Here is a 144,179-nt window from a genome sequence, read left to right as displayed (position 1 = left end):
GCTTCCCAATGGGAAGGCACTCCCTTGTCTGGTCAGTAACTCAAATCCCTTTATAGAGCCAAGGGGGAGAAAGACATTCTTGTCCTGTCTGCCCTGCCTCCAGGATATTGAGAGTCATTATGAGAGAGTGATGGGTTTGAAGTAGCTCCACCCCTCCACAGCTCCCGAGACCCCCTTGAAGGACTTGTTATGGAGAAAGAAAGGAATATCTATAAAGCTCTTACAATGTGCCAGATACTCTGCCTTTTAATATTCTTTGAAGGATAATGGCATAAATATATATTTAATTAGATACAAATTCTTTGCATGGCCAAGTTCAGAAAGAGCCAGGTACAGTGCAGAGATTTCATTACGCTCATTACTCGACCTTATTCTTTCCCTGGCTGCATAACGTGGGTTCACCCAGTGGTGCTGTACCTTGGATCATGCCTCACTCCCTGTTGTCCTTCGCATTTAGACAGAAATAAACACAGGGATGAGCTGCCCACATAACATGACTTCATCATGCCTAATTGTTGGAATGAAAACCTCCTAGCTGCATATCTGCACAATGCCAATGATTACAGTGATTAAATCAATCAAGCCCAATTTCATAATCGTCAAATGTATAATTTCCCGACTCAGCAGGGCCCCAACATGTGGCATCACAGCTGTCTGATACAGAAATTAAAAACACAGCATTAAACAAAACATTTGGGGAAGGGGGTAGGTAATTTTGTAAATGTAATACCATATTAATAAAGATGAAATGCAGTAATATTCCATGAAAATTTTATATTACGATAGTGAAATATCTAGTTATAGTTATATAAGGAGCTTTGGAAGATGCATTCTTCAGTCCTGCAGAGAGCTTGATAGGAATCTGTCTGTCTGATATATGTGGTGGTTGACACTTGTGGGGTCATAAATTGAGATCTTTGATCATCACATTTAAAGTGAGGAGAGGCTCAGATGGGAAGTGTGGTCAGATAGCCTCTGTTCCTTCTCTATAGCTAAAGTGAAGAAATTGTACCAAAGCCAAAAGAGAGAAAAAGAGAGATTATATGCTCTCTTTCATGCTTTTCATCCAATCCCATTCTGTTTTTCTAATGAGGCAATCATTTAATTTCCTGCTGCAGTTGATTTTGTATGTGTTTGAGAAGACTCAGTTCATTCAGTTGTGATCATCTGACATCCTACAGATTTCTAGAGTTTGAAACACTTGTGAGAGAGAGGAAATGAATTTGTCTACAGTTGTGTGTACCATGCGATGAGTAATTTTGAAAGTTACTGATTGGGATTGAGATGGGGCACATGGAAACTGACTGTCGAAGTTCAATTTCTAGACCTAGGTGTAAATAACAATAGAGTTTGCTTTATAAGAATTCATTAGCCATACATTTGTTTTGTGTGTTTTCCTTTATGTAGGTTTTGTTTTTATAATTTTTTTAAGTCATTGATCTGCAAACAATTGTAAAAGAAACTACAGATAGTAGAGAAAGACCCACAAAGACTTCGTATAATAAAATTATCAGACACAGACTATAAAGTGGTCATGTTCAATATGTTTAAAGAAATACACAAGTTTGAAAGTATGTAAAGGAAACCAGGAACCATATAGAACAACAAGAAAATATCAAACAGAATGAAGTACTTCTGGAAATGAAAAACATAATAATAGAATTAAAAACTCACTGAATGTGTTTATCAGTAGCTTAGGTACTGCTGAAAACAAAATCAGTGAAATAGAAAGTAGATCTGAAGACAACATTAACAATGCAGCTCAGGGAGACAAAGAAATGGAAAAATAGGAAAGAAAAGTAAACGATGTGGAGGATAGATAAGAAAGAAAAGATAATAGGGCAAAGACAATCCAAAACATACAAAGAACTCTAAATCCCAGAAATAAAATAAAAACTCAGTTCCAAAATGAGCAAAAATTTGAACAGATACCTTACAAAAAAGAAATGCAGATGGCAAATAAACACATGAAGATGTTCAACATCACTAGTTATTAGGAAAATGCAAATTAAGACCAAGATGAAATGTCAACATACATCTATTAGAACAGGTAAAATAAAAAATACTGACAATAACAAAGGCTGGTGAAAATGTAAAGAGACTGGGTATTTCATACATTGCTGATGTGGATGTAAAATGGTACAGTCAGTCTGAAAATTAGTTTGGCATTTCCTCAAAAAACTAAGTATTCACTTACCATACAGTCCACCAATCAGGCTCTACAGCATTAATGTTACAGAAATTAAAATTTACATTTACACAAAAACCTGTACACAACTGTCCATGTAGTTTTATTTGTAATAGTTAAGAAATGGCAGCAACCAAAACGTCCCACAGTAGTAGGTGAACTGCTAAACAAACTATGCTATATCCAACCATACACTACTACTCAGGAATGAAAAGGAAGTATTGATATACACAACAACTTGAATGGACCTCAAGGTCAATTTGCTGAGTGAGAAAAGCCAATCTCAAAAGGATACATACTGTATCCTATCATGTAACATTCACAAATGTTGTAAAACATTTTTTAGCACATTAGTAGTTGCCAGAGATTAATGATAGTGATGGGGGGAGTGGCTATAAAGGGGTAACACAAGGGAGATCTTTATGTTGATGGAACAATTCTGCATTTGATTGTGATGGTTTACAGGAAATCTACACATCTGGTAAAATGGCCTAGAACTACACACACCCGCTGTACCAATGTCAATTTCCTGGTTTTGCTACTAAGCTAAAGTTATATAAAATGTAACCATTGGGAGAAATGGGGTTAAGGTAGCAATCTCTTTGTACTATCCTTGCAACTTCCTGTGAATCTATAATCATTTCAATAGAAAAGATAGAAAAAGAAAACATATGAGAATTTTCCACAACAGATAAAAGACAGATATTTTACCCAAGCAGCTAAACGAATCCCAAGGAAGATAGATTCACATGCATGCACAAACACACATATGTACACCTTTTTTTAAAACTGAAATAGGATGGTGCTATACATAACGTTCCTGCAGCTTGCTTTTTCTAATAATGCAAATTCCATGAGAGATAATTTTTATCTTTGTTTTACCAGAAAAATGCTTTACATGTTAGTCTGTACATATTAGTGTATGCATATACACATGTACATATATGTGTCTATTTCGTAAATGCATATATTCTATTTTACATTGTTCTTAGGTATCATCTGAAGATTTAAGGTTACACCAAAGTTTTTTTAAAAAAGAGTGAGCATTAGCTTTTTTTCTGGTTGCTATGTGTGGAGTATTTGCTAAGTATGGACGTCTGTGGTAGGGGGTTTGAAAAGTTGGGTGAAGAACACACACATCCTCTGCTCTGTTCTCCATAGACAATCAAAGAAAGGGTTAAATGCAGGAGAACTAGATACACTTGCCTTAGTGGGATTTGGCGTTCCAATTCTTCCCAACCTGACCTCCATTAACAAAGTTACTTTGCGTCATTCTCCCATTTCCAGACCACTGAGTCCCAAGTAGAGATGTCAAACAAATCAGCTATAGACACTCCAATCCAATACCTCTCGTGAAGATTAACAGATGAACACTATTCTCCAAATTATGAGATTTTCACAGGACTGAGGTGGCCAGGAAGATTTATATCATCTTTTTACATATACCAATCTGCAATCTCCTGTTTTAGCTATAAGATACCCCCTTTTCAAATGCTATTCTTTAAGTGGCTAAAAGCTCAAAACCTACTATAGTAAAAAAACAAAAAACAAAAACAACATAAAACAAAACAAAACAAAAAACACACTCCAGTGTAAAAAGCGAAGGTGCAAAGGTACATTCGGCGAACAAAGAGAGGCCTCAGGTATTATAGTAAAATTTCCAGCCCAGGGTCCCAATCAGGTCCGTTTCTGCAAATGAATAATTGAAACTTACTGAGTTCAGATTGGTTATTGCAGCTGATCGGGGAGCTCTGGTTGATTGGTTCAGGTGAGCTCTGAAAGTCCCAAAGATAAAGATGAGGGTTTTCAGAGAACTCAGAGGATGTGTGACCGCTAGTCACTAAATGACCACTTGGCTCTGTTTTAAATTTAGGCCCAGTTCACCACTGGGATCCATTTTAAAGGACTGGCTCTTTCAGGTTCACATTTATTCACATATATTACTATGAAAACCAAATAAAAAGGTGATATATCCATGACATTAAATACCAGACTAGAATATAAAACATTTTTAAATGGAGCTAATATACTCCCACTGCCCCTGCCCTAGATGCAGACTTTATCATCTCCTTCTAATTAGTCTCCCCTACCTCCAAACTTTCTCTTCCTCAAACCATAACTTACGTTACAGGAAGAATAATCTTCTTAAAATAGCTTTTTACTTATCTTTACTGCAAGACTTCCACGGCCACTTGAAACCTGTAATTTTAAGTCCAGACAACTTGTTCAAGCGGCAAAGCAGTAAACCGAAAAGAATTCCAGTTGCAAGATATTCTTATTTTCTTTACTCTGGTGTTCAGGGTCGTCTCCACACATCGCCACTGCCACATACCTGCGTGAACCCTCTAGCTCAGGGCCAACCAGCATAATGTTTAAAAGCACAGGTTCTGGTGTCAGACTGCCCGAGTGTGCATCCTGCCTCTGCTACGTGCCAGCTGGGAGACCTAGGGCCAGGTGCTTAGCCTCTCTGGACCACACTTTCTTCATTTGTATAATGAGGACGATGAAAGTACCTACCTCACTGGATTACCCTGTGAATTAAATAAGTTAACATTTATAAAGTGCTCAGAACACTACCTGTGCCCTATTGTAAACACAAAATAAATAGCGACTTTTCTTACTCACTGCTCTATCCTCACTGCCCACGACAGCACCTACCTCATAGGTAAGGAAACCAAAGCTTGGAGATGTTAGTGACTTGCCCCAGAGCACACCAATGGCAAGAACCTGAGCTGGAATTCCAGTCTACACGTTTGACTTCACAGCTGCCCTATTGCTCACCACATTACACTGTGTGCATCAGTCCCCTGGCTTTTCACACAGTAGGGACTCTAAACGTTGCCCAAATTGTGTACTAAAATATCTTGAACACTCTAGCTCCAAGTCTTTTCCACGCACTGTTCCCCTACCCTGGAATACTCCCTTCTCCAACAAGCATGCCCCCAATTTCTTATCTGTTCAAACTGTCCCAAAGTATTCTCTTCCTCCTCTGAATTTTTATGGCACTTTAATTGCCTATAAAACTCATTGGCACTGGTCATATCCTGTCTTGTATTGTAACTTGTCTTTTTTATGTGGCTTGTTTTGCCAGCAAGACTGTAAATCCACTAAGGGTGGGCTGTGTTTGCCTTACGGGTCTTTGTGTTCTCGGCGGGGAGCAGCATGGCGCCTTGCCCAGAGTGGACTCTCCTCAAACGTTTGCTGATTAATAAATAGGAACAAAAGCAGCTAGAAATGGGCAAAGCATGCCCTGATTCCCACCACCACCTCTTTTCCTGCTGCAGCATGTTCCACTCCTCATTCTTACGACTCTGGGAAGTCTTGGGAGCTGGAGCTTACTAACATGTGCCATGTTTGTGTCCCCTCCAAAATTTGTGTTGAAACTTAATCCCCAGTGGAACAGTATTAGGAGGTGGAGCCTTTAGAAGGTGATCAGGCCATGAGGGCTGGGCTGTCATGGATGGGATTAGTGCCTTATAAAAGGGCTGGGACTAGCTAGGCCCTTCCATCCCTTCTCCATGTGAGGACACAGCATTGATGGTACCATCTTGGAAGCAGAGACCAGGCTCTAACCAGACACCTAATATGCTGGTGCCTGGGTCTTGGACTTCCCAGACTTCAGAACTGTGAGAAACGCATTTTTATTATTTCTAAATTACCCAGTCTCGGGTATTTTATTGTAGCAGCATAAACAAGCTACAAGAACATGTGTTCCCCTATACGTTTTTTGGTATCTGTTCCATACCTAGTTTTTACAATATAAAGCATCAAAAAAATGAACTCTTGTATCCCTTTCTGGAGTTTCAAGGAAGCCTAGAGAGACATTCCTTTTTTCTCCCTGAATTTGGAACCAATTGAGACTTAGACAAGATAGGGAGAAGAAAATAAAAATGTCACCTGTATTATAGGAAATGCAGACATATTTCCAATGCAAATTAAGGCCAGGTTGGAGAGTGTGGCTTAGGTCTGTTGGCCAAAGAATAGGCTAATATTGACCCCAGAATTAGGCAGCCTTTCTCAGCAAGTCATTAGCAGCATTGGATAGCCACAGGCCCTCCCCATGGTGTTGCCCCAGCACAATTTAGTGTGTAGAGGAAACAGAGGACATGCAGGCAGGTGGCTCCAAAGAGGAAAGAAAAGGGCTGATTGGGGCACACTCACAGCCTTCTTCCAAATTTACAAATCAGCAAAGTCACCCTTAGCCGAGGAGGACGAATAAGGGAATGATGAGGATAGGAGCACTTCTCTAATGTGTGTTCTTCCACATGAAAACATAAAACCAAGGAAACAGCCTCCAGCTGTCTTCATCCATCGGGCTTCACCATTACATCCATAGTCAACCAGAAGTGAGGCCACTCTCCCAGGCAGAAAGGTCAGCAGTCTATCAGAGCGATCCTGTCCTACTTTCACGAGACCCGTTTCCCCATCACCTGCCCCATTTCCTGCAGGGATCCCCCTAGGACCTGTCATGTGTGTCATAGGTCTTGCTCTGAGAAATTCAGAAATGAATCAGAACAGTATATTAATTAAATTCACTCCAAGGCCAGCAGTTATGAGTTGCATTTTGTCCCCCTAAAAAAATATGTTGAAGTCTTAACCTCCAGTACCTCCGAATGTGACCTTGTTTGAAAATAGGATCATTGCGGATATAATTAGTTAAGTTAAAATGAAGTTATACCGGAATAGGGTGGGCCCCTAATCCAATCTGACTGGTGTCCTTATAAGAAGACATAGAGACATGGGGAGATGCCATGCGCAAGTGGAGACAGAGGCTGGAGTGATGCCTCTGCCAGCCAAAGAACACCAAGGATTGACAGCCATTCCCAGAACTAAGACACAGGCACGGAGCAGATTTTCCCTCAAAGTCCTCAGAAGAAACCAGCCCTGCTGACACCTTGATTCCAGACTTCTAGCCTCCAGTGAGAGAATAAATTTCTGTTGTTTTAAGCCACTCAGTTTGTGGTACTTTGTTACAGTAAACCTAGGAAACGAATATACCACCCTATACCCAAGACTGAAAGTTCACTCTATTTCTCACCCTAAATTGTGTGCAGACACATTTCCAATGTAGCTCATCCTGCATCGAAGAAATAACACCTCATCAGATGTTGATTAACTTCTCAGGAATAATAATTTTAATAGCAAATTTCTAGGAAATATTTAATTTCTGCTCAGTGTTTATTTCCTTTCCCCCCAGATACTGAAATAAGGAGTCAATGCATTGGAAAATAACTAAGAAAAAATGTGTTGAAAAAATATAAAGATGTTTATTTTTGGCTTTCAGAAAGGGTTTATTTTAACTTCCATCCCAAGGTTACATGTGAGCAGCCTTTTGGGGGGGAGTGTGAAAATGGATCTAATGGATATTCATATTGTGCTAAATTAATTTTGAGCCTTGTCAGTGTACTTCCATCCTAGAGCATTTTCAATTAAGGTGTATATGTTAACCCTGCTTTGCTCATGTCAACATTATTTAGTACATGCATTTGTACATATTATTATACCTTCTGTACTAAAATAACCATAGTTATTATTTAGGGTTCTATAACATTCCATTGTAAAACAGTTTGTTTATTCATTCCCTGATTATTAGGCACTGGAATATTTTTCTGTTTTTGCCTATTACAGATAACACACATCTTTGTATGCGTTTTTTCTTCTGTTAGGTTATATCCTTAGGTTATTTTCCAAAAGACATTACCAAATCAAACTATTAACAGTATATTAACATGTCACCATAATACTCTCAAAAAAAACTGATCCAGTATGCAATACCATTACCAACATTATCAGAAGGATTTAAGTTAATTTTAAAGTTTCATTTGCCAAATTTATACTACTAAACATTATGTGAACCTTGAAAACATTTTTACAACTGGCATTGTAATCAAATAACCTATGCCATTAAACTATATTTTTCTCCTGCTTCAGCACACAGGTAACATCTCAAGCATACCTGACACATACAGTCCTTGGAAAAGTTGTTTACTATTTTTGGGGGATTTCACTTCGCTTGTGCAGCAAAATTTACCAAATAGTTCTGCTGTCACAAACTTTAAAATAGTGGGGCTTGAGAAGAAACCGGTTATTTTGACAGAGCTGAAGAAAAAGGAATGGTTTGAGTTGGTGTCAGAATAGAAACCCAGCTAAATCCAACTCAACAGAAATTTTTGGTACATACACTATTTCTGATGATCTACTGTTTCTTCCATTAAAAAAAGAAAAGAATGTGCATTTGGTTTTCTTTTGTTTTTCTTTCTTCTTTATCTTTCTTTTTTGATGAAGGGTGGTAATTTTGGAAGAAAAAGTATAAAAAATAAAACAACTTTTGTATGCCAACACAATTCAATGGGATAAAGAATAGTATTTTCAGCAAGTGGCACTGGGAAAACTGGATATCCACATGCAAAAAAAATGAATTTGGACCTCTACCTTCCATCATATACAAAAATTAACTCAAAATGGATCATAGTCTAAATGTAAGAACTGAAACTATAAAATTCCTAGACGAAAATATAAAAGTAAGTCTTCATGACCTTGGGTTAGGTAATGGTTTCTTCTATGTGACATCAAAAGCACAAGTAACTGGCCGGGCACGGTGGCTCACACCTGTAATCCTAGCACTCTGGGAGGCCGAGGCGGAAGGATCACTCAAGGTCAGGAGTTCGAGACCAGCCTGAGCAAGAGCGAGACCCCATCTCTACTAAAAATAAAGTAGGAAATTAACTAGACAACTAAAAATATATAGAAAAAATTAGCCGGGCATGGTGGTGCATGCCTGTAGTCCCAGCTACTTGGGAGGCTGAGGCAGGAGGATCACTTGAGCCCAAGAGTTTGAGGTTGCTGTGAGCTAGGCTGACGCCACGGCACTCTAGCCCTGGGCAACAGAGTGAGACTCTGTCTAAAAAAAAAAAAAAAAAAAAGGACAAGTAACAAAAACAAATACTTAAATTGGATTTCATAAAAAGTTAAGATTTTTGTGTATTAAGGACATAATCAAGAAAATACAACCTACAGAATGGGAGAAAATATTTGCAAATCATGTATATGACAAGGGGCTTGTATCCATAATACATAAAGAACTCTTACAAATACAACCCAATTTAAAAATGGGCAAAGAACTTGTGTAGACATTTACCCAAAGAAGATGTACAATGTCCAGTAAGCACATGAAAAATTGCTCGTCATTAGTCACTAGAGAAATGTAAACCAAAACCCACTAGAGTGGCTAAAATAAAAAGGACAAATAATAACAAGTGTTAAGGAGGATACAGGGACATTGGAACCCTTACACATTATTGATGGAAATGTAAAATGGTACAGTCGCTTTGGAAAACATATGTTGATATCAAAACTTGTACATGGATGTTCATAGCAACTTTTTTCATAATGGCCAATAGGTGGAAACAACCCAAATATCCATTAACTGATGACTACATAAACAAAATGTGCTATATCCATGCAATGAAATATTACTCAGCCATTAAAAGGCACAAAGTACTATTACATGTTATAATGAGAATGGACCTGAAAACATTATGCTAAGTGAAGGAAGCAGTTACAAAACACTATATATTATATGATGTTATTTATGTGAAATGTCCAAAATAGACAAATCCAGAGACAGAAAGTAGATTAATAGTTGCCTGGAACTGGGGTTAGGCAAGAAAACTGGAAGGAGGAGTGACAGCTAATGGGAACAGTGTTTCTTTTGGGGTGTTGAAAATGTTCTAAAATTAGAATGTGGTAATGATTGTACAACTCCATGAACATACTAAAAACCACTGAACTATGTCCTTTAAATGGGTGAATTTTATGGTATATGAAATATATCTCAGTAAAGTTATAAATAAAATAACTATTATAATTATACCTAATTGCACACCCAGAAATACTACTCTTAACATTTGCCATATTTATAAACTTTGTAGACCTTCCTTAATGAGGGCTTAGTGAGTGGTGAAGGAGGAAGTCATAGGAATGTTATGATCAGACTGTAGGCAAAGCTTTCTCTCTCCTTTGTGTATTATGTGGATATTAAGTCTATTTACTATCCACATTGTTATCAAAGCCTTATGCTATGGTTTGAATATTTGTCCCCTCCAAAACTTGTGTTGAAATTTAATCCCCAGTGTGCAGAATTGAGAAGTGGGGCCTTTAAGAGGTGACTGAGTCATGAGGGCTCTGCCCTTGTGAATGAATTTCATCCATTCATAAATTACTAGGTTAATGGATTAATGGGTTATGTGGGAGCAGGCCGGTGGCTTTATAAGAAGATGAAGAGACCTGAGCTAATGTGTTAGCACACTCAGCACCCCCACCCTGTGATACGCTGTGCCGCCTCAGGACTCTGCAAAGTCCCCACCAGCAAGAAGGCTCTCACTAGATACAACTGCTCAACCTTGGACTTCTCAGCCTCCATAACTGTAGGAAATAAATTCCTTTTCTTTATAAATTACCCAGTTTCATGGATTCTGTTATAAGCAGCAGAAAACGGACTAAGACACCTTAAATGTTAATAAGGGAAAATTATCAGTCAAGCCAAGAGCCAGGTCTTAATCACTGACTCCTCCCTTTTTACCTGCTGTCCAATCAAGTTCCTCTGAAGCACCTGAAGCCACTTGTCTCTCTCCATCCCATTTCCACCACTCTTGTTGATGTTAGAAATATCATTTCTCACCTAGATCATTGCAAGAGCCCCCAACAGTGTTGATATCCATCCTCAGCCAGCACCTGGAGTAATCTCTGTCCTGCTTAAAACCCTTCAGTATCTCCTCATGTGTGGAGACTATGGTTAAAACTCCTAAAAGTGCCTCCCAGGGCCCAGGATGATGGGCTTCTGTTGACCCGTCCAACTCTGGGACTTTCTGCCTCCCACCCGCCGTCCCCACCCCCCACTCTATTCCAGCCACATTCCATTTCTTTCAGTTTGTAGTATGCAACATTCTCTCTTTCTCTCTTCTCTAGGCCTTTCTCTAGGTGAAATATTTCTACCCCTAACCCCCACTTCCCACTACAGTTCTCACCAGCCTGTGTCCAGCCTCATCCTCATTCTTTAGGAATCATTTGAATGCCACTCCCTGCAAAAATCTTTCCCAACTCCCATAGCTCCATCAAATGCCCTTGCCAAGAGCTCCCACAGAACCCTGTGCTCCCCTTACGATAAATGACACTTATTGCATAAAATTGGAATTGCCCATTAACTTTCCCCAACCCTCCACTTACCAGCTAAGTAACTTGACCTCTCTGTGCTTCATTGCCTCATATGAAAAATGGGACTAAAAATAGAACTTATATCATAGTCTCACTATGAGGATTATATGAGATAATATTTGTAAATCACGAAGAACAGTGCCTGGCACATTATAAATGCAACATGAGTGTTTTTAAAAAGTGTTTTATACATCTCTAGACTGTATGTCCCAAGAGAGATTTTTTTTAATTTATTCATTATTATATCCCCTATAAATGCTATTGAATGAATAAGTCATCAGTCAATTAATCAAGCAAATGCACAGATAACTCAAAGCTACTTCATATTTTCCAGATCCAGGAAAGATAGTGGATAATAAATGAAACAAGTTTCCAAAAAAGGCAAGAGAAGATAAAAGCAAAAACAAAGGCAGCAGTCTAAATTAGTGGAGAAATGAAAGGTTATTCAATAAATAAAACTTGGATCATTTGTTTAACCATTTGGAAAACACTGAAATGAGAATCCACTCACAGCATAAACCAAAGTAATTTCACATGCAACTAGCCATTCAAAAAGAAAATTTGGGGAGTTGAGGGTGAGGGATAAGAATTTACCTATCGGGTACAATGAACTATTCTGGTGATGTGCATACTTAAAGCCCTGACTTCAGCATTATACAATTCACCCATGTAACAAAAACACTTGTACCACCCCCTTAATATTTTGAAATTTATAAAAAGAACCACAAGAAAACAAAACAATATTTATTTGATCCTGGGGTAGGGTAGTTCTCTGCAAGCATGGCACAGAGAGTAATATTTATTGATGCAGGAAGATGTTCTCTGTAAATTGAAAGCTGTATGGATGACTTGTCAAGAATCTAGCCTCTTGAGGCAGACTGACCTCTACCACTTACAAAACCTTGAACATATTACTTAGCATTTTTGGGCCTCAGTTTCCTCATCTAGAAGATGGATATTATCATCATAATTGCAACTACACAGTGTATTATGAGAATTAAATGAGATAATGTTTGTATATCACAAATGATATAGAATGGTAGATGACTGGCTAAACATATTTTTATGAAATAGATTTATGTAAAAATTGTCAGCTGGTTATATCTCAGACATAAGATTGTAAGTATTCCTCTTCCTTTTAAGTAAAGTTTCTAATGTACTACAATAAGAATATACCACTTTAAAATGTTTTTAAAGTTATTTGTAACTTAAAGTTATTTTAAAATCTCATTGAGGAATATTTGCAGTCATGCAAAAATATTCATGATTCATTGTAAGTGGAAAAAGATTTACGAAATAGCATAGGCAGAATAATTTCAATTGTGTAAAAAATACTTAATGTACAAATATATACAATCATATATGGAAAAAACAAAGAATTTATAATTGTCTCAGTGTTTGAGTTACATGTATTTTTTTCTTGTTTATTTTATATTTCCTAAATTTTTCACTATAGGTATGATTACTATATCACATGAAGCCAGAAAAAAAAAAATTTGTAATTTTTATTTTAAAGAAGGAGCATGGACCTTGGAGTAAAAGATAGGTTTTCACCTGAAATAGAGGGGGAAGAGAAGAAAGTATAGATTTAAAGGAAGAAGAGAAGGAAGTAAGAGAGTCACACCTGATGGTCTGTATTTTCCCTGAAGTTGGAGATGAGATACAGAGGATGATTTAAGCTTTGAAATAGTTGTGAGAAATGGAAAAGAGCTACTTAGAGATAACCTATTTAACCAGAAATATGTGAGCAGGAATGAAGGGCCTACTAAAAACTTAATCGTGTGAGCTGTGAGCCTTTTGTCCCCCAGGGCTCAGACGCCCAGGTCTAGGAAATGGAGGCAGATGAAGGCTGATGAGAGGTTAGAAAAGAAATACGCCATGCAGAGCAGAGGATCTGGAAGGTATACACCAAAATATTAACAGTGGTTATTTTTGCCTCTTGGGACCATGGTTGGCTTTCTTTTTTTTTTATTTTAAAGAGACCGGGTCTTGCTATGTTCCCCAGGCTGGAGTGTGGTGGCTATTCACAGGCGTGCTCCCACTGCTGATCAGCATGGGAATTTTTACTTGCTCCATTTCTGACCTGGCTGTTTCACCCCTCCTTAGACAACCTGCTGGCCCCCCACTGCTGGGAGGTCACCATATTGATGCCAAACTTAGTGCAGACACCTGATCGGCGTAGCTCACTGCGTCCTAGAACTCCTGGGCTCAACGATCCCCCTGCCTCAGCCTCCCGAGTAGCTGGGACTACAGGTGTGTGCCAGCCACCACGCCTGACAGATTTTTAATTTCCTTCTTTAAATATACTAGCCTTTTGTACAACTGACAGCTATTATTTATTAATTTTTGGCAAAAAGATGAAATTATTAAAAATGCAAACAATACAAATATATAGAAGTAAACTCTCCCCCCAAACTTATCATCTGGAGATAAACACTTCTAACATTTTGGTCAACATCCTTTTCTCTAAGCATATATATGTGTACTTGGTAGATATCATTACCTGTGTAACAGATCAGAATACAAATGGTCACAACTGTTAATACTTTTTTACTATTTGCTCTTGTCCATATATACTGCATTAGGAAGAACTCCCTTAGGCTCTCCACAGCCACCAAATTAAGAATCTCAAAGACTTTCTTATTCTAAAGGGCATACCTTTTATTATCAATGCTAGGGCTTCTGGGAATGAGAAAATGTTGTTAACCCCGTGTGCTATTTATTTCTGTGCCACAAGAAGTCACTGTTAAAGATTGAGTTTGCAAAGTTCAACAGGTGTAATGAGTCTTCTGTTGCAGTCAGCAGTCCCAGTTCACCCAATTCTTGCCCAAACTGCCGTGTTTCTTAGCTTGGGCTCTAACGCTAGAGTTCTCCCTTGCCCAGCCAACACTCTGCCAAGGATGACTGTTGTTCCAGGGTGTTTGCATCTGCAGACACTGACTAGTGATAAGGGAAAATATTCCTGAATAGGGAGGGCCACTTGCTGAGTTCAAACCAGCTCACCTCTCTCTATGTATTCCCAGGTGCTTCTGTTGAGTCCAATTTACCAGCGTCTTCACAAGGTAATTTTAGTTTAGGGCTCCATATTTGCGTGGTTGGGCTGCCATAACAAATTACCATAGCTTGGGGGGTGTAAACAACAGAAATTTATTTCCTCATGGTTCTTGAGGCTAGAAGTCCAAGATTAAGGTTCTGGCTGTGGGGGGAAAATTCTTTCCCAAGTTAGATTCAAGACTGAGGGCCCACTAACAAAAAACAGATTAACATGAGAAAAGCATACAAATTTATTGAATATAAGTTTTATGTGACATGGGAGCCTTCAGAAGTGAAGACCTAAAGACACAGAGAAGCCTGTGCGTTTTTATGCTTAGGACTGATGAAGAGCAGACAGTCACGGGGATGTAGGATTGAACGAAGGGAAGATCTGATGGTAATAAACGTAGCAAGGACTGTTTGCTCAGATTCTTGTCTGTGTCCTTGTGTCTTAAGAAAAAAAGGATGTTCCTTTCCTCCAGGTATAGGGAGGGTATGTCTCAAATAAGGGTCTTACGACTTGCTTCAGGAGAGAAGGATGAGGGACATGTGAAAACAACCTTCCTGCTTCTGCTGTTTTCTCAAATGCCAAGGTGCCGTATTGTGACGTAGCAGAGCCTAAACCCCATCACAGCTGACTCAGTTTCTGGTGAGAGCTCTTTTCCTGGCTTGCAGGCAGCTGCCTTCTCACTATGTCGTCACATGGTCTTGCCTTGGTGCATACACCTGGGGAGACAGAGGGCTTTCTGGTGGCTCTTGTTTTAAGGACATTAATCCTATCGGATCAGTGTCCCACCCTTATGACCTCATTTAACCTTAGTTATTTCCTTACTCCAAATACAGCCACGATGGGGGTTAGGGCTTCCACATATGAATCTGGGGGGACACCTACCCTCGGTCCATAACAGGGTCTCCTGTGCCTCCCCGCTAGTTAGTTCCACACCCAGCACTTCCCTGCTGCATTATCACATCAACTCTTCGGCTTCCACATACCTGCTTATGAGGGCCGATTGTTAAAGTTTCAGAAATATTGTGAGCTGTTGGTTAAAACAGCCATGATTCAAAATTAAATTATATAAATGTGCAATTAAATTATATTTAAACAATGTTAATAAATACTCAAAACCTCTCTTTTCCTAATTACTACATTTTATTATTCTCTGTGCACTGGAGGCTATTTACGTCTATGATATCCATTCGGTGGAAACGCTACAGAATGGTGAGCTACTGTGCTTCTCTTCCCAGCTCTGTGTTCAATGATGTCATGCTGGTAGCTTGAAATTAACCATGGTGGGAGCATGTGCACTATGAAAATCAAGACATTGTGTCTTAGTCTGTTTGTGTTGCTGTAAAGGAATTCCTGAGGCTGGGTAATTTATAAAGAAAAGAGGTTTATTTGAATCACAATTCTACAGGCTGTGTGAGAACCATGGAGCTGGGCATGGTGGCTCATGCCTGTAATCCCAGTGACTCAGGAGGCTGAGGCAGGGGGATCACTTGAGGCCAGGAATTCGAGACCAGCCTAGGCAACATAGCAAGACACCATGTCTAAAAAAAGAAAAGAAAGAAGCAGCAGGGTGCCCGCATCTTCTTCTGGTGAGGCTTTTGGGCTCATGGCAAAGGTGAAGGAGAGCCTCGTGTGCGGAAATCACATGGCAAGAGGAGGGAAGGGGGGGGTGGGGGGGGATGATGAAGAGGTGCTAGGCTCTTTTTCAACAACCAGTTCTTTTGGGAACTAAGAGTGAGAACTCACGCCCTGAGAATGGCCCAAAGCCATTCATGAGGAACCCGCCCAAACACCTCCCCATCAGATGCCACCTCCAACACTGGGGATCAAATTTCACCATGAGGCCAGGAGATGGGGGTAAACAAACCATATCCAAATCATCACACATAACAAATCACCTCCCCTACCCAAGAGCTAGTTATTTATTCTTCACCAGCATACCACCCACAGGCAGTATCCCCGGCAGCCGGCATGGCAGGGTGCCCAGGAACTGCTGGCTGGCCGGCTGGCTAGCTGACGGGAGAGGAGAATGGAAGAGGAGAGAGCAGTGGAGACTGGGAGACAGGAATAACAGCTGCTGGAGGATGTTAACTAGGTGGGGCGTTTCCTATTCTGCACTTGACCTTGCAGCCTGCCCAACCCACGACCTCAATTGTTCTCTTTCCTTCTTGTGCGGGTTTCTCTTGTTGTGTTCTTACACGTTGTGCAAAAGAGTGCAATATAGTACAGAAAAATGTGGTCATCCTATTTCTGAATTCTGCATTGCTTCATCACATTTCAAAAGAGGTGTAAATTTTACATTCTGGTTCATTCCACTGGAGACAGTGGTGTGGCAATGTCCACTGCAAAATACAGGAAGCCCCACATTTACCATTCACTACATATTTACGATCCAGCGGAAGGTAAGCAGGGGTGGGGTCCTCTTGTGGCAAGGTAGACTTTACCACAAGTTCCGTTCCCATATGCCCTCATCCCAGTGAGTTTAAAGAAAAGGGAACTAAATATCACTAACAAAGCTGATTATTCTGTGTTAGGGACCAGTAAAAAATCCTACCCAGAAGATGCCAGAGGCAAGCTCTGGACTTCTTTTTCTCACCAAACATTTATAAAGTTCCATACCCTGATATTTCCCTTCTATCCATTTTGAATATTTCTATTAAGTGTCTTACACAGTTTCCTTGTAGTGCATAAAAACAGGAGAGGAGGTAGGAAAAAGAACTGTAGTGGCAGAAGCCTGAGGCAAAGGAATTGTAAACAAAGTGGTGGAGAAACATCTATTATTGTTATAAACGTGTTGCTTTGGAATTCTTTATTAAGCTGCTTTCAAGGGGATCCTTTTTTGGAAGCCTTATCTTTGTCAATAAAATTTAAAGTCCCCCCTATTCTGCTAGCTGGCAGACGCTACCATGTACAGGCAGCTATTCAAGGGCAAAACTCATGGGTTAGCTGATTCATTCACATGAGAAAATGTCTACTTGCCCCCCTCTTACTCAGATCTGGGGGCTGCAGCAATCAAGACAACACAAGTCCTGCCAAACATAAACACCATAATCAGGCCCTGTGTGGTGATGGTTTTTCCACCTCATTTTGGGAGGTGGTACAAAGGTTACTGTAGGACAAAGGAGTGTTCCCACCCTTCCTAGCACCTGTGACCTGGTGACCACCCACTACTTTCTGAGGGGCCACTCCACCACTCCCATGTTGGTAGGAGCCTCCCAAAGTCTCTGATAGCTGTTGCCCAGAGAACTGCTGGGAATTAGTCAGTCATTCATTTAAAAAATGTCTGTGGAACATTAATTCCCATCAAGCCTCCTGCAAAGGTCTTGCTTGACCTTTGTTTTTTAGGATCTCACGGTCTAGCAGGGCAGATTGGTTTAAAAACTGATGAACAAGACCTAAATCCTGCAGCTGCAAGTCTAACGCCTGCACTGTGTTCTACGAGACTGAACAGTCTCCTAGCACAGAAGTCAGCACAGAAAAGAAAGGATTTGAGAAATTAGCGCCAACATAGCAACCCCTACATATGCAACCCCACCCACGTTGCTGGTTAGATACCTGTATTTGGGGGCTTTTTTTTTTTTTACACGAATATATTTTCTTTTCCTTTAGATGGAACAGTTCTGTCATCCCCATCAGAACTCCTTGGCATGAGTTTTCGCAGTTTTGACTCACTGGCTCTTTGAAACTGTTTGCTTGCTCCAGAGACCCTGTCATGTCACATGTGCTCTACAGCCTGTTCACCTCCTTTCTCTGTCCTTAATCTCCCTGCTGGTAAAGTGAGGACAGACACACTGTACTCTCTTTCTTTCCTCATAAGAAACACAAGAGAACAAGCAACACATACTCCTAAGTTTCTTAAGAAAAATGTGTCGTTATTGGTATAAATGTTATCATCACAAAGTAAACCATGAGATCCCAGGAGTGTGCAAGAGCAAATGCAGAACCCCAGTTTTCCTGAGGGTGAGGAAAGAATTTTTGGAGAGGAGGGAGGGAGAAAGAAAAGAGAAAGAATTTTGCTCTTAAGACAGGCGTGCCAACTCTCTTGCCTCACAGAGTGATCTGGTCCAAACAAGAACTTGACAGGATTATTATCAGATAATATCTATAACCAATAACAGCACGTTACTTCTGCATAAAGTTTTTATTACATACCGTCCAGTGAAAGATACACTCCTAGGTGCTCTTTCAGGGACATTTGGTACTCGGCACCCCGGTTCATACTAGCACTGGGACATTTATACTACTCCAGAAATAGCAACAACCCAACCACATGGGTGCCACAGGCAGCTGGTTGCATTTGCAAAATTCTTGACATTAGGTCATGTGTAGGATGAGCAGTGAATAGAGAAACGGAGTAGAACTGCCCCCTCCCCTACTGCTTTCTGCACCCCGCCCACTCACCGCACTTGGCACCTCTCCTTTTTGGTACTTTGTTGAAACAGTGGATGAAATTGTCTAAGAAAATAATTCGCCCAGCATTCTAATGTTTCTCCTGTGGCTGCCCCTTCCGGGGCCTGGGCTGCTGCGCCCGGGTGCTTGCCCCACCTGACCTCTGCTAACCAGCTTTTCATCTCTGGGGGACCCCTTCTTCACCTCAGCGTGGTTAGTGAGCCCCCTGCCCCATCATCACCATGGGTTTCCATGATACTACTAGAAGGTGGGGAGTTGATATTCACACTGCTTGGAAAAACACACCAACCAACTGGCCTTCATTCGCTTGTGCCCCATTTTCTCCAAGTTTGCGCGCAGAGCCCCCAGAAAGCACTGAGACCCTTCCCCGCTGCAGAGACTGAGAGAACGAGTGAATGCCTCTCCTAGACTCTACTGCTGAACTTGCGAGGATCTGGGTTTATAACCTTTGGGTCCCTCGGGGTTAGGGGAGAAGTCTCTAAAATCTGTACTAAAAGCACCTTTCAAGTCTTCAACCTCATGATAGTTTCATGACGTCTGAGTTCTGGTTTTTGAGTCTTGTACTTGGCTGCTCTCTGCTCCCCTCCCACTATGAGCTGCGGTGCTTTCTTCTTGCTGCCTCCTCCCTGGGCCCCAGCGTGTTCTAGGTCTACACCCTTGTTTGTAAGTCTTGGTTCGCTGCCTTCAGCTCTGTGGTCACAGAGAGGATGGGTGGCGCTTTTCAAACTGTTATCACACCAGATATTGTTCTAAGAAAAGCAAAAAAAAAAAAACAAAGGTCTTGTTTTGAAGCGGTAAGTAGGAGAGACTGACATGGATGTGCAGAGATGAAACCAACCCCAGCTTGTTTTTCACACCTCTCAGCTGAAGAGAAATCAGAGGGACAAGCGGAGCAGGGTGGAGAGGAGGAAAGGGGGCCAGTGCTGGTCCCCCAAAAGAAAGACCCGTTGGCCATAACAATGTCTCTCTGTCAGCAACCTGAGCTCACATTTAAAAGGGGGAAAAAAAGTTTAAAAAAAAATATACAGAGTGATTAATAGCTATGAATACAAACTGCCATGTACAGTCATCTGACAGGAACAAAGAGAGTGGTGAACAAAAGGAATCTGAGCTCATCACCTTAATGCTTGGAGGTTTTCTCCACAATTATCACATTTAGAATCAAGGCACCATCTTATTTTTTTTTTCTTTTTCCTTTCTTCCCTCCCTTCCCTTCCCTTTCCTTCCCTTCCCTTCCCTTCCCTTCCCGTCCAGTCCCTTCCCTCCCCCTCTTCCCCTTCTCCTTCTCCTTCTTCCTTCTTTTTGGGGTAGCCTTTTCTTTTAGTTGGAAGAGAAGAAAAAGAAGCTTCCTTTTCTGCTGAAATTCAAGGGTGCCGACTGAACTGTAAGGAATCAGAGGAGAGCTGAATCATCCTCTTTCTCCACCAGAGTGGTGGTGTGTTTTGGCTGCGTTATTTTCAGGGAGGGAAGCAGCTTTTGTTGCTCCTGTTTTTTAGTAGTAGAAGCTGAGAAAGTAACTGTCAAGCTAATCATAGGTTGGGGATATTGGGAAGCCGGAATCAGGGAAACACGGGACCTTATTCCCTTCTGGGCAGGATTGTTCCATAATTCTGTACATAGGACACATTTGCCTTTTCTTTTACTCCTGAGTTTTGTTTTCACTGTTCCATTCTTTACTGTGATTTACATTTCAAAACAAAACATTAAAGGAGGAAGGAGTCTTTACGGTCAAGCCAGCGTGTACACAAAGAAGGAATAGTGATTTCTTAGCCTATAATTCCCCATTTCCTCCATCCAAATTGACCCAGATGCATGAAGGTCTTTCTGCAGGCCTGACAAAGCAGGTTTGGAGCTCATCCAAGGGGATCCAAAAACCTGGAAATGAGAGTTTAAGTGTGGTTAAGCCTTATCTAGGCCCCACCTCTGCCCTGCAGAGTTGATAGGCACCCAGAGCAAAATTTCCCAGGAGGGCTGAAATTTTAAATCAAGGAGTATCTCTGTATATCCTCCCCTGGAACCTTGAAAAAAAACAGATACAATCTGGAAGTATTCTCCTTCCAACAGAAATGTATTCTGTCCTTCCGTCATGCTTTCTCTTTCTCTCTTTCGTATGGTCTTTAAAAGATCTCTTTCTCCAAATTATTTTTCTGTCCTCTGTCTAGTCAAAGGTCACTGAGACACATATATTGAAGAGAAACCACACTGGGAAGAGTTTTCAAAAACATTTGTCCAAGATTGGAACATAACAAGTCCCAAATTCCAAATCCTTGTTTCATTGCTTCCCGAAGGAGAAACATGTCATATTGTCCTTTGTTTTGGCATCCAGTGGTTTATAAACCACAGAGCAATCTCCCATCATAAGATTTAGGATGGGTGAGGTGTATGCCTTTCTATCAAAGTTGAAAAAGTCATCCCTTCTCATCTGGTCTTCTTTCTGTGGACAGAGGTGTTCTTTTGGGTCTGGGGTCACACACTGGGAAGAAGAATTATAATTCTCCCTAAACTCTCCCCAGATCTCTCACAGACATGGAATGCTGTTTCTTTCTACCTGCCCAAAGTTTATTTCCCTGTGTGTCTTCTCTCCACCCCTTCTATCACTTTCTGTGGCTCCCATACCAAGCAAGTAGTCCTGAGGTTAAAAAGGGGGATGAGGGGAAGACTACAGAGTATTCCCTGGGAACTATTCTAAAGCTGATGGTAGCGCCTCAGGGAACGATTCCCATCTCAGTTAATGTCACCAAACCCTGCGATGTAAATTTAATTATCAGTGACAGTCACAGGATTTCTTTATTGGATAGGCTTTGGGATTACATTCTGGTTGGGATACAGGATACAGGACAGGGACTGGGTAGAAGTTGTGTTTATATAGCTAGCACAATGTGTTGATATAGATTATATTTTAATTTGGGGCAATTTAGTGAGAAAGGGCTGAGCCATCCCTTAATGCAGCCACTGATTATTATTCCATTTTATAGATTTGAAACTCAGTCCTGTGAAATCTCAGAACCAGTGCCTTTTTATGCCATTAAAAAGTTCATAGTTGCAAACTAACCACTCCAAACAATCATACCCTTAGCCCATGGTTATGATCTTGCCAACCATACCCAAGCTGAGTCTTGCCACAGGGACTGTTTTCTTGCTGGGCTCTCCTCCGTCTTTCCTAAGTGGAAGGAATGGATGCATTCAAGTGCATTCACCCTCATTGTCTTTAGTCCCATTGAAGAAAACCATCTAGGGCTTTGGTCAGCTTGTCCTGCGGGGTTCCCCAGCACCTGAGCGTGGCTCCTGCAGCCTAAAGATGTCCCTGAAGCTGGGAGAGGTGAGCAGGAAGACTTCCAAATGCTCTGGGAGGGTTGTCATCCCATGGGATTGGTACCTTCTCTTTGCAACATGAAAACAGGAACACTTTAAAATCATGTCTCTTTAATCCCAGCTCTTTGGACATGGCATTTTGCTGTTAGACACATTTTGTGTGCATCTTCACTGGTAAAGTTACCCAAAGATAAGATTATTTCTGGCTCTGTGGTTCTTTTACCTTCTTTTTCTTTCTTGATTCCAACCACTTCTCACAGTTTCAATTCCTCTCTCCTACTTTGTTCTCCTTTCTGTTTCTGGACATTTTACCCCTAAGTATTTCAAATTCTTTCTCCTGTTCTGAAGTTTGTGCATCTTGAAATTAAGTATTTAAAAACACTTTCTGAAGGGAGTGGGAAGTTCTCTAGAAGTACAGAGAGAAGACTGTGAAGCTCTTCTGCTGGAATGAAAGCCCACCACATTGGATGATGATGTTTTCCCACCAGCATGGTTTCTTCCTTTTAGCACTTCACAGATGGGTTTAAAAAAAAAAAAAAAAAAAAACAAAAGAAAAGAAAAAGTGCAACATGCAGAAATGTTTAAAATTAATATTAAATAAATCAATGGTCATTATCATCTCAATTCTCATACCACAATATAATATTACTATGTTGACTTTCATATGTTGAACACAACACATGAACAATCACTTAAACATTTACTTGAATGTTTTCCAGTGCATCTAAAATATAATAGGTACTCATTATTATTTTTCAAATGAATGGGCATGGGAATGGGTGAGTAAATTGCCTCAAAGCAAGGCCAAGGCCTTACATATCTTTGTTATTCACAGACATAGTGTGGCACAAAGTGAGCACCAACTGTTTAGAATATAAAAGCTTTGCCATGTTCCTGTGCATATGTCCTTCATGAAATTCTATTGTTAAACTTAGCCCAGGTTGTCACAACTCACACCTCACTTCTTAGTCAAAACTATTTTCTCATCCCCCTTAACTAAGCACTGAGTTTCCCTAGTTTTAGTCTTTCCTTTCTAGTATAAGTTTGAAGAGGGATCAGATTATGGCCCCCAAAATATGCTATGTTAGCATAAGTACTATTTTGAGCTATTTTTGAGGAAGAACTCTCTGCCCCTCCCCCTTCTGCTTAAAAGCAAGGTATAAATTTCCCTTTGTAAAGATGACATTAATTTCCATTTGTAAATGTGTTCCATTCTCCCATCTTTGGTGGTTAAGAGTCATTCTCCTCTTCCTGGTATGGGAAACTAATCTGCATAACAATCCTTATCTACCATGTATTTCTAGTCACTTTTCCACAATTTACCACCCCTAGGAGCCCACTCCTCCACCCCTTTTCCTTTGTCTAGTCACTTCTGCAGAATTCATCACCTTTTGTTACAATGGTATATAAGCCCCCAAGTCTAACCACTTCTTTGGGGCTTTCACTTTTTTTCTGTGAAGCTCCTATGAATGTAAAAATATTAATAAAATTTGTATGACTTTTTTCCTGTTAAGCTGTCTTTTGTCAGTTTAATTTGCAGGTGCCCATTACAGAACTTAAGAGGAGAGAAGGGGGAATTTTTTTCCTCCCCTACAGATTCTAGTAGTAATTCCTAAGTAAGAATTTTTGCTTTCTCATAGTCAATTCACACTAAAGCTTTATGCCATTCATTTAGTCATTATTTACTCATTAAAAAATGCACATTGATCAATGACTTTCTGCCTGGCACTATGCCGAGGGACTAGAGATACAAAATTTAAGAAGAAATGGCCTTTGCCCTTGAGAAGTGAAGGGCAGGAGTGAAAGAGATATATAAATAAATAAGTGGCCCAAGGGAGGGGGAAGTATTTCTACTTGGGGGTAAAAGAAAGCCTTCATGAAGGAGAAAGCCCTTACTTAGATCAAGCTCAAAGATGACTGGATATTTCCCAAGTTGGTAGGACCAGATGGGAGAAGGGGTGCCTTCTAGGCATAGGGAGCCATGCTTGGAGTGGTTGCAGCTGAGGAGCTACAAATAGCTTAGCATTCCTTTATCCTTTACATAAGTAAGAAATCGTGTAGCCTGGTGTTTAAGAGTGTGGAGCCTGAGGCCTGGATCAAATCTCATCTCCTCCACTGCTTACCCCTTGGTGGGGTCATTTCACCTGTTGGGAGTTAAGTAAAATGGAGATAATTAATAAATATCCCTATATCATAAGATTGGTGTAAGAATTAGGTGAATCAAGGCATTTAGAACTATTGCTGGTACTATAAAATATTAGCTATTATTTATATATTTATTTTCATTTTATCTATTTTGGACATTTATACAAATATAATCATACTATTTATAATTTTCTGAGACCTTTCTAAATCAATATTTTGTTTCTGAAACTCATCCATATTGAGGCACATATCTATAGTTTATTAATTTCCTTTCCTAGTTAACACATCATGCATGCATGCCTTATCTCTCTAAGGTGATTACGAACTTTGGAGAGCAAGCACCATGTTTTCTACATTGCCTACTCTAAAGGAGTTCATGGTGGCATTTGTGATTTGTTCTGTGAGATTCTTAGCTGTGGTTTGAAGGTATCTAAATTGGAGAAGAGGAGACTGAGAGGAACTTCCTATTTGAAGGTTTCTAAATTGGAGGAGAGGAGACTGAGAGGAACTTCCTAAGGGTGATTGAGATTCTGTAGAGAGCATGATTATTGCTCATTCTCTATCCCCACCAAGGCTTCGAGCAGAGAAATGCCCTATGCTGCCCTGCGAGGGATTTAGTTGGATCATTATACCTGGGTATTTACTGTGCCCTACACACTGTGTCAGTTCCTTCATATGAATTATCCTATTTAATCCTCAAAACAAGCCAGATGAAGAAGTGTATTAGTTTACTAAGCCTGCCATAACAACATACCACAAACTGGGTGGCCAACAACAGAGATTTATTGCATCACAGTTCTGGAGGCTGGAAGTCCAAGATCAAGGTGTTGGCAGGACTGGTTCCTTCTGAGGGATGTGAGCGAGAAACCATTCCAGGCCTCTCCCCTAGCTTCTGGTGGTTTAGTGGCAATCTTTGATGTCCTTTGGCTTGTAGATCTCTGCCTTCATCTTAATATGGTGTACTCCATGTGTATGTCTTTGTCCAAGTCTCCCCTTTTTATGAGGAAACCAGTCATATTAGATTAAGGACCCACCCTACTCCACTATGGTATAAGCTCATCTTAACTAATTTTATCTTCAATGATCCTACTTCCAAATAAGGTCACATTCTGAGGTGCTAGGGGTTAGGATTTCAACATATGAATTTTGATGGGGGACACAATTTCACCCATTTAAAGATTAGAAAATAAGCCTAGAATGGTTATGTTGACTTACTGAAGTGGAATGGCTGGGTCCCAGGTTTCATGGTAACCTGGTGCTTCCAAGGTGGGGAGGAGGGATGTGGTACAGATCCCCAGGAGTCACTGGGCTGCCACAGTGGCCCAGATTGTCCACGGCCTCTCCCAAAAGCTGTCTAGACAAGAGGTAAGAAGTGAGCTCCCAGGTGGTCAGATCTACCACTCATTAGCTATGTGGTCTTAGGAAAGTTATTCAAGCTCTCAGAGCCCCCATTGCTTCGTCTGTAAAATGGGATGATAGGACAAAGTTGTGAAGATTAAAGGACACAGGACAATGGCTGATAAATGTAGTTGTGATCAAAATTGACACCCATCCTCTCATCCCAACCACACAAAATGGAGCTCTAGTCCACATACAGGTTCCCTACATTTGGGCCCATTTTAAATAATTTGATTTATCTAATTCAGTGCAACCCTTGACCAGAAAAACATCATTCGAGTGGAGATCAGGGTAAGGGGTGATAGAAGGGTCAGAAAGGAGGGATGCAAAGGAGAGCGAGAGACATGGACAGCTCCAGCTCAACACTTCTTGGGGTGGGGGGGGTGCTATTGGCATTTGGGGCTGGACAGTTCTTCCTTTGAGCCACTGTCACATGCATTGCAGGAAGTTTGCCATCCCTGGCCCCTGGGCACCAAGACAATAACCTCCAGTCATTGTGCAACCCAAAACACCCCACACATTTCCAGGGTCTCCCCCTAAAGATGGTTCCAGCCCTGGTTGAGAGCGATTAGAGATCCCAGCAGGACTCAGGCTTTACACCGTCTATGGGAACCCCAATAACTACCAGTGCAGAGATGAACCTACTATTGGTGCTCAATTGGCCCTTAGTGACTGATTCTTGAATTCCTCTAGGGTGATCCTTTCTCACTGCTGGACTTCTCCAGCTCCATTATCCATACTCTCCTCTGGGAGAAACTGGTACAATTTCAGGGGTTCAGCTACAGAAGAAGGGGACAGTTTCTCAGCTTACAGGGTAGCACTGGGAGTCTCTTCAAAAACCTCTGCAGTAAATAAAGTGGCAAAAATAAATGCCTTAAGTCAACAGCTTCTCCCTGTCATGTCCATTTGAATTTTTTAACCTTCTGACTGCCTGAGAGATCAGCACAAAGGAAAGATCTGGGAAACCCCCAAATGAAGTGTCAGTCCCACTGAGAGAGATTCGTGTTTGCACAGCCATCCAGAATTTAGCACACTTTGCATATCTCAATACGGTGATGCCAGCCACTGGTACTCACGTGGGAGCCCGATGGTTACTCCTGTTGGGAGGAGCCGCTTTTTGAATTTCATTTTCTTCTTTCTCCTTTAATGATAAAGTCTGAAGTATCGGGCTGAGTAAATATTGTAAAATGGAAGTTGTCTGACCCAAACCAGTTATCTATTCATTGACTATAGATTTGATTGAGCCACTGAAAGCCTGGATCTATGTTACATTTGGTTTAAATGTTGTAAAGTTTCCAATCCTCCAATGCAAGAGGTTTGCAAAAAAGCAAAATGCAACTATTACTGAGTGAAATGAAAACTCTGTCCTCCAAATGCCTGCTTTGGTGTAACAGAGTGGCTTGCTTTACTTTCAGATAAATTGTCATTGAAGCAAAACCAAGATATGAGAAATGTGAACTCCCTCTCTTTCAACACTACCCATTGTGTTCAAATTCATAAGCAAGAAAGTTAAGAGCCCACCTTCCTCCCTGAGAAAATATGAAAGTTGTCGCTTTGAAATACAATTCATTGCACTTCGACTTTTGAGTGATATCTGTATTCAGAGCCAACCGGATCCACAGCCCCCTTCCAAAGAGTATTTTTTCTTCTCAGGGGTGAGAATAACTCCACCTGGGATTCACTATTTAAAAGGCTCAAGAAGCCTATTCATATGAATGAAACTGCTCTCTTCGGGCAGATGCGGAAGCTGCCCTCCCCGGGGCTTGGGCAACCCGAGGAGGGGAAATCACCTCGGTCGGTGGTAGTGTGGCTGCTGGCACTGCTGGGGCTGCACCTGCTGTGTGCGCCTCTCTCCTCAAAATGCAGTTTCTGGATGCTGAGGAGCTCCAGGTCGATGAAGAGGATGATGTTTTTGGTGAAGGTAAACTCATGTTTCTGGCAGGAGCCATTCCGATCTGCTTTGCTTTGTTTTGACATTACTAGAAATTTATGCCTGGCCTGGGCAAAACTTGAGTGTTTTGAAATGAGGAAAGTGAAACATCCTGAATGAGATAGTGGCTGCCGGTATCAATTTAGGCACTGAAGGAATGCGAGGCAAGGGGTGGGAAAGGGAGTTGCGTGGTTCCTCCAAATAGTTTTTTTTTAAGTCGTGACTAGATGAAGGCTTAGTTTAGGTAGGAAAATGATAGGATGATAGGAGCTCTTTCTCCTTGTCCCTCTTCTGTGCTATCTCCTGTCTTAAGGGAAGCCTATCTTAGTGCTTTGCACACAGCAGGGCTGCTAGGGTGGGCGTGGGACCAGGAAGGGTTCTCTATGGGACCATATTGCTGTAATCTGCACTTCGCGTCTCTCCTTCTTCTCCCTCTCTCTCTCTCTCTCTCTCTCTCTGGGTTCTCTCTCTCTTACTCTTCATCACACTTATCTGACACCCTAAATCTCCATTCCCCTTTCCCTTTCCTTTTCTCCCAGGTGGGGATGCTGCAGCCCTGGCACCCCTTAGTTTTCCACACTCACTTCACTGCTCTTCCCTGAGTTGACCTGTGCGGTGGGATTTGACTGTCCAGGTTGCAATTTGAAATGACTCATCTAGTAATTGACAGATGTCTTGTTCATAAGCTGCCTATGAGGCTGGGCCATAGGCAAGAGCTTTTATAGCATGTGGAACTGCCCAAATAAATGGGAATCTGGACTCAAGGACCTCGGTAATTGGGTTATCTTCCATAGGAAACTATGTCTAGTAATTTAAAAAAAACTCTATCAAGTAATTTTTTAAAGGAGCAGTAATAAGGAGTGTGTGTGTGTGTGTATGTGTGTGTGTGTGTTTACTCAGGTAATTTAATTTGTTGAAAAAAAATGAAGGAGAATCACATAAGAATCCCTCGTAATTGAGTCATCTAGTATGTAACCACTGTTAATGCTTTGATGTCTGTTTTTCCATTATTTTGTGCTACCCACAGAAATATTTAAAATCGTAGTTTGGGTTTTTATCACAACTTTAATCAGTTTGAAGAATATCTCCTTGAGCTCCACTGCTGTTTACCAAATTATCAAGCTGCTGTTTAGTTTGATGATGACAGGCATTTAGAGCCACCATTACTTTGAAGTTTGATCTTGGGCCTCATCAATTTTCATTTCTACTTGAAGATGTTTTCTCTGGTTATACCTCCTTAGATACTAACTCCCTTTAGGATTTGAAAAATGTTCACAACTATGAAGATAAGACTAGACAATTTGGTAATTATTCACCCACACCTCTCTCCAGGAATGACATTCCAACATGCCCAGCCCACATTTCTTTGCCCAAAGGCATTTTTCCTCTTTGACATCCAGCTATGGTGCCAAGAGCGCCATCTACAGACTGACACACTGCATTCTGGAAAGTGTGTGGCCCCACCCTGAAGAGAAAAATTAAGACAAAGCAGGGCTGGATGAACCTGTAGGGTCTCTCTCCTGAGTTTTCATGATAATCCACGTGATTATTTTAACCTCAGTAACCATGGTGTAGAGTCAAGCTGGGAATCAGACAAGATTCAGATTCAAATTTTGCTTCTGCTTCGTACTACCTGTGCAACATAACTTTGGTCTCACCTCAGTGGTGAAATGGGACGGTGACACCTATTGAGTTGTACAGCTTATCTTCATAGTGGATTCATCATATTTATGTCTCCCTTCAATGTGATATGCCTTATCCTTTCCAAACTGATCGTCTCACTTAATTTAATGCCCAAAGATTAAAGAGAAAACTCTTGCAAGGCCAGCATCCAGTGTGTTTTTGTCCAGTTTTCAGAGTCATGGCTTATGTTTGACCATTTGTGTGAAAGCTTGTCCAGGTGATGCCTCATTTTAAGCAAGCTCTGCGTAGGGTAAAAGTCAAGAAGAGCTTCAGCTCTGGAGTTGCACTGTCTGGGGTCTGCCAATTAATTCACTTTGTGACCTTAAGCAGGTTACTTAATCTCTCTAAGCCTCGGTTTACTCACCTATAAAATGGAGTATAAACCTCACAGGACTGGGTGCGGATTAAATGTTGTCACAGGGAAATGGTTTAGAATAGTGCCTAAAACATGGTCAGTGCTCAATAAATACTAATTCCTACTGTGTTTTTACAAAAATGGGTTTATGAGATAGTGACCTTTTTCCTACATCTGTTTAACCTAGTGGATTCAAAATAGGACTTATTTATAGAACTTCAGTTTATGAATAACTTTTCAGAGGTTTTATATGGTGGAAACAGCACCAGACAAGTTGTTAGGAGCCTGCCTGGTAGCCTGGCCTCTGCTGTTATATAGCTGGAGGATCCTGGCTGGGCAAGTCATTTAACCTCTTTGAGCCTCATTCTTCATCTGAAACAAGATAGCTGATTACACATTCTCTGAAGTCTTATTCTTAAAAACCCCAGCATTCTACTACTTAGTCTTTTCTGCATAGTGACATATATCTACCTAGAAAAATCCATGCTTGTTCTAGGTTTCATCTGTGCTTTCAGCCCATTAACATGCCTAAGAAACAAAAAGCTTTCGGTACAATGAGTTTCCTCTATCATAAAAAAAGAGGAAAATGTCCAAAAGCTTATTATTAAGGCAACTATATTTCCTTGCAATGGACACAGTTTTAAAGGTCTCCTTTCTCCTAGAAGAATGCATATTTAGAATGCAGTTTCATTTGGTTAAAAGTATATATAAATCCATTTAGATATATGGGCCACATAAAGATCTGGGGAGAAAACAAAATGAGTCATACTCTCAATGTATTTTTTTAACTGTCTTTCTGAGATCCTGTTTGCTTCAGATACTGTTTTCTGTGGTTAAGGAAAATGTTAAGGTTCATAGAACTAAGAAGCATTGTGCGTAACTTTGCTCTTGTTCTAGAGTAGGGTTGCACTTGGTTAGGGAGAGAGAGAGAGAAAGAGGGGGAGAGAGAGAGAGAAACAGTCATCCACCCACATACCACAAACCCCAATATTTATTCTCTCTCTCTCTCACACACATGCACAGCCAAAGTTTGCTTTGCAAACAACATCAACAACATCGTCATGTTATTTAGAAAATGATTACTATCAAGTAGGCATCTATCCTAATTACATTTTTTTAAATAAGTGTATTGCAATCGTTTTGCTCTCTCTGAGCTAAAGTTCCCTTTGAAAGGGAAAAAGTGCTAACTTACTTGGCCTGGGGAAAGGAGAGAGGTTGGGTTCAAAAGTGAGTGGCATATTTTCCAACCAGTTGTTGGTCTCTTGAAGAGACCTGGGAAATCATTTTCCTGGGAAAATGATTGATTTGATTATCAAAGTATTGAAAAATCGGTAGTTAGAATTAGAAGCTCTTTTCCCAGTGTTGTTTCAAACTTATCAAATTTAAGAGCTTTCAACTATTTTGTCACTGTGCAATCTTGACAGCTAGTCTGGTGAATGTCAGTGGAAATAACTGGATGGGTAATAATGGTAATGATAACCATAACAATTATGATGATGATGGTGATGATAATTGAGAAAAGAAAAAAGAAGGGCCACCCACAGTATAGGTCCTTAACCTGCTGTCAAGAATAGAACAGAATTCATGTGCAGGAAGAAACAATTCACCAGGTGGTGGTCAGTCAGTATTTTAACAGCCAAAATTATTCCTTGGCACATGTTAAAACTGCGATCGCTTCTTTCCTTAGAAACACGTGCCCTCACTGCCTCCATTTTCAGCACTGCTCGGTAACCTGTTTTCAAGTGCAATGATTAGAATAATAAAACACCATGAGTTCACGGTGTGTGTGCAAAGTATTTCTCAGGCTTTTATATTCCCTGGACACTTACATGCCTTTTAAGATCTCACTTAAAGACCACAAGAAACTGCAAAGCTTTTGCCAGATCTTTGCATAACCCCCAGAGCTGGCACAGTGCGGCTCAGCATGAGAATGCTTCTATCCTAGATGACTATATCTAGGAAAGTTGTTTCCACCTTCCCAAAGGAGAGGAATTCTCCCAGATGGAGATGAACTGGCAAAGGAAGTCCACTCAAGCATTAGCTACCTGTTGCTCTTCAAGAGACCAACTGGTTGGAAAATATGCCACTCACTTTTGAACCCAACCTCTCTCCTTTCCCCAGGCCAAGTAAGTTAGCACTTTTTCCCTTTCAAAGGGAATTTCAGCTCAGAGTGAGCAAAAAGATTGCAATACACTTATTTAAAAAAATGTAATTAGGATAGATGCCTACTTTTTGTCTTTTAATATAGATTGTTCACAAAACCAAGGTAGCATTTTATTTAAAAAATAAGTAAATAATTATGCAATCTATTGTAAGCTGGTATATTTTGATACTGTTTCCTGAATTATATTTGCCCCTTCCAAAATTAAAAGAAAAAAGAAGAGAGAAAGGAACGAAAAGAGATGAAATTAAGATTATGTACAAAACAAATAAATACTGGAAGTTCAGACTGGTTAAGTCAGACCCTCCATGGAAAAAGTAAGAGAAATAGAACATAAAAATTTATGAGCCTTGGCTAGAAAGAGTTGGAGCTTTTGTTTGATTGGGTATGCCACATTTTAGATCACATAAATAAATGCAAGCATTATTATTTAATTATGTTGAATCTTTCTCCAAAAATTATCTGGGGTTCTCAAGTAAACCCAAGTAATGGGATTGCAAAAGGGGCAGGAAGAAGCTGGCCTGGTTTCCCAGGTTGAAAAGAATTGCTCACTCTTTGCTTTCACGATTTGCCAAGATTGTTTGGATCAATTTCCACCCCTGGATTCCTGGATAAATGCTCTGGTTGGAAGTCATTTTCCCTCCTTTATTTGTCACAGGGTCTGGAGCAGACACAGACCTCCCCACAGTAATTCATGCCTGTGTGACCTCTGCCTTGGATTACTGTGAAACATTCTCTTCCCATAGATGTCTAGGAAGCTTTCTTTGGCTGGTGCCAAAGAGATGGTGTCATTTCAGGGGCACAAACTAAAATAGCACATTGCACTAAAGCTATGCAGGCTGTCTCACCAACCCACCCCTCTGATTTATGGCCTCTAGTGACCTCAGAGTAACCTACTTAGATCAAGCCAGTGCCAAAAGGGGCCCAATATCACAAGTAAAACATTTTAAATGTTTATTTTAATATCGCTATGAGCAGGCAGTAAAGTCTTAACTTTTTAGGAATAGTGTAAGACACACTAGAGTGTTTCTTCCCTAGGACTTAAGCTGAAAACTAAAAGTATATGCATACCCATCGTATGTGTAGCATTTTTTTTTAAAAAAGAAATACATAGTTGTTATGACCAAAACACTGAAATATATTGGGAATATTGCCCTCCCACCCCCATTTGATAGAAGTCACTTCACTTACTCAAGCCAATGTATGTATTAAAGAGATGTGATTTATCCAGTTAACTAAGCCTCATGTATTTTACTGTGCTAAGCAAATGTCAGCTTCTTCAACTTATCATTTATTTTTGGATAGCTAAATTTTGTTTATCGATTGTTTGCCAAAAGCTGTGATGTTTAACTAAGATGTTTAAAATTAAGTTGATTGCAGAAGAGATTTTTAAAACGGAAAAGGTATTAGTTGAGCCAAATTCAAGTGACCGTTTCAAGTCTTAGAAGGACAGAGAAAAGTTGGAGAGAAAGATGAAGAAGTATGAATGGTCCTAGCATTCACTAGGAGAGAAGAAAATGAAACCAGAAATGCAGGTGCTGGTGGGGTATTAAACAGTCTCATACTTCCTTGACTTTCAGTATGTTCCAGGCTGTATCAGGTGCTGGTTTCTGGGGAGCCTGGAATATGGATGTGCTTGGCTGACTACAATGGTGTCTTAGTCCATTTTGCATTTCTGTAAAGGAATACTTGAAGCTGAGTAATTTATAAAGAAAAGAGATTTATTTGGCTCACAGTTCTGCAGACTGTACAAGAAGCATGGTGCTGGCATCTGCTTCTGGTGAAGGCTTCAGGGAGCTTCCCATTGTGCCGGAGGGCAAAGGAAAAGCAGGCGTGTCACATGGCAAGAAAGGGAGCAAGAGAGAGCCCATGTTCTTTTAAACAAGCAGCTCTCGCGTGAACCAGTAAAGCGAGAACTCACTCCTTACCTCAGGAAGGGCACCAAGCCCTTCATGAGAGATCCACCCCCATGATCCAAACACCTCCCACTAGACCCTAGCTCCACCATTGGGCATAAGACTTTAACATGAGATTTGGAGGGGACAAATACCTAAACTATATCAGAGGGTGATGATTCCATAGCATCTGCACAACTCAGAATGAAGGAGGGATGCATCAACAACTAGAACTGTTCGATCCTTGTTGCTAGACAAATCAGGTCATGCAAACTAAAAAACCACTTCACTTTGTGCCTGTCAAGAAAAAAAGAACAAACTATTTGATCCTTTTCAGATCTTTCTTTCTTTCTTTCTTTCTTTCTTTCTTTCTTTCTTTCTTTCTTTCTTTCTTTTCTTTTTTGAGACAGAGTCTCGCTCTGTCACCTGGGCTAGAGTGCCATGGCATCAGCCTAGCTCACAGCAACCTCAAACTCCTGGGCTCAAGCAATCCTCCTGCCTCAGCCTCTGGAGAAACTAGGACTACAGGTGTGTGCCGCCATGCTCGGCTAATTTTTTCTATGTTTTATAGAGATGGGGTCTCGCTCTTGCTCAGGCTCAGGTCAGGTCTCGAACTCCTGACCTCAAACAATCCTCCTACCTCGGCCTCCCAGAGTGCTAGGATTACAGGTGTGAGCCACTGCGCCTGGCCCCCTTTGAGATATTTTTGAAAGGAAGATTTTGACCTATGCTGGGATAGCAATCAAAAGGAAGGTGTAAAGTCCAGTTTTACTACAGAAGGCAAATTAATAATAATTTACATCTTCATCATCATTGCTCTTTCACTTGTGGACTTTCTATATCTTAAACTTTTTAATGCCTCAACCTGTTTAACAAACAAACGCTTCAGGCAGAAGATACTTAAGGAGACAATGATGGGTACAAGGTAAAAATCTTTGACCTTAAAATGTAAATGTGAGGAAAATATGAACTTTTCAGAGAGGGCAAGGTGTCTCCTTTCCCAATTGAAAAAGAGAGAAAACACTTGTTTCAAGCTTTGTAAAGATTTTCATTAATACAGAACCCACTAAACAGAGAAAAGATCCTAAAGGTATTTTATCTTCTGCTGTATTATAGGTTTAGCCCTAAAAAACAATCATTTCTAAGAAAAATAAAGAGAAGAAATATGTTACTGCCTTTTGGAAAGTGATGGAGTTATAGTGCCACCTTCTCACTGCAAATTTTTTCTTCTTGTCTTTGGCTTATTGGGAGTTAAAAGTTTAAGTATTTATGCTACACAACTCAAACAGCAACAGGGGAAGACCAGCTGGTCCCTTCTCATTCTTATCTTCACTCTAAACTGTTCATTCAGTGTAAGTGGTAATGAGCTAATAAACAAGAAGAAAATAACTTGCCTTTCGGATCAGGAGTCGAGTCAGCTGGCTGAGCTGTTGAATATCATTTTTTTTATTTTCTAGAAATTAGCCTTCGGAAATCTCTGAGAAGGAATAAATATGAAAACATTTTCTATGATTGGATTTTTCTTTCTATTTATAACAGCACAATACACTGACAGAATGATATTTTTAAAATATGCCAAAGATTCAAATAAGCAGATATGATTTGTGGAAGATACTCTCAACGGCCTTCAGATAAACCACATGACTGAAATATTAGTAAAAGCAAACTCTTCTCCTTCAACTTCGGGTTTACATGCTGAAGGGTACCAAGGATGTCATTGGGGTAGTGAGTGCCTCAGGCCCCTATTAATCTCCATTAGCATCTCTAAAAATTGAAAAATACATTAAAATATTAAATCTTAATATAAAGCATAGTAAACATCTTTTTTTTAAATAGAAAACATTACTATTTTGAGTGATCTGCACTCTACAATCTGAATAAAAAATCACATGCTTGCTCTGCAAACAGCTTCCAGAAGAGGACTAGACCCCTTTTCCAACCATATTGCTATACTAAGTACTTTGCATACGGAAATTCCGAAGCCACTGTTGTTTTCGTTGATTTATTATTCAGATTTTATTATTCAGATTTCCAAACTGAGGGAAAGTAGCATATTTGCCATAGAATGAGCAAAATATCTGAACTCAAAAGACCTAGTTCAACTTACTAGTTGTTTGGGCAAATTGTCTAAGCCCTCAGAAGATTCAATTTCCTTTTTTCACATGGGGTTGATGATAGTGATGGTGGTGATGATCATGGTGGTGGTAATATTGGTGATAATAATGATGGTCGTGGTGGCAGTGGCACGTAATAGTGATGATGGTGATGATGATGATGGTGATGGTGGTGGTGGTAATGGTGGTGATAATGGTAGTGGTAGTGATGGTGATGATGATAATAATGACAATGATAATGGTGGTGATGATGGTGGCGGTAGTGGTGATGGTGATGATGACAATGATAATAATGATGATGGTGGTGGTGGTGGTGGTGTGAGTGATGATAGTGGTGATAGTAGTGGTGGAGGTGATGGTGATGATGATGATGATGATGATGACTGTCCACTCAAAAAATTGCTGAGGTTAAAGGAGATAATGTATGAGATAACTGAAAATCATACGGGCTTACTACATAAATGTCAGTTATTATTTAACTGTGATCTTCTCAGCTGTCCCAGCCTCCCAAATCTATACATTTCCCCCCTTCTACTCCTGGCATTAATCACAAACCAAGCAGGGTTGACTTAATTAAAGACACAAGCTGATTAGAGCAGAGCTATTGAGACTGCTCAATTGAAATGCTTTCCTGGGAATATAGGGGTACCGCTGGCTCATGAGTTAGCAAGGCTTGTAGCTATCTGATCTCCACCATGTGACCAAGGCAGGGCTCAGAATCACCCCACTGCTTGACCCAGAATAAGTACATGATTTCTTACCTGTGTTCTGTTGCTTTAATCAATCTGGCCAGTCTCCACCTGATTCTTTGGGTATCAAAGAGCAACACATGCCATGGCAGGTTTCTTGGGGAGAGGGGCCCCTTGCCTTGTCAAGAAATGCTAAAGGTGAAGAATCATATCTCTAATAGTTTCTTTACACAGGACCTATTTCCTGGGTAAATATTTACTGGTGGTAAACACATCACATCCCCCATCACCACTTTACAGAGTTCTTTAGAAAAGGTAATCTGATAAAGACTGAACTTTCTGTATTTGTTAAAACATTTCTAATTTAAAGACAGCACCCACGGAAAACTTTAATTGTATATATAGTTACAGTATTTTAGGACAGTAATTAAGATTTTAAATGAAGCCTCTACAATGTCCCCTTAGTGGTGTTTTGTTTTTGTTTCGACTTCCATTGCTTTTTAAATATTTTCAGTGGTAAAAGCCTCTTGAAGGGAAGCATAATTTATGTGTATTTGTGTGTAAATATATCAATTTCATTAAAAATGTACAGGAGGACAAACATTAGCTCAGTTGCTTAATAATACTACTAAATGGGGCAGAGAAAAAGTGAATAGAATCAAACCTCTGTGAACTAATCAACACATATTTATTGAGCACCACTCGGAAGAATTACAACCAGGGCACATCACCTGTCAGTTAGGCTGGAATTGGTACCAGCTGTAGCAAGGTAGACCAGGAATGGATCCACCCAAATCCTCCCCACTCCTGGAAAGACAACTGATAACGAGTCAGAAACATGGTCTTCTGTATGTGAAAAGACAGCACATCTTGTCATTTACAACATGGATTACAATACAGAAGACAGAGAAAAGCCCCAGTGAGTCTTTTGAATATTGATTATATATGCCTAGAAAGACAGGTGTTTATGCTCTTACGACCCACCAGGTACTGCTGAGAACTGCACACAGTGAGTCGTTGGCTCTCACACCATTCTTGGTCTAGGCAGAGGTTGGCAAGCCATGGTCTGCAGGCCAGATCCAGCCCAGTGCCTGTGTTTATACAGCCTGCAAGATAAGAATGGTATTTACAGAGGACGATTTGCAATAGATTTGGTGATGGGGATCACCAACCTTGAACCCCAACTAAGCAAAATGTTATTCCAAAGAAAAAGAACTACATTCTTTTCCTTACTAGGCCGTTTTTTAAAAAGTACTCAATTATTATATTTTGAATTCTGTCAATTAAAAAAAGATGTGAAATTTTGTTTTCTCTCTTGTTATATGTATTAACATAATTTCCTCATTTTGCCCTCTTGGTCCACAAAGCCTAAAATATTTACTATCTGTCTCTTTACAGAAAAAGCCTGTCAGCCCCTGGTCTAGATCATCAACTTGCAAATCTTAGGGTCATTGAGAGTTTTGTTACCATCTCTTCTTCTGGCCCTTCCCCTTTTTGTGTCTGCTGGAAGGGTCTTACAATTATTAAATCTCCATGTAGGGGGGACTTATCCCCTGTTATGGTTATTTTAATACTTTTTTAAGGGGACTGTATGTCATCACATTACATTGCTCTGTAATACCAGTTGGAAGGATGATGAAAAATCAGTGGTCTAAGATGGAATGAAGGCAACATCCTGCAAAAAGAGAAACAAAGTAGGACTATGGATCTATACTCCCAGCCCAACAACAAATCCAGTGAAAAAACATAGCACGCAGGAAGTGGCCAGGGTCCTGCTCGTTTATACCTCTGCATCATTTCAAGGGATTCCTTTCCCCACTTGACTCTTTGGGTTTACACATCTCCAAGATCTGAAGCACTTAGACCTACTCCTAATGAATGACTGATAGTTAAGCATGACTCAAAGCTATCTTCTGGACTTTTCCACACACACAAGTCCCCCAGTTCACCAAGAAGTGATGGTGCCAGGCCTCGGGAAGCATCTCCCAAAGAAACCACAAATTGGAACTACATTACGTTTATGGTAGGAGATTACATGGGATTAGCAGAGCTTTGATCATCCCAAAAACTGCTGGCTCTTGCCCACTGCCCTGCATCTATAAGGCAGATCAGCATGTGTCTGCTCAGCCTGCATGTTAATTTGAGAACAAGGAAGGCTTTTCAAAACAGACACAACAGGAGAGATCTAAAAGCACTGCCACACATACCCACACACATTTGGAGGGGCCACTTGGCTCCTGGTTGCTAACCATTAGAAGCAGCAGGAATCTTTAGTCCTATGAGGCATCTCTGAGCAGTTCTAACTTGCTGTGGGGGGAAAATGTTGCTATTAAAAGAGTTAAGAAACTCTTGTGCACTGTTGGTAGGAATGTAAAATGGTACAGCCACTATAGAAAACAGTATGGTGGCTCCTCAAAAAATTAAAAATAGAATTACCATATGATCCAGCAATTCCACTTCTGGATATATACCAAAAGAATTAAAAGCAGAGTCTTCGCTAGGCACAGTGGCTCACACCTGTAATCCTAGCACTCTGGGAGGCCAAGGTGGGAGGATCATTTGAGGCCAGGAGTTCTGAGACCAGCCTGAGCAAGAGCAAGATCCTGTCTCTACAAACAATAGAAAAACTGGCTGGGGTGGTGGTGCATGCCTGCAGTCCCAGCTACTCGAGAGGCTGAGGCAGGAGGATTGTTTGAGCCCAGGAGTTTGAGGTTTCAGTGAGCTATGCTGACACCACTGCACACTAGCCCAGGCAACAGAATGAGACCATGTCTCAAAAAAAAATCAGAGTCTCGAAAAGATACTTGCACACCACATTCATAGCAGCGTTATTCACGATTGCCAAAAGGTAGAATATCCATACAGAGAGGAATGGATATGCCGAGTATGGTACAGCATATACCTACAATAGGGTATTATTATTCAGCCTTAAAAAGGAAGGAAATTTTGACACAGGCTACAGCATAGATGAACCTTGAGGACATCATGCTAAGTGAAATAAGTCACAAAAGATGAATACTGTATGAATACACTTGTATGAGGTACCTAGAGTAGTCAAAGTCACAGAAACAATAAGTAGATGGTTGTTGTGGAGGGAGGGAGGGAATGAGGAGTTGTTTAATGGGCATAGAGTTTCAGTTTTGCAAAATGAAAGAGTTCTAGAGATTGGTTGCTGCACAATGTGAATGTACTTTACACCGCTGAACTGTACACTTAAAAATGTTTAAGATGGTAAATTTTATGTTATTCATATCTCATCATAATTATTATCTATGTCTCTACATTGGGGAAGAAAAAAGCTCAGAATGGATACACCAGAGTACAAGAAAATACCAGGCAATTCCTGAAAGTCTGCTGAGCAGTTGCTTTTTTTGAGCCATGTAAATTTAACAGTAGGGAACTGAATTTCCACAAAAGATAGAAGTGATTCAGGGAAACTGTCTCTGACCAAGACTGGGCATATCTGACACTGTCTTAGAAAGACTGTTTTCTTCCTAACAGCAGGTGTGAGAGATAAGTATGGAATTCTTGCTACTAATTTCTGTCTAGTTGGGAATCAGTTTTAGGATCTCTGCATAAATGCCTTGAGATTAGCACTTACTGAAGCTTCTCTAGAAAGAAGTAGCATAATTAGAAGATGTGGTCCCCTTGGGAGCTTATGAAACATTTAGGGATATAAGATTTATTTTTCATTCATATCAAGAGTATCTATTGGAAGTCTACCATGTGCTAAATTCAGTTCTATTCTGGCTCTTGGGATACAGCAATGAATATAACAAAGTCCCAGCCCTTGTGAAGTTATATTGTAGTGGAGGGAGACAGAAAATAGATAAACATGTGAAAATACCATGTGCCAGGTGGAGATAAGTGTTATGGAAAAAACTTAAGTGCAGGGTGAGAAGGATAGGGCACGGTGGTCAGGGAAGGCTTTACTGGCAAATGCCCAGAGGCTTGAAGGAAGTCAAGGTCTGACCGTATGGATGTCTGGGGAGAATGTTCCAGGAATAGTGAGGAGGCCTGTGTGTCCACAGCACAGTGTTTGCAGGGCAGAGCTGTAGAAGATGAGATCCAAGAGGCTTTGAGGAAGTCAGTTCTTGTAAAGCCATATAGGCCACCATAAGGATTTGAGTTTTTACTCTATATTAGATGGGGAGCCATTGGCCACAGTTGAACAAAGTGATGGAATCTGATTTGCCTTATAAAAGGGTCATTCTGACTATTGTCTGGAAAGGAAAGACGGAGTCTAGAGTAAAAGGCCAGGTAGGAGACAATTGCCATAATCCAGGGAGAGCTAATGGGACATTTACCTGGCCTGATACTGACTGAATACGGGGGGTACAGGGAAACATAGGCAAGGATGATTCTAAGGCTTTGACCTAAGCATCTGGAAGGATGACATTGTTCTTCACCGAGATGGGGAAGGCTCCCAGAGGAGCAGGCTGGGGTGCGGAGGGGGTTGCCGTGTTGGGGAATCAGGAGTCCAGTTCTGGACAGCAAAGTTTATTGCATACACATCAATAGTGCATGACTTAACAAAGTCCCACTCTAAATACCCAGGAACTCAGGAAATAACTGTTGAAATGTTGACTATAAAGCAGCATATACATAAGTGAAAATTATTCAAACATTTATCTCTAGCTTATGGGGATTGGGCTATGTAACCTATATGGACTGTTTCATAAGACCAGGAGTTCAGTAACGCAATACAAACTGTTTGGAACACTCTGGGGAAATTAAAGGAAAGATCAGAGGGGAAGGGCTGGAATAATCTGGGCAAGCCTCTCCAAGGTGAGTATTTTTCAGTGAAAGCTTGACATCTTTGGAGCAGTGTTAATATGATAAACATGATAATCGTGGAAACACATCTATGAATGCTCCATCTTCACATGCTTTTCTGCATTTTGTGCTACACGCACAAATTCCAATGCTTGCATTTCTTGGCCTTTTGCTCCAAGGCTGTACATTTATAGAATCTCAGCAGGAAGAGACCTTTTTGTCAATGACAAAAGAGACTTTTTGTCTATGCTCCCCACAGAAGGCAGGCAAGGAGTCAACCCCATTGCTTAGCTCCCTCCCTTTCTCCCTTCCTGGAGGAGAATTGTCAGTATTCATCAGTCACACACATATTTAACACTCAGTAGCTAGCAGGCAGCACATTCGCTTTTATTTTAACTCAAATCCCACAATCACCTCTCTTTATTCTAATTCCAAGGAAAACTTGTTCTTCCTCCTGTAAGATAGTCCTTTGTATCCTCAAAAACCATGAAAAGAACATACTAACACAGTAACTCTCCAAACACTGACATACCCAGCCTAATATTTGTATTCCACCAGGCACTCGAGTTGAATAACGTATCCACTGCCAACAAAAGGGCGAGTGAAGAGGCCGAAACGTCTGTGAATTAGAATATGAGATGCAGGGGCGTGCGGCTTACAGCTGTTGAACTTGAATTCCACTGTGAATGTGGCACCCAGGGCTGAGAGGCGCATCTCAGAGAGGCCTGTGTACATTTGCTCTTCTAGAACCTGCCAATGTCCGGTGCTTATCCGCACTCTGACTTAGCCATCGTCTTGTGTGCGGAGAACAGACGAGAGCAGGTGTTCACATTTATCTTCCTCAAGTGGCCCCTTGAGGCTCTTGGGGGGAGGGTCAGTGAAGGAAGAAGCTGAAATGGAGCCTTCCACCCCCCAACTCTCACTCCTGCCAGCAGACAGCTGTTTCAGCCTCTTTCTGCTGCTGCTAATGAAAACATCGCTGGCATTCAATAAAAGATATTTAATATGGAATTGCTTGGAGAAGCCACTTTCTTTGGAGATTTGCTTAAACCAAAGCACTTGGATTTATTATCATTGCTGTGAAATTTTCACCTCCAGCAGCCTTAGCATGAATGACCTATTTTGAACGTGACAGCCGATTACACTTCAGTGGTGTGAATAATTTATTAGGTGCGAGAGCACTGTCAACGTAGTGATATTACAGCAGTCCTGCTCGCCTGGCTAATTATGGAGGATGACAGTGCTCTGTCTTGTTGTCACAGCTCCCATCCAAAGCTCCCAGCGATGAGGATTGTGTGTGAGCAGAGAAGGAAAGAGGGGAAATGGGGCCGGGGCCTGGTTCCCGCTACCAAAGAAGGCTTTGTGGGCTGAGCGAGCTGTGCTGCAGGAATTAGATTTCCACTTTTACCTCTGCGAGGTGAAACTGTGCAAGGCCCATGGGGATGGGTCCCGTATCCAGTATCCTGATTTTGCATAAAATATATGTTAGTTGGGAGAGGTGCAGGCTGTGAAAGAGTGACTTAGGGAGGAAAGAGGCATTGGACCCTGAAGCTGCTAGGATATCTAATGGTTTCCAAGCTAGCAGAGGACGCACAAGCCGTTTTAACATGCAGCTGGACTCAGAGCCCAGGAGCAGGAATGTGAGACCTGAGAGAAAGGAGTGGAGCACACAGCCACGAGGAACCTCAGTCAGGGCTTCAGAGTGTGTTCCCTGTGTCTTAAGCTGTCTTGACACTCTCTAGAGCTCTCTCCAGCTTTGCCTGAGTAGTAGTAACAGCTCATTTAACCTCACTGAGACCTCAGTTCCAGATGTAAATTAAGCTCCAAAATAGTGTCCATGAAGATTGTGAAGATTAACAGCCAGGTGACAAAGTTGTAAGTAATAAGGCTTCTGGGTCTGTAATTCCTCCTAAAATTGCCTCCTGAAGTTAAGGGTCTCAACCTTATGAATTAGGAAGGAACTGACCTTTATAAAGATCTTTGCATAGTTGGGGTCAGGGAGAGGGAAAGGAATTAAACAGGATTATGTGCAACAATATCCCTGGCCTAAAATGGAAAGAGAAGTGAAAATTAAATTAAAGGAGCTACCTGAAGAAGAAATATTTTTAAAAAATGAATGACTGGATAAAAGCAAATTGTTAAAAATTTTTTCAATAATCAATAGGTAATTATTAATGAGTATCCATCAGGGCAACTTCAGGAAACTGATGGCTCCCTCAAAGTACAATAAGTCAAAGAAGGTTTATTTACAGAGAGATGAATTACAAAGGTGGGCGGGTGCTGGGATGGTGGGGTCAGCTGCTGCAGAGGTACAACCACCACTGGGCCAAAGGATGGGAGAGGAAGAAGTTGCCAGAACCTGCGAGCAGAGAGAGAGCTGTGTTGCCTGGAGGGAAGCGGTCATGTTTCACGAAAGGACACAGCCAGCCCAAGGTGATGTCACAGGGAGGAGCCAGGGAACTCACACCCTGACCTCACTCCCATCTCCTGTTGGAGCTCCCCACTGGCCAGACCCAACTGGACATCACTGGGCAGGGTGGCCACTGATGTGGTCCCTACAGGTGAGCCCCCAGGGCAGGGAGCAGGAGAGAGAAAGATGGAGAGTGGACAGGAAGGTGCAGCATGGGACAGCCTGCAGCAAGCCAGGGACTTCATTAGGCCCAGGGACACAAAATAAATAAATCATCTTGGAGAACCTTACAGAAGAATTTCTTCTTTTAACATTTCCCCTGGTAATGACAGAAAAAGGAAGGGATTTATTATGAAGTACAAGTCAAATTAGAACTTTTAAAAAAGCCTACATATCAAGTATTTAGCATTGTGCTTATATATAGATAGTTTCCAATTGCTTCTGTGTGCACTTTGAAGTCTTTTAAACTCATTTTAATATCTATGCAATAACACAAATTGATTAAATATATGCCATTTACTTTCAGCCTATGGGACTTAGAACTATAAGAATTTATAAAGTGAATATTTTGCCAAAATTTTTGTCAGTCTAGATCATTGGTTCTCAAAACGTGATCTAAGGACTCCTGGGGTTTCCCAAGACCCTTCAGGAGGTCCCCAAGGTCCTCAATATATATATATATTTTTGAGACAGAGTCTCACTCTGTTGCGTGGGCTAGAGTGCCGTGGTGTCAGTCTAGCTCACAGCAACCTCAAACTCCTGGGCTCAAGCAATCCTCCTGCCTCAGCCTCCTGAGTAGCTGGGACTACAGGCATGCGCCACCATGCCCAGCTAATTTTTCTATATAGATTTTTAGCTGTCCATATAATTTCTTTCTATTTTTAGTAGAGACAAGGTCTCGCTCCTGCTCAGGCTGGTCTTGAACTCTTGAGCTCAAATAATCCGCCCACCTCAGCCTCCTAGAGTGCTAGGATTACAGGCATGAGCCACCATGCCTGGCCCTCAATATTTTTTAAAAGTATAAAATGGTCTTGAGACCAAAAAGTTCACAAACAGTTGGTCTAGATTATGGTATTATGTAAATGGGTCTTGAGTCCAAAAAATATTGGGTACTGCTGGTCTGGATTATGTTATCACAGAGAGTGACCTCTGTATGTAATATAATAATAATGTATGAGAAACCTAATCTCAAATTTCTTGAGAGACAGCAATTGTTTTCTACATTTAGAGCTCATTTTATTTCCCATCAATTCTGAACGTTTCAATGATTATCTTCTGTCCATGCAGCCTTCCAGGTCACTTGGTGCAGAAGCTGGAAGTCGGGGTGGAGATAGGGTTTAGGATTGGGTTAATTTGACCAAGTGCAGAGACCTGATTTCAGCACCCCTGGGACATTCATTCTTGGGACATACTAAAACACTAAGAGTGTTGACCAAACACGTTTCCCACTGTGCAAGCAGATATGTGTGACAATGGCAAGGAAACAGCCTGAGATGTCTACTCCCCTGAGGACCTTATCATTGGTACCAGACACGGACAAAATATAACGGGGTCCTGCTCTCTGCAGTTCAGCAAGCGGTGAGCAAGACCCAGCTGTCATTTGTCAGGTTGAAACATGCTTCTCTGGCTGCAGCTAGGATGCCAATAAATGCAGGCATGTTATGCTCTTTCTCCAGGGGAAAAGGTGGCAGAAGCCAGCAGGGGCAGTGTGTGCTCTCATTTCTCATTCAGTCAATATTTATTGACGATCCTCTATCTACAGTCATTAATATAGAGGTTACTATAAAATACATAGCTCAAAGCATAGTCCCTGACTTCAGGGAGCTTATAAACTAGTGGGGAGAAGTATATTAAATATCTACCACAGAAGGAAGGTGTCTGATTGGGTCTGTATTTGGGGAACAGATGATGTACAGGAGGATTCAGGTAGCACGTGGATAGCCAATGAAGGTGTCATGAAGGAAGTAGTGTTTGAACAAGGCTTGATAGGCCGGGCAGGAATTTTAGAGACAAACTCACCGAGGTAGAAGAAAAAGTGGCGGGCAAGGGCTCAGCAGAGAATTTCCAGGCAGTAGAAACAGCCTGAGCAAAAATATTGGAGCAGAAATTGTCAAGTGTTAGAGCCAAAAGGCAGCTTGGCAGTCAGGTTATCCAGACTCTTCATTTGACAGATGAGGATACAGAAATCCACAAAGGTTGAGACTTGCACCAAGTTCTTTATTGGCAACACAAAAATAAAACCCATGTGTCTCGACTTTGAGTCCAGGGCTCTTTCCAGGGCTGTTACCTGGATACACAGTGGGAAGAGCCAAGGCTCAGAGCCCACATGGCAGAGCCAGAGCAGTGGTGATGCAGAGAGAGTGCCGAGGGGGGCTGGACGCCTCTTTGCACTTTACTCGGACCAGTGTTTCCCAAAGTGTGTTCTGAGATGACTGTGCCAGAACCATCAGTGTGGTTGTTAAAATGACACAGGGGAGGAAGTGACCTGAAAATCTGCATGTTAAACTCCTTTCCAGAGTGAGTCTTATGAACTTCATAAACTAGAAAATCAAAAATAAAGAGAGAGGGAGAAAGATTGGTCAGAGCAGCAAATGGAGGGCAAGAAGTCAATAGACGTGAGCAAGGTGGAGGGCAAAAAGTGATAGCATGAGAAAGGGGTCCAAGAATCCTACAACTGGCAGTTTTCCAAGCCAGGATCTGGCCATGCATTTGGGTGGCCAAGTACCTATAGGGAAAGGTCTTTAGAGTAGAGAAGGTACTTCAAAATCAAGGTGTTAGATCTGCTATCCATATGGATATGAAGAGAGATTCGATCTCAGTTGTGTCTAGTTACCTCTCTCCAGGACTAGTCAACTAGGCCAAGAGTAGAAGCCAGACTTCGCCAGCATCATAGGCACAAGGTAGATATAGAAATATAAATACAAAGAAGTCAGTAGATACAACCAAATCTCTAAGAGACCATCTGATTAGAGCATCAATTTCGCTTCTTCATGGCAGTGATCCTTCAGGCATGTTCTCAGTTCTATATGACATGTGTGAAGCTCTAAGTCAGGAAACTAAACTGGTTGCATTTTGGATGTTCCTCTGCTTTCTTCTGAATTGTGTATCTACTAGGATTGATTGATGGAGGCAAGAACAGTCAGGTTGGCCTGGCCAACTCTGTTCCTCACTGGCTTAAACCAAAGACTTGTTTAAAAAATGCCCATGACAGAACAGAATATAGTTCACTGATTGAAAGAGATCATTTTCAGTGCTGCTGAAGTTCAAAATAACACAAAATAACCACAGTTCCCATAGCACCCATAATACTTCCTCTTTTATAACATACACCTCACTTAGTTACAATTGTCCTCAACGCCAGACTACACAAGGCAGGTTTCATGACTACTGAGCTCCCCTCTGTCTCCTGCCTTTAGCAGAGAGCCTAGCACCTGAGTTGCACTCAATTATGTGTTGAAATAGCTACCATTTGTACTTAGGCGTGTTTTTAATTAAGATTGATGTATGAGGAGGGGAAAAAAAACTCTACTATGTTAAATTGTTTCTTCTTGGGAAGGAACCATTCCTTTTCATTGGCATGAAGAGCAGGGCAAGAATCTCATAGCAGGGGGTTTTCTATAGTATCCCCACCCCAGTGCCGACAAGCTCCAGGCTTCACGGTTTCCCCGGATGAGGTTACAAGGACTCAGCCAAGGTAACTGAATGCTCTGCTCAGTGAAGTTTTAGGGATAGAAGAATCCTGCTTAGAGAGTAGTAGGAACCTAGAAGGAAATAAACAGTGTCATAAAAGACAGAATGGAGACAAGGAGAGATTAGCCACTCAAGAATGAAGACTTCAGTGACTACCCCAGGGACAGTGATTTGAGAGGCTGTGTGAAGACCTTTGAACTAAGCACCAGGAGAACGGGTGTGGGCTCTTTATTTGGTTATATGACCTTGGGCAAATCACTTACTCCTCTGAGATTTGGACCAGACAATCCCATAAGATTTAGACCTGTGCTGCCTGGTCCCTCACTTGCATATGTGCTTGCTCTCTAGAGATGCTCGTGCAAGACACTGTGGGGGCTACTAAGTCACCCAAGACAGATTCCGTCTCCAGGAGCTCCCAGTCCAACAAGGGAAATTGGGCCTGTGTTGACCCTTCACCTTCCATACTCCACACGCTGTGCTCCCTTCCTGAGGGGGCTAGCACCAGTGGGGTTGCTGAAGATGTATGTGGATGCACCTTATTATACCCCCTTCATTCCTGTTCAGAGCTACAGGCCAGGATGCCGAGTGAGGCAAACTCAATGAAAATCCAAAGGCAGCAGTCTGAGGAGCCACTCCATGCTTCTCTCTGGTCTCTGCTCTCTATGTACACACACACACACACACACACACACACACACACCTCTCCCCGCAAGTCATGCCCAAGCCTCAGCAAGATACCCCTCAGCCAAAAGGGGAAGTTGGGGTGGGGAATGGATTGTACTACCTTAAAAAGAGCATTAGATTTGGAATCCTACCTGACTGAATACTAGCTCCACTTCTGTGATCATAAGCAAGCAATTTGCTCAGTTTATCAGAGCATCATATTCTTATCTTTTAAATGGGGACATTAATGGGAATAGAGATTACAAGTTTAGGTGAGATAATGCCTATAAAATACCTAACATCATCCACCTATTCTCTCTTTTCATCCTCTTCCCCCTCCCTCCCATAAAATTTATACATCACTTACAACAGCCCCTTTCCTGAGTCAGGAAGGCAGGAAAGGTGGGAAAGTGGGGAAGTGCAAAGCCTGCTTCTGTCCAGGGGGGGTATTAGGCCCTGTCCCTCCCTCCACACCTGTCCCGTGCAGCCTGTCAGCACTGGTGCTGATCTGCAGTTGCCCTCTACCCATTTCCCCCCAAACCTCGGCTGCATAAATCTGTGCTTCTTTCCAGGTCTCTTTCTCCAACAGGTAGTAAGTGGAGAAATGTTTGGCACTATCAGCTTCTGCACAAATAGCCATGATACCTGGTGGAAGGTGCCAGGCATCTTGGGAACAAGCTAAGATATTATAAAAGTTCTGAAGTGAGAGGACAAGAAAAGGGGCAAGGGGACGGGGAAAAATAGATTCAGACTGGGGTATTGAGACTGGATTTTGTTGAATAGATGTGGTTATTTAGAGCTGGGCAAAGGCTATGTAGTTGGAGGTAGGCTGGGAGGGGGTTGACCAGGGAAATAAAAGGATCAATGGGATGCTGTAAAACGGCAGGGTGATCCTTCTTTCGTTCAATGCGTAGCTGCGGTGTTCCTGCTCTGTGCTGGGCGTGCAGCGTATCAGGCAGAAACGGTCCCTGCCCTGTGAGCTCACAGTCCAGTCAAAGAGAGACAAGAAGCAAGCCAAAAGGCAGACAACATCTTTATAGTTTACGATTGATGCTATAAAAACACAGAGTATTGAAAAAGAAAATAACTGGGGGAAAGGATGAACCTAAAGATGTGGTCAGGGAAGGCCCCTTGGTGAGTTTAAGGAACTAAAAAATGAGAGAAGAGAGAGGGAGGAGTGAGGCTGGAGGGCCTGGTGGGGACCAGCTCCCCAGGATCATGTAAGCATTGGTGTAGAGTTGGGCTTTTATTTTATACTCCAGGTGGGAACCAACACAGGGTTTTAAGCAGGAGAGTGACAATACAGTGTATATTTTTCTTTTTTCCTTTTCCTTTTTTTTTTTTTTGAGACAGAATCTTGCTTTGTTGCCCAGGCAAGAATGCCACGGCTTCAGCCTAGCTCACAACAACCTCAAACTCCTGGGCTCAAGCAATCCTCCTGCTTCAGCCTCCCAAGTAGCTGGACTACAGGTGCGCACCACCATGCCTGGCTAATTTCTTTCTATTTTTGGTAGAGATAGGGTCTCGCTGTTGCTGAGGCTGGTCTCAAACTTCTGACCTCAAAGCAATCCTCTCTCCTCAGACTCCCAGAATGCTAGCATTACAGGCATGAGCCACCGAGCCAGGCTCAGTTTATATTTTTAAAGATTACTCTTTCTGCAGTGTAGATGTGTTACTTATCTCTTGCTGCCTAACCAATTGTCACAAACAGCCATTTTAAACAGCACACGTGTATAACCTCACAGTTCTGCAGGCACAGTTTGGCCATGTCATCTGAAGAGTGAGGATCTGTGATAGGAGAGTAGGGTCACCCCAGCCCATGTTTTGCAGGTGCCCAACCCATTTTTTCTTATATATCCAAAGCTGATTAAACTGTGTCATCTTGAACAAGTCATGTTAAGTCTCTTAAACCTTGGTTTCCCATCTATAAAATGGGAACGATAATATCTACTGCAGGATTATAGTCAGGAAAAACTGATACAATGCCTGTATCTGCTCTGGGTCTAGTATATAAGAAGAGGGTCAATAAACCGTAATGTTCAGCATTGTAGGACCGACTCACATCAGTCAAACTCACTAGAGACTTACGTATTGACCAGAACCCCAATATTGAAAGCATATGAAGAATAACTTGCCAGGCAGACTGGAATGTTCACATCATGTGTTCAACACATTTTCTCCTCTGAAGGAATGTCTACATGAAATGACCGAGGGCTGTCAGAAATCATTTTGTAAGACGGAAGAAGGGCAGGGGAGGTGTCTGGAAAAGTCCTGCTGTGATGAAGGGCTCAGACTGTCAAGGCACTGCTCAGGCCACCCTCCATGGTCTAAGACGGTGACGCGGTGACTGGTGTTTGCTCTGGGGTGTTCTCTCTAGGCATCAAGTGGGCTTTGCTCTTTTCGTTGTGTCCTTGGGTGGCTATGCCGCAGCTGACTGGGTGATGGTTCTCACTGCTTATATTCCAGGCCTGATGACGCAGTCCCCTCACCACCACTGGATGCGGGTGTTTCCAGTGTTCACATCATCTCCTAGGATGTTCCCTTTCCATCACCGTCTAGCCTCACTGATTCTTACTAATTCCTTCCCAGAGCGACTGAATCCCAAGTTGGGGGGTGAGGGAAGGCATGGAAGCACCTTGCCATACTGTTCTATTTAACTTATTCTAAATACACAATTTATTCTGTATGGCGACTTTATAGATGAGGAAACTGAGGCGTAACAGGGATTCCCTATTTAAGGATGAAGGTAGAGTCAGGACCTAGTCCCTGGGTCCTTGCAGACTCCCAGTTCCACCAAATTTCCACTTTAAAAGGCCCTTTTTGTGGAATGTTTTTGTCTGCCAGGCAAACCCATGCTTTCCCGAAGGAAACCTTTAGGTATAATTCAAAGCCACCAATATAAAATAAAAAACGACTCTTTCTTCCCATCATGAAGCATCGGGAGGCGGGGGGACAGGGAGAGAGGGGTCCAGCACAAGTCTTGCCAGGGGCAGCCAACCTCACCCCCATATCGCCGCTTCCCCACCCCCATACACCACCACCGTGTTGTTCCCAGTGCACAGCCCGGGCTCTATATTAGAGATCCCAAAATGTTCGCTGACAGGGCCGTTCCTTGCCCCGGCTCTTCCCCCCGCCCTCTCCCTCCCGCGCGCTCGGTCCGCCGCTCGCTCCCCAGCGCGGTCCCACGGATCGCTCCACGGCTGCGCCGCCGACCCGCGCAAAGGAGCCTGGCGCGCGGGCGGTCAGCGGGAGGCAAGCACCAAGGCGCAGCCTCGGGGAGTGGGGCTGAAGTAGCTGTCAAGCAGCTGTCTCCCCCCGTCCTCCCCTCCCCGCACAAGTGACGCCGCCGGCCCCCGCGCCCGCACCTCCCCCTGCCCGCTCCCCGCCCCTCCGCCCGCGCGGCCCTGCCCCCTCCGCGCTCCGCCCCGCCGCTCTCGCGCCCGCCGGCCCCGCAACTTCGCCCCGCGCGCCGCCGCCGCCGCTGCCAGCCGCCGCGGGAGGGCAGCCGGCACTGGGGGACAGCGCGCGGGGACCCGACGGCCTCCTGCAGCCCTTGCTCCCTTCACCGGAGTGAGCGAGCTCAGGCGGTCCGCAGAGCCAGACGTGCGGGCGGCCCGGGGCGTTGCGCTGGTACGGAGGCTTTTCCACGCCAGAGAGCCCCGAGTGTCCCCTGACATGACAAGGAGCCGTCGTCTTTAGGTAGGTGCACCTTTTTATTTCTCCTTTTTTGCTTCCGATTTTGCGTACAACCCGGCGAGGTCTGTGTGGGGAGGGGTGTCCTCGACTTGAAGGAGCGTTGCATATTAAGCAGCCGCTGAGACCAGAGCGTCCTCGGTTTCCTCCACGCTGGGGGCTTCGCGCGTCTGATGCCCGCAGGGTGGCGAAGGGAAGTTGCCGAGCGGCAGGGGCACGCGCGCTTCTCGCAGAGCTCAAGGATGCCCCGGAGAGCGGAGGAACCGGGCCAAGGTTAGAGGAGCCGCGGCAGTGCTGGGGCTGGGGGCATTTCTGGGGAACGGAAGGGTTGGGCCAGAGGATCGGTGCCCTGGGAGACCGGGAGGGGTGTGTGTGCGAGCGCGCCCAGCCGGGGCCCCCGGGTCGCCCCCGTTACAGAACGACCCTGTGGAGCATCCAGCTCAGGGCTGGGATTTAGGTCTGTAAAGTCTTAACTTGCCCCCGGCTGCCCGATGGAGCTTGGCTGTGAACCAGCGTCTTCCTCAGCGTGTCTGAATTTCAAATTGGCCGAGTGGGGTGGGCAGATGAGAATTGGGAGAAGGGACAAAAAATGGGAAATATTGTTGCCTTGATGTCCGAACTGTGTCTGGAAAGATAGGGGACGGGATGCACCTGAGGGCAGGAGCACCCTGGCAGGTGTCTGTGGCAGGAGGGGCTCAGAAGTGAAGCGTCTGCGGCTCGTTGCCTGGGACGATGACCTCTTAGCCCCCCTCACAGGGTGTGGGCAGAGGGTAGAGACACCTCACTTCGGTAGGAAGTAGGTGCTGTGTGCAATTAAGTAATTTCAAACAGAAATTATCCAGGAAGCCATCCAAGTGTTAAGGTGGCAGAAGCACTGTGCCAAGTGACAGCTCCCTTGGGAGCAAGAGAGCAGGTGGAAAACCAAGAGAACCAGACTGATTCTGCCGGGGTGGGGGTGGTGCAGAGTGAGACTGGCAGCCTCATGGGTCCTAGTCTTGGAGGTACCTGCATGTTGCTTGAGTGACTGAGGAAAAATGTTCAAGCTTTTCATCCAGCAAAATAGTTGTGATTGTCTCAGAAAACACATTGTTTTATTCTCCCTGCTCTGCACTTCTACCTTCTCATGTCCGTGCACATAGTAGGAGGCCTAGGATTGTAACTAATCATTGCTACCATTCCCAGAGAAATTGTATGTTGCCCTGTCTACGGGACTGGGTATCTTGTGTGAGTGTTTGCCCCATTGTATCCTGACACACAATCCTTTCTCCCTTTTCATTTTCTGTCAGGGTTGTCTGGTTCTGAGAATGTCCCCTCTTCCTTCCCACCCTCACTCCAGTATTCCTTCTCTGAACTTCCCCGCTGCCCCTTGCTCCCTCCAGCCTTTTTGGACCAGCCTCTGAGCTTACCCACTCACACCATCTACCTCCATCAAACTGTATTTTAGCAGCTGTCACAAGCAGGGGATATCAGCCATGAACTCTCCAAGAACCAGCATCATCACAGCTATTCTCCAGGGGTTAATTAGGAGGCAGCAGGAGCTACCCTCCTTTTGTAGGAACAAATTGCAGCAGGGGTGTGTCAACTTAGGGTAACAGTGGCTTAAGAAACCCCCGCCCCTGCCCCCAGCCCTCAGGATCAGCCTCCTGTGCTCAGCTGCCCCTTCAGTTCAGATACTGCTAAATCATGGCTTTTCCCCAGGAAGGTAATGCATTTGCCTGTCCAAAAATGTACTGGATCCCAACATCTGAAAACTTGAACACTGGAGAATCTGTTTAGTAAAAACATTTTGCATATGTTGCTTTTCCAAAAGACCCCCCAAGTGGTGTTGCTTCCCTCTTCCTCTGACACTCTAATGTGAGATTTTTGCTTTGAATATTTTATCCTCAGTATAAATATAAAGAAATACCAAGCTAGAGAGGGGGAAAACTGAAAAGCATGCACTAGGGACTTGCATAGAATTCTGATTACCCGAACACAATTCCAGAAAACGCTCTCCCTCTCTCTCTCTCTCTTCTTTTTTTTTTTTTTTTTGGTAACTGCAAAGTAATTTCCAGCAGAGAGGGGACCTGTCCCGTTTCAAGGGTTACCTGGAGAAGTCAAGGGGGCTGGGGAAGGGATATTTATATCTGTGGATCTTGATAGTAAAACTCACATAAAAATTCTATTCTTTAGTATTGAAGCCCATTGATTTGGGGCCCTGCTGATAACTGCCAGGTGTCCCACTCTAAATCTGAGGTCACTAAAGTCAAAATAGCCCTACTATGATAAAACCCCACAGCCCAGATGCGATACAAACCACATACCTACTTTTAGATGTAACCAAGCCACTTCTGTTGCATTTTGGGTTAATTCACAGATTATTGGTTCAGCCCTCTGTCAAGAGACTAAAACACAGACAAAGGAAGCTGTGGAGAGTAAACAGCACAGCATTCAGATTTCCTATTAAATGGTCAGATCCTGCAAACAACAGTCCCTTGTGTTGAAGGGTTGCAAATCAGTGTTTTATTTAATCATTTATCACATTCAATAGGTTGGAAAAAAAATAAAAAGTTGTCTGTTTTTATTCTGAAAAGAAATAAGAAGTCTAAATACAGTTTCTTAGGAGGAAGTGGTGATAGAAGTGAAAGTCCATTTTATTTGGTCCATTTTATTGGAGTCCATATGTGTGCTCCTTGGGGCAATAGCAGATTTGACTTTCCACTTGGGCTTCTTTTGCACTGGTGGCCCGTGAGCAGAGCCTAGTGCTTGTGAACAGCTCCTTTACCAGGGTTATTTTCATCCGCCAAGCTGAGCTCCATAAGCTGGAGGAGATAGATAGACAGCTTGTGTTTGTGGCCATTCAACCAGAAAAGAATACCAGCCGAAAACAGACAATGGAGCAGGAGAATCGCATGGGGGTGGGGAGAGGAGATATGGATAGCCCAGCAGCGCATAATTGGTTCCCCAAAGGCGAACCTAGGTGTAGAATGGTGTCATAAAGCAGGCATCATGGAAACACCCCACAACGTGATTGTTAGGAAGATCTGTTCAGAAAGAACAATTATGAGTATGTGCCTTTTCATCTGAAAGGAGCCTTCTTTTGGCTTTGTTTCTACATTTCATATTCTTATAGGCAATTTCTCAAAACAACATTTTCCCCCTAAAAATGAAAACCTCACCATTTTGTACATGGAAGCCTTCCAGTCAATTTGACTTAACAAAATCATTCAATACATCAAGTATCTCGAATGCATTAATCTCAAAACACCCACATGTCCTCTTCCCTCTTCTATACTCCTTCTCTGCAGCCACCAACTTCCTCTCTGGGTTAATGGTCCAGGTTTTTGTCTTGTTTCATTTTGTTTTTTGGTCTCAGTAAGCTTATCTCACTGAGGTTGGAAATGTTCCCCAGAAATAATAGGTATTTTCCTGAGTGTGGCAGACTATCTAGGAAAGATCATTTACACATGGCCCCATGCTGGATTCACTTTTCCCAAAGGAAACCCAGGCACCATCAAGAAAAGAAGCTGCTCCCGTTTATTTTATTGTGCATTGTTCACATGACACTGATGGGTGCTGTGTAGAGGAGATGAATGTTTTCACACGTTCATTACATTAATTAAAAAGGAAATTATAATAGCTTTTTTTCTACAGTGAAAGCAAATGAGGTGTAATATTTATACGATGTGTTTCATAAAATCAAAATGAGCTCTCTGCCAGACCAAGGAGGGAGGAGTCTTAAGGGAAATATTTTTGACACTGTTCAGCATTCTAAAATACAATAAACTGATTAACAATCGTTTTTGATTCTGAAGTGGATTTTAAGCCGAAGTCTGCAGTGTTATATAATTTAGGAGAATATCATTTTTTTTTTCAACTCAAGCATGTGTTCATGGAGCAACTATTCCAGGATCTGGCCAAAGTTAGATTTCTCATTCAACATAAAAGTGTAAGATATTGATTATACCTTCTAGGAAGCACAGTCTGCTAGAGATGCAGGAGGAACCCAACTGTGTTAGACAATGTGCTGTGGATGACCACATGTCCTGGTTTGTCCCGTATACATCTATTGTTGCAGCATCCGTATTAATGGCACCCCCTTTAACTCAGAAATGTTCTGATTTGGACTATAAGTCACATGGTCACCCTAGAAAAAAGAGCTATGGCAGGTCATAGGACAAAGGCTGTGATTGGGGTAGTCAATGAAGATTTCTTCATGTGCCTATTCTAAGGTTACTGATGAATGGAAAGGAAAAGGAAAGACTTACCAGACAAGAAGACTAGGAAGACTGTGAGCTCCTTGAGTGCACCAAGGGTCTGTTTTGTCTGTTCCTATATCCCCAGAGCTTGCATGCTGCCTACCCACTAGTAGGCATCCGATGTTAACTATCTGCCTGTGAACCTAGATTCAAACTCAAGACTGAAGGTAGGAAAGTTCAGGACAGTGAGGAGGCATGCCTTGCAAGAAAGATCAAATGGGAACAATTGTAAAATAAGGCTACTGTTAATAATGAGGATGACACTAGAACAAGGTTGGCCAATAACCATACCAAAAAACAAATTTATATGCAGAAAAAGAATGTCTCTAACTCTCTTGTATTTGCCTCCTATCTTTTGAGTTTAATGCTATTGACCTTCACCTTTAGCCCTGGAAGTGATCTTGTCCTTCTCAAGCACATTGTTTAGAAAGGAACTAAGGAAACAATGACTCCATTTTCTTCAAGTGTGTCTCTTGCTTCAAGGTGTCCCTCTTGGAGAGCTTTTGGAAGGGAGGCAAGGGAAGGAATGGGGGGAAAGTACCTTAGAAATACAAAGCAATGCAGGTAACCACAAAGAGCACATGCTTTTTTCCTCCTTCTATTAGGAGGAATAAATTCAAAGTGACAGTTTCCTGGAGCTAGTTCAATCCTCAAGAGATTAATCCCAGTATGACATTTGATTTCTCCACTTTTTGCTACATATGAAATCCTAAAGTGACTTGGCTTTGGCCTTTACTGTGTCAATCTACCTTCCAATTAATATATACCCACACTAGGTGCCCTGCTGACATGCAGAGGTTCAAGGTTAACCTACTCTACATGAAGATTCCAGGATAACTACCAGCTGGCAACCCTTGAATAGCAATGCCATACTTTTAATTTGCAAGGTTATTGGTAGTATTTTAGCCACTTTGATATGCTTTGCATCGTCCCAAGTTCTAATCTAATTTAGTGTTGTCTTGGTGATGCTTCCTTCTCAGAAATAAGTGGAGCTTAGAAAAGAGAGAGATGAAGCTGAGGTGATGGACACACACAGGAAACCCAACATTCATCAGGGCTCAGTGGCAAAGAATAGAATCCACTCAGAGAAAGCATATAAAATAAAATGGCTTGCAGAATTGTTGTGTCAGGAAGGCCAAGGAAACATACCCTAGGTTGAGGGCTAAGGAAACACACTCTAGGTTGAGCTTTCTAGAACAACTTTGAAAGATACATTGTAAAACAGGGCTACTAGAGCCACTGACCAATCTATAGTCAAGAAGCTTCCTGCTGATTTGAGAAGCCACTGGCTTCAGAATGAGGCTACCACTGCCATGGTCAGGAAACAGCCAGCCAAGAAGCCACCGCCTCCCTGAAAAAAAAAACAACCAGATACTCCATAAGAGTAGCTGCTGGCAGTGACAAGAAAAGAAGCAGAAGCCCAGTGTGTCAAGCAAAATAGTGTCTACTCCCACTCACCCCCCACCAAAGATGTCCATGTCCTAATCCCCAGAACCTATGAATATATTATCTTCCATGGCAAAAGGGACTTTGCAGATATGATTAAGTCAAGGACTTCACAGTATCCTGGATTACTCAGTTGGGCCCAGTCTAATTATATCTGTCCTTAAAAGCAGAGAACATTCCCCAGCTGTGGTCAGAAGGACATGTGACCGTGGAAGAAGGGTCAGTGAGATGTAACACTGCTGGCTTTCAAGATGGAGGAAGGGACACAAGGGAAGGAATGTGGGTGTCCTCTTGAAGCTAGAAAAGACAAGGAAACAGTTTTTCTCCCGGAGCCTCTAGAAGGGAACACAGCCCTGCCAACACCTCAATTTTAGTCTAGTGAGACCCATTTCAGACTTCTGTCCCCCAGAATTGTAAGGTAATAAAATGTGTGTGTTGTTTTAAGCTTTAAGCCACTAACATTGTGGTGATTTGTTACAGCAGCCATAGGAGACTAATACGCACAGCTTCCCTAGCACTTCTACCTTCAGATCTTGTGGGAGAGCACCTGACGGAGACCCCACCTCACGTGTGGAATCCTAGCAGCAAGGGGTTCTGGGGTTTGTGGTGTTCAGCTTCCCAACGTCAGTACAGAAAGACAACAAAGGGGGCTGGTAATGGCATCGAGTGCCAGTCAGGTGTACCCAGAGCAGCTGCCATGGAAGTCACGAGGCACTTGGGGAGCCACAGGTACATACATATGCATTGAACTCAGCTATCCTTCTCTGAGGGATGGGGGCATGTGACAGAACACAAGTGGATGTCTGAGATTTTTAGGAAATTTAACAAGTGTTTTTCAGTCATTAGGGCACAGGGGGAAGTAGGGAGGAAGAGGCATCAAGATAGTTGCCTGTTTCACCACATTAGAAGTTACTATCTGGAGATTAAGGAGAGATTATACATTAAGTGTCAGTATCAGGGATAAATATTAACTTTCTACAGCTTAACTCCTTTTTTTTTTTTTTTTTTTTTGAGACAGCATCTCACTCTTTTGCCCTGGCTAGAGTGCTGTGGCATCAGCCTAGCTCACAGCAAACTCAAACTCCTGGGCTCAAGCAATCCTCCTGCCTCAGCCTCCAAGTCGCTGGGACTACAGGCATGTGCCACCATGCCCAGCTAATTTTTTCTGTATATTTTTAGTTGTCCAGATAATTTCTTTCTATTTTTAGTAGAGATGGGGTCTCGCTCTTGCTCAGGCTGGTCTCGAACTCCTGAGCTCAAACAATCCGCCCACCTCAGCCTCCCAGAGTGCTAGGGTTACAGGCACGAGCCACCGCGCCCGGCCTACAGCTTAACTCTTAACTATGTATAGTCCATCCATATGGCAGATTATATTTCCCAAAGATGCCCTCAACAGTATCTCCCACCCCAAATGATCTTCCTACAAAGTAACTCTGATATTCCTCCCATCGAGAGATGGGGGGTCTCTGTTCCCTCCCCTCAAAATTGTGGCTTTCTTGATCAACAGAGAATATGACTTCTCAGGCTAGATCTTAAAAGATAATTCAACTCTACCTTGTTGGCTGGAATACTAGCTCTTGAAGCAATCAGCCACCATGTAAAATGTCTGACTGCCCTGAGACTGCCATGCTGTGAGGAAGCCCAAGTTACCTGACCTCCTGGAGAGAACTGAGGCTATAAGAGAGAAAGGTGTCTAGCCAGCCACCCACTGTCTGTCTAATGAGACCCTGAGCCAGAACTGTCCCACTAGAGCCCTTCTCAATTCCTGACTCACTGTTGTTGTTTCAGGCCACTACATTTTGGAATGATTTGTCACAAAGCAATAAACAACTAGATTGGACACAGCAAAAGGTCAATTAAGACCACAGTCTTGTGTTATTCCTGTCAAATTTCTTCACTGTGAGGTAAACAACATGACAATAGTCGGGAGTAGAATGACCTAGTCTAAAGCCCACCTCATCCTCCTGTAGAGGCCGAAAATGTGCACCCTTAAATTTTACATCAGAAGCAAACTGTCACACGTTTTGGTTTGTTTGTTGGTGGAGGATTTAGGAATGTGGAATTGGGAGCATTGAGAAGGAGTTTCACACTGGCTAATCTAGAATGTGAGTAAGCAGGAATCCAAATAACTTCTTTTTAAAGCAGAGCTGTCTCATTGTAGCGAATATAGGTACTGCAAACCTTTAGTGTCCTCAAATCGGAGGCCCACTCAGGAGATGGAGAAAAAGAGAAGAAAGTAGCTGGACTAACAACCATGATCTGGCACCTGAAGCACAGCTGGCCATGGCTGGAGGTCCCTTACTTCCCCAGCTGACTGCCTGCTGGTGTTGCTTTTTCTACCACTGCTCTTCTGCACACACCTCCTTCCTTGATACCTGGAGTCTGCTGTTCCTCCCTCGAATATAAGGTCTATGTCCCATTGAGAATACTATATAAAAATACTTTAGTCCACGTGATAGTACCTCCTATTTCTGTGGATTTTTGCAGTTTTCAACAACTTTCACAACCATGGTCTCATTTGAACCACAGAACAACCCTGTGATATAACATCCATGTCCCTGATTTCACAAATTAGGGAGGTTAACTGGTTTGTCCAAGATTGCCACACTAGTATGTATGAGATTAGGTTAGCATTGTCAGGGGCTCTACACCCCAGGAGGTGCACTCCACTAGCCTTTGCAGCAAAAGCAATGTTTAGCTAGAGACGAAGGATGATTTGTCCTGCCTGCCCTTCCCCTTCAATCACCAAAGTATGGCCTATTGGGAGGCAAAATTGACTGGGGGGCCTGAAGTATGACTATTTTCTCTTATTACCTGACTAATGCCCTCTGTTGAGTAATTTATTTATGATGACATAAGAAAGGTCAGGAATTGTTCCTTTTTCTGGCTCCCGTGACATTCCAAGAAAAGTTTGCCCTTTGAATTTTGTCATAATGGTCTTTGGCCTAAAATAGGATAGAAATGACATGTGGTGTTTCTTTTTCATGGGTTATTTATTTATTTATTTTAGATCCTCAATGCATGTTTCTTCACATTAAGATGTTTTCCAGATGTAATTTTTTTTTTTTTTTTTTTGTGGCTTTCTGGTTGTCACAAAATGCTTCTTTCCCCACTGATGGAAGAAAATAGCCAAAGCAAGGAGAGGCTGGGGTTGCATTAGCTGAAGATGTTTCATGAATGTGAATATACAGTTATCCAGCTAGAGGTACTAAAAAAATGCGTATTGAGGGGATGCATAGTTTTCCGTGTAGGAGACTAGCCTCAAACTCTTTTATAATCCAATTGGGGGAAAATAGACCTGGCTAAGCCCTAAACATACGATTCCACACATGGCAAAAATGACCTTCTCTCTATCATCTCCCATTAGAGAAATCATGGCCTCCTGAATGCAGGTACAGAGGTAAGGCCTTCCTGGGCACAAGGGGAGTCTGAAGCCATTGCAGTTTTTAAAAAATTTTTACCTTTTAAATGCAAATTCTGAATTACAGATATGTACACATATATCTCTCATTGCATATTGACATAAAGCCTCTCATACAGTAAAACACCCTATCTAAATAAAGACTTTTTATATTATTATTATAATAATGGCTATCACTCAATGGCATTTTTAATGTGCCAGGCACATGTATTAATTCATTGAGTCCTCACAACAACCTGAGGTAATTAGTTTTATCATCTCCATTTTATAGATGAGAGAATCAAGCCCCGTGCCAAATTAGTAAGAGGCAGAACTTGGTTTTAAACCGAAGCCGTCTGGCATTGGAGTCTTGGCTGTGGCTGTGGATGTAAACACACAAAGACTCCAAATTCAGAGCCGCAGTTCCCACAGCAACTGCCAGTGAGTAGCATGTTCAATAAGCCTGCGTTCTCCCACGTAACTTAGCTGGGTTGTGGCTGCCAGATCTTTTGGCTTAGTGACTCAGAGACTGTCCATGGAGGCTGAGGTTTTCAGTTGATATTGAGGCATTAATAAGACTCTTCAGGACTATTATAATCAAGAAGAAGCTTTTTCACATTATCTGTCCAAAAGGTTCATTATTCCAGCAGAGTGAACAGTATATCTGCAAAGGTACTCTATCATCAGGAAATGAAATGGCCACTTTTCTTCTAAGTAAGCAATGCATCCTGATAAATAACCATGTAAAACCTTCTCTTCCCCCTTCCTCTTGCAAACGACTGGACTGTCTCTTACAATGCCTCAGAGATCTGAGCAACCACACAGACGGGGAGGGAGGTGGAGGGAGATGGAGGGAGATGGAGAAAAAACAAACTTGAGAGATAAAAGGAATCATTCCTTTTCTTTTGTGAGGACTATTGTCTGATCCATGCCCATATGTAAAGTATCCCTTGATCAATTTTGTCTTAATTGCTGAATATAGGAAAACAAGATCATTGTCAATTCATACAGTTTTAATTTATTCATAGGAGAATTATATAGGATAATTACCTGCAGTGAAAGAAAAATGAACAGTGTCAGATTTGGTTAATCCACGCATGGTTTACCCTTCTATCTCGTTATCAGAAAAGATTTAAAGTGGTAACCAATTTGAATGATAAGCAAAATTGCATTGGTTTGTCAAGCCAAGGTATTTTTTCCCTTTGATTTGCATGACAAAGAGTTCTCAGATTTGGACTGACTAGATTTGAATATCATTTCCAGAACAATAGCTGTGATTCACTGACTTAACTCCTATTTGATCTCTTCTGTAAGTGCCCATTTTCAAATCAGTGCAAGAGAAGTTATCTTCATGGGCTCTATGTTAGCCTGAGTATAATTTCTTTTAGGGGGATAATTCAGTGGGAATTATGATTATTTCCTTTGTCACGATTTACAGGCGATCTATAAAATGATCACATTACTAGTTCCCTCATTGTCCCTGAACTTCCATGATTCAGTCTTTCAAAAATTATAACTAAAACAAGCAGCTGGAACAAATTACGGGGAAATGAATGGACATAGATGAAAATTTCCTTGTGACTTTTGTGAAGCAATAGATAGCTGCTAAGGCCTCTTTGAACTCACACATGGTAGTTGAGAAAAGACTAAGATGTGGTTAAAGTTTACTGAAAGCATTGTACTCCATGATGATTTGAGACAGGTTTCAATGATGCAGAATTTTAAAAAAGAGAAAATCAGTATCAAAAGGAGAGCCACAGAAACTAAATATGCTTACTTTGAAGAATCAGTGTTCTTGCTATGACTGAGCACTGTTTTACTCTGAGCTTCCTTGTAGCCAGGCAAAAAGGGGAACATAATAAGTTATCACCTAAGTTATCGCTATCATAGAGATGGACATACAAAATACAGTAGTTCCTCAGAGAGAAAATTTCCTTAGCAATAAATTATTTAAAAAAAATATATCTTATATAGGAATGTATACACAGGAGGTTAAATTGAGCTAGTTAACCCAAAACATTGCAGTGATGTTCAAACGGCAATACTGTGCAAGTTGATCTTCACTCTTATTTTCTTATCCCTCCATCAAGTTCTCTTAAAGATCCAAAAAGGACAACCAAAGGCAATTTCATGAAGAGAAAAAGAAACATCTGTATTTGGCCCTCAATTGCTCTTTTTTGGGAAAAAGTGATACAACTTATCTAATCTAAGGCAAAGTTCCATGCCATGATCAGATTTTGTCTTTAGAAAACACTAGGGGGGCAAGTTGAGAACGACTTACCCCATGCCCCACACCCGCTCTCAGGGGAGTCCAGCTTAGACAATTGAGCCATAACTTTATGATAATCTTATTATTGTGTAAGAATTTATCACTTCAGATTTTACATTGATTACGAAAATATAGTAAAGCATAAGAACACAGAACATTCATTGTTTAGGTAAGGCCATTTGTCTTTTTACCCTTGACCTTGATAATGAGGAGGACAGTATAATATAACATAATACAAGTTGTCAGTTTAACTGAGTGCATACTTTGTGTCTAGCATTATACCTTATAGGCTTGATATCATTTAATCCTCACAATATTAGGATGCAAATGTTATGATCCTCTTCTTACAGAAGAGGAAACCAAGCAGAGATCATTGTTCCAAAGAGGAGATTCACACCCATTATGTGACTGTAAACTAGTTATCTGACTGCATTCCACACAATTTGATATGTCTACATGTTTGAGTGTGTGTGTATGTGTGTGTGTGTGTGTGTGTGTGTGTGTGTGTGTGTGTGTGTGTTTAAGCTTCTGGATCCTTCTGCTTCCTTGACCTTACTTGCTACTTCTCTCCACCCCTTATTAAAAACACTGGCTGTGACAATATCTAAGATTCTATGTAAATTAAGGCCCTCTATTAATTAGAGCTGTGATGGCATGAAATTGTCTCTGAGTCACCTCCCAGGAAACATATAATACATACATACACGTGTAAAGTTTAGATGGACTTTCTTTTACTTAAACCATTTTCCTTGACTCTGGAAATGCTAACAGAAACATAACTGGTAAATTTGATTCTTGCTGTTTCCTGCTGCGAATATTAATTGTGGCACACCGTGTAATCCGGAATCCAACTCCATACGGTAGCAGGAGGGGAGGGGTGCGGTGACTGGCTGTGTCCAGCCACCTGTCCATGCTGTGGCCCCCTTCTCTCTTCGCCCTGAATACCCAGTCTGAACAGTTGGAGGGCATCTGCTCCTGGGGCTAGAACACCCGCACTGCTGACTCAGAAACAATAGACCCATCCTGCCAAATGATATATTTTTGGTGCAGAGAAAAATCCTAGCCCTCCTAGGGATCAAAATACATTCTTATGTGAATGCATGTCATTTTTGAAAGACATTGCCTGGTTCACATTTTGAATTCTGCTCATCCCACTTGATTACACTCAACACCCACATTCAACATTCTCTGTACTTTCAATTCCCCAGTCTTGCGATGAGGTTTTAGAAACATCCAGTGTGAACGCATCCTTCACAAAAAAAAATGTTCAGAGCAGCTGACTGTCTGGAGGGTGTTCGCTGAAAAGCTCACAAATCATACCATATAAAATCAACTCTTAAAAATGCCTGCCTGGTGGTAGAATACCCTGGGATCCTGCACCACATTTAATATCAACTGTGTTTCTTAAATAGGAAGAACCAACTATTTCAACCTTCTCTATAGATATTATATGGTCTTGAAACCTAGCTTAGGGTACTAATTCAACTTTCAAGAGAGTTGAGAATACACAGTACTTAAAAATGAGAGCCCAGGTACATTATAAAACTCATGAAATCACCTTTCTTTCAAACTTTTTTCATCTGGGAGATGCACAGGAAGTCTCAATCCAGACCTTATTAAACTGGGACTGACTTGATAATACATCTTCTTCACCGTGTGATAAAGAGCAATGAACCTTTTCATTATTCTCAACACTTTACATTCATTAACCTATTTAATTTTCACAGCAATCTATGAGTTCAGTCCTTTTATCATCCCCATTTTACAGGTGAAACAATTGAGGTCTGGAGAGGTTAAGCAACCTGTGAGGGCCACACAAGATAAAGTAGTGCTGCCAGGCCACAGCCCCAGACAGGCCGGATTCTTTGGTTTCAATACCCCTGAAGGGGAAGGCATACATATGTTAGTGCAGCATTGGAAAACAGAGGAACAGATGACCACAAATTCCAATCCTGATGTGTGGCTACTTCTACGTCTTCACAATCAATAATACAATGGAAAAATTCTTTTAAATCCTAAGGTTCTCATTCCTTGTATGCCACTAAACCAGAGATACAGTTTTATCCTGTTTTTCTGGTAAAGGCTTACAATACCATTTTTAGATATTTTTTTTGTAGCAAAATTGGAGTCAAGCAACAAAAGAACATGAATGACTCTGTTTTTTATATATATCAGAAGAATGGGGAGCAAATGTGACAAATGAATACTGCATACTGTGTGCATGCAGGAAAATTAAACCCTAGGAAGATTTTTGTTAAAAGTACCTACTGCCAGGCCCCACCAGATCAACTAAGTCAGAATCTCTGGGCATGAGTCTCAGACAATGACGTTTTTAAAAAACTTCCCAGGTAATTCTAATATGCAGCTGGGTTTGAGAACCCCCAAATTAGATAGTGCATTATGTTAGGCTCTTTCTAAAGGTTATTTATAGTTCTGTCAACAGGAAGATGCAGAGGCTGGGAGGAGGATAAATATTTATCTTAGGCCGGGCGCGGTGGCTCACGCCTGTAATCCTAGCTCTGGGAGGCCGAGGCGGGTGGATCGCTCAAGGTCAGGAGTTCGAGACCAGCCTGAGCAAGAGCGAGACCCCGTCTCTACTAAAAATAGAAAGAAATTATCTGGCCAACTAAAAATATATATACAAAAAAAAAAAAAAATTAGCCGGGCATGGTGGCTCATGCCTGTAGTCCCAGCTACTCGGGAGGCTGAGGCAGTAGGATCGCTTAAGCCCAGGAGTCTGAGGTTGCTGTGAGCTAGGCTGATGCCACGGCACTCACTCTAGCCCGGGCAACAAAGTGAGACTCTGTCTCAAAAAAAAAAAAAAAAAAAATATTTATCTTAGTGTAGCAGACGTCTTCAGATCAATCCAATCAATCAGTTTCTAACAGTGGACATGACTTTGTGGATTTAACCACAAGAGTATAGGTACAGGGTTACTCCCTGAATAACAATGATTGCCCATTTATTTTTGTTGAATCTAAAATGTTGGCCGGGTGCGGTGGCTCACACCTGTAATCCTAGCACTCTGGGAGGCCGAGGTGGGAGGATTGCTCGAGGTCAGGAGTTCGAGACCAGCCTAAGCAAGAGGGAGACCCCGTCTCTAGTGAAAAATAGAAAGAAATGATTTGGACAGCTAAAAATATATATAGAAAAACTTATCTGGGCATGGTGGTGCATGCTGGTAGTCCCAGCTACTCGGGAGGCTAAAGCAGTAGGATTGCTTGAGCCCAGGAGTTTGAGGTTGCTGTGAGCTGGGCTGATGCCACGGCACTCTAGCCTGGGCAGCAGAGTGAGACTCTGCCTCAAAAAAATACATAAATAAAAAAATAAAATAAAATGTTGTTATTATGATTATGCTGTGTTGTTGACCCTTAATGAGCACCTCAGGGTGAGGAACGATTATGGGATAAGGAAGTAAAAGGCAACGGGAGTGATGATAAAACACCAGTTAATCTTCTTAACCCATATGAGCACCAGATTAGTACTGATTGATGATGTTTATGTGGCCACGGGGCATTCTGAGTACTGATGACCCTCCACTCCAAGCTGATGGAATGGCATGTGAAGAAATGGGAAAAGGAAACTAGTAGGGGAATTCTGCTCTCTCAGCTAAAGGAGAATGGAGACGTGTAGTAACACGACCCCATCTGGGAGGTAGAAACCTTGATTCTGGCTCCAGCTCTGCCAACAATCTTGTTGGAACAGTTGCTTACAGGTCAGTTTCAGAAGAGAGATGAAGTTCCCTTCTCTATGACCTCATCTTATTTCTAAAAACAGGAATGATGACCACTGTCCTACCTAATTCATGAGGCTGCTATCAGGATATAGAGTAGATGTCAAAGCATTTGGAAAAGTGCAATCTGCAAACATGAAATATTTTTATAAATCCCCCTTATCAATAAAGGTGTTTCTCTGAGGTGCCTAAGTGATACTTGACATACAAACAATTATGTATCCACCAAAATATGAAGCATTTTTTCTGTAGATATTGGTCTCTAAAGAGTCACCTGCTCCTAGTAGCACCTGCTACTACTAAGTTCTTTGGATGCTCCATGTGATGGAGAACGCCTCTGTCCGACTGGCTCGAACACCTGACTTCCCTACGTGGAGATTATTTCATCTTTTCATTTTGGCAGGACTAACATGACCTAGCGTAATGTTTCCAGTTTGCTCAGAGTATTTGTTTGTTTCTTCAGATCCTGACAGCCTGAGACCTCTCAGTCCCCCCTCTATGGTGAAATTCCCAGAATACTCCCACAAGCTTCTCCCTATAAACCAGAGGACAGAGGCAATCTGAGCGTCCCTGACAAGACAGTTCCCTCTCCCTGTTGGTCTGTTCCGTGTCCAAGAGAGAGAGTCCCCAGTTTGGGGTTTCTGTGTTTACACAGATGTTGGCCTGAGTGGAGTGGAAAATTAGGTAGATCTGGAACTTATTACAGCCAGTTAATTTGAGCACTAGTGTGGTCAAATTATAAGCTTCTTGGTTGCTTTGAAGTGGGATAGGGTAGACCCAGCAAGCTAAAAGCCAAACCAAATCTCCTTCTCCTTCTAGAGAAAATAGATGAATTTCTCTTCTCTATGACCTCATCTTTATCTGCACCAAGATCTGAGGAGGACAAGGATTTTCACATACTGCCTTCGCTCTACAGCCGCCATTCTTACATTCACTGCATCCTAAAGTGCTCCATAAAGGGGGTAAAGGTTAAGAATTACTGTCTCTGAGACAGTATTTGCCTGCTTTGTGCTAGATGAGTGCCCTGGTACTCATAAGCCTTTTGCGTTGCCTTATTCTATCAGCACTGGCCTGGTAGACACCCAGTAAATAAAATGTTCAAACACACACATAACTGGAGTGAATGAGATAACAAATCCCTGAATATCCATCACCAAGTTGCAAAAATTAGCAAGATTTTTCCATATTTTCATCATCTATCTTTTTGGTTATTGTTGCTGTTGAAGCATCTTAAGCCAAATCCAGACCTCATATCGTTTCACTCCTACATATCTCCGTGTGCATCTCAAAAGTATGGACATTTTCTTGCATAACCCTAGTGCCATTTCATGCCTAACAAAATTAGTAACTGATTCCTTAGTATCATCTATCTAATGCATATTAAAACATCCCAAGTATCTCAAAAATGATTTTTCAGTTGGTTTGTAATCATGATCAAAACAGGGTGCACACATTGCATCTGGTTGGTGTATCTCTTGAGTCTCCTTGTCCTTCCTCTACCCTTTTTTCCCGTGAATAAATTGTTTGCTCAATAAGGAGTTAAGGCCCTGTAAATATCTGTTCAGAGAAGGTCTCTTCCTTGCCTTATTTCTCAGAGGCTGTCCAAAGAATCAACACCTCTCACTCTACTGTTTATGAGTTCACCCAGGCTGATGGGATGAGGATGCAAGAAAATGAATGAAAACCACTTTCTCCCCAGTGAAGTAGAAAAAAATATTGAAAAGACAGGTGCTAAAACAAGGCCAAACATTGTGGGATGTTGAGTTCCAGAAAATAATAACTGGCCCTCAAGCAATTCTGGTGGACCCAGAGGCTAGCGTACACTCCGTGCATGATCTTAGAGAATGCTGCAGGAGAGATGAGGGTTTACCACTGGTGAAAGCAAGGTGGTGGCGTGGTGCCTTAGGGGAAACAAGAGTCTTGGGAATTCTTCCAACCCTCATTTTCCAGCTCTATAAAAATGGACGTGACTCCACTCTAGGTAAATTAGCCAAGAACAGTAACCAGGCAAAAGGGCCATAGACAGCTAAGCGTGGAAGCTAACTTACTGGGAGAGAGCTTGCTGTGATCAGAGGAGTTATGTGGGCAGCTGAAAGGAGAAACAATGTGACAGTGCCTTTTGGGCTCAGGATACAAGTAATATGGCATTTCACATGTATACAAATCAGCCTCTGATATATTCTTTTCTCTTTGGTGTTGAGAACTTGCCGTATGTTGATGGATCAAGTGCTGGATAATTAAACATTTGTTCTTTTTTTACACTGAATTGTACTTAAAGCTAAGAATTAGATGGACTTTTTGCATCATTACTGCCTTTACAGCTTCACATCTTTTGATTGAAGCAAAGGATGGTAAGAAATTATTAAAAAACTCTTGATGTATAATAAAAAGGAATATAATTCTGCTTTGTTGATAATCTAGCTATAGCTATATCTAACTGCTTTGCATTCTGATTATAAATTATTTGGTTTTGGCAACCAAAAATAATTCAGCAGATGTTATGCATGTGGCCACCTCTTGGTATGCAGCAGCTAGGACCAGTAATGAAACCACTACCCCCACTATGGCAGGTTAATTTGCTAATATGACCATACAGAGAACATGTGTACAGGCCTCTGGGAAGCCACTCAACTTTGAAACTGCTGGCTATGATGCCACATGCATACATAGCACCACTTTACTTGGTTAGAATTCAGAATAACTCTTTGACACTGGGCTATTCTGCAACAAATCCATTTGTTATAGTTTCCTTCCTCAATTTTTTTTTTTTTTGGTCAGTTATACTTCGTTCAGTAATAATTCACAGGACATCATACAAAATGCCACAGATTTAGGAAGACCAAGGTAAAATTATCAGAGAAATTTACTTCAAGGCAGACAGAATTAAACACAACAGATAAATTTCAACCTATTAATACATAATGACTGAAAAGTGCCAACATTCAACTAGTTCATTTCGTTAGTAAAAATATCTTCTTGTGTGTATGTTGCTTTAAAAAATTAAAATATTAAATTTGACAAACATTTCTATGCTTTTATCAGACTGTAGTACAAACACAGCTGGTCACTGATTCATGTAATAGGTTCATTCCAACACCATTATCCCTTTATCAGTGATTAATTTTCATAATAATTCTGTTATGAGAAATCTTTCTATAAAGTTATATTTACGTAAATGAATCCTTCCAATAGCCAACAATAAACAACTAAAATCAATCAGAACACGTCAGCATTCACAGACTTCTAAAAACTGCGTGACACAAGCTATAATCAAGACCATAAAATACATAAGGTCCTGAAGGAACTTCTTGTGTCCACATGCAGCCACAGAATAGAGTGTGAATAATAATACGTGTCTTCCCACATAAATCCTTTCAGCTTCCCTTTCATGGATAAGCCCTCACTCCCTTAAGGCTAGAAAACAGCAAAGTTAGGGAACTGTGGGGCCAAAGCTCAGAAAGGAGTCCAGGTGTTCTAACTCTGCGTCTCTTGAAGATCGCCAGGCCCATTTTTAAGCCCCTAGGAACAACATTTCATACCCTCATGTATTTTTTTCAAGTCTATAATAAGATGCCTGAATGCTAAGCATTTGAAGTGTTGCTTTTAAAAGTGTTGTCATAACAACAGGAATAAAATGACGAATGTAACTTGAGTTTGAAAGGACTCACTGACTTAGTTTTAAGTCCATAGCTTTACCTTTGTGTTGCAAGGGTTTAACTGTGACCTCCTAGCTCAAAGGCCACGATCATAGAACATTACCATGATTGAGTCAGTGTTTTTAGCTATATTTGCCATCACATAATTGCCAGTCAATTCTCTATGAATTCAGTTTACTTGGTAGGGTGGACAGAAAGTAATTAATTGGCCATATGAAAAATCTGTTAGTTTAATTACATAGGCCAAATCTGAAAAGCTTTCATTTAAGATAATTTCTTATCCTTTCTCTAAGATGAAATACAGCATGTAGCTTTATTTATAAGGCTCAATTCCATTTGCTACCTGGCTCTGATGCCCACTAATAAATACCAGCATTAGTCACACATGATGGGCAAGAGAACAGGCACATGGTGTGTAATTATACTTCCCAGCACACTGTTGGGTACATGTTCCTAGAACCTAATGGCTTTTTCTGTTCAAGTTTTCCAAGGATGTAGCTTGGTTCTAGTGAGAACAATAAAAAATATAGGCTTATAAAAATGGTAATTTCAGTAAAGTCAAATAGTAATAGAAGAGAGGATGTCAGTATCATTTTGATGCTGTTTTGAAATAAAGACGCAACAATCGCTACTAGCTAGAAATGATTTGCCAAGCTCTAGGGATAAACAGCCTGCATGCAAATATGCCTGAAGGAGTTGATAATGCCAGGCATGGGGCCATTTTCTTCTATATAGGAGTGTTCTTTTCAAATCTGGTGATCAGAAAATGAAGGCTCCTGGTGGGTGTATATTTCTCTCAGCAGGATTAGCCAAGCTGTCTCCGAAGATCATGTTCCCAAGAAATGTTCCCCTTTTGATATACATGGATTTTGCTGGCTTTTTTTAAAAAAAAATAGGTAAATTTACTTATTATTGCAAACATCCTCAGCCTTCATTTAAGTTCAAAATGTTTTTTCCTTATAACCAGGAAACAGTTGGTCCTGGTTTGATGTGTAATGTGCACCAAATGAAGGCCTACAAGTGTTCTGGACTGCATTTTAAAGTGAGTTATGACAACATTAGTCAAAAATCAACCCAACCCCTCGTGAGATTTCAGCGAGTTTTATGCCCTGAATCATTTCTCTTCTAATTATCATGAGGCCAGCTGCTACTCCCTGCATTTATTTAATCCACCAGAATGGAACAAGAAACAGTTTTCATTTTCCCCAGGGCTGAAACGGTGTCAATTATCTAGAAGTTTCTACAATTGACTGTCCCAGTGAATAGACATGCTATTAACATTTCTTCTTTACTCTTCAAATGACTCAGCCAGATCCTTAAAATAGCTTCAACATACTCTGCTGTCATTGCTTTGAGGGAGAATAAAAGACAGAGAAGGGGAAAGCAGTAATGTCAAATTACTTCATCTCTACGCATTTCCTCACCTGTAAGATGTGTATGGGTTTATAATTAGCACATTCCATTTGATTAATAAAAGTCAGATACCTCTTCAAATTGCAAGTCCTAATTAGTAGGAAATACCATTACTCCACACTAAGCCCTTACATGTTCTCTTATTTTCTCTTTGAAACCACCTTGGTGATTTAGGTATTATTATCATGTTATTGACAAGAAAAATTGGGGCTTAGAGAGAACAGGTGACTTGGGTGAAGCCTAGGCCAACCTGGCTTCAGAGCCAGTGCTTTTGCTATCTTACCCTATACTGAGCATCAAAGAAGTTTCAAAAGACAGCTGGTACTCACCCTCAAGAAGGGTATAGCTTGGTTAAAGGGATGAGACATTTAGTAAAATAACTATAATACAAGTGAGTCCCTGAATATGTTGATTCCCAACAGTAATTCAAAATTTTGTAGTTCACAAGGTGAGATCCCTCTAGCTGTGCTGCTCAGAAAATGCTTCAAGAAACAGCTTTTGCATCAAATAATAATAATGGATTATAATCCTCTGAAAAAAATAAGAATCTATGAATCCATAGTGATAATAAAGAAATAAACAGTTCGAGACCAGCCTGAGCAAGAGCGAGATCCCATCTCTACTAAAATAGAAATAAATTATATGAACAACTAAAAATATATGTAGAAAAAATTAGCCGGGCATGGTGGTGCATGCCTGTAGTCCCAGCTACTCGGGAGGCTGAGGCAGGAGGATTGCTTGAGCCCAGGAGTTTGAGGTTGCTGTGAGCTAGGCTGACGCCACAGCACTCTAGCCCAGGCAACAGAGTGAGACTCTGTCTCAAAAAAAAAAAAAAAAAAAAAAAAAAAGAAAAGAAAGAAAGAAACAATTGAATGAATAAAAGGATTAGGAAAAACTCTTTTTTTTTTAAAATTTCAGCTTATTATGGGGGTACAAAAGTTTAGGTTATGTATATTGCCCATGCCCCCCCCAGTCAGAGCTTCAAGCATGTCCATTCCCCAGACAGTGAGCATCACACTCATTACGTAGGTATATGAAAAACTCTTTCTTACAGTAAAAGAAATGATGGGAGTTCAGAGTACCATTTTGCCACTGTTATAGTAATAATTGATTCAAGCAAGAATCATCAATGGCTGCTAAAACTCCTAGATCAAAGAAATGGGGTATTTGCACGGCCTCAGAGTACTCTCCTTACCAACTACTTATCAAGTACAAAGGCAAAAATACTTAATAGTCACTTTCCAAAGGGAAAACTGGCCAACAACACTTTAACCAACTGATCAAAGTTAACATCACCAGTAATGGGACCAGCCGACTGCTGGTACTTCTCACGCAATGGCTAGAGAAGGACAAGACCACTTATGTGGTGTCACTGCTAAACATGCATAGCCTGAATTTTTTTTCATAAGAAAACAGCAGACAAATCCAAATTAAGGGACATTCTACAATACACCTGTCCTGAACTTTATTAAAATGTCAACGTCAAAGACAAAGAATGGCCAAGGAACTGTTCCAGATTAAAGGAAACTAAAGACATGGTGCAGTGGTCTCAGTTGAACCTTACAGTGCTTGCCTGTTAAAATGGGGAGGAATTACCACCTTTATTCTGCAGATACAGAATCTGGGGTTCATTGAGTTTAGAAGTTGCCCAGGAGGCCAGTTACAGCACCTTACCTTGGTTCTCCATCTCCTTGCTGAGGAGTGAGGCTGTGTTGATTTGTTCTATAATTTTTTTCATCCATTCACATCACTTGTCCTAGTCAAATAGCATAATGTATCATGCATGTATTTATCATGCATGACAACTTAGAAGCAAATATTAGCATTGCCTTGATTTATTTTAAAGCAACCATACATTTAAAAAAGATAGCCAATGACTTAAATATATCTACTTTTTAAAAAAGATTAGCCAACTGCTCTGTAATGAGTACCTTATAACTGTACAATAAGCAGACACCTATTTTTAGGATTTGTCTTAAATAATCCTAGTGGGCTATTTACATCTGGCCCACATGCCTATTCCAGACAACTGAATTATACTTCTGCTCTTGACCAAGATGTGGGGGAGCACAAATAGGATGGCATGGTTAAGAAAGGAGAAAGGAGGAACCCAAATTGGGCTTGAAGAAATGACTCAGAAAGTGCAGCGGGGCCAGGTGCTGCATCTTATGCGGCCTGCCTGGGAGAAGGGATCAAATCACAAAAGCAACTCTGAGCTTCTTGCTTGTTGATTCAGCTTTTCCTTTCCAAGTTCTGATTTCTTGGCTCTTTTTCTTGCAGGAGAAATGATGGCTTTTTCTAAAAATTGATAATGATTTTTTTTAACAGCTTTACTGATGTAAAATTCACATGCCATAAAATTACTTGAGGGTATAGTTTTGAGGGTTTTTTTATACAGTTGTGCAACCATCACCACGATTCAGTTTGGGAACACTTCCACCACTCCCCAAAAGGTCTCCTGGTTCCTTTCCCTGCTCCCATCCCTGGCCTCAGGCAAACACTTGAATTGATCGTAGAATTTTTTACATTTGGCAGCACTATTACCCCAGCAACCTGCCAACTGATCTGTCGGTCAGTTGTCTTGTCTCAGAGGGTTCCTCTCAGTCTGTCTTATGGATGGCATACCTTTGTAACTGTGACAGCTATTGGTTTCTAAGTTGACATTTCACCCCCATAAGAAAGTCCTTGGCAAGAACTGAGATATCCTTACTCATTTCATTTAGAAATCACAGAAGTCTCTCATATTTTCTATCATCAATAAGGATCTTTCAGAATTACCTATTCGTGTTTTTATTTAGAGGATTTGCTTAAATAAAAAAAAGGAAAATGCCGTAAAGGTTAAGGCCATACCATCCAGCTATTGTGTTCTTGTTTTTTGAAATTCATGATGTTTGAGGTCCTGCAACACAAGCATGTACAAATGCTCACGTGCTCTCTTGTTTCCCATAGAAAAGCCCTAGTCTCATCCTTGCAGGAGTTTCCTTCTTTGCCTTTGGCCAAACCTGCCATATCTGAAAATCAGAAATGAAAAGCATATATTTATAATGTAGAGTGGTTAGTTTCCCTTTTATTATCCAAAGGAGCACATGGAATATGGGGTAGACCTGCATATCCTTTTAAAGATCAGTTAAGAGAAAAGCTAATTTATAAACCCCCTGGCATAGCTCTAAAAAAAGAATCTGATAGAAAAAGCAGGATACAAAATGTAGCATGCAGTATGAGCAAATTATTATGCTTTATATGGAAAGAGAAGAGTTGAATAAAATTAAATACATCAAAATTCTACTGGTGGTTGTCTTTGGGTGGTATAAACAGTATGGTCCTTGTCTCCCCTCCCCTGCCTTCTATCTACTTTTCTGTATTTTCCTAATGAAGGAGAGTACTTTTGTGCTTGCAAAACTAAAAATAATCTAATGAATCATGTTTCCTTTAATAAGTCTCAGTATACTTAACTCTGACAATCAATATTAACATTCCTTCTAGCTGACTTGTAGGTTTGCCCAGTTTTCTATGGGTTAATCAATTCCTCTAGCACTTTTACTCTGGACTAGTCAGTTTGGAGAGTCACACCCGGCAGGTATTGACAGGAGGTTGGCAGGTTGCTGGGCTGCCCAGCTCCTTACCTTAGCCTTGCCTAGCCTTACAGGTCACGTAGTGGAATTGTTAAAATTTGAGAGAGGCTTGTTAACTCTAGCTAATCGAATTCACAAGAAAGCATAAGCCAGAATGCCCGTTTATAAAAATATAATGAGAAGTGGAACTGTCACCTAGACTAGACTTGCCAAACCTTTTCCCATCATTTCTACTACTCCCACTGGTGGCGCCACCATGAGCTTCATTTTAGGGCCTGCTGCGTGGGCTGCTATGTGGCAGGTGTCCTTCACTGCCCGTCCTCCAAGCAGCCCTCCAAGGTTGATTCATATCATTTATTCTTAAGACTCAAGTTATCTCCAAGTTCTCTAGGGAGCTGCCAGTTTCCGCCTCTGAATTGCAATCATATGCCACTTTTTATTTCTGGTCCAGTCACAGCCTGAGACCAGGAGGGGTCGGGGGTGGAGGATCTATTGATTCCTTGATTTCTTTTTATCTGCCTCAGCCGGCTCCCCTCCTATCTCCAGGCTCAGATCTCCTGTCTGAAAACTGCCTGCTGATTTGATGAGCTACCTTCTAATTTAAACAGACACAAGGCGTTCAGGTCAGGAGGTGGCTCATAGCACCCACCAAGGCCCAGCGTACCTGTATCACAGTGTGCATAACAGAACATGTAAAATCTTATTGTAATTTCAAAAGACCCTGGCATGTGTCTAATTGGAACTCAGCACTGCATAGCTGAGAAGGGGAGAAGGCAGTGGTTTTCATTGTATGAAGAATCAGGAAGAGAAACAGCTGAGGCTCCTGGGGTTCTTTGCCAAGAGGCTCAGAACAACAGGGTTTGTTCAACACTTAGTCAAGGTGCCTGGGATTCTTTCCAGAAAGATCCTGTTGTTCCCATTGGTTATAGAAATGGCAGGGCAGGGGTGGCCGCCCAGTATAACAGCCAGTGTCTCCCGCAACAATGCAAAGTGAGGAGCAAACCATAGCATCTTCACTGGCTTCCTAAGATTTGAAACCTTTCTGGGATTTAACACACATAATGAATGTTAATTCTGCTGGAATTTTTGGAAAGACCAGGTGAGGAGTCAGTAACTTAGACACTGGAAACATTTCTCAAAGCTCCAGCAGTTCTAAGTAGCAGCATCCAAAGACAAGTTTCTTTTATGGGGAATTTCATGCTTATTAGATATGGCATGTGGTGAACCTTAGAGATACGTATTGGGTATAGTGCACACTACCAGGAGTACAGGCCCAGCTCTAACAGTTTTGCAGATGAAAACAATTAAATTGTTACATAGGTCAGAACTCATAATAAGGACTTCATCAGGGAATCTGAATTGTTCTGATGTAATCAGAATTTATGAAACTTAACACATTATTTCTTGGAAGTCATATTTATCTTCCTGAAGACTTATAAACAACTATATAGAGTTATATGATAGGCCATCCATCTATGTATACTTTCAGAACTTTTCTATTCATGTACATAGTGTTATATAGTTTTCAACGTTCCTGGTATCCTGCTCTGTTTCGTTCTGCAGCTTGTCCTGGAGAATCTATGTGGGCATACTGTTTTTAGCTGCTACATAGTATTCCATAACCGTAGTTATGCCGCAAGGTATTAGACAGTTCCTGTGATGACCAGCAGTTATATCATTTCCCGTCTTCTCACTATTACTAACATTGCCTGTAATGAACATCCTCGCATATGCCTCTTTGTGCATTTGGGTATTTCTCTAGAGAAGATATCAAAGAATAGAAGTGCCCTGTTAAAGAAGTATGTTTTGTATTTTAAATAGATACTGCCAAATTGTCCTACAAAATTTTAATACCACTTTACACCCCCCATCAACAGCACTACTGCAATTTTACTGTAGTCCTTTCTTTAGGTCCTTTGCAATGCAAATTACTCCAACAGGAGCAATTAAACCCTTAAAACCTGAAAACGTTAGGGGCAGTTTTGCTAGAAGCTGGGAAGAAAGCAGGTCCCTGGAACTTCCTAGGGAGCCAGGGAGCAACCTGAAGATTTAAGACACTAAGAGGTAGGAGAGGGGTAGGGCGGTCGTAAGGAGGACTGAAGATGGTAACAGAGAGGTACAAAATAACTTGCAACTGGGGAAGGGCTAGGGAAGCTGGAAGAATATATGTCAGATTTGTGGGGTCTGGGATTGGGATTGGAGTGTGGTGTTTTGTATAATCTCATCCCTAATATCTCCTACTCCCCTGCCCCAACCCATTCATTGTATTTCTCCAAGAGCCTGGCGCTGTGTGTGTGTGCACGTTTTTATGACTCTCCTTTGGTGGTATGTCAGCCTTTAGGGGGATTGATGGCAGGCTAGAAATCTCAGCCTAAACCAGCTCTAGGCCGAATTCTTTCCTGGTAGATAACGATCATTTCTAAGACCTCAAAGGCAAAACAGAATGCTCACCTCTGTCACATTCCTAGTGGCCATATATTCCACATCAAAATTTAATGAAAAGTTTCTGAAGATTTTTCCCCCTCCAAAGCATTTTACAATCTTAGAACATCAAACAAACATTGGTTTTGTTCTGGAGAATCTTGCTTACCTGTTACAGAAAAAGAGGAAGAAGGAAAATTATTCACAATTAGGTACATATGTTTTACTCTCTAACGTTTAATTCATTTAATGAGAAAGTTGGATTTGATGAATCGTAGCAGATTATTTTAACAGAAGTTTTAAATTTTCAACCAGCTTGGCACCTGGCATCTTTTTCCTTTTTCTTTTCTCTCTCTCTCTCTTTTTTTTTTTTTTTTTTTTTTGCCTATCACTAGTGCAACTGATTGTTCAGTCAAAACTTCTCGTAGGCAGTGGCTCTCAAACTTTGCTGAACATCAGAATCATCTGGTGACCATTTAAAAAAAAAAAAAATCCCCATACCCAGGTGATACCCCACATCAATTAAACAGAATACCTGGAATGGGAGCCAGGCATCAGTTTAAACTACTGATTCAATGGGTAAGAGAAAAAAAAATTTTGGTTTAAGAAATGTAATTTCTAGGAGGTACAAGACAATGATACAGTTAAATATTTTAAATACTCAAAGTCTTTTTCTGGGTTCAAAGAATGTCCATGATATAATAGACCTATTGAACAATAATTTACAAAATGAGATATAATACTAATAAGATTTGCCCAGCTGAGACTTCAGTTAAGGTGTTTGGTTATCGTATTATTGGGTACAGAAAGAGCATAAATTACAGTGCTTCCTTGATGTTTATTAGAAGTTTGTATGTTATACAATGATAGCACAGACAAGCTTTATGAACCTAAGGAAGGTGTCCCTAATGAAATGTAGACAGACCCCTCAGTGCTTAGAGAACACACAGAAGAGCCTCATTAAGGATTTAAAGGAATTAGGGTTATTTTTGAGCCTTGGGGGTGGGGAGAAGTAACCAGAGAGAGCCGAATCTGCACCTGCATTTTGTCTAGACTTTTGTGAGATCCATATTACTTTTACTGCTCATGCATAATTCTTCATTACTTTAAAAATACTAGAGGATGCTCTAAAACTTAAGCTTACCCTCCCCAGCTGGTATGGGATTTGCATCCCACCCAGATAAAAGAGTAAGCCTATGGCCAGACCTATGGCCTTGTGATTCAGCACCTGTACCGTGCAAGAATGCATACAAACCCCTGGGCTGCTCTCTCCTGGAGAGGGAGGGAGGGGACTTAAAAACCTGGGGCGGTGTGGGGGAGGGGCTGTTTGCCCTTCTTTCTCTGGGGAAGTAACTCACTCAAATCTCCTGCCTTGCTGAACTGCTTCGTGCAGCTTTGAGTGGGGCCTAGTGAAGATGGTCTTTCTTATATCTGGATGCACTCTGCTGCTGCTGTTCTTTAGCTTTCTTTCTTGCTAAGTCTTTAAAGGACAGTTTGATGTCTGCCCACTTTGGAAGTCTTCAATCTGGGCAGGAGCTGTCATATTTTTCCTGCTAGCACATCCTGCTCTCTGGACTGAAATCACCCGCTGGGACGATGGTATGTACTCTGGCTTTTGCTGATCTAAAGGGAATAGAATTACCTAATAGTTCTAGGGTAATCCTTTGGGGGAACTAGTGTTGGGCTTCTGTCCAGCTTAGGTTGTGCCTTGACAATGCATCTTGGTCCATCGGGGTGAGTCTTCACAAAAGCCAAGCAAGCAGCTGAGATAGGGGTTGTGTACTTTCTGCTGTGTTTTCCTCTTACCTTTTCTTCCCTCTCTTGCATTCTTATCTCACCTAGATTATCACTTCTTTTGTGAGCATTCCCTTTATGCTTCTCATTTTGCACTGTCACAGTAGTGACACAATCACAGCTTTCAAAATATACTTAAGGATACAAAGGGAGAACAAGTTTAAGTAAGTTCATCTCTAAAGAAACCTAGTGTTTTAACCTTATGACTTCTAAGTGTAGAATTCCACCTTAAGACCTGTGTTTTGAATTTGATGCAGGACTTATCTGAAGCTTTGATTTGACCTAGTTGTGTGTTTTTATTGTTGTTGTTGGATGGAAGTAAACACTGCAAAAGTGTGCATGTTTTTGAAGGTATGGTTGAACTTTGTTTAAAAAATGTTCCTGAAGGAAACCTACAATGATTGATAATTTTGTGTAACTTATATTTGTTGTTGTCTAGGAAAGTGAGTATATTTTTTTATTCACCTGAGAGGTGAACCCTTTGGCTTTGAAAGACCATTCCATAGTAAAGAATCTCACAGGCATCTGACAGCCCATGACTCACTTCACCTTACTCACAGCGATTATCATTGCTAACAAGCTTAGCGTATCTTCTGTCTGAATCTGCCTGCAAGTAAGTTGTCATAATCTTTCTACTTTCTCATAGGACTGCCCACCAGACTCCCAGAAATCATGTTGGTAGGATCCCAGTCCTTTTCGCCTGGAGGGCCCAATGGGATTATTAGAAGCCAGTCCTTTGCAGGTTTCAGCGGCCTTCAGGAAAGGCGATCCAGGCAAGTAGTGTGTGGTTCTCTCCTGGGATGCAGCTTGAAAAGGAAGTGACCTTTGATGTTCTGAAGAGGGTCTCTGTGCATGCAGCCTTGCCACAACACACACACAGTATTTTAACCTCTTTTTCATGGAAGGGATGTACCAAAAATTAAGTGCTGTAATTTCTTTTCTATCATTTAGAATTCCTCCTGCAAAAAAGATGGCTGAGGATTTAGGATAAGCTAGTGATGTATGTATAGACCTCTCCACACCTCCACCCCTTTTTGAAACACACTTTCCATTGCATTCGGATTTGGGAGGCTGTGTGTGCTACAAAGTCATTCAGTGGATAAAGACTGTGCCTCTGCAGATCGGCTCCAGGAAGCGATGCCATTCGGACAGGGGTTGTCAAAGTTAGTCTTCTAGTTTCCTTGGAATCTCCTCTCATCTAAAACAGGACTTGGGGCAACTCAAGAAAGAAAGAACAGATAGTGGATAGGTAACATGGAATAGAGTTTGTTTTCTGATTTCATAAAAGTATTACCCTCCAAGGGGCCCTGTGTGCTTCGACCTGTGTTGTCCGTTTGGTGCACACAGGGATGGCAGAGGAGCGTAGCAAATACCCAACCTGGGAGGGGTGCAGCAGGCTCCTGCCAGATGCGGCGGTCTCAGCTTTCCTGCCGATAGCCGGGTCAGCGAGTGGCCTGGCCTCTGGATCGCCTAATCAGATCAGCACTTTGGGTTTAAGGTATCAGGCATCCATCTTACCACTGCAAGCTGCATCCCTGACACTACTAGAGATATTGAATTTTTATAAGTTATACCTAATCATAATTTATTCCATAAAAATAAAGCTTTTTAAAAAGATACATGTGCTTTTCTTTAATGTCATATAGAATGAGCCATTTGGCCTGCTCACGGCCCCTTATCAAAAAGGCTTCCTTGCCATCCTAGTTGAATTTAATAGATGCTTGCACCTAATCTTGCATAGGGCACTTATTTTTTTAGTTGGATTATATCCTTCTTTCTATGCATTATGTCCACCTAGAACTGTTTGTCTTTTGGCTTCCTATTAGGTTTTAGAGAAGCAATACATTTTCACTCAGAGTACACATTACCTGAAGCCAGATTTTGACTCTGGGTAGCCTCTGCCCAATAAAGCTTTCTGATTTCAGCAGTTAACAAATCTAATACTGAGAAACTAAGGATGGCTCAGATCTGTTAATGTATGAGGGAACATTACCTTCCACAAAAGACATTAATAGGAACACAAGATGATTAAAAAGATATTTCTTTAGTCAAATCGTTTCGGATGCCCGAGGCTCACAATTTCTTCTGTTCTTGTTTTCCTTTTCATAGGTGTAACTCCTTCATTGAAAATTCCTCTGCTCTCAAGAAGCCCCAGGCCAAACTGAAGAAAATGCACAATTTAGGTCACAAAAGCAACAACCTTCCCAAAGAGCCTCAGCCTAAAAGGGTGGAAGAAGTCTACAGGGCATTGAAAAATGGACTTGAGTAAGAACCTTGACCCTGATAATGCACTTTATGGAATGACATGGTGGGGTGCGGTTTCAGAGAAAACCTAGCGTTCTGAGATCATTTTTTAAATGTACCTTCTATAGGAGGTATTTTATTCTTGTACCACAACCAGGGAAACCTTAAATGAGTCCCAAAGATATGAAATATGTTGGGATTCCACATCCTATCCATAACTTTGAAGGAAACTTAAAACCTTGTATTGTGTTGAATTTCACTTAAACAATGGATGGGCATATCCATTCTAGAGATTGCTAAAGGAGAGTTCTGAAACCTTTCTGAATATACTATGGGGATTGTGTGCCCAGAATAAGGCTTTCCTAGTGTGCAGTGAGACATTCACAGTCAGTGTTACATGTAACTAGATAGAATTCTGTGAGCTCAGACCCAGGGCTGACTACAGGCACTGCTTTCCTCCCCGTTGGTTTTTCCTTTCTGGACTTTCAGTCACACAAGGGTTCTCCTTTTTGACTAGCTAAATAGTATCTGATACAACTGCTAGAACTTTCAAAATGTTCAAAGACTGGGAAAATGCAAAGCCTCTTCCTCCCTTTCCCAACTACAGAGAAAGGCTCAATTCTTAATGCCCTTTGAGAAGGAAAAGGCCAGCAAGAGATTCCACTTAATAGGCACAGAATTCACTGTTATATCTTGTCTTATCTTTACAGTGAGTATCTGGAGGTTCACCAGACAGAGCTGGACAAGTTGACAGCTCAGTTAAAAGATATGAAAAGAAACTCTCGCCTGGTAGGTACTGTGCAGTCATTAGGATGCTAACTTGGTATTCTTTTTTTTTTTTTTGCTGAGTATAACCTTTTTCTGCATGGGGCTGGGGAGGAATGTTTAAGAAAAGTAGATCCAAAAGGCAAAGTACAATCTGCATCCTGATGTGTATGTTAGGAAGAAGAAGGTTAAGTTTTTTTCTTAATGCTCTATTCTTAATACTTTTCAGTATTTTCTAAACATGTGTATGCAGATAAACTTTATAATCAGGAAAATATTTTTTTTTAATTTTCTGTACCCCCCTCCCAAATAATATAAGGAAGTGAAAAGTTGACGTTTTCCTAGCATATTGTTAGTACATACAGATTTGGGGACCCAGAACTTTATCTCCAATTTTTAAAAATTAGGTCATAAACCAATCTGGGAGGGAAAGGAGGCTTAAAGAGGTAACAGACACGAGAAGTTAAAGGAGTTCTTAGGCCAGTTTGAGTACACATCATATTGCAAATTTCCTTTATTCTAATGAATTTGTGAGGACTTGTGGTTAAAGAGTGGTTCCAGTGTCTATACCATTTTAAATGGTTTTATTCAGTTCTAAATGATATTATACCTTAATGTTTCCAGGCATCAGAAAGCCCAAGAGAAGTCTACGTATACCTAGGAGGTACAGCTAGACATTCATAGCTGTAATCTTTTTCTTTTTTAGGAGATGTGTTAAAATATATCTTGTTGTCTTTTTCAAAGGCTTAGAGATTAAAGGCTTTATCAAGGTTAAGAGGTTTTATATTCTACTGAGGTTAGAATATAAATTGCCCCGTCTATATGGACCTACTTGTGGAATGGCCTTCAGAGCTTTTAAATGGCCTGGACTTTTTGATGGCTACAAATGTTCCTCCTTGGAGAATGGCTGATGGAGGGACATCCACCAGGACCTCGTGTTCCCTAAAAATCCTTCAAGTGGGGGATCTGGGGTTAGTGCCCCAATTGTGCTGTGAGCACACAGGAAATGAGCTTGCTTTAAAAATAATTTGTGAAAAGCATCCTCAAGAACTCTTCTTAAATCCCAATTCTATTTGTTTAAACAGCAAGGCAAGTATTTTTTAACATATCTACCACTGCTACATTGTATGTTAACACCATTTATTTTATTTATTTTTTTTAACACCATTTATTTTTAAAAATTTTTTGAATGAATGTGAATTATGTGCCTCTCAATATGTAGGAGAGGAGAGCTCAAAGCAAGTAAAAACCCTAATGGTCTCAAGGGACAGAGGGGACTGGGTGCAACTCGAGAAACACAGAACATAAATAAATATTAGCTCTTAAAAGTACTCTTGCTGGTATTTAAAGTAATCCAGGTTTTTACTCTTTTAAAGCAAATGTCAAAATCCAGTGGAACTTTGCAGGACTGATTATTATGTACAGATTGTGGGCTATATCACTCTATTAAAATGGGTTATATTTTGGGGGAAGATGTTTTAATCCAGATACTCCTTTTTTTTATTTTAGGGTGTGCTGTATGAACTAGACAAGGTAAGTTATCATTCTGTGTTGGGTTGTTATTACAAAATAAAACTCTGCATCCTTGAGTAGAAGTCAGTGTAAAATCCTAGAGAACTGATGATTTTTCTAATTCTGGAAATATTCATTATTTTGACTAATGAGGATAATGAATAAGTACTATGATCTATAGATTCAGAGAAGCGTTTAAGGTCATTTCTATAAAAATGCCCCTAGATTGTAGGGTTTCTCAGTGTTTTGAAAGTTTAAAAACTTTCCAAGTGTTTGGAGGCCCTTGCCTGTGTTGTCTCTTGACTATTAAGTACCATACTTCATCAAATCCAAGTCATCATTGATTAGAAAATGCACCATGACTTTATGTTTCACTCAAATAAAAAAAAAATGATTCTAGTTAAACTCTGACAGTTCTTTCTTTTCACTTAAAATTTGTATTTTATACTTACTGAGAAAATTCTTCTTAAACCTAATTAGACACAGTTTTTCTTTTTTTCGCTCTCTTTCCATGCCTTTCTGTGAACATAATAATTTTATTTCAATGCTGAATCATAGCATAGTCTTTTTGAAGACATTTTAAAGGACAATTAATTTAAATTCATGTAATAATATTTATAATTCAAATAGGTGACACACAAACAACTGTGCTTATCTGTGAGCACGTACAGACAGCTGTCTTGTACCACGTGGCCAGTAGCCATTGTAAGATGCACCCAATTTCAGAGACACTAAAATGTGAAGGGGATAAAAAAAAAAACCCCATCCTAGGACAAATTAAATATATTATTATAAAGAAGTTTACATATATTCCAATATGATAGATACTGTTTTGCCAGAAATCTAATGAATTCCATTGCATTGGACAGCTGGTTGTTAAACACAGGGATTCTAGTAACTAACTCGAGCTCATCTCTCAGAATATTTACTCAATATTTTAAAAAATACTTTCCAAATTGATATTACAGACTCTCTAAAATAGGAACAAAGATAGAAGGAAAGGGGATATATGTAGCATTTTCTGATACTTTTGAGTATGACATAATAAAAAAAATATTCTCACAAGCCTAAGTCAATTGAAATGTAAATGACTGTACCTTTTCTAACTTCTTTTAATTCCAGCAAATGAAAACAATTGAAAGATACATGAGACGCCTGGAGTTTCACATTAGTAAGGTAATTGAAGTTCTTATTGTCTTTGCCTGTTTTTAAGTTTTCAGTTACTAATCAATACACCTTTGGCCTGAGCATAGTATCTAGTCCATGGAGAATTTCTTATTTCATTGACTCCTAAGCTGATTAACAATTAAGTCCTCAAACAGGCAGTACAGATGGAAGAAAAATAAGAATGGAAGGTCTGATACAGCACAATTTGGGCTCACTTCAGTTCTGCAAATATGTATTAAGTGCTAAGTAGCATGCACAGTGCTTGGTGGAGGGCTCAGTCTCACTGAAGTGTGGTTAGAAATTAAATCAAACTAACCCCACAAAAAAATTCATGCTTACCTAACTTTGTACTCTGGTTCCACATACAATTTGGCACCCCGTAAACTTCTTCATGAAGGCCTTCCAAGTACTCAAAGACTCCTGTCTCTGTGCCTCCGTGAATCTTCCTCAGGCTCTTGGCTCCTCCCACTCTTCCTCATGCGACATGGCTTTCAGGTGCCTTTTCATCCCTGTTGCTCCTAGACATGCATCCATTGGTCAACATCCCTGCCATCCAGCCCTGGATTCTATAAATTGTTCATTAATGGTCCAACGAGCCTAGTGTGGAGTGGGACTATCACCTCCCTGTTCTAGACTCTATCAGGAGTTCTTGGTGCTACCTAAAGAAGATTTCCCTTTGGGAGCAGCTAAATCATACCATTAGCAATTCCTGTTTGCATAGACACTCATCAGCCTCTCTTCCAAATGGGAAGACTGGGGTTTTAGCAGATCTCTCTCCTTAGAGTCAGCAGCCTTAGGTTCTGGTCCCAGCTCTGCCACATACTCACTGGCTATGTCACCTGCATGGACCTTGGCTTTCCTCTCTGTGAGAAGGGGCTGGGGAGTTGCATGTATTCCATCTAGATGATCCTACGAATCCTTTCCAGTGTAAAATTCTGTGATGATTCATATGTATGTATATGTCTGTATATGCTTCTGCCTTCGTACCTTCCCACTTTGAAAGATAGTTATTACTTAGGCAAATCTGAAATTGCTCTTATTTCTGCTAAACTCAATAAATAAAACAATGACATTCATCAGATGCTATTTGTGGCAGGCAAGCTTTGACAAATTTTTCTGCTTCATTCAAAAAACAGCAAGATAACAAAATTAGTATTAGGTAAACGTGTATTTATCATATTTAGCCATATTATGTCTATAGTTGTTAGACACAATAATCCTAATTATTTTCAAAGGCTGGTGGTAACTCTATTTGCAGCACCTTACATACAAGATGCTTAACAAATTGTGTATATTAATAATTGAATGAGTCAATCAGTTTATTTAATGAGAGCCACTGCTGACTGATAGGTAAGACAAAAACTTGCCTACAAATGGGCTACTTTCTGCTCAGGCAAGTACATAGGTATTCTCTATCCTAAAGTTCAACTCCATTTGGCTAGGATAGATTGATAATGAAGTGAAAACAAAGGATAAACTTTTCTTTCTATGCAAAGTAATAGGTTAAGTCATTACAGCTATACTGATGGTCCAGTGAGCACTGATCCCTTACTGAGAGGATTATAATCTCAGAGACTTCAGAGTAGCCAACAGCAGGGGAAGGGTTGGAGGGGCAGTTTCCCAGAAGCCCACACAGGTGAGACAGCCTGGCCTGCATTGGAAGAGGCATTGGCACTTGTGTCTCTAAAAGTTGTGTGGGGATCTCCCACACCCAAACAATCTGCAATGTTTATTTGAAATTTCAGATTCCTGGCCCAGCCCTAACCTACTGACTCAGCGCCTTAGAGTGGGGCCTGGGCATCAGCATTTTAACAAGCTCACCAGGTGAGTCTTAGCTAGTTTTAAAGTCTGGACACCATGTTCGATGCCAATCACCAACCAAAAGATTTTTCCAGCAGATTTGCCACCTCTTGAGTCTTATTTCTCCCTCTTAATCATCAATAAATCCATTGACCCTGAAAATTAAAGACTATTCAGAGTTTGGGGATTCCGCTTAGCAAAGTTGAGTGAATTGTTGAACTAAATAGCAACAAAGAATCCTTTAATCAAGAGAATAATTTTTAGTCTCTTACTGTTCACATTCTAAGCGTCAATGACCTAAGTGTCATTGACATCTAAATAGAAAAAGCAATTATGGAAAAATTGCACCACTCTAACAGATCAGAGTAATGGTTTCCGGTGAGTAGCCAAAAGTTTTCCTTCAGAACAAAAGGGGAATCTTAAACTCTGAAATCCAGTGTACACATCTCCACTTTCTTCTGAATCTATGGCTTAAGCCTCTTTTTTGAAGAAACAAAGTTTGTACTGAAATGAAAATTCAAATAGTCTTTGGAAGGTAAATGCCTCCCCAAAGCAATAGGTTTAATTTGCTTTTGTCAATGCCTGATTACATTGTCCTTTGTTATCCTGCCTGAAAATTCCTGTAGTTTACTGCAGTTGGTTAAGTGCCTTGATAATGGAAAATAGTACAAGACTATAGAAATAAATATCATCAGGAATAACTTGGCTGGGTGCAGTGACTCACACCTGTAAATCCTAGCACTCTGGGAGGCCGAGGAGGGGAGGATCCCTTGAGGTCAGGAGTTCGAGACCAGCCTGAGCAAGAGCAAGACCCCATGTCTTCTAAAAATAGAAAAAATTAGGCGGGCACAGTGGCATGCACTTGTAGTCCCAGCTACTCTGGAGGCTGAGCTGACCCCACAGCACTCTAGCCCGGGCAGTGGAGTGAGGCTCTGTCTCAAAAAAAAAAGGGAATAACTTTAGAACAGGTTTTTCTCAACCTTGGCACTATTGATATTTGGGGATAATTCTTTGTTGTAGGGGCTGTCCTCTGCCATTATAGGACTTTTATCGGCATCCCTGGCCTCGACCTACTAGATGCCAGTAGACCCCTGGGAGTCAAAATCGCCTTGGGTTGATTGAGAGTCACTGCCTTAGATGCATTAAGTGATTATCAGGCTTATATGATGAGTATAATTAATAATCATTTTAAAAATGTATATTATTATTAAAAGCATAAGTATAGAGATGTAGCAGGAAAAAGTTTGTTCATATTGCTTCAATTTATTTTTTAATTGTGATATAATTTACATATAAGAGAGTTCACATTTAAGTATGCAGTTTGATAAGTTTGACAATTATCTTTTACCCTAATTTTAAGAATAACTTCATTTCCTCTCATTATTGTGGAGCCAAGATTTTACAAATAAATAGCTCCAAGTTCTTTTAAGAAATGCTAAATCTGGATGTGTAAATATCACCTTGTGACAATACCTCCTAAAATAAAGTGATAATAGCCTATTACACTACAAAGTTTTCCCTTAATGTGAAACTGTATGAACTCTTTCAGTGTTTGCTCAATACACAGAAAGCTCTTGTCTTCATTACTTAATATTTGTCCCACACCAGTCCACCAATGGATGAACAAAACCTCAATAGCCTCAAAACAAAAATGCAAGAGAGACATTTTTGTTTTGTATAATTTGAAAACAGGATCAGCGTGAAATTTGTTTTGAGACAGAAAATGGATCACAGTGGCTAAAATAAAAATGGTCTCTATTCTAAAAGAATAACACTTCTCCAAGGTTCTCCTTGTAGAGGTCAAAAACATAAAGTACCTTAAGCACATAACAATGGTCTGTGTAACCTCTTTCAAGCATAACAAATATATTCATATTTCTGTGTTTCCTGTTTTGATTCTGGCAGGTAGATGAACTCTATGAAGCTTATTGTATCCAACGACGCCTCCAAGATGGTGCCAGCAAAATGAAACAAGCCTTTGCAACCTCCCCTGCCAGCAAAGCCGCCCGGGAAAGCCTTTCCGAGATCAATCGGAGCTTCAAGGAGTACACAGAGGTATAACCTGCTAACCTGCTTACTTGCTGAACCCCACCTGGCCTGGTGTGAATTGTCAGTAGCTGCCAAGAACAAGGCAAACGGCAACCCACAGCCTCATGCTACTCTCTAGAGAGACAAGTGTTACTGTTAGCCTCAGAACTATGCACAAGAGGCAATCAGCAGAATTGTTTAAAATGAATAAGCCACAGTGCCCTGATTTTTGTCATTTCAGTGCACTTCTAAATATTCTAGTGTACAGTCCAATCTAGTTTTATCCCTGGAAGTTAAACAGACCCTGTGGTTCAGATGGCTACACTGGATGTCAGTGTTGTTTATCAGTAAACTTCCTGCCTACAATTTTTTTGTGTGTGCGTGAGAAATTTTTATCTTAAAGGAGACAGGATACAGAACCATGAACAGAAGTGTGCTTTCCTGGTTTCTGACTCCCTGGGGCCCAAGCATCTGACACAGAGAAGCCTTCACTCCTCCTGGGGTCACCTAATACCAGTGTCTTTGATGAAATGACTGAATTATTAAAGCAGCACTTCTCACTATCCCAGGAGTCTTTGTTTGAAGATCAAATTTCATGAATGAAGTCATCGATCTGAAGAGGGGCTGTTGGACAATTCCCAGAGCTGAGCATCTGTCTCAGCCCTGGGACCGAGGGACCTCTTGGATGACTTGCATTCAGATGTTTTGTGTGTACACCCCAGTGTTGCCTCTTGCCTAAACCCAGCTTGTCTCTTTTCATGACTTAAAACAGGGCTTCTTTATCTAAGTCCCTCCTTTCAGAATGTTTTTTAAATGCATAATATAAAACACATAGGAATTGAAAGGAAACATTATATTGAAATGGTTATTTCAACATTGTCAGTACAGTTGTCAAAATATTTTCAAAGTCAAATGTGGGATATAGTACTATGCTGCTGTTTTATTAATACATCAAATTACAAGATCTAGCAGTGGCTCCAATAATTACTGATAATTCAAAGTAGTGAAAAGTAGAAAAGATTTTTTTAAAGTAATCTGCAACAAATGATATGACATGAACATACATGTGATTTCTATGAGTGTCAACATCACAGGTATTCCTATAATAATACTGCTGTGGCTCGTTTTCTGTATTTGTGATATGTAGATATGTTTAATTTCAGTTAGAGGTTAAAAATCTGACTCTTCCTACTGTCCCCCCAATCCAAGTTTAAGGATTTGCAGGTTGAGAATCCCTGGCTTAGAAGCAACCCTAGTTCACAAGACCCCGTTTCTACAGGTCTCTGGAACCAGAAGAGCCATTTCTAATTATAGAAGCTGTTTATAGTACAAAAGCAGATAACTGACCACTAGCATGCAGGAGCTGCCTGTCCTGGAATAATTTGCAGTTCATTTCAGAAATAGCCACCCTTGGTCAAGTGCCAGGGCATGGCATCATGACTTTGCTCACAAATTCAAAGACACAGAGTGCAATTTCAGCAAAAGGAAGGACTGCCTTCCAGAAGAAAGAAATCCAGGACTTCTGTACCTTCGTATCTCACTTGACCTCAGGTGGTTTTTTATCCTCCCGTATCCACAAAAGCCAGGATTTTATCACAACAAGGGTTTAAAATAAGGATTTAACAAGGACAAGATGGCTCAGGGTACTTTTGCAGGTGTAGCAATGTTCATCGATGGCTGCATGGGTGAGGAAATTTTTACCATGGATACCCTCAGCTTTTAACCTAGCTGTCCCCAAGTTTTTCAAAGATACTGGTAGCAATCTTGATATTCACAATAACATAGTTGATATTTCTAGAAACTGTAATGTGTTCCTTCAAAGATGCCCGACAGTCTGAGGAAGTAAATTAGTTTAGAATACTGAAACCTTGTCAAAGCTTTCAAGCTGCACAGGACTCAGACTTGAAGTTTTCTCCAGTCTTGTTGAGCTGTTTGAAGCACCGAGAACTTACCAAGGAAAAGGCAATGACGTTCTTTGCATTCCACGAGAGTGATCATTTGGAGCAGGACAAAGGAACAAATAAGAATCAGAACCTCTAGCCTTACAAATCAAGCCTGAGGTCCTCAGCATACAGAATTCAAATAGAAGCAGCACCCGTTGGCACTCACTGAGCTGCCCATGCTCTCGCCAGAGAGGCCACCCCCTGGCCCCCATCCGTGATGGAAACTGGCTGCTGAGCGAGAAGCCTGCAGATGCCACCTTGTATTAAGCTTCTGTGGAGATGCTGCTTAGTATGACAGAGGTGACACCCAAAGTGTAAGCAGAAGGGCCTCACCCAGGATGGCCCCTGGCCACAGCACTTTCCCTTTTGATTTCCAACACCAATTGCTCTATTTAGGTCCTCAGACACCGAGGAAGTAGAGCAGGGGTAGTTATGCAACTACCCATGTGTATAGATGGTGGTGTTCCTTCTGCCTATACTGATCCCTCAATATCCAATTGAGGAGAGGACCCCTGCCAGACCCAGAAATCATTTTTTGGGTGCCATGGCATGACAGCAAGAAGTGTCTACCTCACTCACTTGAGCAGAATTCAGCCCCTCTGCTCCTTTGGCCCCAAATTTTTACTAAGAAAACTTTCAAATTTATAGAAAGTTGAAAGAGTAGTATATATTAAACACCATATACCTTTATCCAGATTTACCAATTGGCAACATTTGCTATATTTGCTTTCCCTCTCTCTCATATGCTCAATTTTTTCCCCCAAGTCATTTGACAGTAAGTGGTAGACATCATGACATTTCACCCCGTAAATATTTTAGCATGGATCTTTTAAAAACTGCATTTATTGACAAGTAAAATTGTCAAATTTATTGACAAGTAAAAATTGTATATATTTGTGATGTACAACATGATGTCCTGAAATATGTGTACATTGTGCAATGGTTAAATCAAGCTATTTAACATATAACGTGGATCTCCTGATATCATGGTAATCTAGATAACGTGCATTTCCTATGCGACCATATACCATTATCACAACTAAGAAAGGTAACAGTCGTCCTACAGAATTATCTAATATCCATTTTGGAGTTTTTGGCCCAATAATGTCTGATAACTGTTTTGGTTTATTTGCTTGTCTTTCAAAGCAGGACGTCATCAAGGTTAAGGCCTTGCATTTGGTTATTATATCTTTTTAGTCTCTTTGTCTAGAATTTGTTTTCCCCTATGATACTGCTTTTTTGTAGATTCCAGGCCAGTTCTTACAGAACCTCCCACGTTCTGAATTTGTCTGACTATTTCTGATATCATTTAACATGTTCATCTATGCCCGAAATTTCCTGTATGCTAGAAGGCTTGCTTAGACTTGGATTAAACATTTTGTCAAGAACATTTCATAGCTCATACTGGGGAACTCATTTCAAACAAGTAAACGCCTCCTGCTGTTCATGCAGTGGTTGTGTGCCGCTGCTAAAACATCCTGTGCTTTGAACTGTTGGGTGAAAGAAAGCTAGTTCTAATGCCCATCTCCTGTCCTCTTCACAGAATATGTGCACCATTGAAGCGGAGCTAGAGAATCTGCTGGGGGAATTCTCCATCAAGATGAAAGGTATTCTTTTCCCCGCTAGGATAGAGCAAGGAGCCACCTCTGTGGAGCACAGAGCTCCGTGAAGTTTGAGAGCACATGCTATTTTTATTTTCCTTGCAAAGACACTGTACTGCCCACTCCCAGCCCTCCCTGCTTAAGTTAGTTTATTGATGCTTCTCATCCTGAGACTTGTCTGCACACTTAAAAAAATATATTTATTATGACAGAATCTCAAACATACATTAAAGCGGAGAGAACATTACAATGAACCCCCATAAACCCATCTCCTAGATTTAATAATTAGCAAGATTTTGCCATATTTGCTTCATCTATTTTCTTTTGTTTTTCCTTTGATGAAAGAGAAGTCACTTGATGAAATAAAACCCAGATGTGTCAGTCTGCCCCTGCATACTTCCCTTGCATCTCTTAAAGAACAGGGCCGTCCTTTTACATAACCACAATGCCACGCACTGTCACATTCTCACATCTAACAAAAATAATAAGGCTTTGTTATTAACATATTTCTTTTATCAGATTTCCCCAGTTGTCTCAAAGATGCCTTGCTTTGTATAGTTGGTTAGTTCAAATTAGGAGCCAAATAGGGCCCATGCATTATAATTGGTTGTTAGGTATATCTTTTAGGTTTCCTTTCATCTAAAACAAACCCCTTCCCCTTTTTTTTCTGCCATTAACTTGACGTAGAAACCACTGTTGTGCAGAATGTCCCACACTCTAGACTTGTCTGTTGGCATCTTCGTGGTGTCATTTGTTCCTTTATCCCTCATGTTTCTCGTAAACTACCTACTAATTTTTTTGTTTACCTTGGTGTTAAACTCACGGAATACTGTGTCTTATCCCCTCTTTTTCCCAGTACGTTTCTGGTATTCGTTCCAGAAAGTTTCAATCTAGAAGCATTATTGATTAATACCACAGCATCTTCAGAACAAAAAGGAAGCCTGGTTTTAGAAAGCGGAGCATCCCGCAGGTGCCGTCAGATTCACAGCTTGGTGGCCAGGCAGGGCTGTCACATAAGCCGCCATTCGGCAGGTCCATCCCTCGCCCCCATTTTGGCCCATTTGACTGCAGCAAAGAGGGCTGGGACTCACGCATTTCTTTTTCTGAGGTTTCTTAGCAGCTTGATCCCTGGGTTGCCAATGGGGATTTAATCACCCTCTTGTCTACTTTCTGCAATTAAGGGAGTAAAGAAGGGAGACTTTTTTTAAACGGCTCAACAGGAAAGCTTCATTTTTGAATGAGTCATCTAACTCAGGAGGGAAATTATTCTGTCAAGTACTATGCAAGATGTGTGGGAGCCTCTCTGAATGTGAGTGTACCTGGAATGAAAACAGCCTTGACCCTCCCCTTCCCAAAAGGCTGCATTCTTGTCTTCCAGCAGATCTGGTAGGGAATCAGTTTATTATTCAGTGTTAAATCTCAACACTTAACTACTGAGTCTGGCATCTGTGCTTTTCCAGTTTTTTTTAGGTCTGTTCTCATCATTTTGGGTCCTCACTGGAATGAGTGGTTGCAAAACCACTAAGGCCCTGCCTCCATCCCAGCAAGTCCAAGTCCCCATAGTCCCAGCCCTGGAATTTATCTGTAAAACTTTCAGAATGATTGTATCAGCAAACTGATTCTGGAAAACAATTGCCCTGAGTCAATGTTTAGCAGAAAACACCCCTCTTCTTCCTATAGTGTAGGCACAACCTGTGCAGACTGGCACAGTCATCACGTCTCGCAGCCTAAGAGGAATTCAAATCATGCACATCTATCATTAATACAAAAAGTACTGTACTTCCTCTGTTTTTGATGCTCACTATCATTAAGTGCATCTATTTTTGATGGGATAGTAATTTCCACATGTTATAGATGGAAAATGAGGGCCCAGAGAGGTTAAATGACTTGTCCCAGAAGTCACTCAGTAAATTAGAGTCAAACTTGGAACAGAATTCCAGGGCTCATGGCTCCTAATGCAGTTCCCCCCCTCCAACCCCATATTATGAGAGAAGTTCTAACAGAGCTGAGCAGATACTATAAACTGTTGCTCAAACAATGGTGTCCCTTATGGAAGGATCCTCTTCAACCTAGCTCACAAGCACCCTGGGAGTGGGCAGGAGGAAAGGGACCACCCACCCACAAGATCTGGGGCCTCTGGGCTGGTGATCAGAGAGGGGATGATGTTGGGGGCCCTGCCATCCACTGGGGGACCTGGCCATCCAGCTAAATAATAGCACTGGGGTAAAATGGGTTATCCTAATTGACTGATGGAACTTTCTATAGTTCCTGCTCTTCCATATCTGTCTGTTTTCTTACTTTCCTGTCTGATCTGCTTCCTTAGCTCCTACCCTGAATTCAGGGTTTCTCCCATGGGGTCTCTCAGACCTGAAACTGATTCTCCTATCCCACTGATAGACTTCTGTCACCTCCACTTTCCTGATGTAGCATGAAAACTCAGAAACCTCATCTGTGAAACCTTTCAAGGGTAACACTCCTGTGGAAATCTTTCTCTTCCTCCATAAAGAAAAAGGGAAACCATCTCATGCTACCAAGAAATCCCATCTCTTTGCAATTAGCTGCATTCTTATCTGTTATTTATTCTGGTAAATCTTTCTCTCAACATATATACTGACAAACTGAGACTATGTCATAATACTCTCAGACCTGGCAACCCCTGACTTCCGCCTGCCACACCCTTCCGCACTTCCCTTTTTGCCCCGTCCCCAACACTAAACAACAGCCTTGTGTGGGGGGAGGGGGAGTAGGTGGTGATGACAGTGAGAACAGAGCAAATGCTTACTGAGCACCTGCTGTTGGCCAGGCGCTAGGCTGCATCCTGGTGAACCGTCCCTGGCCTTGAGTTTCACACAGTCTGCTGGAGAAAAGGACGTGTGAACCAGTGCATTCTAATTCCATGACATGAATGATCACCTGGACCAATAGTGTGACCAGATTGCTGCAGAAACCTGAGGGGAGAGGGAGAAAAGGTGGCCACTTGCCTATCTGGGGAGGAGGGGAGCAGGAAGGAGGAAGGCTTCCCAATGTAACCTTTGAATCAGAATGACTATTCTGGGCAAATGAACAGCACTGGACTAGCATTCACCAAAGAGGGGAAAGCATGTCCAAAAGTGACAGGCAGACCGGTCGGGCTGAAGTGCTGTTGGGAGAAGAGTTGTACAGTTAGCTGGAGTCTGATCATGAGAAGCCGTGAATACCAGGCTAAAGAGAGAGCACTAGCTCTATGAACTGTCGGTCAGGATGGAGGTTAAGAGATGTGGTCTCTTAGGGAAAACTGGTTCTTCTTTCAATTATTACTTTGTTCAAATTAAGTTCTAGGCAGTGTGTGTATTCAGAAGTCTATGCTGGCCCCTGTGGTTTTCAGGACAGGTCAGGCTTCTGGAGAAAGGAAGAGCTACCGGTGATCTGGTCACCCTGCATTATTTATATCTGGTCAATAAATCAGTGAGGCCTGGAGTAGGACCCCTGACTGTTTAGCTACTTGGCTGTTTTCCTTAGAGTAGGAAGTGTGACTTTTGGAAAGGAAGATTATCACAGAACTGGAAAAAGTGCTGGAGAGCCTGCTTCTGGCAGCATGGTGTCTGCGCAAAGGCAGGCAAGGGTGGGCAGCTGCACAGGGCGGCACCTGGCCCTCCAAATGAGGCTGTGGAGGAGCCATTATATCAGTAGCGTGTGAGCGCCGGAAAACATCCAAAAGGTATGAGAAGATTCACCAAGGGAAAAAGAGTCTCCTGACCTCCCACCACCTTCTCACCCCTCTCCCTCAGCGGCAACTCCCGTGATGGTTTCTTGAGTGGTCATGATGAAAGCTTTCTAGGTCATGCAACTGTAGTCACAAAACTGCTGAGAAATACCAGCAGGCCCCCAGCCCAGAGCCTGAAAGAGACCTGGCCGGGCCGCAAGGACGGGCTGTAACTGTCATTGCCCCCCATTGGTGCTAACTCTACGGCCAGCACACAGCAGCTCACACAGCAGGTAGAACTTTGAGAAGCACAGCCCCAGAACAGGTTTTGCCTGGATATTGCCATTTTGCTACATGATGCTATAATGAGAGTATCAGTGATGCTGCTATAACCACTCCAAGAAATTTTGCTTTTGGCCGGGCGCGGTGGCTCACGCCTGTAATCCTAGCACTCTGGGAGGCCGAGGCGGGCGGATCCTTTGAGCTCAGGAGTTCGAGACCAGCCTGAGCAAGAGCGAGACCCCGTCTCTACTAAAAAATAGAAAGAAATTATCTGGCCAACTAAAAATATATATACATAAAAATTAGCCGGGCATGGTGGCGCATGTCTGTAGTCCCAGCTACTCGGGAGGCTGAGGCAGTAGGATCACTTAAGCCCAGGAGTGTGAGGTTGCTGTGAGCTAGGCTGACGCCACGGCACTCACTCTAGCCCAGGCAATAAAGTGAGACTCTGTCTCAAAAAAAAAAAAAAAAGAAATTTTGCTTTAATAACATGGAATGAGAAGCTCAAAACATGATTACCAAGTACCTTTCTCCCATTTGGTTAAGTTCTTCAGATATGAAATTTCTGGTAATTTTGAAAGGGGAAGGGAAAACCTTCAAAGCATTTTCCCCGTTATTTACCTTTATCCAGCAAGAACACCAGATCATTTTCTTTTTAACCAGTATTCCATTGTAATTACACGGATAAACAGGCAATAGATTAATCCTGAACTCATTTTGCAGAGTTTTTTAATGAGCACTTTGGATTGTATTAGAATTAGCATGTCCAGTTTGGGATTTATAAAAGCCAGTCAGTTGTGCTTTCTTTCAGAAATATTTTTTTAAAAGACTAAATGCTTCAGGAAATTATTAGTGAAAATGGGCTTCTTTAATTCTGCTCTTATTTCAGTAAGTCTTAAGTGGCTAATGTTCTAATTATTAGTGAAAGCTGTTCCTAAAATGGACTGGTCTGTGGGTAGGAAGGTATGAGGAACTGATGAGTTGCTGCCATCTACTGACAAGTAATGGTAACAGCAGGCCCCTTTCTAGAAGCATTCCCGGACTTTTGCTGTCACTTGCCCGTGGCAACGTCGTCCCTCAAGTCAGGTGGAAAGCAGATTCGTTCATTCCAGAGTCTTACAACTTACTAACAGGGCTATTCTAAGAAAGCAAAACACATTGTGTGACACCATCCCCATCATCTTTATGTGGGTAAAATCATGTTCAAACGAATATAGAATGAAAACAACCCAGAAGTCATAGGTTCTGGGAACTTGAGGATGCTGAGGAATCAGTTTGTCATATGATGTCTGTGTGTGTGAAGGAATCTTAAAAATCAGAGGGCTGTTTTTGTACCAGCTAATTAAAATTATTTCCTCTTAGGCTGCCTCTGTGAAATCACTGGGTAAACAGCGAAGGGTTGTTTGTGTCTTCTTGGATCTCTGTTTTGGCATTTTGAAAGTATTTAATAGTACTGAGATATATAAAAAGTAAAATAAAATCATCCATTATCACTCCACCCGGTACTAAATTTTGTTAAAATTATCAAAAATATCCAACCAGCTTTTCTGTGTATGTATGCTGCCTTCAGCATATCTGATCTTTTTTATACCTTTTTTCTTTTTTATTACAAAATAAATACATAATCTTTTAAAAATAATTATAACAATGTCAAAAATTTAACTTTTTCCATAATCCCACCCTACCAGAGATAATTATTTTAACAATTTGGTATGTTTCTCTAGACTTTTTTTCCTGTGGATACATTTATATGTGGTTGAGGTCATACTCTACAGATTTTGTGTCCTGCCTTTTTTTTTTAATTGGAATTTTTATCACAAAATTTTATTGGTTCTTTTCAACAAAAAATCAAAAAGTGATAGTTTTTTGCCCATTTTTGTTAAACTTATTTTAATTTCCTTAATTAAAACTTTCAGTCTTTAGGTCCCTATGAACATCCAGGACTTTGCTTTGTGATTGATACAGAAACAACCAACAAGCCAGAAACAGCTGATTAAAATAAAGCTGGAAATAGAAAAATTAGCTGGGCATGGTGGCATGCACCTGTAGTCCCAGCTACTTGGGAGGCTGAGGCAGGAGGACGCGTGAGCCCAGGAGTTTGAGGTTGCTGTGAGCTATGATGATGCCACTTTACTCTAGCCTGGGCAATAGAGTGAGACTCTGTCTCAAAAAACAAATAATAAATAAATAAAGCAGGGGTCACTGATAAGCCTCTATTGATGAGCTTAGTTCCTTTACTCGTCATGCCTGTGTAATTTGGGTGCCTTCCTCCCCACGCTTTTATTCATGCTTGGCACACAGTAGGCATTCAAGAAGTAGTGTTGAATACTCACCTGTCCGGAAGTATCTGTGCATCCATGCCCTCATTTTACTGCAATGATATTCTGTTATTCAAATGTTACTTTCCTCCATGAAATTATCCTACGCCAAATGAGAGAGTCTTTTCAAAATTTTTTTTAATTATATAAGTGCATTCTCATAAAAATATATAATACAGAAAAATGCAAAGATCTATTGCTGTATTTCCATTGCATTCCCCTCTGTGATGTGTATCAACTTGCTGTGTCTTTTCATGCAGATTACATCTTTTAAATGAATAGTAGATGGCATGTGCTCAATAAATAGTATTATCCCACTCCTGGATATGTAGTCATTACTATGTTTTAAGTACCTATTATGTGTTAGATGCCATCTGTTGTCCTTGCAAATGATTCTGCAAAGTGAACACTGTTATCCCTATTTTAAAGGTAAAGAAATGGGGTTAAGTAAATTCTCTAGAGTAGGCTGGCTGGTAGATAAAACAGAAATCAACCTCGGGTTTAGCTCCATCTTACTGTCTGCGGGTCCTTGTCTGTTTCATTCCTGTGGGTGTTAACCATATTGCATTCTATATTATGGGTATCTGTTAAATCTTTCTTAATTTCCAAACTGCTACCCCAGTGCCTAGCATAGACCATCATACACAGTGGGCTTTCAATAAACAACTATAGAAAAAGAAAAAAGAAAAAAATATATCAAATCCCAGGTTCTTGAGATGTCCCAAAATGTCATCTAGTCTGACAAGATTTGTTTTTGCTGATGCACCAGACAGATATTGTCCTAGATCTCAAATTGAGCAGATCCAGTTAGAAACGACTTGCTAGATGGCACAGTGGAAGAAAAGTCGCACCTTCGTTGCGGGGGTGTGGGTTATTGTCATTTTGTTGGTTGGCTCAATTTTATTTGTTTTCTTAATCACTAGTTTTGTGTAAAAATCCATTTTCAGAGATTTCATAACACAGTAGATGGTGGTATCACTATGTCAGATAAAAAGTATGAGGAAAGCAGAGGGATGAGTGAATTGGGGAGTGGCAAGGGGAGTGGGAACATGGAATGTTAACCCAATGGGGAGGCGTTTAGAAATCACAACTCTTGAGACAGGAGGAAAACCAAGAGATCAGTTCATTTTCATGGGGCTAGGTTGGGTAAATAAGTGAATGTATCTTTCTGATCCTAGAATCTGGTTGGACCAGAATCAGCCAAAGGCACACGATCCCTAGTTCCCATTTGCACAGCCTTCCCCGCCCCGGAAACCACCTCTCCCTTGGCCCCATCAAGAAGTGTCCTCTCTAGCTATGATAGATGGAATTCCAAAAAAAGCTGTTTGCCACAGATGGCCCCAAAGAATGTTATGTGAGTTTGCACAAAGGTCTGACGCTTTACTTGAATTTTAAATGTGCACGTGGGTGAGGAGGGGAGCTCTGTTCTACAACTCATTTCCCAATTGCTCTTGCAGGTCTGGCCGGCTTTGCTCGCCTCTGTCCTGGAGACCAATATGAGGTGAGTGTTGTCTTGGTCTAGGTCTTGGAATTGAGGACTTGAAGGACAGGAGCTGGCTGCCATTATTTTGCTTCTTAAGTTGTCTTTTTTTTTTTTTTAATTTTTAATTTTGAAAAACATTTTAAGCCAACGGGCAAGTTTGGAGATTAATATAAGACTTCCCATATACCTTTCATCTAGATTCATTGCCACTTTTTAAAACTATGCCACATTTGCTTCATTATTCTTACTGTTGTTATTGTTATTTTGCTGCACCTTTTCAGAGCAAGATGCAGACAACTTGTCCCTTCATCCCCACACTCTTCTAAGAATGAAAGGACATTGTCTTGCGTAAGATCGCACAGTCCTCCACACCAGCAAGTTTAACATTGGCACTTTAGCTAACGTCACCTGATGTACAGTCTATGTTTATATTTTGCCAGTGTCCCAATACTGTAGCAGGTTTTTTTTCTGATCCAAGATCCAATCCGGAGTCATGACTGAAGAATAACAACATCTAGATCTTTCTTTATAAAAAATACACTCCATAAAGCCTTTGATCTTTTCCTCCTTCAAAAAGGAACTTATATAATAATTTCATCTGACTATCTCCTCCAGAACCTTCTATAATCCTACCTCTTGGTGGGGGTGGGGGTGTATCTTCCTGTGAACATTAAAGCTGTCTGCCCACGGGAAGACCACATACCTTCTCCCCAGAGTAGGTTGGATAAGAAGTCCTTGTCCAGCCCCGTCTCCCTCATCCGGAGGAAGGATGTCTCTCTTCCTTGCTTCTGACTGCTAAGTAGCTTTTAGTTGATGGTTCCTTGTCTTTCAAAAGGAGCTCAGGTATGTGGAGAATTAATCCCAATGGCTGTTCTGTTGATGTAGAATTAACAAGCAGGAGACCTGTTTGACATGAGTGAGCAGAAGGGCACAGAGCAGTGACCTTTTACTAAAGAAAACCCTTCACCCCTCTGTCTTAGAGAAGCAGAACCTACTGCCCTTGAAAAGTTTCCTCCTCTCTTATCGGCTCTACCAAGACCCAGGAGTGAGGGGATGGAGAAGGGAGCAGCGGCAGTCGCTTGTGCCCTTGCCCTTTTGACCTTGGTGTTGGGGTGGGGGGCGGTGGAACATGAGGGCCCTTGGATGTCTCCTCTCCAGATTTTCATGAAGTATGGCCGGCAGAGGTGGAAACTGAAGGGCAAGATAGAAGTCAATGGCAAGCAGAGCTGGGATGGAGAAGAAACGGTTTTCCTGCCCCTGATAGTTGGGTTCATTTCCATCAAGGTACAGTATTGTCATTCCCTTTTGGCATCTTTCCTGGTGCCGTGGCTGGACGATCCGTGGTGGGGGACTTTACCTGTGACTTCTGCCTGCCGCCCTCTGTCCTGCAGACTCCTCTGCGCTACAATCGGTCACAAAGACAGCTGCTCTCACGTCAGAGTGGGCAAAGTCAACGTAAGATGAGCCTTTGAACTATCCACCTCTGATTTCAGATAGGATCCCGAAAGAAATGATCCAACTGGCTAAGAAAAAAAGAAAAAGTATCCAACCTTTCTCCTGCACTGTGATGTAAGGCCTTTTCCCCCTCACTCTCTGCTAGGTCACGGAGCTCAAAGGGCTGGCAACTCACCTCCTGGTAGGCAGCGTGACCTGCGAGACCAAAGAGCTGTTTGCAGCCCGGCCTCAGGTGGTGGCTGTCGACATCAATGACCTGGGCACCATCAAACTGAACCTGGAGATCACCTGGTAGTAAGTTGCCGTTTTTTTTTGTTTTTTGTTTTTTTTTTACTTCAACGTGTGAAAATATATGCTACAGGCTAGTGCTGTTCAAAGCTGGGGGATCACCCAACAGCAGCACCGGGAGCTTGTCAGGAAAGCAGAATCAGGCCCCAGCCCAGACCAACCGTGCCAGAATCTCTCAGTCCTAAGAACCTGTTTAACGGACTCACCAGGTGATATGCACACCTGTGAGAGCTGGAGAAGCACGGGTCATTTCACTCTCCTCCTCCTCCTATTTTAAAATATTTTATTCTGCCTCCTTTCCTCTCTCTCTACTTTTAAATATATTAAGAAATATGGGCCGGGCGTGGTGGCTCACGCCTGTAATCCTAGCACTCTGGGAGGCCGAGGCAGGAGGATCGTTTGAGCTCAGGAGTTCGAGACCAGCCTGAGCAAGAGTGAGACCCCGTCTCTACTAAAAATAGAAAGAAATTAGCTGGACAATTAAAAATATATATAGAAAAAATTAGCTGGGCATGGTGGCGCATGCTGGTAGTCCCAGCTACTCAGGAGGCTGAGGCAGGAGGATCGCTTGAGCCCAGGAGTTTGAGGTTGCTGTGAGCTAGGCTGACGCCACAGCACTCACTCTAGCCTGGGCAACAGAGTGAGACTCTGTCTCAAAAAAAAAAAAGAAAGAAATATATCTTCTCAAGTAAACTAATTTGAAAGAAAATAACCGTCCAGTATGAGATATTTTGTCCTCAGAAAGCTCCTGATTTTTGCTATAGTGCTTTAATCACTTAACCCTCTTTATCTTATATACTTCATGCTGCTCTGGAAAATTATGAATATTTTTAGTTCCTCCATACTCCCTTTACTGAAATAGAGCATTTCCAAAGGGCAAGAGACCTCTTTGGTCAAAGCAATGAATTTAAAAGTGGTTTTCCAAAGTCATCCTCTGAGAAAGATCATGATAAGCCATTAACACCAGTAGCTCACATTTGATATTATTTTCCTGGCATGTTACCAAGTAACTATGACATGTTGAGTATTAATGTTCAGAGTCTTCTTTACAGTAGAGTCAGGTGTGGAAGCAGCAAAGATGCTGTCACTTTGTCATTAAAATAGCATCAGCACCTTTTGCCCAGCCCTTCCTTCCTCCTAACCTGTAGTCGCTGACATCTCAGATGCAAGATCATTCTTCTTGCTGGATGAATCGGATATCATGGTGATAAGTGGCATCATTGTGAGCAGACTGTTAGTCTCTTCGCAATCACACAAGAGGCTCTGTCAACCGAAATGAATGGGATTCTATTTTTGAGTGTTTTCTTTAGAACTGAACAATAGTCTTAATCTCTCATATTGTTAAAGTGTCCTACAAAGCTCAAAGAATTTCTTACAGACTTTTCCAACATCTTGTGCTGTTGGGACAAGCAGTAATATGTTTATGTTTCTAATATCAATGAAGAAGCAGACACATCGAGTTGTATAGATAAATTATACTTAAAGCTTTGATAATAATCTGCAGCCCCTTGGGTGGGTCCACACTTAGTTTTCTGCTCCACTTTCTTTTATCTGGGTTTATTTTCTGACATACCAATTTAGCCAAAACCAGCCCAGTTCCCACTGGAGTGAGTTTACTTTGGTGTAATGAGGTGCTCTCTTGGCCTGTGGTCCATGGAGTATAGGTGATTCTAACAAACGTGCACACACGGGGACCTGTTGTTTTGCAGCCCGTTTGACGTGGAGGACACGACCCCATCCTCAGGCGCTGGGAACAAGGCGGCAGCCCTGCAGAGGAGAATGTCCATGTACAGCCAGGGCACCCCGGAAACGCCCACCTTCAAAGATCACTCCTTCTTTGTAAGTTCAGTGTGATTTCTGGAGTAGAATTGTTGAGTCTGAGCCAGCGCTTGCACCCCGTGTTTGAAATGCCTCACAGACAATGCCAGGGATCCTCAGTAGTTCCATCAGAGGTTGGGGGGCCCTCCTGTCTTTCCTCTCCCTGCACCCACTTTTTCTATTGCTTTGATGACGTGTAGACTTCCTCAAACGTTCTCTAAGATCTCTAAGATCTAAGATCTCTGAGGAAGTGGCTGTCAACAATGGCCTGCCTGTTTTAATCAGAAATGCTTGCTAAAAAGCTAACAGCACGGGGTAACCTGATTCCTCCCACTAACTCTCCCATCTTGCTTTGACTTCTGAAGAGGTGGCTGCATCCTTCGCCAGACAAGCCGAGGCGGCTGTCTGTCTTGAGTGCCTTGCAAGACACTTTCCTTGCCAAGCTGCATCGCAGCCGCTCTTTCAGTGACCTGCCCTCCCTCAGGCTGAGGCCCCAGGCCGTGCTAGAGTTCTATGTGAGTGTGCCCTGCCCGCGTGTGGAGTGCTGGACTTCAGGGGCGTGTGGCATGTGTGCTTCGGCATGTCTCTTGTCTTCTCTGTCTTGCTCACTGCGTCACCAGGTCACGGTTACAGCTGTCCTGTCCTCGGGGTGGGAAACTTGGCCGTGCATGCAACTTTGTTAGAGAGGCGATTTATCCTTCTCTTGTAATGATTCCTGTTTTTGTGCTGTGATTTTTCTCCATTGTGGCAAAGATATCCATGGTAACAAGATTTTCATTTTTAAAAACTACAGTCACACTTGAGGCCAAAGAAGATTTTATTTCAGAAGGTAAACAAGCTTAAGCCTTTCAAAAACTGGCGTTCAAGGAACTCAGGATTTCAACCAGTTTTACTATAGCTATTTATTTGAAGAAGTTCTCAGTTTATTGTAGTGTTTGTTAATTTTATACTACCTTGGTAAAAGAAACCCTTAATTCACAGGAACACAATAGGTAACCTACACTGTATGTATTGTACATCATGTCACCAGAGAATGAACACACACACACATAGAATATCCTGTTCTTCACAGACTTTAGTAATCTTTGAATGTCCAGAGAGGAAAGGACTAAAAGTCTTCTGGTTAATAATAATAATTGCATCTTATTCATTGAATTAAAAAACACAGGTGAAAAAGACCAGGCTAACCTCTAATAGAATTTCACATGTACCAAAACACAGCAGAGCTAATCCAATTGTATAGGTAACTGTCAATATAATGTGTATATTCATGCTCATATGCTGCAGGTTAGAGGGTTCTGGGGAGAGGTGGTAGAGGTTTAATAGCATAATTGAAACAAGGTTAAGATTAGAAAGCATCCTGATGGCTTCCTATAGCCTTCTGTGCAAATACGAAGGTCCTCAGGGTGGCCATTCCCTTCTGGCCACAGCCCAGCTCAGCCCATCTCTGACCTTCCCACTCTTTGTCCTCTGCTCCGGCCCCTCTGAGCTTCTCAGTGCCCTCCAAAGGCACCACAGCCTTTCAGGATCTCATGTCTTTGCACACATTGTTCCTTCTAGAAAGCACTCCTTCCTTTTCCTCCTCCTCCTCCTCCTCCCCCTGGCCACTGCCTCACCCTCCCTGAAGCTGAGCTCCAGGACCAGCTCTTTCTCAAGCAGCAGCCCTGTCCTCACTGGGGTCCTTCCCTCACGACGTCACACTTCCCTTACAGCACGCATGGCCTTGCACCTCTGTGTATGATGTAGATAGACTCCTCCCCTTGGTGGATAAGTCTCCTCGGGCAGACTCAATTTATTCTACCTCAATATTTGCCACTTAGGTGGGTAGAAATTGGGTTTGAGAATCAGAACGCAAGAGAAATGGCTGGAGAGGACTTTGGAATTTCAATAAGAATTGTGACTACTCGGTCCCCTGCCCCCCACCAATGCCTCCCTGCTCCTTCACTGCTGCCAGGAGACCAGATGAGACTGGGCAGGAACACCTGGAGCACCCGCGGGTTCTATGAGATGCCTAAGGGGCCCCCATGGAGGAGGTTCAGATCACAGGACTCCAGGCCTCCCCCTATCTCTCCCCAACAGTTCCCCTTTTATCTCTCCTAGAGGCATTAGGTGTTAGGGGGAGAGCGTGCAAATAGGGGAGGGAAGAAACTAAAATAAACAAGCTGGAGGAAAAGAAGAGGAACACCAGAACCCACCACTTCAAGGACTTTGGGGAGCACTGTTTCATAATCACTAATAGAAGGAGACATCCTCAGTCTTAGAAGTGAAGAGACCAAGCCTGTAGAGGTTACTTGAGTGTCTCAGTGACACATCGTTTTACTCATCCTGCAGTTAAAGTAAATCTCCTCCCCAGCAGACTAGAAGGGACAGTTTGGGTGGAACTAACTGCATGTGTCAGGATCTAATGGCCTCAGGTCCAGCAGCGATGGGACCCAGGACATGGCTGGAGGAGGACACAGAGACTTTGTCTTTCCGTCTGCACCCCGTTTCACTTGCTGTAACATTTTTGTGTGCTAGGCTTATTCCCAGGACTATTGTGAGAATTCTTCATTGCGTATGTGATTGAAATAGGCATTAGCTTGATATTAATACTTACCATTTACTTTAAAAATCTAATCTGGGCCAGGCACGGTGGCTTACACCTGGAATCCCAGCACTTTGGGAGGCCAAGGTGGGAGGATCACTTGAGGCCAGGAGTTCCAGAGGGGCCTCAGAACATAGCAAGACCCCATCTCTACACAAAATAAGAAGAATTAGCCAGGCGTGGTGGTACATGCCTGTAGTCCCAGTTACTCAGGAGGATAAGGTAGGAGAAAAATAATAATAATCTGGAATCCAAGAAAAATGAGCCATTTTGATGGAACTAATCTCGAATAACTAGAAAACCATTTCCACAAAGCAACATTTGGCATTTAGACACTATACACAGACTCCACAGTGCAAGGAAAGTTGACTTCAAAATGGTAATGCCTGAATAAACAAATTATCTTGGTTACCTGGATATTTCTGACCTCTTTCTTCAGCGTTCTGCTTCATGAAGCACAGAGCACACCTGTGACACAGGCTGAGCCTGCTTGACACAGGGCTCAGTGTTTGTAGACACACTGGGGTTTGCCTCCTGGAGGATCGATGTTCCATGTATTAGTCTTTCTCTCTTATTTCTAGAGAAACTATGCAAATGCATTGCTGGCCTTGAATTATTTATGGCATGGTTACTAAATTAATAAAACATTTTCAAGAGCTTGGGATTTGTGGGTAGAAATTTTCAAAAAAAAATAATTATTGAGTAACTGAAGCAGAACAAAGCATCACATTTGTGGAGTGAAATAGCATGAATGTTTGAAAGTCTTTTAAGATAAATGCCCCCCAAAAAAAGAAAAAGAAAAAAAATCTGTAGTATTATTCATAGCTATGGCTGCCAAATATTGTGAGATGCTGGGATTTAGAAAACAAGCACCATCCCCCACCCACACTTCTCTTTTGAAAAATGGCAAACCTAAGAATAGTACCGTGAACTTTCACCTGGATTCAACAATGGAAATGGTTTTTAGTGGCTTCTTTTCTTTTGCCAGCCATGCACATACACACGCAGATCAAGAAATAAAATGCTAATATTATGAAAGTTTTGCCTCTTAAATTTTAATTGCTTTATATTCTGTCTGGAGATAAACCGTGTCAAATGAATCATTAGTATAAAAAATAATAACCAAGTGCCTTTTATCCACAGTCAAATCTACCTGATGACATCTTTGAAGATGGAAAGGCAGCCGAGGAGAAAATGCCACTTTCTCTCAGCTTCAGTGACCTGCCCAATGGGGACTGCACCCTCACCTCCAACTCAGCCAATCCAGAAATTACCATCACCCCTGCAGAGCGTAACCACGGCAGCCTGTCCTCCCAGAATGAGGGCATGGATGATACCAGCTTGGCATCTTCCAGGAACTCCTTGGGAGAAGGCCAGGAGCCAAAGTCACACCTGAAGAAGGAAGACCCGGAAGAGCCCGGGAAACCTGCCTCGTCGGCCACCTCCAAGCCTTGCCGCCAACAGTCTGCAGGTGCCGGGGCCGAGCGCCTCTTCCTCGAGAATGATGTCGCGGAGGCCCTTCTGCGAGAGTCGGATGAGGCCTCTGAACTGAAGCCTGTGGAACTGGACACGTTTGAGGGAAACATCACGAAGCAGCTGGTCAAGAGGCTCACCTCGGCAGAGGTGCCAGCGGCCACAGAGCGGCTGCTCTTTGAGGGCTCCGTCAGCGCAGAGTCCGAAGGCTGTAGATCCTTTCTAGATGGAAGCTTAGAGGATGCCTTTAACGGGCTTTTCCTTGCATTAGAACCGCATAAAGAGCAGTATAAAGAGTTTCAGGATCTAAACCAAGAAGTCATGCATTTGGATGATATTCTAAAAGTAAGTACCTCTTCAGAAAAATTGGAGTAGGTTTGGAAAGAAGCATCCTAAACCAGCATTCTATTTACCATGGCGTATCTTTTTTAAAATCCTGTTCAATCATAGGATCAATAGATAATCATCGTTTAAATGGCATTGATCGTTATGCCAATAGTGCACATTACTTGTTGTGTTCCTGGTAACAGGAGATTAACTACATTGATGAGGACTTAAATTAAAAACTCTGAAGAGCTCCTCCAGTCCCAGAGTTAATCCTTCTAATCCCAAATGTGAAATGGTTGCACTTTGGTCATCATAGTCTCACAGATGTCACCGAGTAGGCTCCCTCTCAGGGTGTCATGAAAGCAGGGAGCTCCTTGTCCTGATTGGAGTCGGAGTTAGCCAGCCCCAGTGTGAGAGCCACCGGCATCCTTCTCTCCCTCTCCTACCCTGCATAGCACTGCCTGCTTGGAGGATTCCCTTCTGGATTTGGCCCAAAGCAGCAAGTCAGGATCTCCAATTAATCATCAATGAATAATCGTCAGTTCTACTCTAGCAGTCAGGGAACCCCAGCCTCCACCAGAGATATCGTCCTCAATCCATGGTGATCAGACAGCCCAGGGTAGAGGTGGGAACATAGGATGAAAGGGATGATTTCCTCTCAGGCAGGAGGTCCTAATAATGAGATCATTATTGCTCCATCAGAATGCATCTGTCTCCATCTGGCACATGGATTACATTTTTAAAAAACACTGTACAAGGCTGAGCACAGTGGCTCATGCATCTACTCCCAGCATTTTGGGAGGCCAAGGCTGTAGGATCACTTGAGGCTAGAAGTTCAAGACCAGCCTGGGCAATATAGCAAGACCCCATCTCTACAAAAAATTTAAATATTAGCCAGGCATGATGACACATGCCTGTAGTCTTAGCTACTTCAGAGGCTGAGACAAGAGGGTCACTTGAGCCCAGGAGTTTGGGGTTACAGTGAGCTATGATCACCACTACACTCCACCCTGGGCAACAAAGTGAGACCCTGTCACCTAAAAAAAAAAAGAAAGAAAGAAAAGAAAACTGCACAAAGAGATAGAACTTGAATTTTTGTCTCAGATCTCACTGCCACTTCTTGTATTCTTTGCCACTCTGATTTATATTGTCACATAGAAGAGGACTTGGATCCTTTTTCTTGAAAGAGCCATTCTTTAGGGGACCTGGTCCACAAAAAGGCTTGAAAGTAAGGTTGCGGTGGCAAGCTGAGAACCCACCCACAGAGGGCTGTTGCATCCCTTTGTGTGACTGCTTTAAGATGTGGTTCCCAAAGACATCTGGAACTACATTTCCAAGGCTTTTCTAACCATCTTATCTCTCTGTTCAGTCATACTGACCCAGCTCTGGAGGACGTTTGTACCTAAGGCAGATATTTCAGGCTCTAACTCTCCAGGTCCTTGAATGCTCGTGACAGATTCGTTCAGCTGTGGGCAGAGCCTCCCAGAAGCAGGGAAGGGCAGTCAGAATCTGCTCTCTTTAAAATGTAGTTCAAAAGCATCAGCTCAGGGTTCGTGCCTGGAGGTTGCTCGTCTGGTATTCCACTGAGCATCCACCTTTTCTGCACAGTTGACAGCTTTGTTTTGTGGGCAAAAGGTGTTCATTTCAGAGATCAGAGACACAAGTTGACCCCACCTGAAGTGAATGCCTTAAAGAAAGTCGGTAGTAATGGGAGCTCCTAATCCAGGCATCTAGGATGCTGATGTGTGGTTCAATCCACTGGGAAACAAGAAGCACGCCATCTGTTAGTTTTATAAAAACCTGGTGGTCAAAGATTTCTTTCCAGAGTATTATTTCATTCTGCTGTTGTTCCAAAACTATCCTGCTACTGAAATCTTCAACTGCCCCCTTTTTTTGTTATGACCAGTATTTAAACACACCCATACCTCACAGGATCAAGGCGTGTGGATAGCTAGTTTAAGAAACAGGACCCTAGAAGTGGGTTGAGTCCAGACTGTCTCCTTCTCTCCCCCTAAGATTGAAAACTTCATGAGAGTTTAGGTCTGGGACAAGTGGCTTTGTATCCAGCCAGAATTAAAGCATCAGCTGGACAAAGCTCTCTCTTTTTCTCCCCCTTCCTTCACATTCCTAGGATGCTAAACATCTTGAGGATCAGAAACTAAATGATGCTGCCTCTTGGACGGAGATCACTGAGGGTGAATGAAACAACTGTGATTTAAAAGACTGAAAGACATTTTCCCTGTGTGCTTTTGTGCCATCTTGAGTGTCAGAGACAAATCCCCACAAGGCCCTTCCTACCTTGTGCTAAGAAATCAGCAAGGAGTGCCACCTAACTGGATGGAGGACATTTAGTGCTTCTCATTTGCAGGACTTGTCCCATTCAATCCACCCCAGCATCTTCTTGAATATTTGGAAATACTTCTCTCTGTCTCTGTGCCCACAGGGGTCGGCATTGTTCTGTTGTAATGTTTCAGCTTATGCCCAGCATTAGAGAATGCTCCAGGCCATAGAATGGGTTTGCTCCCATAATTCCAGGGTCTGGTCAGAAAAGTGATGGGGCTTGTTCCTTTCAAGGTAGAGCCCCAGAGAGAGCAGGGCTAGTTCTTGTCATGCCCAAGGCATTCATTTTTTTCCATGATACCAAAAGGAAAAATTATATGCTGTGAATATAACCTGAAGATGTAGGACTTCTTACCTAGAGAGCATGAGCTAGGTGAATTTGAGCAGTTTTCCATTTCTGGGATTTGTTTTGTTAGTCTTTTAGAGCAGGCGCCTTAGATAGCTAGCACCTGTCTCAGGACACTGAAGATGTTGCCTCTTGAAATTAGAGATTCATCATCAACTCAGTGACTCTTAAAATTTGTCTGTTGGTTGTATTTTATTTAAAAATGAGCATTAGGCAGAGGGAATATAGCATTTCTGTTTCCCAAAGTTTTGTGGTTGTCATTTTTAAAAAAACTTTTTGTTATAAAAAATGTTAAACAGAAATAGGGAACATCCCATAATGGATCCCAACGTGCCCATCCTTTAACCTCCACGGTGATCACCTCATGGCCAATCTTGTTTCATCTATTCTTCTACCTGCTCACTTCCTTCTGGATTATTCTGAGACAAATCCCAGCTATTGTGCTATTTTGTCCATGGTTGTACTTCTTTTTTGGATATAAAGATTTTTAAAATGCATTTTTTAAAATGCCAAGAAAAAAATAAAAGCTTGAAAAAAAAATGTCACATCTGCAACTGAGTGTCACGTGTCCTCTTTCTCCTTCTGAATGTGTTGATGCCTTCTCTCCTTGGTGCCTTCTACCTTTGCAGTGCAAGCCAGCAGTAAGCCGCAGCAGGTCTTCCAGTTTAAGTCTTACAGTTGAAAGTGCTTTAGAAAGCTTTGATTTCCTGAACACCTCTGATTTTGACGAGGAGGATGGTGATGAGGTTTGTAATGTTGGAGGAGGTGCTGACTCAGTATTTTCAGACACTGAGACTGAGAAACATAGGTAAGTCTGAAGTTAGTGTGTGCTTGTGTTTCTCCTGTCATAGCTGGTACAGTAGTTGTTTGTTACCGTCGGAGGGGACCTGATGCACATCTCCAGGGAAGATAAAACTCCCTACGTGAGTGACCAATTGGCTTACAGTTTCTTTTTATTGTCAAGTCCAACTTCTAAATATTGCTCACCTCTTTTAAATTGCTCAAGGGAAACTAAATTTCTTTCCTTCTTTATAAATGAAGGGGGAAATTTTGTATGCATGTTTCTTCATACGTCTTATAAGGTCCACTGTCTACAATTGGACCCCATGCAATTAATTCCAAATTAACCAGGTATACCCTGTTTCTGGAGAACTCCTACTGGATGGTAAATTTGGACCTGGTTCTCCTTGGTCTTTGTTTTGGGGAGGTTTGTTTTCCTGTCCCTTTACCTGTTTCTCAGTTGGCTTAAGCTCAGTGAGTCTTTGCATGAGATTAAGCTCATTGATGCACACGTCAAAGCCAGGTTTAGGTCCCACAGCACATATTTTCCTTGGAATGTAAGAAGGGATGATTGATGACTGATAACTGCCACTGGATCTGCAGCCCTCTAGGTGAAGAATGTGACCTCCTTGGTGGGGGGTGGTGAAGGTGAAATATTGTCACCTTCATCAGGCATCATTGGGCAGCCAAATCACATTTTTAGAGCTAATGCCTGGGGCCCATTTTGTAATTATAGATGAACAAAACAACCACAATGGAACATGCCTCCATCAATTGCTGCAAAAGAATATGCACACCCTTTCCCAAAGGAAAGGGTAGATTGCCCACCCATCTTTACCTAAGGCACAATTCAAGTTACAATGGCCATGATGATTCATCCTTCACAAATCTTTCTGTGACAGATGTTATTGTTCTGAGTTTTTATTGTTCCTGGAGCATTTCTTCTTTCACAACAGAACCAGGAAAAACCCATGAGAACTAGAATTTACCCCTTGAACAAACTGAGGGCTTAGCAAAGAAAATTTATTAAATGAATGTAATGCTTAAGCTCTACATTCTACATTGAGATTTTTCTAGCTTGATTGAGTTTGTGAAATGCTTCTTGACCAAAAATTGTTCTGTATACTTGTTAACGTAAGCTGTTACATGATCGAGCAAGGTCAGGCATCCATTTAAACTCCTTCTCTTCTTGCATTTAAACAACAGAAATACCACAGCTTTTGTACATTTTGCAGAACATTGATATTAAATATGTCTAATTCAATCAATTTCATTGTATGGCATCAGAGGTATTAGGGAAAAGCGTGTATATGTGTGTTTTAAATATGTATTGACTGCCATGTGTTCACTGCCAACACACAAGCTGAGTGTTTTCCCCTTGGAGGCAAACAAAATCAGAATAAAGCATTCAAAGCCTCTAAACTCTGGTGAATGAGCTTTATAAATTGTAGACACTGGGGAGTGTGAGGCTAGAAGCCAAAAGCTGCCCTGTCCCATCTAGCTGTGCGAACCAGGACATGCTCATTAACATCCCTGCTAGTCGTGTGAAATGAGACTACAATTCCATCCCTCCCTAGCACACAGATTTAAGAATAAAATTAGATAATATATGCAACAGATTTTTTAAAATCATAATATAACTTTAGACAGTTCAACAGTGAGATTTAAATAAAACATGAGAGGCAGAACTAAGCTATGCCTTTCAATATTCAAACACCCCTTTTAACTTTTGTATGGCTAGAACATAGTGTCTCTCCTCTTGGCAGCTTTCCTTTTTTCTTCAAGTAGCAATTGATCTGAAGCCAGGAAAAAGCCTTGACAGATTATTTCTTAATGGTATTGCCCTTGGGAAACCACAAATACAGAGGACAGTTTAATCCCAGAGAATTTGGCAGATCACTCTGTCAACAGAGCAGGAAAGTGCAACAAATGCAAAATGGGGGCACATTTCACAGATTTCTTGGTGAACTGCTTCATAAATGGTTCATTGTGCTTGAGAAGCAAACAGAGAATTCTGGAAGCAATTTGTTTGCATGGTCTTTTAACACTAGGCAAATTGGCACCCAGGCTGAATTAAGTCATTTTTGAAAGGTATCTCTATTTTTCAAGGTAGGCAAGTGAAAGACCATTTTCAGCGGGAGCTATTCAGGCCTGACACGAGCCATGTTGAGTTGACCTGTGGTTTGTGCACAGAAATAGCTAATGTTTTGCCCACCTTCCTGCTTCAACAGTTATAGGTCAGTTCACCCGGAAGCCAGAGGGCATCTTAGTGAAGCACTGACTGAAGACACAGGAGTGGGGACCAGTGTGGCAGGAAGCCCTCTCCCACTGACCACAGGGAACGAGAGCCTGGACATCACCATTGTCAGGCACCTGCAGTACTGCACCCAACTCGTTCAGGTAGGATCAGCAACCGCATTTGTGTTTGACAATCCAGGTTGTTTACATACCAAGAAAGCGTGCTTTCGTTTTTCAGTTTTGCTGGGGAAATGAGAATTCAGGAATAAGAGAACAGTCCTGCTTTGCTTTGAGCCAACTCAAAAACTCTGATGGGCATGCCAATGCTTCTTCAACCCTGAGTTTTTCATCTTAAAAGCTGGAGACCTTTTAAGGTAGTCTGGAGACCTTAAAAGGTAGTAGGTGGAATATGGCTAGCTCTCAATTTTGACTAATGTGGTAGTAGATGAAAGTAATTTAAGAAATTTTTAAAATGTATTTGTATTCTGCCATCTGCAAATGGAGTTTGAAAGCCAGTAGTACCGAACATATAGGAATGTAAATGTCACATGAATTCATTTTTTGCCCTGGGATAGCTACAAACAAAGTACTAAAAAACCTAACCATGTTTTCCCAGATCTTGAGTAAGTACTTCTTCTTAGCAATGTGAAGAAATACTTCTCTGGGTCATCATCATCACCAGTCAGCTCTCACTCTAGAACACCATAGAGCTGATTTTTCTTCCCATCTCAAGCTGTCTACCACTTAAGGCTTTTCAACAGTGCAGCAAATCTTGTGAAATTCTTTTGTTGAAGGACGGGTTTCCTGTGTCTTGAACAAGGCATTATTCCCCAAGCATCTACTGGAAAGCTTCCTCCTTGCCTTCTTGCTGTTTTCTCCTAATGTTATTCTTCTCCCAGCTTGCTTGGATGTGCATAGAACAGGGAGAAAATGTGCAAGCAAATGTAATAATGGTTTCAGGGAGACCAGTCAAGCAGGAAAGGTGCAAACAGAGGAGGAATTGTGCTCCTAAGAGCCCCAGACCAGCTGGAAAGCAAGAGTCAGGGTGAGGAGTCAGGGACCTAGGGAGGCCAGGAGTGGGGCAGTTTTGCTTCCTCGGTAACACGCTGGTGGGGAGATGAAGAGGAATATGCTTCTCCACCACAAATGAAGAACCTCAGGGTAGCTTCAGACAACTTACGTGCAGTGGGAACTGGTAGACGATTATAACTCTTGCCATTTGGTTGGCCAACACCCTAGTTGAACTCTTCTATTGATTATTAAGGTTAAAAACCATGATTCTGAAAACCAATCTAGGAGAAGATGCAATTTCTTTTCTGACCAAAATGGGACAAGGATTTTTGTTTACTTATGGCTATTCCATACTCACCAACCATTTGAATGACACAACTTTCACAGCTCTTTATCCTTGCTGAGCCTGATACTGTGCTGAGCAAGCCACCGGTTTACCTGTTAGAGGAAAGTAGCTATTTTGTGAGACATAAGAGAATTTTCTTCCACAAGGAGTGGATGTTTTCTCCCAAGAACTAATTGGCATGCAGTAGTCAGTGCAATGTTTCTCCCTGTAACATTTCAGGCCATGGTTATAACATTTCAGCTCTTTGGTGGGGAAGACCAATGCTAGACAAACAAGAGATGGACATAAAGATATAGATTGAAGGGGTGAGGGTAGGAAGTTTAATTTCTCACTTGCACTCACTCCTGAATCTGAGTTTACTTATTCATTCGGTGTATAATTGCAGAGAGATAAAAATGGGCATCCTCTAAGACTCATAATAGCTACAATTATTTTTGAATAAAGCAGTTCATTGCTACTGTATTTACTTACATGAAAAGTGTTAGTACATAATTGCCACACTAGACTTTTGAGTCTGAAGATCCTGTTTGTTTTAGAGTCCAAATGCTTTAGTGCAGCATGGAAGTCTGAGACCGCACCCTGCGTCCATGCCTCCCAGGTGACCAGGGCAGATCTCTGAGAGACACAGAGAGGAGTAGACCCGTCAGGCTGCAAGTGACTTACATCCTCTCCTCTCTCAGCCCTCTTCATGCTTATGACCCCCACACAAGCGAAACCACTTAGTGCTTTTGTGACCTTAGGCAGGTTACTTAACCTCTCTGTGCCTCAGTTTTGTCACCAGTAAAATGGGGATATCAATAGGACCTGTCTCACTGGGTGGTTGTGAGAAATCACATAACACATGTATTACATAAGCCTCAGACCAGTGCCTGGTACATTATAAGCACTCATTAATTGTAATGAGATAGCTCTGATTGTAATTATGATTACTATACAATCTTCTCTTAATTTTCAGCTTGAAAACATATAAAACAATAAAACCATACTGTGAAAAATGACCATACTTTTAAAACAAATCTTTTTCTGCTTACACACCGAGACACAACCTAAATCTGCCCTTCTAGTTTCAAAAAGGAAGATAAGATTTATAGTACGTAAAAGGGAAGGCAGCTTCACAGTAACCCTACAGCTCTACTACTGAGAAAATTCCAGAATTTATGCAGGCATGAAAAAATGTAAAGCAACAAAAACATGTCTGATTTCATCAGATGTTGTCACCGGCGTGGAATGAGGAACATTATCGAGCTAGAACAAAAACATTATAGGAGTTTATTTAGCATCATCACCACATTCAGGAAGGCTGGTTAGGGAAAGCTCTGTTGACAACAATGTCATTGAAACAGTGGTTTTGTTTGTTTTATCAGCAAATTGTTTTCTCAAGCAAAACCCCATTCGTGGCAAGAAATCTCTTAGAGAAGCTTTCTAGGCAGATCCAAGTGATGGAGAAACTTGCCGCTGTCAGCGATGAGAACATAGGAAATATCAGTTCTGTCGTGGAAGGTAAGTACCTGCCAATGACACCAACATTCATGTAAACAATGACACCCCTAGCCCAATTTGGTGCCTATGACTGTTCATTATGTTGTTGGAAAAACAGAAAAGCAATCTTAGGCTATAGAATAGAGTAAAATCTCTATACTGGTTGGGCTGGTTAACACCACACTTCAGCCCTCTGAGTCAAAACAGCAGACACATAGCTATTTCTTTTTTTCCATATATGTGTATATGTGTGTGTGTGTGTGTGTGTGTGTGTGTGTGTGTGTGTGTGTGTGTGTGTGTGTGTGTTGTTTTTTCAGAGCCAGGGGTCTCCCTTTGTTGCCCAGGCCAGTCTCATTGAATTCCCAGGCTCAAATGATCCTCCGGAGTAGTTGGGACAAGAAGCATGCGCCACTGCACCCAATTCCATAGTTTTTCCTATAGGGCCTCCACCTCCCAGAAGTCAGACGTAGACACACAGACAGCATCCACCCCACAGGCAGAGTTTCACAGACTTTCTGATGGTGTGATTTTCTTTAAGAACAGATGGTCAGAACTGTCCTTGTGCCATGGACCTGGCTATGGCAACTCCTATACTGACTGTCAAATAGAAGATGCTTCCAAACCTTGCTGGGGAAAGGCAGAGATGCACAGATTCACAGGCCCCAGGAGAGTCCTGGTTCTGAGAGTTTTAAGTAGAGAACTTGCCATGGGGAAGATACCTTTGAATTTGTGTGGTCTGTCTACAGGGCACTTTTGTTAAAATAAGAATTTATGTCTCTTTTCACATCAGATATTCAGTGGAAGTAAGATCTTCTACATCATCTCTGATTAAGCCTTAAATTTCCTTTCCCCATACATTTCTGCCTCCTGCATCCGTTCCTACTAGAAGCAAGTGACCTTGACAGGTCTCTGCGAGGCATATCAAAGGGCAGGACACTCGGGCTGCAAGTGACTTATGTCCTTTCCTCTCCCAGGCCCCTCCTCACAATCACAGCCACATCCGAGTGAAATGTTGACCCTGCGCTACGGGGACCACGCTGTCCAGTCATTGCAGTCTGAGAGCCCTCAGGGCACCTACTGCTACATCCCACCTCCTTAGGAAAATCTCCTGAAGTTTGGATTTCTGATCCTGTGTGATTTTTGCTATAAAGTTACAGGAGATGAGATGATTGGAATGTCTCCCAAGGGTAGAGCTGCTGTGTTTCTTATCACTGAAAGCAATCAACCTTGTTTTCCCTCCATTTTCTTTGCTCTCCGATGAGTTCCTCATCGTAACTTCTTTACCCTTTGGACTGTCTGCCAATCACAGAGGAATCTTGTAGTGCCGACTGAAAACTGCAGTCCTATAGAAAAAAAAAAAAATCACAGAAGCCCCCAGTCACACTCCCCCACCCAGGTACATGTCTCCATCTGCTTCCTTTAATGCATGTGTCATGGGATGGGGGGTTGCTCTTCTTTTCCAGCTATACCAGAGTTTCACAAAAAGCTGTCTTTGCTGTCATTCTGGACCAAGTGCTGCAGCCCAACTGGTGTCTACCACAGCTCAGCTGACAGGGTGATCAAGCAGCTGGAAGCCAGCTTTGCCAGAACTGTCAACAAAGAATATCCAGGACTTGCAGACCCAGGTACAAGACAGCAGCAGAGAGAGAGTTTCTGTCCTTTGGTGTGAGAGGGTGCGCAGAGGGGTTCCCCCCGCCCCTTGCCCCACAGCCTGGGATGGGGGGCACACAAAAGGCCAGCTCAGAAAAAATGGTGTCCTCTCCAGGGAAAACAGCATCTACTCAGTTAGGTTTAAGAAAAGAAAGATGTTGAGCATGTTTTAATTCAGAATATCAGCAGTGACTTTTAAAGCTACTACATTTCTGTGTATTACTATTTCTGTAGGTATACTTTTTTCATCAAAATGTCACCAGTATGGGAGTGTCAAATGATACAACCACTTTGAAAAAACTGTTTGGCAGTTTCTACAAAAGCTCGATATGCCCTCTACCCTATGATCCAGCAATCCCACTCCTAAATACATAAAGAGAAATAAGTGCTATGTTCACAAGAAAGGACATGTATCAGAAGATTCATAGCAACTTTATGCACAAGAGCCAAAAATTGGAAATAACCCAAATCCCACAACAAAAGAATGGATAAATGTTAATATATTCATATCATAGAGTATTACACAGTAATTTTTTTAAAGAACACATTGTTGCTACAATTGGATGACTCTCACAGATACTTTGTTGGGTAAAAGGAACCAGATACAAAAAGTACATACTGTTTAATTCCATTTATGTGAAGTTCAAGAAAAGGCAAAACTAAGTTATGTCAATAGAAGTCAGATTGTTAGTTACCTGAGGGTAGGGATGGGCGGGTAGCTATAGGCTGGGAAAGGCACAGGAAAACCTTACGGGGCGCTGGGCACCTTCTGTATCTGATCTAAATGGCAGTTACACAGGTGTGCACGTGTGCAAAGACTGTCCAGCTACACACTGAAGATTAGCTCACTTTGTGGACTTCACTCTCTTATACCACAGTGAAAGATAAATAAATGAACTATTGCATGAATCAATAAGAGGTCATGTTTCTTAAGCTGCTTTGTATCTTTCCCTTCCAAATAGTGTTTCGAACCCTGGTGTCCCAAATCCTGGACCAGGCTGAGCCTCTGCTTTCCTCCAGCCTCTCCTCAGAAGTCGTCACCGTTTTCCAGTATTACAGTTACTTTACCAGCCATGGTGTGAGTGACCTAGAGAGTTATCTGAGCCAGCTGGCCAGGCAAGGTAGGACGTGCTCTTTTGTCACACCGCAGTGGTGGCTCAATTAGAAGTTATCGCTGGGTCTTTTTTAATCATGGTTTTTAGTGATAGTAGCCTTTTTTTTTTCCTAGTTCACAATTGAGATCTGTCTTTTAAATGACTTCTGGACTTTTAACATTAGTAAGCCTCTTGTTAATGACGGGGGATTTACTAAGAGCACCCCAGTCATCAGCCAGAGGTGTGCCATTAATGGGAAGTTGGTGAATGATTTAAGATTTCACTGAATTTCTTTCCTTCATTAATGTATTGCCATGTGTAGGATCAAACCGACAGACAATACTATTTTATATTGCCCATTTTGATGGGGCTTTTATTAATAACAGGAAGAAATGGGGCTTAAAAGGTGGCGGGGTGGGTAACACAGTGAGAAGGAAAAGGAGGAAAACTCAATCCGGGGCTGCATGTCCAGGGAATGAAGAGAGTGGGTGCCAGTGCAGGGTGCAGTCAGGAAGCTCATTCTGGCCATGTCATGTGGCCCTTCAGATATTAGAAATCAAGTAAGTACCTGCACCAAATGAAAGCCTCGTTGGGAGTGGAGCCAGGCAGAGAGCGGCAAATTTCTGGTTTCCGGGTTTGCGCTCTATAAATCCACAGAGCCTTGACAGTGCAGGTTGAAAGGGATGGGAGAAATCAGGTGTGTTCTTTGGAACTAGGTAGAGAGTTTGGCACAGCAGCGACGTGCCTGGCACAGACGCAGGCTTAGTCCTTCTCTTCCAAACATTAAACCCTGCAACAACGTGGTCAGCATGTTGGTTGGTATCACGGTGAAAGAAGAAACTCTTCCCCCAGCCAGTACCGTACCAACATGGCGCACGGGAGAGTCTGTGCATGACCCTTACCAATGGTGGTGCTAGCACAGAGGACCAGGAAGGGGAAGTGTAGGCAGGAAGACCTGGTTTAGGACCACGGGTCTTATATTATCATAGTCTGTATTTCTTGATACTAAATTTATCACAGTCTAAATCAATTGTCTAAGAAAATGCCTATATTATTCAGTTCATATTGGTGGCAGTTTACATCTCCAAGCCTCTTAGTACATGGTCTCCAGAAAGGCCCACTCATTTACTGATCAGAATAGGGAATGACAATGAAAAAACTCTAACCTTTTAAGTGTCTTTTTTCTTTTACTATAAAAGGAAAATAACTTTATTATAGAAAATTTAGATGGCCAGGTGAGGTGGTTCATGCCTGTAATCCTAGCACTCTGGGAGGCTGAGGTGAGAGGATCGCTTGAAGTCAGGAGTTTGAGACCAGCCTGAGCAAGAGTGAGACCCCATCTCTACTAAAAATGGGGAAAAGAATTAGCCAGGCAGCTAAAAATAGAAAAAATTAGCTAGGCATAGTGGCATGCGCCTGTAGTCCCAGCTGCTTGGGAGGCTGAGGCAGAAGGATTGCTTGAGCCCAGGAGTTTGAGGTTGCTATGAGCTAGGCTGATGCCGCAGCTCTCTAGCCCCGGCAACACAGGGAAAGTCTGTCTCAAAAAAAAGAAAGAAAGAAAGAAAGAAAATTTAGAAAACAGAGAAATATAAAGAAAAAATTCAAATTTCTCACTCTCCTGCTTTTAAAGTTGGATGTATTTTTTAGTTGAATGTGGATTTTCGATTTCAAAACTGTAATTATTCCTTGCAGAGTATTATATCCCATCTTTTATTTGACATTATATTCTGTGTTATTAGTCTTTGAAAGTATTTTTATTAGATTTTATCAGTTATTAGATTAATGTCTCTGTATACTAATGTAGTTGGTTGTATTGTTAAATAACATAGGTTGTTTTCTGATTCTTTTATTTAGATGTTATAATACATAATACTGTCTCAAGGTTTTTACTAGGCCATTTGTTTAAAGCAGTGAGGTTGACAGAATATCCATAGCAGGGAAAATAGGAAATTAGAGCAAAAAAAATCTAGGTAATTCACAAATCTATCCACTGTGTAAAAGATGTTACTCTAGTGGTGGGACATGAATTTATTTTCCCATCTGTGCTGACCAAACACACTCTCATCCTAGTGTTTTTGTGACTAATAGATGCCCATGCTGGATATCTAGTTAGAGATTAGAGTATATTCCCTATTCATAACATGGTCAGTTTGTCCAAATGGGACTCAAAACCTTAACTTTGATCACATTGTCTCCACATTCCAACCAACTAAGTGGGTTTCTCCATCAGGGCTCATTTGCCTCATTGCAGACTTGGGTTCACCCAGGATTAGAGTTTTGCCAACAGGTATGACTAAAATCTTTGCTCTCTCTATATATGGAAGATTGTGAAAAATGTTTACTTCTATTTTCTTCACTCTATATTTTTACATTTGACTAATTCATATATAAGTTGTTTTTGCAGCCATTATGAGATGGAGACCTGCCTTCACTTTTTTCCCATATGGTTTGCCCCTCACCTCAATACAGTTATTTGAATAATCTGTCCTTTTCTCACTAATTTGAAACACCACCTTTATCATATACTAATTTTTTCATATATTCTTGGGCCTATTGTATATACTTTCATATATACTTGAGTCCTATTTATATTTCTAATAAGCATGTTACATTAGTATGTCTGAACGTGAATTCTATTTCCTTCTTACCCTCTAGTTTCTATGGTCCAGACTCTGCAATCACTAAGAGATGAAAAACTGCTACAGACCATGAGTGACCTTGCTCCTGGCAACCTCCCGGCCCAGCAGGAAGTACTCAGGACTCTGGCTCTGCTATTAACCAGAGACGACAATGAAGTTAGTGAGGCTGTGACACTTTTCTTGGCAGCAGCCTCCAAAAATGAGCATTTCAGGGAAAAGGTAGGACACTAAATCATGGCCATCGAGTGAGAAGCTTTTTTAATTTTGTATCACTACTATTATTTTACCTTCCATTCTTTTATAAAATGATTTTCTTCTCCTTGTTAATAGTACATACTCTGTAAAATAATTAAAACTAAAGAAACCAGCCTGGGCAACAGAGCAAGACTTCACCTCTACAAAAAATAAAAAAATTAGCCAGGTGTGGTGGCATGCACTTGTATTCCTAGCTTTTCAGGAGTCTGAGGTGGGAGGATCACTTGAGCCCAAGAACATGAAGTTCCAGTGGTGAGCTATTAATCATGCCACTGCAGTCCAGCAAGACCAGGTCTCTTAATTAATTAATTAATTAAAACTAAAGAAATATAAATAGACAAGTACCCCACAAGTCAAGCCCCCAGAAAAAAACTGTCAATAACTTAGTGCCTACCCGAGATTTTTTTCTATATATTAATATATGCTAACATATATAGTTTTTAAGAATGAGATCACACTGTTCTGTTTCACAACTGATTTTTTAAATGTGATATATCATGGTTATTGTCTTTCCATGTCAGAACATATTGACCTACTTCATTATGTTTATGGATTAATAGCATGTCAGCATATGGACATTCTAGCATTTATGTTCTTATATTGGTGGGCATTTGTGTAGTTTCCAACTCTGAAAAATATCATGGTAAACATATGTATGTATGTGTGCATGTGTGTGCGCACACAGGCATATTTTATGAGTACTTTGGGGTCATACTATAAAACGTATTAGGAATAACTAATATAGCTATATTATTGAGGGCTTACTTTTTGCCAGGCCCTGTTTTCAGTCCTTGTATATGTCCCCACATTAAGGAGTCATAAAGCCCTATAAATAGGTCTTAGTATTACACCCATTTTGCGGATTAGCAGACTAAGGCATAGGAAGTCAAGTAATATGCCCAAAATCACATGTTAGAAAGTTGAGATACATGTTAGAAATATATATACTTATAAATTCAGATACATAATGCAATCCAGATACATAGAAATAATGACAGTTAATTTAAAAAATAAGATCCAGGTGCAGCAGTGTATGCTTATAGTCCCAGCTACTCAGGAGGCTGAGGTGAGAGGATCACTTGGGTTCAGGAGTTCAAGACCAGTGTGGGCAACATAGCAAGACCCCTCTCAATCAATCAATCAATCAATAACAAGGAAAATATAACTCATAGTAAATCATAGAGAAGAAAACCAGAGAGCTGATCACACATTGGTTAGTGACGTGGGGACTGGCTCTTGGACAAACTTTGAAGCTACTCAGAAATGAGGTCTGTCAAAGAGGAGAGGAGAGCACGTGGAGTCGTCTGTGGAAAGCACAGCCACTGTGGACATCAGTGAGTACGGCAGGAAAAGAGGGCTGCTGGGGAGCCAGCGGGGAGCCAACGGGTCCAGGATCTTGAAAAGCCCAAAGTGAGGCATTTTAGTTTGATGCTAGGCAGGGAAAAGGGAGGCACTGGACTATTCTAGGAGAGCGGGTGTGGACTGAGGTAATGCATGCTGGAGGAAGGGTGTCCCTCGTCATTAGGTGCCGGGAGCAGAAACGCTGTGGTGATGGCCCAGGCAGGCAAGACCTTGACAAGATGTGTGGCCATGGAAAAGGGATAAATCCAAGAAATATCATCATATAAATGACAGAGTAATACCATTTATTGATTCAATAGATAGGTATTAGAGTATGGTGATCAGACTTGAGTTCTGCTTTTAAACATAAAAGTAATTCAGACAGACAGCAAAAATAAAAAATAAAAAAGCACAGTATAGCCCAATAAAGTGAAAAGTCAGTCCTCTTTCTACCCCTAATTCTCTTCAAAAGTAATTACTATTACATTTCCTGTGAACTAACATGACTTATAGTGATTCTTACTCATTTGAGTTAACATTAAGTACTACAGGTTTTATAAACTAAATATTTAGGAAGAAAATCGTTGGGCAAAAATAAGAAAATTTACTTTTATAGACAGAGTTTGTTTCAGAGCAACCATTTGCCATGTATCAAACGTAGCTCGTCTCAACCTGAAACCACACCTTCTCACTGGACCATCCACCTCCTCCTGTCTGCCGTATTTCTGCCTGGATGCCTTTTTCTCATCCAACTTCCCAACTAAAATCTAACCCATCATTTCCAGTCCAGTGCAGACATCATTTCTGTGAAACTCCCCTGGCGTTCCATAAGATCTCTCTTCTCTATCTGACCCACTTAGCATCTTGTAGCTTTCTCATGGCACCTAATACATTTCTTCTCTACAATTCTTTCTAAATAGTCTTAGCATTTCTACCAGATCTGAGGGCCCCTTGAAAGCCAAAATCATAACTTTGTGTCTTCTAATTTCATATTCCCCAGAGTCCATGACCTAGTAGAATATAAAGAATCAATTTATGGAATAAACAGCTCTTTTCATCAATATGAATTGTAATAAAATTTTTTTTTTTTTTTGCTCTGAAAGTAATACAGAATGCCTGGTTATATGCTATAGTTTATCTCAGGGAGTAAAAATGATAATAATACCTCTTAAACTACAAACAAATCAAAATGCCTTCACCGTGTCCCTCCTTCTCTTTCAGGCCTTGCTCTATTACTGTGAAGCACTGACAAAGACGAACCTCCAGCTGCAGAAGGCGGCTTGCCTGGCCCTGAGAACCCTCGAGGTAAAGCGCAGGCTCAGAACCCCCAGGCAGTTCAGCTTTGAGCCACCCTAAGTCAATTTTTCTTTCAGACATCAGTTTTTCTTTAGCATGTGAAAGTACCTCTTTTAGTGGTATTTCTCATCTCCTTTGTGCTGTATATTAGTTTCCTGTCTTCCCTTAAACAGTAACTACATATGACCCTGTTTTGTTAAAGTCAGTCAATGGCAGAAAACAATCATGTTTTGCAATAGCCTGCGGGAATCAGTTTGCCTTTTAGGACAGTATGAGAAAAGTACATCTTATCCCAAAAGAGAGATCATATGGGGATTTCACCAATTTTTATAGTGTACAACAGACAGCAGGGTCAAATAAGATTTGCAAAGAAGGGCTGAAATTCAGCATGCCACTCAATTCCCCCTGTCCTTCCTCACCAACTCTCTCTATTAAGCAGCGAACCAATCTTGATCCTGTCAGAAGGAGGTGCCAGTGAGCAGGGAGGGAGCTAGAATGTAAACAGTTAGGGAAGGCTGAGAATTCCCAGCATGGAAGTTTCCCCTTCAATAGGCGAGATTTAATGTTTGACCTGCCTTCATCACCACCAATAAGACTAAGCAGTTCTGAGAAAAGAATGAGAAGGCCACACCTTAGTACTTGGCAAAATCTTGGATGGGCTCCTGGGACAAGGGGCAGGGACCTGCAGGCCTGATGGGACATAAAGAAAAGGATTAACACCCTCAAAAGAAAAAGTTAACGACCTGTGACCAAAAACAGCTCTGGGAAATTTTGCCTTCCTTGTTACTTAGTCAAAAAATTACCTCTGGTTGCCAAAAAACAAAAAAAAGCCCGCAGTGATTGCTATTTATTTGGGTGCTCTCCTGATACCTTGTGACATGTCAGTGATGGATGTCAGTGATACAGACTTAATGTAAATGAAGACATGAGGATACAGTGATCCGTATGGGTTTTCATGAATTTACATGCTGTGAAGTTTAAGTAGAGGCTATAATTTTAAACTCTGGCATATTCCAAGTCTGGGAGCACTAGATTCCTTGCCCCTTCCTTTTCTTCTAGAGGATAGTATCCTTAATGCCAGCTAAAAGACCTCTTTCTGGGTGGGCATGTTGGCTCTCACCTGTAATCCCAGCACTTTGGGAGGCCAAGGCTGGAGGATCACTTGAGGCCAGGAGCTCCAGACCAGCCTGAGCAACATAGTGATACTCCATCTCAACAAAAAAATTTTAAAAATTAGCTGAGTGTGGTGGTGCTTGCCTGTAGTCCCAGCTACTCTGGAGACTGAGGCAGGAGGATCACTTGAGCCCAGGAGCTTGAGGTTGCTGTGAGCTATGATGATATCGTTACACTCTAGCCTGGGCGACAGAGCGAGACCTTATCTCAAAAAATAAAAAATAAAAATAAAAGACCTCTTCCTAAACCATCCCTGGCCCCTCTATCTCCTGAAAAAGGCTCCATGCACCATGATGTGAAAAACAGTGCAGACTCACAATTTCATTCACCCAAACCATTGTTGGGGGCCACAATTATTAATATTAATGATAGCAGACATCCCACATTTTTTTTCTATTATCAACCTGGAGAAAACCTTGAGAGACTAAGGTCCTCAAGTGGTCTTCCAATTTGGGTGCCCCATCTGTCTCAGTGGGCTGGAATAGCCCATGGTCCTCCCAGGCTGCTCACTCCGGTTTGCCACATTCTGGCATCTGGCACTACCACTTCGTAAACCCAGCTTTCCTCCAAGAAAAAAACCAACAACATAATTTGTTAGCCATTCTCTCCTCCTCAGGAATCTCAGCAGGAGCATTTTTGTCTTGCGGATGGCAAGCTCCCTTTCTTCTACTTGCCCTAAATATTGGTGTTTAAGGCTCTATGCTCAGCCCTCTTCTCCCTCAACATGTTCTCCCGCGGTTAAAAGCTCTCCTATGGATTCTATCATCATCTACATGCTAATGACTCCCAATATTTCCAGTCCAGGTCTCCCCTTCCCATCGATTATCCAGCTCGCTGTTAGATGTCTCACCTAGGAAGTTACTTCAAACCTCATCAACCTTACCCGCCTCCTCTAGTGTTTTGTACCACACTCCTAGTAGCTCACCCCAGAGGCCTGGAAGTCAGCAGTGACCCCTCCTTCCCCTCATCTTCCACATCTGGTCACTCCTGCAGATCCCACTCCCAATCTGTCTGCTCTTCTCTGTCCCCACTCTGTTCAGAGGTCTGCATCTTTCACCTGGATTACAGCCCCTCCCTGCCTCCTTACCCTCTAAACTCTCCTCCTCTCCACTGTAATCAGAATGCTCATAATAAAATACAAATCCTGCTTAAAACTCTTTCATGATCGTAGAATTGAGAAGGAAACATGAATTAAGACATGGACTTAGAAGTACATTCAAAACCGTTCATGTGGCTTGCAAGACTCTCCTTGATTCGGTCCCTGCCACCTTCTCCAAACACATCTCTGCCACCTCTGGATTCTGGGCCTTGTTACAAGCTATTTCCTTTGCCTAGAATTTATTTCCTTCTCCACACCCCTAAACACTCCCCTATCCCCTGGCCCCATACACACACGTGCACCTGCCATGTGCCCAAACCTGGCTAACTCCTCTAGGACATCACTCCCCCCGATGAGGACTTCCCTGACCAGACAGGCTCTGTTTCCCATCATGTTCAGGCCTAGCACCCTGACTCGCCCATCACTCATCGTCAGAATTACTTTACTTGTTTATCAGTCTGCCATTCCACTAGACTAAACTCTCAAGGGCTAGGACCACGGCTGGTTCATTGCAGAAGTTCTCATGACTGTGAACTGTCTGGTTCGTAGAGTGTTCAATAAATGTTTGTAGAATAAATAAATAGAAGAATTCCCATCATTGACCTTTATTCTCCTCCTCTTAGTATATAAGCTGAATATTAAGAATTCTTTAACTAGAGCTGTTTTTGGAATCAGTGTAACACGGTGGAAAAAACTAGGGAAAAGGAGTTCTGTTCTGGAAAAGCAGGCTAGTCATATGGCCTGGAGTCCCCTGTGAGAGGAGGCATTTAGCTGATCATCAGAGCTCCTGCAAGTATGAATCCGGGGCTGCACCCCAGGAAATCCCAATGCAGTGCATCTGGAGTGGCCCCCCGGGATCTGTACTTTGAAGGAAGCCCCCTAAATGATCCCAACTTTCAGCTGGGTTTGGGAACGCCAGGGTGAGATGGTTTTACAGTCCCTATGAGCTATGAAATGCCAACTTTCGTGGAACTCCAGGCTTAAATGTCAGAACACTTATTCAAACTATTTTTTCCCCCATAGGCTACTGAAAGCATTAAAATGCTGGTGACACTGTGTCAGTCTGATACTGAAGAAATCAGAACTGTGGCCTCAGAAACCCTCTTGTCTCTTGGTGAGTTTTTTTTTTCCTTTACATGATTGTTTGCTTCTGACATTCTCAAAAAGAGCAGTAAGGAAAAGTTTCATGTGCCCTGTTTTAGCGATTTCCCCCTGTAGGCCGTGTATTCACAAGCACACAGAGTATAAGGAATTGATCGATGATGTCCCTCTCACCACAACTCCTTGTTCTGTCTGGATGCTGAGAGTGCAGTTTTTTCTCTGGAGCCTTTCTATATGGGTTAATCTGTCTATCACTATTTGGAATCAAGAACACAGAAGTCAAACCACAATGCAGAGGCAGCAGGAATCGAGGTTGGGCTGTCAGGGTGGGGCAGGCACTCCGGGAGGGCAATGATTGGTTGAGGCACCCAGGCTGCATCTCCAGGGACTTCTGTAAGCCCCAAGTACTCCAGCCTCACCCCAACTCCAAGGTTAACCTCTGATTACCCTGCTGGCCTCTGCCCCTCTGAGCCCTGACACCAAAGAAAAGAATTGGAGTGTTTATTTTATTCTAGAATGTGCAGATAGGCCTTCCTTTTCACTTTACTTTATAAAGGTTCATGCCTATCAGGTTTCATATTTGTATTCCTTTTTGGGACTTGGGAAGGTAAGGAAAACATTTCTTAACTCTGCATTAAAAAGTATGAATAAGGCCGGGTGTGGTGGCTCGCACCTATAATCCCAGCATTTTGGGAGGCCGAGGCAGGAGTATCATTTGAGGTCAGGAGTTTGAGACCAGCCTGGACAACATAAAGAGACTCTGTCTCTACAAAAAATTAGAAAAATTAGCCAGACATGATGGTTTGGGCCTGTAGTCGTAGCTACTTGGGAGGAGGATCCCTTGAGCCCAGGAATTCAATGTTGCAGTAAGCTATGATTGCACCACTGCACTCCAGCCTGGGCAACAGAGCAAGCACCATCTCTAAAATTTAAAACAAAAATAAATATAAATAGTTGTTATAAATAATTTTACTACAACAACACATTCTTGAAGTGTAAAAACTATATTCCTGAAAGTCCTCAAGTATAATCCAGTCTATAATACTACTTGGAAAAAAGCCACCCTAGTTTTACTGTAGTAGCTTTGTAATATAAAGGAGAATCACCATGAAAATCCCATTCATTGTTAGGCCTTCTTTCCTACAGTTACAGGTTTAATGAGGCTTTGTTCTGCTATTAAAGATATTGTTCATTATATAGAAATCTCAGCCAGCATATGTTTGTTTGAAGGATAAAGCAGTTATTCCTTATGGCTGTGTTAAGGCACAGAAATTATTTAATTCTCTAAAAATATACCCAGAGTATGATTAGTTTAAACTCCATTGGGGGGTGGGGGAAGGAGAAAAAAAACTCCTTTATCCCTTAGTATTCCAAAATAACAATAAAGGCAAGCCAAATGTTTGCAAAGCATAGCCAATGAAGCTTGTATTTCCAGTGTAACCTAAGGAAGTTGATCCCCATGGAATGTGCCCCAGGATTCACTTGAGCTGAGCAAACAGCAGCATCTCCAGAAACAGTCATCACACCTGCCTCATCTTAACTCCCCACACACCTGCCCAGGCCAGCCCCAAGCCCCCTCACACCACCAGTGCACGGTTCTCAACATTGGCTGCATGTTGGAATCACCAGGGAAGATTACAAACATACCCATGCCTGGTTCCTCTCCCAGAGATTCTGCCTTTGTTGGTCTGAAGCGTGCCTCAGCATGGGACTTTTTAAAGCCTTCCAAGGGCACTCAACATCATGAATCTTCATTGACTCTAGTGCACAAATATTGGTGCATTTTTCTCCCATATAGATGACTGAATTAATACAGTGAAAATATTATTTTCAGTGGGAATTTTGAGATACTATGATGAAGAGTGGAAGGTCATTACAGGCTCCCAAAAAAGTCTCAGCCACAGCTATTTACCAACCATCATGGAATTATTGCAATATTTTAATCTAGAGCTGTCCAATACATCCCTCTGTGATTATGGGAATGTTCTCTATGTGCACTGTCCAATACAGCAGCCAGTAATCATATGTGGCTATTGAGTTGTTCAACTTGGCTACTGTGACTGAGGAACTCAAGTTACAACTGTAATAAATTTTGAGTACAGATGTTCCTTGGTTATGTCCCAATGTACCTGTGGTAAATTGAAAATATCATTAGATCGAAAATGCATTTAATACACCTAACCCACCAAACACCATAGCTTAGCCTAGAACATGCTCAAAACACTTACATTGGCCTACAGTTGGACAAAATCATCTAACACTAAGCCTATTTTATAATAAAGTGTGACTATCTCATGTAATTTACTGAATACTGTACTCAAAGTGAAAAACAGAATGATTGTATGGGTACTCAAAGTACAATTCAACTAAATTCGTATGGCTTTCACATCATTGTAAAATCGAAAAATGTATGTCAGGGACAGTCTATAATCATAAGTCGGAGACTCTCTATAATTGGCATTTAAATTTAAATAGCCACATGTGGCTGGTGGCCCCTATATTGGACAGAGCAGTTTTCATCATGGCTATGGCCATCCCAGTGCATCCTGGCTGGACCTCAGCCCTGCTTGAAACCACACTACCTGACTCCCCAAATATCAGGCTCTTTCTCCTTTTACACCTGCCTACTTCACAAGGCTTGTAAAGGACTAGCAGACACAGATCAGAGGCCACTGAAAACTGAATGTTAATAAGAGTGAAACACCCCGAGAGCCCACCCTAGTTGTATCACTAATAATATTGGGTAATACCCATAGAGGACTTCCTCCGTGCCAGGCACTGTTTTGAGGGATCAGCATATGTTAGCTCATTTGGTCCTCCCAAGAACCCCATGAAGGAGGAAGCACAATTAGTCCCATTTTACAGAGGGGCACACTAAGGCATGCTGAGGTTGTAAAACTTGCCTGTGGACACCCAAACTTAGCCAGGCTCCAAGATGGAAACCTGACACTCTAGGCCATTGTATTCTGTGGGACTCTGTGAACTTAAGACCTCAAAACTGGAATCTATTCATGAGCAAAGTAGGAACTGGTTCTTCAAACAGCATTTGCTAGCTGAGGCATCCACAGGGCTGCGTGTGAGTGGCACGAGGGGAGCACGTGAACGGCCTGGCTCAGGCCCCCTGTCTCCCCGTCTCCCTCTGCCATCAACTGGAAAGGCCCTGTGTTTAGTCTGTTTTCTGTATTAGGGCTTTACAAAAACATTTTGTTTTAACTACGATTCTACCCTAAACTAATAAAAAGTTGAAAACTATCATACTAGGAAAAATATAGTATAGCATTTGCCTCTGGACAGTCAAGGCATGCAGAGATGATTAACAAAAAAAATCTCTTAAAATTGGCCGGTTTTTGCTTACAGAAAAGTTTCTAGCAAGGTTCTTTTAAATACAGGCAAATCTCTGGTTTTGTATCTAATATATTCCTGAAAAAGTTAAATGTGCAAAAAATTCAACAGAATTCTGGTTTATTGGAAGGTTTCTGTTTCTGGAGACTACAATATATTATAAAACCCATAATTACACTCCTTTTGTAAAACCCACTCATACCTATATATTTCCAGCATTTCATGAATCTTTTTTTATTCTTGTTTTCCTTCACAGTGAACTTCTGATTGAGCACAACTAATTATTTCTTTGTCTCACTTGTATTAAATGGATGAAAGCCTACTTCGTATCACTTGTCTCTGCACTGCATTTTCCCATTTTCTAATCATTTTTTTTAAATAGGAAAAATACAACAAAATATTAAAATTATTTGCAAATACATGTTGGCTGTTCAAGATGGTGCTATGGACAAAAGTGAACTAGCTGGTGGCTAATAGAAGGTATCACCGTATGTTTACATGGCAAAGAGTAATTTTTTTAACTGAAGTTTGAAAAGCTAAATTTGACTTTTATCAATGATCATTTAGATGTATCAATATATAATATACACAAGTCAAAGTTCTGTAAAAAGTTCAATGCACTGAAGTCAAAGATCAGCCACACTGAAATTCCAAATCCATTTAAAATATAATCCATGTGATTGCTCAGAAACAAATCTATTATGTGAAATTATCAACATCAATGGCCACAAGACTTCTACTCTGTTTCATATTCTAGCATTCTTTTGGTCTCTGGCATTAGCTCAAAAGTTCTTGGTTGTTCTAAACATTACCTAGAAAACAATAACATAATTAAGAATAACTGAAAGGGACTTTTCCTTACCTGACGTTAACATAGCAATTACATACAGCAATCCATACCAAAACAATTGATATTAATTTATGTTGAGTCATAAATTAAAAGGTTCAATTCGAATTGGTATTCATGTTTAATGTTCTATATCCAGGAGAAGATGGGCGGCTGGCATATGAACAGTTGGACAAATTTCCTCGGGACTGTGTTAAAGTTGGAGGTCGTCATGGAACTGAAGTTGCCACAGCCTTTTAACTACAAGCTAACTCTGCCTAACAACTGTCTTAATATCTGGCCCTTAACATCCAGATGGTGCTGTGATTTAGCTGGAAAGTGTTTAGAACTTGAAGAGTTCTGCTGAAAATTTAAGAGTTCTGGAAATTTAACATGTTACAGAGAGAATTCAAATTCTGGTTTCACAGTACCTAACTACTTTTCCTGTGGCCAATGGAATAGGGCTATGTATAATTCAGTAGATTACATCATTGGTTGTGTCTGTCACTACTCAGTAAAAGAGTCTATCTTAATATGTATGAAATTTTAAAATAGCCATCTTTGTACTTTTTTGGAAGTTCTTGTAAAAGCTTGAAATAGTCATGTGATAACTTCGATAAATATCATACGCCTTGCAGTTTTTCCTCTGTCGTGTTCTCAGGGTTGAGTGGCCCCCTTAGCTACCTAATTTTTACTTTCAATACAAAGCACAAAAAATAATTTCTTCAAATGAAAGTTTGCCTGTGGAACCTGGCAAAATGACCCATTGTAAGAAATCAATGTTTTATTTTATTTTTTAACCTCTCATTATTTCTTTTGTGTTTTTCTTCCATCCTGAAACTGCTAAAATCATGTTTCTATTATGGTAAAAAAATAGGTAGGTGACGAAGAGCAACCTTATTGAGATTATACCCGTACTATTAAACAAAAAACTCAAAGCTTAACTTTTTTTTTTCCAAGTTAACAAGAGCCATTTTTTATGATACTCTTACCACAGAGGTATTTTGCTGCTAAGACAAACCAAAACCAAAAGTTGTGGATACACAAAGCCGTGATTGACTCTCTTTGAGGTAGAAGAATCTGAAAGTTGGAGGAATGCTAATGGGGTAGGAGTAGTCCCTGCTTCTGTCAAAGTGACCACAAGGTTGGGAAGAAGGATGCCCTGAGGGATAGTTACTGCCACAGATAAATCTTCACCACCAGGTAGGATTTCCTGGCCAAATAGTTAAAACAACAGCTTTCATCATTGCTTCAGCATCAGAGTAGCAAGTTCAGTAAACAAAGTACAAAACCATTCAGTAGCTCTTATTAAATAACTTTTCTTCCTCTAAAGAATATACAAGGTGGAGTATGCCAAGGTATCAAAACAATGTGTGTGAGTGTAATTTAAACTGTGGAATATCAACTGTACTGTGGACATGTTTGTATAAAATATCATCTAGATGTCATTTTAAATATTTACATTCTAGCAACACTTTTAAAAGGACTCATTTCGTTTTAAAGTGAAAATTGTTTGCCAGGCTTCTGGCAAACAGTTCTTTCAACTGTGAAGTTACAATGTACATATTTGTATATTTATAAAATATTATATATATGCATATATCCTTCATTTTAAAGGTACATTGTACAGTCTATAGGTAGTATGTATAGTTGACAGTTTATGTTAAATGGTTGAAATGGTTCTCTTTATAGAAAGTCAAATCACAGATGTTACAAGATTTTTTGGTTTGTTTTGTTTTTATTTTTTGAATATTGCATGAGTAATTAATTCCATATCTTTTCTATTCACTCTGTATTTTATGTTTGATTGAGGGGGTGCTTTTAGTTTCGTGGCATTTGTACTCATCACTTTCAGTCATGTAAGTTAAAATAAAGATTATTTTTCAATTACTAGTCTCATGTGCAGAGCCTGATGTATTTTTTTTCACATGCCTTTCTTGAGTAGTATTTGCACAACACCCTACACCTCATGCTCAAATTGAAATTTTTATTTTGAAATTCCCTTATCTATAAGTAGGGATAATAAATCTTCTCAGATTTGTTGTAAAACTAATTGGGCAGAAGAGAGCTGTATTTCGCTGTTGTGATATCTGTGAGCAGAGTCTGAGAGCCCCTTGAGGACAAAAGGAGCCCTCATTTGTTTGTACATGTTCCCAGCCCAAACCGACCAGCATCTTCACAAAGGAGCGCCCCCTACCTTTCAAACTCATAAAAGTACTTACCAAGGGATTCATTGAATATCAGTGATTGCATTTACTGAGTTAGCAGTAAAAACATTTTCCCCTATAAGCTTTTTGTTTAATTGAATTGCCTTAGTTACTTTACAAAATTATAAAGTAAACTTGTAAACCTAAATTTAATGGAAACATCAGCACTTCTCACTATGTCAGAAAAACAAATTACTCAAATAGAAAAAAAAAAAACAAAAAACCAACTTTTATCCCTGAATCCCTGACATTTTCCTGGAGACAGTACTTCTTTGTTAAATAGTATTTTTTGATTTTGAAAAAGTTCTAAGTACACCTTGTGCAGGGAACATATTTGGCTAAAAATTCGATCTCTAACTTTTCATTTATTCTACAAGTATTTGTTGCATACTTACTATGTGTGCCAAGAACTGTTCTTGGCACTGGAGATACAGCAGTGAAGAAAAAACAAAAGGCATAAAAATCGTTGTCCTTGTCTGCCCAAAGGAAGACAAGGCAGGAGGAGGGGACTAATGGACACATGAGGTTCGGTGGGCAGAGGTAATGTGGGAGACAAAGACCTCAAGGTTAAAGACAGTGGTCAGGGAAGGCCTCATAGAAAATTACATTTGAGGAATGACCTAAGGAACTAATGGGATGAGCCACGTGGATTATCTGGCAAGAACATTGCAGGCAGGATGTACAAAGGCCTTGAAAAAGAGCCATGCTTGGTGTTTTGGATTTTCTAGTACCCCCATTAAAAAAAAAAGTAGGCCATGGACAGTGGCTCACAGCTGTGATCCCAGGACTTTGAGAGATGAGAGGATCGATTGAGGCCAAGAGTTTGAGATTAGCCTGAGCAATATGGTGAGATCCCTGCCTCTACAAGAAAAGGGGAAAAACAATTAGCCAGGAATGGTACTTGGGAGGCTGAGGCAGGAGGATCACTCTGGCCTAGGAATTTGAGGTTGCAGTGAGCTGATGATGCTAGTGCACTCTAGCCCAGGCAACAGAGCAAGACCCTGTTTCAAATAAAAGTAAAGGCCATGTGGTGGCTCATGTCTGTGATCCCAGACAGCACTTTGGGAGGCCGAGGCAGGAGGATCACTTGAGGCCAGGAGTTCCAGACCAGCCTGGGCAACATAGTGAGACCCCATCTCTACAAAGAAGTTTTGTTTAAAAGTAAGAACAGGGGAAATTAATAATATATTTAATCTAATACACCTAAAGTATTTCAAAATGTAATCAATATAGAAATTATTAATGAGATATTTTACACTCTTTTCTTCTTACTAAGTCTTTGAAATCCAGTGTGCACTTTACATACTTAAAGCATACCTCAATTCAGTCTAGTTGCATTTCATATACCCAGCCACATGTAGCTAGTGGCTACCCTATTGGACAAGGAAGGTCCAAGGAAGGTCTATGTTTCCCCAATTGTTCTAGTATTACCCTTTATAGCATATACACACACACTCACATGTGTATATCAACCAGGGATTACATTTTTAATTTAGTTGTCATATCTCTCAGGCTCTTTTTTTTTTTTTTAGAGACAGGGTCTTGCTCTATTGCCCAGGCTGGAATGCAATGGTGCAATCATAGCTCACCACAAACTTGAACTCCTGGGCTCAAGTAATCCTCACACCTTAGCCTCCCAAAGTGGTTGGATTATAGGCATGAGCCATGGCACCCAGCTGGGTATGTTTTGAAGTGGCACCAATAGGTTTGTTGATAAGTTGGAAATGGAATATGAGACAGATAGTAGCCAAGGATGATTCCAGAATTTTTTACCTGAACAACTAGAAGGATGACAACAACTTCCAAGACAGAGAAACTGAGAAGCAGCAGGTTTACGGAGGAAGACCAGAAACTGATTTGGACATGTTAAATTTGAGAAGCCTCTTAGACATCCAAATATTGATATCAAGCTGGTGATTGAATATGAGTCTGGAGTTCAGATGAAAAGTCCAGTTAAAATATATGGACATAGGCCGAGCGTGGTGACTCACGCCTGTAATCCCAGCACTCTGGGAGGCCGAGGCGGGTGGATTGCTCGAGGTCAGGAGTTCAAGACCAGCCTGAGTGAGACCCTGTCTCTACTAAAAATAGAAAGAAATTATCTGGACAACTAAAAATATATGTAGAAAAAATTAGCCGGACATGGTGGCGCATGCCTGTAGTCCCAGCTACTCGGGAGGCTGAGGCAGTAGGATCGCTTAAGCCCAGGAGTTTGAGGTTGCTGTGAGCTAGGCTGATGCCATGGCACTCACTCTAGCCCGGGCAACAGAGTGAGACTCTGTCTCAAAAATAAATAAATAAATAAATAAAAATAAAATAAAATATATATATATATATATGGACATATAAAATTGGGAGTCCTTAGCATGTGGATGGTATTTAAAGCCATGAGACTGGTTTATCTCATCTACGAAGTAGAACTAAGAAAAAAAGAAGAGATGCAAGGACTGGGCCTTGGGACACTTCAATATTTAGAGGTCATGAAAAAGAAGGGAAACTAGCAAAGGAAAATGAAGAGTGGCCAGTAGGAGAAAAATCAAGAGTATGGTATCTCAGAAGCTAGGTTAAAAAAGTGTTTCAAGGAGAAAGGAGTTTCAAATGCCAAGGACTGAGAACTGGATTCAGAAGAATAAAGGTCACTGGTGACCCTGGCAGGCAATTTCAGTGAAGTTATAGGGTTAAAATCTTATCTGGATTTCATCCAGGAGAGAATGAAAAAAGACTCAAAATGGCAAGGATGGCAACTCCTTAAAGAGCTGCACTAGAAGGGGAAGCAGAGAGACAAGGTCAGGGGTGGTGGCTCACAACTATAATCTCAGCACTTTGGAAGGCCGAGGTGGGAGGATCACTTGAGCCCAGGAGGATCATTGAGCAACACAGCAAGACCCTATCTCTACAAAAACATTTTTAAAACTATTAACTCAGCATAGTGGCATATACCCGTAGCCCCAGCTGCTCAGGAGGCTGAGGTCAGAGGATCGCTTGAGCCCAGGCATTTGAGGTTGCAGTGAGCTATGATGATGCCACTGCCGTACAGCCTGGGAAGCAGAGTGAGAAGACCCTGTCTCAAAAAAGATAAAAAAAAAAAAAAAAAAGGACCCAGTTGAGATGGAAAAATTACTAAGAGAAGAATTGTAGAGCAATAGCTTTAAGTGGGGTGAGAGAGTCCACTGAAATCTACTGCACAACGGGAGAGGGTATCCATAGGAACAGGAGGAAAGAGCATACAGGCAGGCATAAGACACAGATAGGTGGGTGGATGCAGTTGTGAGAGTTCCAGAAGTCTTATTTTGATTGCATCTATTTTCTCAGCAAAATAGGGTAAATCTATGATGTAGAGAACTCTGATTAGGTAGCAAATAAGCAGAGTAGGCATAATACCATGAAAGATCAACAGAAAGAAGTTCAGTTCATATTGGAATAGTCAGAGTAGAAGGGGCAAAATCCAAGTAGGACCTGCCTAAGCAAAGATGCAAAGACAGTATAGAGTTTAGTGTGTGTTAGAGGAAACCAGTTTAAGTTGAGGCTTTGTACACCAGAGAAGTGAAAGTAAACTTAGTTGAGTTCAAATTGGAGAAGGCCTTCAATGCCAGGCTGAATGAAAAATTTAGATCTGTACTGCTTTCCCCTAATTTGGATATTCCATTCTTCAGTGTTGCTAAGTGATGCATTCCAGAGTTCCAGATTGTTCACTCTAGTTACTGCCAGCGGTGTACCTGAAGCACAATGGCTAAGAGCTCATGTTTTTGTGTACGAATCTGGCTTAACACTTGTAGGTGTTTTGTGAGGCTATGTCAGCACCTCTACAATTTCTGGAATGTCACTGTTAACCGCTGCTTTTTTAAGAAGCAGGAAGAAGAATTCTCTTCAGTTGAAAGTATTTTTCACAAAGAAAAAATTGTGGTATTCGGCCAGACATTGAGGGATAAATCTCTACCCCTGGAACAGAGGGCCCAAGCTGCCCATAAAATTGGACTGTTGGCCTTCACAGGTACGGATTTAATCAGCTGTGCTAAAATAGGTGTTTCATAATCTTTTTGCTTGTTATAACACTGCAATTTAGTGATTTTTCTTAGCTCTAGTCTTAAAATTTCAATAACATTTCCTTCAATTAAATTAGTTTTTTTGCCTTTATACCGCCAAAGATATTACTAATTATTTTCTCCTTAAAGATCTCATGCTTTAAGAGAATATGTCCATCAAATAATTGTTTCACATTTATATTAATTAAAATACATAGGGAGAAACTTCTTATCAAAGTTCTCATTAACATTTAAAAAAATCAGAGGCTAGACTGAGTTGGTATAATTCCAAGTTAGTGATATGATTCCAACAGAGTAAAACTACCTGATATTTTACTTTTTTATTTTACGTGTTACACAGAAAATATCTTAGAAAAATCAATAAGAACTTAACGCTCTTAAAACACCTACTAGGCCAGCCAATAGGTTGAGAAATAAAAATAAACTCCTAAGCCCTCCACCTGACTGAATGACCACCTCTTGGCCAAGGGGACCCCAGAGAACCCTTAAAACTGAGTTCCCAGCCATGATGGGAGTGGAGGTCAGACACGCCTCCTTGTACCCCTGTCCACATTAACCACCATTAAGCTTTCTTCCCTATAGGTTAAACACAGCCAGCCTTTTGAAAAGACTTGCTGCACCACCGATTTCAATGAACCACCTAATGCTGTTCCTCCCTTTTTGTGGTTTGGACACGAATGACCAGCCCTGCTTCCTATAAGGGGCCACCCGCCATGGAGTGGGTCTGACCAGCCTACAGAGCATGCGCAGTAAGGGTTTTCGTGTCCTCTGCTTCACCTTTTGACGTCAGAGAGCTGAAAACTCCACCCTTAGATCATGCTAAGGCGGTCATTTTGTGTACATGTGACCTATGAAAGGCATGAAGCTCAATTGCATATGTACATGTTTCTCCTTTAATGAATATTCATGATTTCTCCTATAGTTTATTAAATACGTATATTTGGCCACCCCACTCGGCATAAATTCCTGCTCCCCTTGCCTTTCCTTGGAAGTCTTTGTTTCTGGTTTCTGGCAGAAGCTATTGCTTCCCAGCCTGTCAAAATGGCCACCCTGCAGGCTACAACCCTTTATGAGAAATAAAGTTCTCCTTTCCAAATTTATGACCCTCTTCATTCTTCACTTGACAAGGTACATTGATGAAAGGCAACAATTAATGTGTACTTGGCTGGAAAATAAAGTAGTAAAGCATTTAAACACACACTGCTCTAATGATTGTCAAGTCCAAACTCCACTTTTTTTTCCTAATAAATTTTAGGATATGTTGTCAACCTTAAATAATAAGATTGGAATATATGATTAAGTACAGAGTTTATTCACGCCCAAAGCTGGGGATGGCCATCTGGAAAATATGGACTCCAGTATAATAGGTTTAACATTAGGTTTTAGTCTGAGACCGTCGGTTCTTGGTGCGCCCATGGGTGAAGAATGGCCAGACATGCCAAAGTTAGGCAAGCACAGAAATGAAGTTTATTGAGGAGAGAAAGACAGGATTATAGGGCAAGAGCAAGATATAGGTTTACAGAGCATGGTACGTATGCCACGGATGACGACCAAACCCACTGTCGCAGCAGGGCAGACAAAAGGAAGGGCAAAGAGGGAGAGCTTGGCCATGATCTGCATCTTATTTTATAGTGTCCAGAGAGGGACCTCCCTTGTGATTCAGAGGTCACCATGGAACCATTTTGATTAGACAGTTGGGAGTCACATGACCTGAGCCTTAACTATGCATGTGGGTTCTAGGTCACTTTCTGGACTTTATGGTAACCATGAGGCTTGGCCTGTGGGCTAGAGAATCCTCTGCATTCTTTTGCAGCTGGCGTGCCAAGTTCTGACTGGGAGATTCATAGAGTTATTCCCTCCTCCCCCAGGTATGGAGAATCAGGGTTGGGCAGGACCAAGATGAGGGCAACAGCACCCACTTTCATCCCTAAGAGACCTGGATTCCCTCACTATCTACCTAACAGGTTCAGTACTCCAAAGTTAAAAATCAAGTTCTTGCTTTTATATAGGCAGAAGACAGAGAAATTTAGTAGGATTATAACATTTTTTATATAAGGGTGGCTTATGAATTACAACAATTTAATCAGTTACACTTTCTTTTCTATACATCTCGTTTTCCTTTCCTTTCCAGTTTAAAAGAGTTTAAGGCTGGGTGCAGTGGCTCACGCCTGTAATCCTAGCACTCTGGGAGGCCGAGGCAGGCGGATAGCTCAAGATCAGGAGTTTAAGACCAGCCTGAGCAAGAGCGAGACTCCGTCTCTACTAAAAAAAAAAAATCGAGAGAAATTAGCTGGACAACTAAAAATATATAGAAAAAATTAGCCGGGCATGGTGGCGCATGCCTGTAGTCCCAGCTACTCGGGAGGCTGAGGCAGGAGGATTAAGTTCAGGAGTTTGATGTTGTTGTGAGCTAGGCTGACGCCACTAATGCTGTGATTAGTCATGAAGTCTCTGAGTAAGAAAGGAAGGAGGGAAGTTAACGTATAATGAAGATCAACAGTGAAGAGGGAAAGGGTCTTCCCTGGTGCCCTTTAGCCATTTACAACATTTTACAAAACAATGTAGGTAAGGAAGAAGGCTAATCTATAATCAGAGAAACAAAGGTTACGGATTCCTCCATTACAGCTGCCTATTTATGTGACTGAGGTCCCATAATCAGGTACCTTAAGGCTCAAAATATTTTAAAATTCTAACAGCTTAGATTTGAATTACTTATTTTCACAATGTAATAAAATTTTATAGTTCTCAATAACACATCTAATAAAAGTTCTGGCTGGCAGCTATAAGCATCTTAGATTGATTTTTTTTTTAAGTGGGAAAATAAATTACTTAGATGTAGTCTGATAGACTGAATCTTTCAAAGAATGGTGTTCATGAAAGAAAACAGTAAAAGGAGTCCTTGGTGCCAGAATGGTTGGGAACCACTGGCAGAGAGCTAGAAAGGAGACAGGAAACTCAGGAGATACTCTCATATGAGGGAAGGGTAAATGGTACCCCCAACACGAGGCAGGCTGTTTCCTCTCTAGCTGTATTGACCATTTGGGGAAAGAGCTAGCTAATTGTAAAAGGATCAGAATTCTTTAGTTTGATGTTATTTAGCTGTAGCTGTTCTAGTGGGAAGCAAAGGAAAGGGCTTCTGCCCAGTCTTCAAGTAAAGCTTTAATGTTTAATAGTATATTCTTCAGTCTATGGGGCTGTGGTAGTAAGAGAAATCCAAGCGAGATCAAAATTCCAGTGGCGAGAATCTGACCAGCCATGTTAGCTACTCCTCACCATCTAAATAGTCTTTATCCAGTGTCTTCTTGGCTAGTACCTTGTTGGAGTTTGAGATTTGAACTAAGAAGCTCCAGGGCTCAAGTATATATTTATGGTGAAAGTAATCTAGAACCAAGCTGGGTCAGTAGCCAAAGCAAGAAAAAATGTTAAGAGATCACATTGGAAACCAAATCTGCAAAAGAGTTGAGGCAAGAAAAGTGTTCAGGGAATGGGACAGCAATGTACAGCAACTCAGGAAAACCTCTCCAGATCTTGGCTTGGCTGCTGTTTTCCTTCCCTTTCCCTTTCCCTTTCCCTTTCCCCTTTCCTTTCCTTTCCTTCTTTTCTTTTTTGGAGAAGGAGTCTTGCTCTGTCACCCCAGCTACCTCAAACTCCTGGGCTCAAGCCAACCTCCTGCCTCAGCCTCCCAAGTAGCTGAGACTACAGGCACATGCCACCACACCCAGCTAAGTTTTCTATTTTTTGTGGAGATAGGGGCTTGCTCTTGCTCTGTCTGGTCTCCACCTCCTGACTGCAAATGATCCTCCCACCTTGGCCTCCCAGAGTGCCAGGATTACAGGCGTGAGCCACCAGGCTCAGCCTCCTCTGCCTTTTGATTTGCTCTTTGCTGTAACGCTCTGGTACTCTTCCATTTTTTTCCAGTACTGAAGGCAGAGAATCAAGAATGAGACCATGAAGGAGATTTGCTAAGTGTACACAGCCAGGGTTTAGTTACTTTGCAATATTCCTAGGTGCTTGATCAAAGGAACCAGGGAGGAAACGGGCAGGCAGAACCTTTCCCATGCTTTTCATGTCACTCTTTGCTTGTTAACACATACTTTCTCATCTTCACGGCAGCACAGGAGGTGGGGAAAAAGAAAAACTTCAAGAATCCAAAATGTTGCCTATATGGCAACAAGAATCTATGAACACATATGAGACTCCAAAGTATTACTAGATACACTAAATACTTCTGGAAATGCAAATGCTTGTTTTACAGGAGGACTACCTGCTTCGAGATTTGCAACTGAGTACATGAAAGAAGTAGCTAACTTGCTGAAAAATGAAGAAACGACACCAAAAGTAAAGATCCTGCTGATCCAGAGTATAGCATGTTGGTGTTACTTAAACCCTGTCAGCCAGAAAAAAGCCAAACATATGCAACTTATTCCTATTCTCATCAAGTTTTTTGAAAGAAGAGCCAACTCTACTAATCAAAGAGAAATAGATGAGAACCGTCTTGTTAAATTTTGGACTTGTTACGCCCTCTCTGCCATGACATGCAATAACTTGTCTGTCGTAAATGAGCTTAGAGAGCACAGTGCTCTAAAATATCATTTGCATGAGTTGGCTTGTGATGTTTGGGTTGGATGGCCCGAGAATTTTGCAGAGGTGCTGTATTTCCTAATTGGTCTTCACAGGAATTAGTTTCTCTAAATCCAGTTACATGATACAACTATCTGTGCTATTGTATTGCTCTGGAAAACTAAAACAAATAAAAAAAACGATATATTAATTTTCAGCGTTGTCTTTTGTAGTTGAAGAGTTCTATATAAATTTTCATATAGTTAGTTAACTGCAATAACCAAACTTCTGAAAGGCACCTGCTGTCTCAGTATATTGGCCTTCCCTGGGTCGTGGGTAAGGGACTCGGTTGGGCTGTCACAGGTTCTCATAACACCACACGTTTCTGTGTGATTAAAAAAAAATCTATTGAAAGTAAAAAAAAAAATCGTCATAAAAATTAAGTTCATAAAAAGGGAATTCATCAGAAGATGCATTACATATATAACTGTTAGAAGCAATGGTGTGTTTGGGGAGTTATTAGATGACTCATCTAA

At 41.5% G+C, this 144,179-nt stretch overlaps 2 protein-coding genes across 5 annotated transcripts; both read left to right on the top strand.

Moving 5' to 3' along the window:
- The first annotated feature begins 27,420 nt into the window (after positions 1-27,420).
- On the top strand, positions 27,421-134,729 carry RIPOR2 (RHO family interacting cell polarization regulator 2). 4 transcript variants are annotated; one of them, XM_045551911.1, is made up of 23 exons: positions 27,421-27,627; positions 80,354-80,480; positions 81,817-81,972; positions 82,662-82,740; positions 84,226-84,249; positions 85,351-85,404; positions 89,101-89,250; positions 92,710-92,773; positions 100,507-100,550; positions 101,691-101,816; positions 102,133-102,281; positions 103,985-104,114; positions 104,459-104,608; positions 107,821-108,495; positions 111,793-111,971; positions 114,175-114,343; positions 116,903-117,038; positions 118,481-118,642; positions 119,630-119,788; positions 122,417-122,619; positions 125,218-125,301; positions 128,588-128,678; positions 132,994-134,729. In XM_045551911.1, the coding sequence occupies exons 1-23, from the start codon at positions 27,567-27,569 to the stop codon at positions 133,092-133,094; spliced, it is 3,273 nt and encodes a 1,090-aa protein (XP_045407867.1). In that variant the 5' UTR covers positions 27,421-27,566; the 3' UTR covers positions 133,095-134,729. The 4 variants fall into 4 exon arrangements, with proteins under 4 accessions (XP_045407867.1, XP_045407864.1, XP_045407866.1 ...); XM_045551908.1 differs by lacking the exon at positions 104,459-104,608; XM_045551909.1 differs by lacking the exons at positions 27,421-27,627; positions 104,459-104,608 and adding an exon at positions 51,587-51,771.
- An 831-nt stretch (positions 134,730-135,560) lies between these two features.
- On the top strand, positions 135,561-143,775 carry ARMH2 (armadillo like helical domain containing 2). Its single transcript, XM_045552614.1, has 3 exons — positions 135,561-135,580; positions 138,817-139,031; positions 143,339-143,775. The coding sequence occupies exons 1-3, from the start codon at positions 135,561-135,563 to the stop codon at positions 143,764-143,766; spliced, it is 663 nt and encodes a 220-aa protein (XP_045408570.1). The 3' UTR covers positions 143,767-143,775.
- Positions 143,776-144,179: the final 404 nt, after the last annotated feature.

This window comes from Lemur catta, chromosome 5 (assembly GCF_020740605.2).
Source record: "Lemur catta isolate mLemCat1 chromosome 5, mLemCat1.pri, whole genome shotgun sequence".
Lineage (NCBI taxonomy): Eukaryota > Metazoa > Chordata > Mammalia > Primates > Lemuridae > Lemur > Lemur catta.
Note: the sequence above shows the minus strand (reverse complement) of the source record. Positions and strands in the feature narration are given on the sequence as shown.

Coding starts and splice junctions, on each gene's coding strand:
- RIPOR2 (XM_045551911.1), top strand. CDS start 27,567: ATGCAGTTTCTGGATGCTGAGGAGCTCCAGGTCGATGAAGAGGATGAT. Junction 114,344..116,902: donor ACTGCACCCAACTCGTTCAG/GTAGGATCAGCA, acceptor TTGTTTTATCAG/CAAATTGTTTTCTCAAGCAA. Junction 119,789..122,416: donor GAGCCAGCTGGCCAGGCAAG/GTAGGACGTGCT, acceptor CTTACCCTCTAG/TTTCTATGGTCCAGACTCTG.
- ARMH2 (XM_045552614.1), top strand. CDS start 135,561: ATGAGGTTCGGTGGGCAGAG. Junction 135,581..138,816: donor ATGAGGTTCGGTGGGCAGAG/GTAATGTGGGAG, acceptor TAACACTTGTAG/GTGTTTTGTGAGGCTATGTC. Junction 139,032..143,338: donor TGGACTGTTGGCCTTCACAG/GTACGGATTTAA, acceptor CTTGTTTTACAG/GAGGACTACCTGCTTCGAGA.